General features: G+C 37.3%; 1 protein-coding gene and 1 long non-coding RNA gene across 3 annotated transcripts; both read left to right on the plus strand.

The window, feature by feature from the left end:
* The first annotated feature begins 8,418 nt into the window (after positions 1-8,418).
* On the plus strand, positions 8,419-65,682 carry LOC148122123 (complement factor H-related protein 3-like). 2 transcript variants are annotated; one of them, XR_015737923.1, is made up of 5 exons: positions 8,423-8,617; positions 32,304-32,498; positions 32,859-33,035; positions 61,935-62,120; positions 63,449-65,682. XR_015737923.1 is itself a non-coding variant. In XM_087906460.1 (4 exons), the coding sequence occupies exons 1-4, from the start codon at positions 8,560-8,562 to the stop codon at positions 39,302-39,304; spliced, it is 678 nt and encodes a 225-aa protein (XP_087762586.1). In that variant the 5' UTR covers positions 8,419-8,559; the 3' UTR covers positions 39,305-46,733. The 2 variants fall into 2 exon arrangements, 1 of the variants encoding a protein (XP_087762586.1); XM_087906460.1 differs by lacking the exons at positions 61,935-62,120; positions 63,449-65,682 and adding an exon at positions 39,057-46,733 and having other exon boundaries at positions 8,419-8,617.
* Positions 65,683-110,770: 45,088 nt separating this feature from the next.
* Positions 110,771-118,128, plus strand: LOC148122124 (uncharacterized). Its single transcript, XR_015737924.1, has 2 exons — positions 110,771-111,065; positions 117,743-118,128. It is a non-coding gene; the product is annotated as an uncharacterized LOC148122124 (long non-coding RNA).
* Positions 118,129-144,179: the final 26,051 nt, after the last annotated feature.

Genomic DNA, 144,179 nt, shown 5'->3' on the forward strand with positions numbered 1-144,179 from the left:
ATGCCATCATACTGATAGCACTACTACAAGACCTGTTTTGGGTACCAGCTGTACAAGACAGTTCCAACTTGGTTAGCTGAAATGGTGCACATCTCATAAAACATTTTTGCTAGACCTCCACAAAATACTAAGAGACAATTTATAATTTTAAAAGACATTGATCTTCAAATTTAACCATCATTTTACTTTCACAGGATACCCCAGAAAAACGTTGCCCCCATGACAGCTGGAAGTAATTCTAGAGGACTACATCCCCTCTCCCAGTAAAGTTTGTCCTTGGGTTTAGGGACATCATTTAGGGGTTGATTATAATTAGTGTACGGTTGAGGGTTGGGGGAAATTTTAAAAGCGCAGGAATCTTTTTGATAAAAGAAAGAGTGATAATTGGATGATGGGATAATAGATTTGTACTTGTGACAAATATATTGGTATTGATTATTGTATATTGATATAAAGTTAAATTTTGTTGACTATTGTATGCATGCATGCTGCTACCTCTGTTTAAAACAATTTTTATGTATTGATATATTTATTGTATTGATATATGTATATTTACCATATTGCATTGTACATTTATACCTCTGATTAAGATACTTATATATTGTTTATGTATTGATATATATATTTACCATATTGCAATGTATGCTTGTACATTGTTTATATTTGTAGGTCATATTGTCCTCATTTATTGCACAGTTGTTTATTGTCTTAGTCTTTAAGTTAGATAGGTATTGAGATTTATATAGATCAATTGTCATCTAACTTTGTCATTTATAATTAGACTAATCATGTTTTTTAGATATATAGAGATTTTATTCGGTATAGATAGATAATCTTCAACCTCTTCAAAGAGCTGTAGAAAATGGCCCTTAATCTAACTCCTTGCAACACGGATCTATTCCCGAGAAACGTTGAGCACCAAAGACACTCCACCTAGAGCCTTCCTTCTTGGCAGAACTGGCCTTTGGGTAACGAAATGCCCATACCTCAACTACTGACAGAGTTACAGAGTATCCGTAAATGGATAAAACAGAACTGTCATATCCTGCCAAGACAGGGTAAGATAGTTTTGAAAAGTTTCTTGCCTTTGAAAATGGTATGTCAGTTGCGTTAGGCCTTAGCCAAAGTTGGTTGCTTCAATGCTGCAAACGTGACTTTGGGTATTTGCCTAGGTAGCCAGTTGTCTCTGTGATTTGTTACATGTTCTGGAATTTATTTGATTGCACTTCCTAATTACTCAGGTAGCATTATTTCCCCTCTCAGATTTTCAACAGGGTTGAAGATTATATAAATGTGTTACTTTCCTCTCATGACTTGGTCAAGTTATTTGTTATACAAGACTTAAGCTAGTTAGAATAGGATATTTGTACTTATTGTATATAATTTCATAGGTTTGTACTTATTGTATATAATTTCGTAGTAGGCTTAGAACTCTATTACTTAAACAAAAGGGGGAGATGCTGTGGGAACTCCTTCCGCTCCTTCAGCCAATAGCCACTAAGATACCAGCCCATTGGGGCATAGTCTCTTTCTCTTTAAAAAAGCAGCAGCTGTCCTCCATTCTCACTCTGGCTTCCGGATCCGCTTCTGGCTCCTAGACTTCTTTCCTGATCGTGCAGAGGGGCTGTTGTCTTGGAGGACAATCTGTAAGTTATTTCCCCTTTGAATAAATAACCATTCTATTAATCATAATTCCAAACTGGTGTGGGATTGTTTGTGACTTATGCCTTCAATATGCCAAAGTGCTGGAGAGCCTTTTATTATATTTGCAACTCTTCTTTAATTGTTCACATATTAATTTGACATTTCATGAAGGCTAAAATGTTGGAATTTCATGTATTGGGAAATGACCAAACAAATGCATAAAATGGCCAATTGTACTTTTCTCCTTTTCGTCTCTAATCCTGTCATAGCAGTTGTCCAAATCAGAGTTATTGCAACGATTTATTTTGGAAAACATAAGAGTACAGAAAGCTACTTTATTTTATTCTGGTATCTGAAAATAGTTATATCATCTGATCTGAGAAAGCCATCAACTGTGGCAAAAGTCAGTTATATTAAGATATTCTTATATTGAGATTTGTAATAGGGAATAAGTTAACAATGAGCAATGGCATTCCTTTATGTGCCAATTTTATCTCAGTATAGAAATTTTGGAAAGACAACAACAATGCTCAAAGCCAGCCGCAAAATATCCTGGAAGAATAGTGGCTCCTAGTTATACCTATTCTACTGTCAGTGTAGTCACACAGCATTGACTCCAGGGTTAGATGTATTCACACACACACACACGCGTGCGCACACACACACACACACACACACACACACACATTGATATATGTATCACAGTTAAATACACCAGGAAAAGTGATAAATTAACAATAATAAATTCATGTGGCCACAGATGCTGACAAGAATTAGGAGATGCATGTGTGCATGACAATGTCTGGATAAATGCACATCTATAAAAATTCCACAATTTCGCTATATCTATCAAATTAAAGAGAAATTCAAACAAATGTTCCAATTCTAATTCATTGCTATATAGTTTATTCTGATTTTCCTCTTTGCTCTCTGAAATTATTTTCCAACAGTTAGATGTCAAATCCTTCATTAGTTTAGTCCTACTCTACAGCCATAGCATTTACATGACTATTGGTCTCACATAAGAAATAACTTCACCATGTAAAGTAAAGACTACCTCTTTTTGTCTTTAGTCATACATGTTGGAATAACTTTCTGCTATATAGATTAGTATCACAATACCCCTTGGAATTTCATTATGTTATTTGGATTGCAGATAATTCTCTTGCTAATGATCCTCATTCCATCCTGATATTCCTCACCTTCCAGCTGATTTTTAAAACATGTTGATACATTAGTGTTTATAATCTCTGTTACAATGTATGATAACATGTTTTGCAAATACTTACTATTACATATGTAGCACTACAAACCATTCATAATGCCAGCTTGTTGAGTTTAGTTGTCTAAAGATGTAAAAAAATAGAATTTCTTTTACTTTGATCTTTCTATGCATCCATTTTTATATATGTCTAGGCTTTTAATATTTTATATTCTTCCTTACTAAGAAAATATTGCAATTTCTTTCAGATATTTTGGTAATGGGTTCTCTTAGATTTTACGAAACTATATATTCAACTTTCAAGGATACTTTTATTAGTTACTTATCTATTGCTGTGCTAGTGTGTCATGTCTAAGATAACTTATGAGCTAAAACATTTAATTTAGGGCTTATGATTATACAGGGTGAGAGTTTATGACTATCATGACAGGGAGCCTGGCTCATGCAGGCAGGCAATCATGATATTGTGATAGAACTGAAAACATACATTTGATTCAAAAGTGGGAAGGAGATAGAGAAAGAGAGAGAGAGAGAGAGAGAGAGAGAGAGAGAGAGAGAAAATGGAGAGAGATGTTAAATACCCTCTGTATGGTGTGAATATTTTTTTCCCATTGGTTAATAAAGAAGCTCCTTGATACTATGGCAGAGCAGAATAGAACAAGGTGGGAATTCCAAGTAGAGATAGACGAGAAGAGTAGATGGAATCAGAGAGATGGTATCTAGCTGCCAAACAAAGAATATTTGAACCTCCAGGATGAAACTTACAGGTAGATGATGGCCTTGTGGTGATTCACAGATTAATAGCAATGGGTTAATTTAAGATGTAAGAGTTAGCTAGAAAAATGCATGAGCTTATTGTCCAAACAGTGTAGCAATTAATAAAGTTTCTGTGTGATTATTTTTGGTATAGGTGGTTGTGAAACAAATGAGCAGTCTATGCCTACAAAATGGTATCTCTGTCTATGAGGGAGAGAGAGAGAGAGAGAGAGAGAGAGAGAGAGAGAGAGAGAGAGAGAGAGAGAGAGAGAACAAGTATGATTTCCAAAATGAAAATGACTACAAGTTTTCACTCTGACCAGCAGTACAAGAGTGTGCCCCTTACCCCACATCCTTTCCGGAATAAGTTCTAATCAGTGTTTTTGAACTTGGATATTCTGATAGGTATAAGATGGAATCTCAGAATTGTTTTGATTTGCATTTATCTGATAGCTAATGATGTTCAACATTTCCTTAAGTGTCTTTCACTCATTTTAGATACCTCTGTTGAGAGTTCTCTGTTTAGTTCTGTACCCAATTTTAAAAAGTGGATTATTTGTTCTTTTGATGTCAAGTTTCTTGTGTTCTTTGTATACTTTGGAAATCAGTCCTCTGTCCAATGTAGGGTCAGTGAAGACCTCTGCCTGTTCAATAGATTGTCATTTTGTCTTGATGATCATGTCCTTTGCTTTCCAGAAGCTTCAAAGTTTCAGGAGGCCCCATTTATTAATTATTTTTAATTAATTAATTAATTTTTATTTATTTGTTTATAAAAATTTACACTTCCTCCCCTCCCCCCATGTCCTCCCATTCCCCCCAACTCCCTCTCCTCTGCCCCCCTACTCCCTCTCCTCCTTCCTCTCGAGCCCTAAGAGCAGTCAGGGTTTCCTGCCCTGGGGGAAGTTCAAGTTCCTCCCCTCTCCCTCCAGGTCTAGGAAGGTGAGCATCCAAAAGACTAGGATCCCAAAAAGCCAATACATGCAGACAAAACCAGAACCAGTGCCATTGTCAATGGCTTCTCAGTCAGCGTCCCCCCCATGTCAGCCACATTCAGAGAATCTGGTTTGATCACATGCTCGTTCAATCCCAGTCCAGCTGGCCTTGGTGAGCTCTCATCAGATCAGTCCCCTTGTATCAGAGGGTGAACACACCCCTGGCGGTCCTGATTTCCTTTTTCATGTTCTTCCTCCTTCTGCTCCTCATTTGGACCTTGGGGGCTCAGTGTGGGTCTCTGTCTCTATCTCCATCTATCGTCAGATGAAGGTTCTCTCTGGTCCTGTCTTTCTTGCTCACGTTCTCCCTCCTTCTGCTTCTCATTTGGACCTAGGGAGTTAAGTCCAGTGTTCCAATATGTGTCTCTGTCTCTATCTCCATTCATCGCCAGATGAAGGTTCTATGGTGATATGCAAAATAGTCATCAGTATGGTTATAGGCCAAGGCCAGTTCAGGCACCCTCTCCTCTGCTGCCTAGGGAAGAATCTGGGGACCTCTCCTTGGGCCTGGGAACCTCTTCAGAATCAAGTCTCTTGCAAACCCTAAAATGGCTCCCTTAGTTGATATATATACTTCCCTGTTCCCATATCAATACTTCCTCCCTCCCCCCATACTATTCCCCCAAGCCATCCCCAATCCTCCCCCTCTCCCTTCTCTCTAACCATCTCTGCTTACTCCCCCGCCCCCCCGCCATGTGCACCCAAGTTTGCCTGGCAATCTTGTCTACTTCCAATATCCAGGAGGATAACTATATGACTTTCTTCAGGCTCACCTTCTTATTTAGCTTCTCTAGGATCACGAATTATAGGCTCAAAGACCTTTAACTATGGCTAGAATCCACTTATGAGTGAGTACATACCATGTTCCACTTTTTGGGTCTGGGTTACCTCACTCAGTAAAGCATTTTCTATGTCCATCCATTTGCATGCAAAATTCAAGATGTCATTATTTTTTACCGCTGAGTAGAACTCTAATGTGTATATATGTTCCACACCTTTTTTAACCATTCTTCTACTGAGGGGCACCTAGGTTGTTTTCATGTTCTGGCTATTACAAATAGTGCAGCTATGAACATAGTTGAACAAATGCTTTTGTAGTATGATAGGGCATCTCTTGGGTATATTCCCAAGAGTGGAATTGCTGGGTCCTGAAGGAGGTTGACTCCCAGTTTCCTGAGAAACCGCCACACTGATTTCCACAGTGGCTGCACAATTTTGCATTCCCACCAACAATGGATGAGTGTTCCCCTCACTCCACATCCTCTCCATCATGGGCTATCATTGGTGTTTTTGAGTTTGGCTATTCTGACAGGTTTAAGATTGTATCTCAAAGTTGTTTTGATTTGCATTTCCCTGATCGCTAAGGAGGTTGAGCATAACCTTAAGTGCCTTTTGGCCATTCGAAATTCATCTGCTGTGAATTCTCTGTTCAGTTCAATACCCCATTTTTTAATTGGGTTAATTTGTGTTTTAGTGTCTAGTTTCTTGAGTTCTTTGTATATTTTGGAGATCAGACCTTTGTCTGATGAGGGGTTGGTGAAGATCTTCTCCCAGTCAGAAGGTAGCCTTTTTGTCTTACTGACAGTGTCCTTTGCTTTACAGAAGCTTCTCAGTTTCAGTAGGTCCCATTTATTCATTGATTCTCTTATTGTCTGGGCTATTGGGGTTCTACTTAGGAAGTGGTCTCCTGTGCCTATATCTTGTAGACTTCTTCCCACTTTCTCTTCTATCAGGTTGAAAGTGGTCAGATTAATGTTGATGTCTTTAATCCATTTGGACTTGAGTTTTGTGCATGGTGATAGATATGGATCTACTTTTATTCTTCTACAGGTTGACATCCAGTTATGCCAGCACCATTTGTTAAAGATGCTTTCCTTCTTCCATTGTATACCTTTAGCTCCCTTGTCGAAAATTAGGTGTTCATAGGTTTGTGGGTTAATATCTGGGTCTTCTATTCGATTCCATAGGTTGACTTCTATGTTGTTATGCCAATACCAAGCTGTTTTCAATACTGTCACTCTGTAATAGAGTTTGAAGTCAGGGCTTGGGCGGGAATCACAACCCAGCAGGAGGCAGTTCCTTATTTAGGTTGAAAAAGTTTTCTATTATGTTGCTGAATGATTTTCTGTGCTTTTGAAGGGAACTTTTCCTACTTTTATCCCTATTATTCTTAGGCTTGCTCTCTTCATGGTGTCTCCTCTATCCTGGATTATTTTTTATTAAACTTTTGTTAGACTTAACATTTTCTTTTGCTGATTAACCTATTTCCTCTATCATATCTTCAAAACCTGATATTCTCTCTTCCATCTCTTGTGTTCTGCTTTTTATACTTACTTTTGTGGTTCCTAAATATTTACTGATATTTTGGCTTCCATAATTCACTTAGGTTTAATTTTCTTTATTGTCTCTGTTTCAGTTTTCAAGTTTTGAATCATTTATTTCACCTGTTTGATTTCTTTTCCTGTTTTATTGATTGATTGATTATTTGATTGAGGAATTTATTTATTTCCTCTATTTCATTTCTTTGTCTTTTCCTCCCTCTTTCCCACTTCTTTGAGGGAATTTTTCAATACTCTCTAAGGGCCTCAGTAATTTTTCTGAAGTTATTGTTAAGGTCATTTCCTTCTGATTCATCTGTGTTGGTGCTTCAAATCTTGTTGCTCTACAGTCACTAGGTTTTGGTGGTGTTGTCTTGCTCTTTGCAAAATATTCTTACATTTTGTCTACCTATCTTTTCCTCCATTTGGTATAGTTGGGTTTATTTCTCCTGTGGTCCCTTCTCCAGGTGCCTGTGTGTCAAAGGTTCAGATGGTTGCTCCTCATGGTAGGGTCAATGCCAAGATTCCAATCATGCCAGAAGTAGAGTCATGCTCCCAGAGGTCCCTTTGCCTGCATCTTGCTTCCAGAGGTTGATTGGGTCTGGCTGGTTCTCCTGGAGGTCACTTGGGCCTGTCTGCTGCTCTTGAATACTGTTCGGGCCTTACTTTAAAATTTTTAATTTGAATTTTTGAAAATGTTATACATGAATATGCTGAAATTGAATGATTTCTACACATCTCTCTTCCCCGTCTTACTCATCCTGCTCTCTCTAAATCTTGATCTCTTCTTCTATAATCAACATCATATATGTATTTTATGTGTACACTAACAATATACTGGCTCTAATTAATGTTGCTACAAATATGAGTGTGTAGGGATGACCACTTTGGTTTGTGTGTGTGTATGTGTATACACATATATATGTGTATGTCTATATAAAATATTATAAAATTTGTTAAAATCAGTTTGTTCAATATTGAAATTGAATAATACATAGAACAAAAATTAATAATTAAGAGCCATATCATGCAAAATGATGTCTCAAATAAATTTCTGAGTAAAGGACTCTAACTAAACAAAGGAATAAATTGCTTCTTCCCCACTTACATACACTAAGTACCGACAAATACAGTACATGTTCTTGGAGACACCAACTTTGGTTGGAAACTGAAAGAGCACAGCAGTTAGAAATGAAGACAGAGGTTTCTTGACTGGTCCTGGGTGTTGGTCATGTAAACCCTGCTTGACTGAAACTTCCCAAATGATTTTTTAAAAGAGCCTTCATTGCTTTCTGTTGTCTGATTATGAAATCCAGAAGCGATCCCCAGCCCCTGCTCCTTGCATTCCGAGAAACCTGAACTTGTTTTCAAAGAAAACAAACTGGCATTTACAAGAACAATCAGCAGGTCACAGGCCGGGTGCAGTAAGGGCAGCGATCAAACACCCATGCTGCTCTGTGTTTAGTTTACTTTGCAGAAGTTGCTGGGGGGTGGATCATTTAGTGATCCTGATTTCCTAAACCGACTTTCCACTTCACTTTGGGGCAAGTCTTCCCTGCAGTAACCACAGTGCTTAGCAGAGACTGGGTGGTGCTGTATTTCTCTGCATCCTAGAAAGATCCAAACCATGAGACTATCAGCAAGAATTATCTGGCTTATATTATGGACTGTTTGTGTAGCAGAAGGTAAGTTTAATACAGATTGCCTTTCTTCCTTCTGGCTGAGCCACACTATAAAACGTTTGCACATAATATTTCTTACAGCAATCATTCAAATGAACTCTAGAAAATGCGAAAGAATTACTGGTCTGTAGCTTAATGGCCTTTGGTGCTAAGTTTAAAAGTTGCAAGCAGTTCATTTGATTGCCATAACTGATGGTTCCTCCCAATGTAAAACACAAACAGTGCTTGAAACATGTTTCTGCCGTCCATAGTTCGGTATAGTCATTTAACTTGTAGTCATCATGAAATACAAACTCCTTCTTTGCATGAGTCTCTCTGAAATACTTCAAGTAAAATTAGTGACAAATATGTAAATATCTGTACTTACTGAAAAATTTTACAAATTTTTTAGGGAGTGAATTTATTTCAGGCATAATTCTTTCTTATGGCATCTCTTGAACATGCTTTGTCTTCTGTTTTGTGTTATCTTTCTAAAATTATTTTTTATTGTTTTATTGAGCTGTATATTTTTTTCTCCTCCTCTCTCTTTCTAGCCTCTCCCCTTCATCCCTCTCCCAAGGTCCCCATGCTCCGAATTTACTCAGGAGATCTTGCCTTTTTCTACTTCCCATGTAGATTAGGTCCATGTATATCTTTCTTGGGGTCCTCTTTGTTACCTAACTTCTCTGGGGTTGTGAATTGTAGACTGGCTTTTCTTTGCTTTATGTCTCAAAGTCATTTATGATCGAGTACATAAGATATTTGTCTTTCTGGGTCTTGGTTTCCTTACTCAATATGATCTTTTCTAAATCCATCCATTTACCTGCAACTTTCAAGATGACCCATCACTTACAACTGACATTTCCATGACTTTAAAATTTGGTACATAAGAACAGCATGTATGAGATGAAAAAGGTATAAAATTTGACACATAATCTGTATATGACATTTGTAAGATATTATTTATTTGGTTTCTGTTTTCCCATGAGTGTGTATGGAACATACACACTTGTGAAATCCTTTTGTGGCCTGTGTAATATTAGTGTTGAAGCTCTTACCCCATGTCAGTAACAAAAGTTCCAATTCTATCATTGAGTTAAATTTCATCAAAACAATATGCTTTATCCAAAGAAGGGGTTCACTTTCCTAGTTCATAGGTAGCTAGTGATGTGATAAGTATTCAATGAACTTATTTTTGTTGTTTTGAATTTTTAAAAATAATGAGTTCTAACAGTCTGCTTTGTCCATAAACTCGCTGCAATCCTCCTGTGTCAGCTCCCTATGTGCTGAGGTTACAGGTCCTAAGAACTGCCATATTTGACTTAGCATTTGTTATATCAAGTGAATAACACAATGTTAATCATTTTTTCACGTTTCACTTAGCCAACACTTTGCAGTTTGAGCCTTTGTTGTGGTCTCTACTCACATATATTTGAATATTAACAAGCAAGCTCTAACTGGATACTTATCCTCCAGATAAGAAAAACAGATATGGTTTCTCAGTTATATCATTTAGTCAAATTCTAGAAATTTGTTTAAGAGTGTTTAATATTTTTGAGTGAACTTTTTAATCATATTTTCTAATATTATTTTTTGAATTTTAGCTTATAGCTCTTACATTCAGCTACCTTTTAGACTAAAGCATTCATTTTCTTATAAATGAAAATATAAGTATTATTAAAATGACATATGATTATATTGATTACATTGATATATATATCAAAGTAATGTTGATATTATTAACTATAATTCAACATTTTCTCTTGTCATAAGCCAATGCTTTGGCCTTTTACTTTGATGTTCTATGTTCATACTTCTTGCTGAGATGTTTTTGAAGGTATATATTATAAACAAAGATGTATTTTATTTTTAGCTAATTATTAAATCTTAAGAAATGATACAAATGAAATCAAGCTGTTTATATAAACAGTAAGTGAAATTTAAATATTAAAAGAAAGTGTCCTCCAGTTTACATGAAAAATTAATGTTAATGATTTAAAATCCTCATACTATGAATTCCTACTGATTTTCTTCTTATTGTTGGATATGATTTTTCATCATTATGTATTGTAATGTGGTGCTCGTTCTTACTGGTGTGTTGAGTTGCACTGTCCATATGACTGTTTCAAGGGCTTTACAGTAAGAGATAAAGAAAGAGTTCAATATTTAAAGCATTATGTAGATTAGCCTTATGATATTCACAAATTTACACAATGAGGAGACAGATATGAGAAGTTTCATGGACATTCAGTGGACACGGTGCTCCCTCTTCATTCTTAGCTTGGCTAGTAGCCTGGGTCTGTCTGAAAAGCAAACAATTTCAACAGTCTATCAACGTAACAGGAATTTCCCCTTGCAGCAGAAACTGAATCAATTAAAATTGTTACACATATGCTTCAATATTTACAATTGTTTCTTTTCCCTACATCAGACCCTGGTTACTGGGTTGATTAAAAAAAATGATTGTGAAATGCTATCCTAATGCATTCCAAAGCCTAGAAGAAGAGGCAAGCATTTCATAAATCACTTCTGCTTTGATAAAAATCAACATTCTTCCAAAACCAAGGTTAACAGACCAGCAGGAAGGCTGAACACGTTAATGAACTTGCTTGCCACAAAATCTGACTACTTGAGTTAAATCCATGGAACCTACCAGGTGAAAGAAAGGAAAACACCTCCTGTAGGCCATGTTCCAGTTTCCATTGGCAAGCATGGCCACTGGATATTGCACTTGCCCATATTAAAAAAACAAAAAACAAAAGTACAACTTTAACAAAAATTTTAAAAGGAACAACTTTGAATCTAGATTTCTTTTTGTCCTTGCTTTTCTATATGTCAAGGATGCCTAATATATTTTTAGTGTAGGACATGCCTGTATTTACACTCTTAGCTGCTAGGAACTTTAAATGCTTATTCTTGCAAAATCACATGCTATTAAGATTGGGTAAGATTTACAGGACAACCTCTAACATAATAGTTCCTTAATCAAGCTGTGTAATTTCAGTTCTGGGGAATGAATTATACCCAAGCTTTCCAATCATACATTTTACTCTCACAATTGGACATTATATGAAATTGTTCACAGCCCAGAATTACTGAAACAAACCAATTAAATCTGTGCAGAATGACTGCCAAATAACTCTGCAAACTTCCAGGGGAGATAAATGTTCTTTGATCCTGGAGGTTAAAGAACAAAAATGTTCTTTTAGGCTTCAAGTTTTTAATCATAGAAGGGAGAATTCATTTAATTCTATGTTATGTTATTTTAAGTGCAAGATGTTTTCAAACTTAATTTGACTTTGATTTGGAAAATTTGATCTTATAAATTTTAATTATGAATTAATGATAGTTACTCTTTAGTGATTAGAAAGAAAAATTATTTATGCTTTTTTAAAATTCTATGATATAATGGCAAAAAGTCAACTGTGATGTAAACTATTTCTTTTTTTTCTTAAGAGAAAGAATTTTTTTATATGGAAAGCACTCATACTTTTTTCTTCATTTTATGTCCACAGTTCACGGCAAGGCAACATGTAGTGTAAAAGTTGCCCCATGTGTTTTTTTTTTCCTTTTCTCTATTTTCGAGACAGAGTTTCTCTGTGTAAGTTTGGCACCTGTCCTGGATATAGCTTTATAGACCAGGTTGGCCTCAAACTTACAGAGACACACCTGTCTCTGCCTCCTGAGTGCTGGGGTTAAAGGTGAGGACTGGTTACCAAAATATACTCAAGAAATTGGTAGTCAAAATAACAGACAATCCAATTTAAAAATGGGGTAGACCTAAACAGAGAACTCTCAGCAAAGGAATCTAAAATGACTGAAAGACTATTAATAAAATGTTCAACATCCTTAGCCATCAGAGAAATGGAAATCAAAACAACTTTGAGATTCCATCTTACACATGTACAAATGCCAAGTTCAAAAACACTGATGGCAACTTATGCAGGAGTAGATGTGGGGGTAAAGGGAACACTCCCATATTTCTATTGGGAGTGAAAGCTGATACAGCCCCTTTGAACATCAGTATGGCTATTTTTCACAAAATTAGGAAACAATCTTCTCTAAGACCCAATAATACTATTTTTGGGTATTGTATACCCAAAGGATGTTCAACCATACCACAAGTAGATGTGCTCAACTATGTTCATAGCAGCATTTTTAGTCACAGTCAGAACCGGGAAACAATCTAAATGGTCTTTGACCAAAGAATGGATAAGGAAAATGTACATTTAAACAATGGAGTACTACACAGCAGAAAAAAATAGTGACATCTTGAAAATTGAAGGCAAATGGATAGAGCTAGAAAACATCATATTGAGTGAAGTAACCCAGACCCAGAAAGAAAAATATCACATGTACTCACTCATAAGTGGCTTTTTGACATAAAGCAAAGAAAACCAGCCTAGAATCCACAATTCCCGAGAACCTAGAAAACAACCTAGGCCCTAAGAGAGACATACATGGATCTAATCTACATGGAAAGTAGAAAAAGACAAGATCTCCTGAGTAAATTGGGAGTGTGGGTATCATGGGACAGGGTAGAAGGGGAGGGGAGAGAAAGAAAGGGGAGCAGAGAAAAAATGTATAGCTCAATAAAATCAGTTATAAAATGGCGTGTGCCACCCCATCAGGCCGCCACATCGTAACTGAGAACCACATCTGCCATTTTTCCTCCAGTCTTCACTTTAGTTGTTTGAGGTAGAGTTTTATCTTATGACCCAAACTGGCCTTGTACTCCTCGTCTTCCAGGCTTAGCTTCTGAATAACTAGAATTCAACATCCAGAAACACCTTCTCAGGTGTTTTATCTCCATTTTCCAACTAGATTCACAGGAATAGATGGTCCTTCCTTAGGAATGGGGAAAAATTCTTTTAAATTCCTGATTGTCAAAACCTTCTGAAGAAGCCATCAATAATTTTCTCTCCCAAGTGGAAAAGAAAAAAACTTTGGTTAAAAGAGAAATGACCAGTCCTCAAAACATGCATTAGAGTAACATTATACAGTTATAGTTAGGAAAATATATGTATGTACATATATGCAGGTAATAACAATGATGAAAATAAAAAGGCCATTAATTTGAAAGAGAGCAAGGAGCAATATATGGGAGCTTTGGGAGTGACAAAGGGAATGGAAAAATGTTGTAATTATATTATAATTAAAAGAAATACTAGTAAAAAAAGAAATAGGAATTTCCTTAGAAATTGGAAACTAATGTGGATTTACATAGTAGAAATATGTGTCTACAATGGTTTAGGTTAGTCAAGAAACCAGTCTTGGCATCTTGCCTTTATGCTTCTATCAAGGGTTTTTAATCTTGTCATAGGATAAGCCAGGACTTACATGTATGCTCCTTTTAAACATTTCCTTTATTTTAAATAATACTGAATAATTAGAATTACTGTTGCAGTCTAAACTATTGAGCATCATAATAGTTTCAAAGCCGGAAGAAATACTAAAAACTCTGAAGTCACCCTTCTTTGACATTTGTTTAACTTTCTTGTTTGGGACAAAAAGGAAAGAATTCATAACTACAAAGGAAGTACCTGTTGCAAATTAAATATTCCCCTTCCACTGGCAAAGCTATCGCTTTAGACAAACAGCTCTGAGCCTATTGGAGTTGTTTTGCTCTCCCCAGAGTCTCCCTCTGCTGAATCTGAGAACTGGAAGGAAAGGGAAGTAGTCTTTTCATCACATGGCTTGATGTGACTCTGACCTTTCCCTAGGGAAAGTGGGGAAATGCATAACTCGATTAAAAATAGTAAAGTATATAAAAATTAAAAAAAATCAGGAATCTAGAAGAGAAGACAGTATACACATTCTTTTTTGAGCCTTGAATTCAGATTTTCGTAAGAAAAGACTACAGAGACGAGGTCAGGAAAACATGCACCCTTTTTACACTTTGCCCTTAATACAAACACTGTAACATAGACTCACACTTAGGAGATGAATAGATGAGCAGTATGGTTGTGAAGAGGTGTCAGTGCAGACAACAGGCCTTCAAATTCACCAGACAATGTTTCCCTTGTCTTTTATCATCCCAAGTCTGTCTTCTATTTATTCTTCCAGATCTTGTCTTTTAAGTTTCCCCCTTGTCACTCTCAGCGGCATCTGTGCATATTGACTATAGGGACTTATGTCCTGGGAATGTTTCTACAGCTCTGTTTATCCTCACTCTTTCTTTTATTCAGGTTCACTTTTCAGTGACTTCTCATTACTGGATGATACAATCATACCTTCCAAGAGGTAGTCATTTAGTGTACAGGAGAAGAATTAGCAGTGTATTTAAATATTCAAATATTGAAGTTCAAGCTATAAAATTGCTAAAGCATGAAACTGAAATTTGGAAAAATGTGCTAAATTTGGAAATGGAATTTTGTTCATCTGCAAAAAATTAGAAATTATGAAATTAATAGGAAAATGGATAAATCCAGTCTCAGAGACCAACACTGCATGTTCCCTTTAATTTTTGAATCCTAGTTTATAAGACATATACTTAATATTTATTGTATATGTACACATGTATATACATGGGTGGGAATTCTGTAGAGGACATGACACTAGAAATGGAAAAGGTGCTGTGGAGAATGGGGTGATGAGAACACATGTGACATGAAAGCTTAAAGAACAATCTGGTAGGTGGGCCCAAGGCAGAGGAAGGAGTATAGAGAATAAAATAAAACTATTTTGAAAAACTGAAAGAAGAGTCAGGTGGGATGGAGCATGTCTTTAATGCAGTACTAGGGAGTCAGAAGCAGACAGACCTTTGTGAGTTGAAGGCCAGCTTGATCTTCAAAGTGACTTCCAGGGCAGCCAGGGCTACACAGAAAATCCCTGTCTCGTGGTATGGAATAGGGGTGGCGATAATAAAATATAACCCTCTGTATGCTAATTTAAAAATAAAATTAAAAATAAAAATTAGAATGGGTCTGGAGGGGGAGAGGGACAAATGTCAATTTGTCCAGATATAGTTTTTGCTGCTTTAGTTTTACGTTGTTTATCTGAAACGCAGTCAGACTAAACAGCCCAAGCTGGTCTCAAATCACAATCTCCCTTCTCCAACGTGCTATGAGGCATGGAGCCTCATGTAAGCAGGTTTGGAAAGCTGCATAGGAGTTAGTCAGACGATGACAAAAGGAGGTAATGGTTTGGGAAAATATAAGTTATACAAACAGAAATAAAGAGGTTCTGCAGAACTGGAACTCACCTCCACAGATCCAAGAAAAGTCTCCTTAACTTCTACAAGAATTAGGAGTAAGGGTTCAAAAGCACGATCATGAAAAACTCAGAGACAGACATTGGGCTCAACCTGAAGACCAGAAAAGCAAAGCAGCCACCACTGGCTGTTACCTAAACCTCAGTTCGAAATGTCGTGTTACAAATGGCGCCAACGTGTGGACAACTGTATCCACATAAAGCCTGAGAGAGCTTGGGAAGTAATTCTAGAACAAAATAACAGCATTATGCATGGTTTCTTGGTAGCAGCAATTTCTCGGGTCTGCTCTGCTTGCTAGAGGCAAGCAAGTGCTCTCATCTAAGAGAGGCTTCCTGACTCAGCTTTAGCTGCAAAACCTTGCAGCTCTTTTAAGAGGTCCTGCCACGAAGCACTTAAACGGTGTTGGTGAAAAGCTGACCGCATGTTTTTCAGCTTTCAGCTGTAGCAGGATAAAAGCTGTGCTGTTTTAAAATGCCAGCTTTCTGGGCTGTCCTGCCAGGGCAAACTCTGACTCTTTCAGGCAGGCAGTCCGACTGGACTGAGTGTGGTCTGTGAGCAGAATGCTGCAGCTTGCTGGCAAGGACCTTGAAACGCCATAGAGCTGTGGCAGTGAACACAGCTCTGACTGGTACCTCAGCCACGAGGATCTAGCCGTCAAAACCACAGCTTTCATCCTCTTCTTAAAAACTCAAGTGGTCAGAAAAAGAGAGATATACAGTAAAGAGAGATTCAAAGTGGAAGAAAACCTCTAAATGGTTTACAGTATGTTAAAAATATATGCAGGATAAAAGTTAAAGTTCTTAAAGTAAAAAGAAAGAGAGTAGTTGGGTGTGGTAGAACACACCTTTAATCCCAATACCTGGGAGGCAGAGGTACGGTACGTTGACCTCTGAGACTTTAAGGGACAGAGGTAGTTGACCTCTGTGACTTCAAGGTGTGGTAGCACACACCTTTAATCCCAGCACTGGGGAGGCAGAGACAGGAGGATCTCTGTGAGTTCAAGGACAGCCTGGTCTACAATGTTATTCCAGGACAACAATATACAGAGAACCTGTCTCAAAAAGTTAAAAGTAAAAATAAAAGAAATAGAGGTTGAAATAAAGCTGCATAAAGATGGAAAATAAACAGAGAATCTTGATACTGTATGCTATTATGCTCTCTTTGAATTGTTTGATTGCTGAGGAAGTAGCAACAACTGCTAAAAGACGTTTGTTTATAAATGCTGCTGAACTAACCCAAGATAGGTATTTTGAAAATACCTTGGCTTCAAAACTGAAGTCAACAGGTATGTTACTTTGGAGAAGAGATTTTGCTTTTGTTTCCACAGAAAATGAGAGGCTGTGGATTTATTCTGAGTTAAGAAAAATCAGGTTCGATAAAGGAAGGCCACCTGAGAAATCTCCGATAGGAACAGATGGCCCAGAAGACAGAATTCTACATCCAGAACAGATTCAAGACTGCTGCTTGAGATGATCGAGACTCACAGGATACTCCAGTCATGACTTGATTATAACTCTAAGTTTTCTTTAGGTCCCCATAAGACTATCAGCGCCCCCCAAGCAGCAGGAAGTAGCCTGAAGTACTACGCCCACATTCCCAACAAATGGACTATGGGTATTTTCCTTTGTTTAAAAAAAAAAAAAAAGAGGGAAATGTTGTGGGAGAACTGTCTGTATTCTGTCAATCATGTATTTTAATAAAACGCTGATTGGCAAGGCAGGAAGTATATGTGGGTCAACCAGACGGGAAGTGGAGGCAGGGCAATGAGAATAGGAGAAGGCTAGGGAGGAGGAAACTCCCTCAGCCACTCCTGTGGAGACCACTGAAGAGGCAGCATGTAACCTGCCCAGCTGAGAAAGGTACGGAGCCATGTGCTAACGTAGATAAGGATAATGGGGTAACATAAGTTATAAGAGTTAACAAGAAGCCTGACCTAATGGGCCAATCAGTTTATAACCTAATGTAGATTCCGTGTGATTTTCCTTGGGACTTGCTGGCTTGTTGGGGTACTGGGTGGGACAGAAACCCCAACAAGCCGGCCCTCATGTTACATGCTTCCAAGAATCTCAGAATGAGATTGAGACTGAGACCTGTTTCCTCCCATTTTATAATCTTCTCTACTTCTGGGATTAAGGGCATGCACCATTACAGCCTGGTTTCTCTGGCAAACTAGTATGGCTACTGAGATTAAAGTTGTGTGTCATTGATGCCTGCTCTGTAAGGCTGGCCAATGTGGCTGTTTTACTTTTGTGATCCTCAGGTAAACTTTATTATTAAAATGCAAATTAAACACCACTACAGTTTCGAAAGGAGTTGTTTCCCCCTTTGTTTGCATCCTTATCTTCTGGATCCCACTGATAACGCTCTTAATTTTTGCTATCTAACTGCCTATGTTTATTTGCTCCATCCTGCAACTAAGCTACGTTTTGAGGCAGTGCCCTCAGATGTGTTAATTGAATGCATTTCATGCTGCCTCCCCACTATAACACAATTGCCAACTTCTCCTACCAATTTCTTTGAGGTTTCGGCATGTACCCTTAATGATCTATGCTTTCCTCAAGGTTAACATTTTTACAAATAAGCTATGTAATTATCCTTTTATATTTTAGAAATACAAATTTATATTTTCAAATATTTCTTAAGTATCATTTGAACTTAATTTTTTATAATTTGTTTTTATTATAACAACTAAAAATATTTATTTTGTATAATTTGTTTTTATTGCAACTAATATTTATTTGTTCAAAATTTAACAAACTTTATATTCTTCCACTATTCATTAATTACTATTAATATTTTTAATTAAAAAGATCTCTTTGGTTTATCATATACTCATAAAATTAATAAAAATTTATATCAACAAGAAGGCAGAAGGGAAATGCAATGAAAATACTTATTTTGATATTTCTATTTTAGTCATTTGTCTTATTTTTTTCTAAGGAACTTGTAGCTTTCAATTATAGTATATTCTACCATCTATTAATAGATAATATTTTAAAAGTGATACCATCTATTTTTTTTACAATTTTTTAAGAAGCTATAGTAAATAAAAGAGAGGCTTCCTTTGACTTTAATCTACCAAAAGTGTGGGTACAAGAGATACGTCTCACAAAATATGAAAATTTATTAATATTTATTTCATTTCTGCAGGGATTTTTCAAACAATCCTTAAGAGATATATTGCCATTGGAAATAGGGAATTGTATCTTGTTAGTGTGTGCACACTACCTCTTTAAAATTTGAATATGAAAAACTGGTGAATCAGAATTACTTAATATCAGATATTTGCTTTTAACTTTTAGAAATTACACAATTATCTCCCTCAAGATAAAGTAAAAAAAGGGTCCTGTTTTCAGATAGTGAAACCTATACACAGGAATGTTTCAAATACAGACAAGTATGGAGTAAATCAGCACAGGCAGTTTTCGAAAACACCATAAACTGTCAATCACGTTACTGCAAACACATAGGATCAGACTTTATTTGTTCTGACCTGAATTAATATGTAGGCACAAAAAAGGTGAATCCACTCATTCGCTGGTGGTTGGATACAGAAGGCGTGCCCCTTTTCAGGAGTTTTAAGATGAATCATGCCCCTGAATGTGTTTTTATCCTTTTGAAAGCATTGCTGCGCTCCTTGTTTAATACACACCTGCTCTAATTTGCTAACAATTTCCCATCTATCTCAAGAAAAATTTTTGAATATTTATGTTGACAGATAGACTACGTGATAAAAAAGAACTTGTTACAATCTAGAACTCTGGGAATATTCTTCAGTGGCACTTGAGAAATCCAGTTGTCTGTCACCACATAAGACACGATTAAATCTCATTGTAGAAATATGGCGAATCGTTAACGATTTTATTTCTAACACGAGTTACTGGTATATGTTATGCTGAGAATCTAAACAAGGACAAACAGCATGTATTTGAAGGGAGAAGGTCTCAGCAGCAACTGGAAGCAGAGAGAATTCATTTTCAGAGAGCGCACATTTTTGAAGCGTCAGGTTTTTGCCGCAGTGTTGGTGGTGGGGTGTTAGCGCCATCTAGTGTACAAAAGCTTAGTTACTGAAATGACGAAAAATTGATGGAATGTAATTGATTACACAAGTTCACTAAGACAAGTGTTCTAAATATTAGGAATATACTCAAAGGAAATATGTGTTCCTAACAACCTAAGTAAGCATTTTATTCTTCTGTAAGCTATAGTGTTTTTTTTTATTTTTATCACATGTGGTAAAATGGCATCTTAAAGATACAAGTTGTAGGTGGGTTGTTGTCTTTAAAAGATAAAGTTTAGAATAGAGTGGTGACTTGTTACAAAATTAAGAAGTAAAATAAATCCAGCAATTAAAGTAATAATTTTACAGATATAATAAATAAAAAGTCCTGGAATCTGACATTTAGGAACCAAGATTATGGGTTTTACAAACACATTAATTTAAACATCAGGGTATTTATTGTAAAATTAAGTAGCAGACATTATTAAAAACAATCCTTTTCCACAGCACTACTATTACATAGCCACAATTCCAGTCCAATAGGAAGAAAATAATCTCAAGAGCATGAACAATAGGCAGAGACTCACTTGTGACAGTCAGGAGTCCCATAGAAATGCAAAGCTAATAGCTATAATACAGACCCAGAGGACCTGCTGTAGCTCTGCGCAGTCCCTGTGCCGCTAATTCAGTGTCTGTGAGCTCATATGAGCCTTGATTGATTAATAATATACAGGGCCTTGTTCTCCTGGTGTCCTGCATCCCCTCTGTGACTTATATTCTTTCGTCTTCCTCTTCTATGTGATTCCCTCGGCTCTGTGAGAGAGGATTTGATGGAGAGCTCAATTTAGACTCTTCACCTAATGTCTGAGTGTGAGTCTCTGCCTCTGTTCCCATCTGCTGACAGAGATGGGATGATGACTGGATAAGATACTGGTCTACCAGCATAGCAGAATACCTTCATCCATCCTTCCTTCCTTCCTTCCTTCCTTCCTTCCTTCCTTCCTTCCTTCCTTCCTTCCTTCCTCCCTCCCTCCCTCCCTCCCTCCCTCCCTCCCTCCCTCCCTCCCTCCCTCCCTCCCTCCTTTCTTTCCTTTCTGTCTGTCTTATTTATTTATCAGTAGTGTTTGGTTCTACCATAGATGGTCTGTGGGCTATCTAATCTCTAGTTCTTGGTTACTCAACAAGTGTTTGGTGAGGGTTCCTTCTCATGGAGAAAGTCTTAGATCAAATAAGACATTGACTGGCTATGACCACAAGTTCTGTGTTGGTACTTCCCCAGAGCATTAAGCAGGCAGGAAAGAGTGTAAATGAGAGGATTTGGGACTCAGGGTTTACATTTTTGTTAGCCCGCAGAGGACCTTCCAGCACCCAAAACACTAGAATCTAAGGGTGAAGACTCCATGTAGACACCAGCTCAACTTCTTCATGTTCAGTGAGTTTGTAGGTGTCGTCCTGACATGGAAACCCACTCTCAATTCACAAAGAAGAATCCATTATTTTTAGCAAAAGCCTAGGATTTGGGGATTTCCCTGGAACCCTCTTGATCAACAACTCTATTTAATGCAACCCAGTCCTGCTACTGGAAGCATGTTTAATAACAAGAGAAGGCCCAGTTGAGACTATGTATCACCCATTATCGGGAAACCTTATTAGGATACCTTTTACAAGTCTTATCCCTCAACTGTCTCTCCCCAAATTCTCTCCCTCTGTCTTACCACTCTTACCCATTCTCACTGTGTGTGTGTGTGTGTGTGTGTGTGTGTGTGTGTGTGTGTGTGTGCATGTTTTAATCTTCAAAATTCAGATGTCCATAGGTTTGTTGTTTTATGTCTGGATCCTTGTGTCTGTTTTGATGCCAGTCCCATGTGGTTTTTATTACTATGGCCTGCAGTACAACTTGAAATCAAATTATTTTTTACTTGCTGGGTTCATATTAAATTCAACATATTTTATTTTATTAGAGGTTATTGTAAAGGATGCTGTTTCCATTATTTCTTTCTCAATCTAATTTTCATTTTTATATAGGGGGACTACAAATTTTTTAGATGTTATCCTGCGTCCAGTCACCTTGCTGGAAATGTTTATTAGGTGTAGGAGTTCCCCTGTGGAATTCTGGGGACTTTTTATTTTTACTATCATATCATCCTCAAATAAAGATATTTTGGGTTTTCCTTTCGAATTTGTGTCCCCTTGATCTCCTTAATTTGTCTTATTGTTCTACCTACACTTTTACCTAATATATAGAATAGTTTTGGAGAGACTGTACAACCTTGTTTGTTCCTGATTTTAGTGAAATTACTTTGAATTTCTCTCCTTTTAACTGGATTTTTCTATACTTTTCAGCATATTTTCTTTATAGTGTTTATATATGTCCCTTTTATCATGAAGGGATGTGGTATTTTGTCAAGGTGTTTTTTGGCATCTAATGAGATGATCATGTAAGTTTTTCTTTCAGTTTATTTATATGGTAGTTTATATTGACTGATTTTCTTATGTTGAACTATCCCTGTATCACTTGGATGGAGTCTACTTGATTATGGAGGATTTTTTTTTATATGTTCTTGGATTCTGGTTTCAAGTGTTTTTATCATATAGTTTTGTATCTATGTTCATAAGGGAACTTGGTCTGTAATTCTCTTTGTTGAGTATTCATGTGGTTTGGGTATGATTATTACTTTGGCCTCTTGAAATAAATTGAACAATGTTATTTTTATTTCTCTTTTATGAAATAATTTAAGAAACACTGGTACTTTTCATTGAAAGCCTGGTAGAATTGTGCTCTAAAACCATCTTCGTTTTTTAAGTTTAATATATTTTTTTGGTTCTGTTTATTTGATTAGGTTTTGTCAGTCTATTTAAACTGTGTTTTGGTCTTGATTTAACTTTAGTAAGTGGTAGCTATTGAGAAAATTAGCTATTTCTTTTAAATTTTTCCATTTTCTTAGAATTTAGGTTTTTAAAAATGTCTATATGATTTTATGAATTTTCTTGGAGTCCTTTATTATGTTCCCCTTTTCATTTCTGATTTCCATTAATTTGGACATTATCTGTCTGCCTTTTACTTAGTTTGGATAAAGGTTCTTCTATCTTGTTAATTTTCTTGAAGAACCAACTGTTTTTTACTGATTTTTGTACTCTCCTTTTTGTTTCAATTTTATTTAATTCAGCCCTCATTTTGATTATTTCTTGCCGTTTAATCCTCTTGAATGTGCTTATTTTTTTCCTTTTTATAGTTTTCAGATGTGCTGTCAAGTTGTTAGTATAAAATTTCTCTATTTTTTTGTCACTGCACTTACTGTTATGTACTTTTCATTTGTAATGCTTTCATGTATTCCATAATTTTGGGTATGTTGTGTATTTACTTTCATGAAATTCTAGGAAATATTTAATTTCTTTTTTCATTTCTGCCTTGACCCAGTCACCATTTAATGCAGTGTTGTTCAGTTTCCACAAATCTATAGTTTTATGTTGTTTCTGTTTTTGCTATATTCACCTTTAATCCATGATAGGATGTATATAGTTATTTCACTTTGCTTCTATCTATTGAGACTTGCTTTGTTTCTGAGTAGGTGGTCAATTTTTGACAAAGTTCCATGAGAAACTAGGAAGAAGGTATCTTCTTTTGCATGCGGGTGAAATGTTCTTGAATTATGTTAGGTACATTTGATTTATAATGCCTGTTATGTCCAGTATTATCTCTTCAGGTTTTCTCTGGATGACCTGTCCATTGGTGAGAGTGGAATATGTAAGTCCTCTATTCTTAGTGTGTGAAGCTCATTACTTGATTTCAGCTGTAGTAGTAGTCCTTTTACAAAAGTGAGTGTCTTTGTGTTGCGGAATAGATATCAAGAATCGAAATATCATCTTGGGAGCTTATTTTTCCTATGATAAGTATGTAGTGTCCGCCATTTTTTTGATTAATGTTGGTTTGAAGTCTATGTTGTTAGATATTAAAATGGCCACAGCAGCTTGCTACTTAGGACCATTTGGTTAAAATATCTTTTTCTAACCCCTGATCTTTGATGTTGAGCTGTGCTTTTTGTGTGCAGCAAAAGAATGGATCCTGATTTTAAGTCCATTCTCATCATCTGTGTCTTTTTACTGGGGGATTGAGTCCATTGATATTGAGAGATATCAGTAGCTTTCCTCGATTGTTTCTGTTCAAATTCCTAAAATTTCATTTCCATAATTCCATCCATTTGTGTTTTCCTTTTATGTTATTTTCATTTTTATCTCTTGAGCAGTTTTGTTTCCTTCCACTGTTTGTTTGTGTGTTCTTGAATTCCTTAAGGTATTTATTCTTTCCCTCCAATCATTTGTGTTTTCTTGGATTTCTTTAAAGGATTTACCAATTTCTTCCTTAAAGACCTATATTATTTTTATACAGGTGATTATAAGATAGGTTTCTTGAGCTTCAGCTATGTTAAAATAATCAGGACCTCTAATGGTGAGATAGCCACTTTCTAGCGGAGCCCTGACTATTAATTATATTTTATGTTTGCATCTATGCCTCTAGTTTGGCGGTGATTATAAGTCTAGGTTCTGATTTCTATATTTATCTTTGTTGAAAGGGTGTTTTTTTTCTTGCTTTGTGTTTCCTCAGAGGAATTATGGAGAGTGTGATGGCTGTGTTTTGCTTATTATCCTGTCCTATTCATCTGGTATGTTCACAGAAACCTTGGATTAGAAGAGGGATTCCTTCTGAAATTAAAGACTAAAAAAAGAAAGCCAAGTGTGGGGAGCAGGACGAGAAGGGGAAGATCTGTGGGAAACACAAGAGCTAGGAGTTGAGGAGGGACACAAAAGGCTGCCACAGGTGTTGTGTTGCAGACCTGGGAATGTGGCTAGGGGATTTTTGTCAGGTAGAATGGAGAGAGAAATAAGATCTGTAGGCAGCCTACCTGGTTTTTCCTTTAAGTAACATTTAAGTTTTAAGTAACATTAAAATTTAAGATTTTAAATAGTATTAAAAACACATTTTTAGTAAACTTAAATTCATAATCTACTGCTACTCGAATTTCTGTATATGTACATATGTACATTTTTAAATTAAGAAACATTTACATTGAAACCATCTGGTCCTGGGCCTTTTCTGGTAGGGAGATTTTTGATAACAGCTTCTATTTCTTCATGACTAACAGGTCTATTTAGATTGTTCACCTGTTCTTGGTTCAACTTTGGTATATGGTACTTATCTAAAAAGATGTCCATTTCTTTTACATTTTCCAACTTTGTGGCATATAAACTTTCGTAGTAAGATCTAATGATTCTCTGAATTTCCTCTGTGTCTGTGGTTATGTCCCCCTTTTCATTTCTGATCCTATTAATTTGCAAGTTCTCTCTCTGCCGTTTGATTAGTTTGGATAGGGGTTTGTCGATCTTGTTGATTTTCTCCAAGAACCAGCTTTTTGCTTCATTGATTCTTTGGATTGTTTTCTGTGTTTCTATTTTGTTGATTTCAGCCCTCAGTTTGATTATTTCCAGTCTTCTACTTCTCCTGGGTAAATCAGCTTCTTTTTTTCCTAGAGCTTTCAAGTGTGTTGTTAAGTCTCCAATGTGTGCTTTCTCCGTTTTCTTTAATTGGGCACTTAGTGCTATGAACTTTCCTCTTAGCACTGCTTTCATTGTGTCCCATAGGTTTGAATACGTTGTGTCTTTGTTTTCATTAAATTCAAGGAAGAGTTTAATTTCTTTCTTTATTTCTTCCTTGACCCAGGGGTGATTTAGTAGTTGACTGTTCAACTTCCATGAGTTTGTTGGCTTCCTGGGGGTACCATTGTTGTTGAATTCTAATTTTAATCCATGGTGATCTGACAAGACACAGGTGGTTACTAATATTTTTTTGTATCTGTGGAAGTTTGCTTTGTTATCAAGTATGTGGCCAATTTTCGAGAAGGTTCCATGAGCTGCAGAGAAGAAGGTATATTCTTTCCTATATGGGTGGAGTGTTCTATAGATGTCTGTTAAGTCCATTTGATTCAGTACCTCCAATAAATCTCTTATTTCTCTGTTAGGTTTCTGTCTGATTGACCTGTCCATTGGTGAGAGAGGAGTGTTGAAGTCTCCTACTATTAGTGTGTGTGGTTTGATGACTGCCTTGAGTTCTAGAAGAGTTTCTTTTACATATGTGGGTGCCTTTAGATTAGGGGCATAGATATTCAAGCTTGAGACTTCTTCCTGATGAATTGTTCCTGTTATGAGTATGAAATGTCCATCTCCATCTCTTCTGATTGATTTTAGTTTGAAGTCGATTTTGTTAGATATTAGAATGGCCACACCCGCTTGTTTCTTAGGTCCATTTGGTTGGAAAACCTTTTCCCAACCCTTTACTCTGAGTAGGTATCTGTCTTTGTGGTTGAGGTGTGTTTCTTGTAAACAGCAGAATGTTGGATCCTGTTTTCGTTTCCAATCTCTAAGTAGCCTCTTTATAGGTTAGTTGAGTCCATTGATATTAAGTGATATTAATGACCAGTGATTGATGACTCCGGTAATTTTTTTGGGTAGTAGAGTGTATGTGTTTTCCTTCTTTGAGTTGTGCTTGTGAAGGGTCGCTAGATGTCTGAGTTAATGTAGGCAGTGTTGGGAATGTTGGAATCCTTGGATTGTGATTTTCCTTCTAATATTCTCTATAAGGCTGGATTTGTAGCTACGTATTGTTTAAATTTGTTTTTATCCTGGAATATTTTGTTTTCTCCGTTGGTAGTGAACAATAGCTTGGCTGGGTAAAGTAGTCTAGGCTTACATCCATGGTCTCTTAGTTTCTGCAGTACCTCTATCCAGGACCTTCTGGCTTTCATGGTTTCCATCGAGAAGTCTGGTGTAAGTCTGATAGGTTTACCTTTATAAATTACTTGACCTTTTTCCTTTGCAGCTCTCAATATCCTTTCTTTAGTCTGAATGCTTTGTGTTTTGATTATTATATGACGAGGGGATGTTTTTTTCTGATCCAGTCTATTCGGTGTTCTGTATGCTTCTTGAACCTTCATAGGAATATCGTTCTTTAGGATGGGAAAGTTTTCTTCTATAATTTTGTTGAGTATATTTTCTGGACCTTTGAAATGCAATTCTTCTCCTTCTTCTACTCCTATTATTCTTTGATTTGGTTTTTTTATTGTGTCCCACAGTTCCTGAATGTTTTGTGATGAGAATTTGTTGGATTTGCTGTTTTCTTTGGTTAGAGTGTTTAATTTCTCTATGGTGTCCTCAGAGTCTGAGATTCTTTCTTCTATCTCTTGTATTCTATTGGTTATGCTTGTTTCTGAAGTCTCTGTTCGTTTACCTAGATTTTCTATAGCCAGCCGGCCCTCGGTTTGTGATTTCTTCATTGACTGCATTTCAGTTTTCAAATCTTGAACTGTTTCTATTACCTGTTTGATTGTTTTTTCTTGGTTTCCCAGAATTTCATTTACGGATTTACTCATTTCTTCCAACTTTTTGGTATATTTCTCTTCCATTTCTTTACTCATTTCCTCAATTTTTTTGTTATACCTATCTTCCATTTCTTTATGGCAGATTTTCACCTCCTGTTTAAGTTCCTCTATTATTTTCATAAAGAAGCGCTTAGAGTCGATTTCTCCTATTTCTTCTGGAGTAGGGTGTTCAATTCTTCTAGTTTCGAGCTCCCTGGATTCTGGAGATGTCATGTTGCCCTTCAGGTTGTTGGAGGAATTCTTGCATTGGCGCCTGCCCATCTTCTTCACTCTGGATGAAACTCCTCAGCACTTTCTGGATAGAACTCCTCAGCACTCTCTGGGTAGGACTTCACAGCACTCTCTGGATAGAGCTCCTCAGCCCTCTCTGGGAAGAGCTCCTCAGCAGTACAACAGGGCTAGCAGGTCTTCCCAGGACCTGGGAGACAAAGGGCCCGCAGCAGTGGGGGGAGGGGAGGGGTCCCTTGGAACACCAAAGACCCTGCCGCAGAAGCTGAGGGGGGAGGGGCTGTGCTCTCTTCCCGGACCATCATACATCTGGTGCTGAAATTTTGGGGTATGAATTCATGAGAAAGCCATTTGCCTGTGTCTTTACCTCCTCTGGCATAACCTGGAGGTACACACAGCTAGAGTCACTGCCATACCAGGTATGTTTCCTTTCTTCTCTCCTGGTGAGTTTTCCATGAGCTCCCTTACTAAGGGAGCTTCCTTAAATTTCAGTCAGGCTTTTACTGTTCTGTGCAATAGCAATAAGCCTCACATCTTCATTATCATTGGCAGCAAATTTGGTGAAAAAAATCGTTGAGAATTCTTAAGGGAGAAATTTGTTAAAAGGGAGAGCTTTTTCAATGTTAAAAATGTGAAACACAATTACAGTAGAGACAGTTAGGTTTCTGTATGATTATGTAATGCATGATTTAAAAATGGAACAATTAAATGAAGAGGTAATCAACAAGGACTGGTGTGCCATTTTTCTTTGCTGTTTCTCTGATAATTCTTTGTTTATCTCTTTAAAAGTTGTTTGGTTTGACTTCAAAGATACATGCCTTAGAAAAACTTAATAAAATGGAGCGTAGAGATATTCATATCCAGACAGAGTAATTTAATGGAGAATCAATTTTAGCATTGCGTCATAAGGTTAGAGAGAAACAGTCTAAGATTCTTAAATAACCAACCTTACTATACCCAGTAACCATACAGAAATTGCCAAATGATAGGGACTATGTAAGAAATAATTGAACACCTATACGAATGTTAGATTTAAGGAGATTCAAGAAAACAATTGTCTTATAAGGTATGCACTCACCATTTGTAATGTTATACTTATGGGGTTTTTGATGGAGTTGAAGACAAATATAGTTTTCATTAGTTATATTAAAAGATAAATTTAGACTCACAAAGATAAGATAGATGATAGATTTTTTTAATTTTTGCTTGATACAAATAGGATAAATATTGTAACTTTAATTCTTGCTTGTTACATGTTTTGCTACATATAATTTTACTATGTTATTGTTAAATATTCCTTCTTATTTAGATAGAAAAGTTTAGATGATGTGGGATTTCCCTCTATATGTTATAAATATGTTATATTATCAATTGTTAATAAAGAAGCTGTTTGACCTAAAAATTAAGAAAAAAAAAGAAACATTTACATAGATTTTCAGTAAATTACTGGGAAAGAATGTCATACAATATTTAATTTTAGTTATTTATTTGCATTGTAGTAAATATCAATCAGAAATATTTGCTTCATAACAAACCTTTGTTGTCTCCCCATTTCTATGGGCCATATTTGCAGATGATTGCGTACTATATTTACATCAGTGTGGTGCTGGCAGAGACTGCCATGGTTGTCAGTCATCAGGAACATTGGCTGGGCAATAGGCTGTATATTCAACATGTCACCCTCACATGGCTTTGGCAGGAGGCCTCAGTTCCTTATGTATTAACCTCCACATAGATTGCTTGATATCACCTAATTTACTAGAGAGTCACTAAACCAAGAGACCCTGGAGGCCCAGAACCCATCTATGATCTACTCACAATTGTTTCGGACATGGTAGTTCTTTATGTTCTGAGTCTAACTCACACACGAAGAGGGAAATTATGCTACCTTCATTGGAGACATTTGCATTGAAGGATTTCAATGGCTTCTTAAAACACATGCATCGATGTCAATTGAGTCAAGACATTTTATTTTGGTATACTTCTTCCATTCTTTTCAGGTTTTTTGCCTATCTGAAACCATATTCCTTTCTTCCTGTCTAGAAGACACTGATAAATGTATATCATACCTAAGCTTGGTATCCTTTCAGCCAAACAAATAAACCCTACAGTGAAAAAAGAGTGATCAAGGATCTCTTCTTAGTCACTTTCTGTCTCTGTGTCAATATTACTGAAGAAATAACTTAGAACAAGGCATATTTTAAGTTTTGGTGCCTTTGGTGACTTGGGTTCATTGTCAGCTAGTCCCACCACTTTAAACCTGTGATAGGCATAGCATTATATCAAGGAATGAGTGCTAAAGCAAATATGCTTCCCTCCTGCCCACTAGGAAACAAAGCTATAAATGACCGGCCAAGATTCCAATACCCCTTCATTGCACAGTCCCAATGATCTAACTTATTTTAACCATGCTAGCAACTTCTGAACTTTACACCCTCTCCCAAAATCACCAGCAATGAGAAACCAAGCTTCCACTAAAGTGAGACTTTGGGAAACATGAGATCCAAACAATAATAGAAAAGAAAGATGCTATTAACAGTAAGAAATATCACTGATGTATGAGAATTGTAAGGGAAAAAAAAATAATGATCTTTTAATATTTTATTTTTAAATTTATTTCTTTTGACAATTTCTTACATGTATTTAAAATGTTCTGGATATCCTATCCCCTTATTTTTTCACATCCCAACTCTACCAACAATACCTCATATTTGCATGTCTTTTCTCTAGATTTCCAAGTTTGGGATCTGATAAATGGTATATACAGTTTAATTAAGGGCATATGTGTAACATTTGAATTGGTACTGTATTTTGGAAGCTACTTTAGTCACTAGTGGGAATATACATAAAATCAATGACACCCGTGTTTTTGTTTTTGTTTTTGTTTTCCGAACCAAAAAGATTTGGAATTGGTCAGAGGTGGGGCCAGAGTTCCCAAGGCTTACTCCATTCATGCCTGGGTGTTGATGGGTCATTCTTGATAGACTCAGTGCAGACATCTGTAGACGTTCATCTGTTGATGTAGTTTTTGATTATAATGGCTCTGAATAGTCCTGAAGATACTTCACAGCCAAGATGACTACATTCTTGTGCTTAGAATCTTTATGCCCTTCCATCCACATGTTCTGTGAACTTTTGAGGGATGATGTAAATGTCTTTTTAATGATGAGCTCACTCTCACTACTCCCAGTACCTTGTTCATTAACAAGGCTCTACATTCACCACAGCTTACTGGAAAAGAAAAGCATTTCTGACTAATGTTGACAGTGTTGGCTATCCAAGATATGAACATATATATCTAGAAGATTGGTCAGTGTCATGTCAATTTATTACAATAACAGAATTAATTTAAGATCTCATGAAACCAAAGGCTTTTGAGTAGGTTTACAATTACAGTTGTGGACTCTAAGTAGTTCAGTGAACCTCAAACCCAAGATCCACAATATAGATCTTCCCAAAGATATCAGAATTGTCTGTGACCTAAACATATCTGAATTTGAGTTTTCTCATAGCAGAATTTCTGGTGTTTCACTAAGTAAAATAAAAATGACAAATTTCATTGTAATTTTATTAAATACATATTTTATTTAAAACGTGTAGTGCTCTCTTCTCAGGCTTGCTCAGTTTCTCATCTCTTTCATTAAATTGTTTGTTGCTCTAGGGAAAATACAGAAAAATTCAAAACTGAAGAAATACAATAGATGCTAAGCTTAAATCTTCATTAAGAGAGAGTCTACAAATTGATCTTGTGTGTCATGTTGAATCTGAAGTAGGATGAAATTTGACAATTAAAAATTAGGATTCCTGGAACAGATCAAAAAATGAACTGTTTGGTACTTATTTAAAACAGGTGAAAATTAGTATATATATTAATCAATTTTGTGAGGAGCCTGAATTAAAACTGTGATGGACCATGCATCAATGCTGATGGGGCCACATCCTGCACCTGGAAAAGTGTAGTATTCAAACGAGACAGCTTTAACTACTGACTACCTCTGCTGATCATTCACTTTGAGGAAAATAAGATTTGTTTTGAGGAATTATTTATAAAAGGGACAAACACAGATTAACAACTGCCCAAATGAAAATGAAGATTAGCTAAAAGGCACAGGAATGTGTCTATAAGTTTAAAATATCCCTATTTAAAATCATGTCCCCTTTTAGAACATTTTATAAAGAAATCTCAATGAGCTAATGTAAGTTTTTAATGTCTGATGAAAAGCAAAATTCTAAAGTTTTAAAGAAGAACACTTAAGATAAAAAAAATTTAAACTTATAAACTATGCAAAAATGTGAGTATGTGTGAATGAACAAGGAAGCTATAAGAGATTTTTGTGTTTTGTCATGTATTGGATAAATTCTTTAACATACTGCATGAGGATCCCTGTAGTAAAATCATACTTCATAGAAAAGTTAATACTTTTCTGATATTAAAAGTACTTTTTATTTATAAATAATAGCATGAAGTGAAAAATTTAATGACACATTACTTATAAATTTATTAATACGAAGAGCAATATGGTACTTCAATATGAAGTTATAAAAATAGTTCACTTTGATTTAATCAAATTAGATTTCAGTTCTGATAAAAATTTTAAATAAACACCTATCACATTGGATATTAATAAATATTCCTGACCCACTTCTTTGGTGACATGTCAGGCATAACCTAAAATAATGAGGAAAGACCTTCTCACATACCTCAACAGTATGGATTTTATTTGTCTCCTTCTCTGAATACTCTCTAAACTTGCAGTTATTGTAATTGATAGAAACTAATTTACTGGTCAAGTGTTTTATCTCTGATATGAGTTTTTTTCTGTCTTTTTTTATTGCAAGATCAACCTTGTGATTTTCCACAAATCAAAAATGGAGGTCTATATGATGAAAAGGAACACAAACCCTACTTCCCAGTAGCTACAGGAAAGTCATTTGAATATTACTGCAACAGAGGATTTTTGCCTCCCTCAGGGACATACTGGGACACTATTCACTGCACTGCACAAGGGTGGGAGCCAGCAGTCCCATGTCGCAGTAAGTCATTGTCTGTATTAAATCATGTTCTATCAAAGAGTAGAAACAGAAGAGCACATATGCAATTACAGTTGAGTCTCTCATGAGAAAAAATAAGAAACAAAACAGTTTGTGAACAAAAACGACTAGTTTCTGTCTTGTGAGCAGTTTTTCATGAAATGAACCTGAAAAACGAGGACTATGAGATTATCTTTATTTCTTGCAAGTTTTATTCATAAAATCTAAAGATAAGTGCTATTCTTGAAACTTTTGATATTGGTTTTATTGTTGATGTCACACATTTTTATTTAACTATTATAAACATAAACCTTAGTTTTTTTTAAAAAAAATTAACATTTATGATTAACTTATGGTCCTTAGGGCTATGTGGCATATATCATATAGAGAATGGGGAAATTCTACAACAGAAAGGAAACTACATACAAGATCAGTCTGTAAGAGTCCAGTGTTACCGTGGCTACAGTCTTCCAAATGGTCAGGACACTATTACGTGTACAGAGAATGGCTGGTCTCCTCAACCTAAATGCATCCATATCAGTAAGTAACCAGCTCTGAGATCACAAGATACTCTTGACTCCCTGTCTCATCTATATTAACTGTGTCAAGTATTTCTTTCCAAGTGTGTATGAGTGAATGCTTAGGATTCTTGGTAAGTATATGGAAAAGTAAACACAAATATCAGACATTAAAACAAAATACTGAGTAAACTTTCATTTAATTTATAGTACTCTAAATTTTGCAATCATAACAACTATAAAAATATAGTTTAAAAATAACAAATATGGGTCTCCTGGGCCCTGGGAAGACCAGTTATCCCTGTTGCACTGCTGAGAAGTTCTACCCAGAGACGTGAGTGGGTGCTCCCTGGGCAGCAGGCCTGTCTGGGAAGAGAGCACAGCCCCTCCCCTCCTCAGCTTCTGCAGCAGGGTCTTCGGTGTTCCACGGGACCCCTCCCTGCCCCCACTGCTACCACCCTTTTGTCTCTTGGGTCCTGGGAAAACCAGCTAGCCCTGTTGCACTGCTGAGGAATTCTAACCAGAGAGTGTTGAGGAGTTCTATCCAGAAAGTGCTGAGGAGTTTCATTCAGAGAGGAGGAGATGGGCAGGCGCCAATGCAAGAATTCCTCCAACAACCTGAAAGGCAACATGACATCTCCAGAACCCAGGGAGCACTAAACTAGAAGAATTGAACACCCTACTCCAGAAGAAATAGAAGAAATCAACTCTAAGCACTTCTTTATGAAAATAATAGAGGAACTTAAACAGGAGGTAAAAATCTGCCATAAAGAAATGGAAGATAAGTATAACAAAAAGATTGAGGAAATGAGTAAATAAATGGAAGACAAATATACCAAAAAGTTTGAAGAAATGAGTAAATCCGTAAATGAAATTCTGGGAAACCAAGAAAAAACAATCAAACAGGTAAAGGAAACAGTTCAAGATTTGAAAACTGAAATGCAGTCAATGAAGAAATCACAAAACCGAGGGCCGGCTGGCTATGGAAAATCTAGGTAAACGAACAGAGACTTCAGAAACAAGCATAACCAATAGAATACAAGAGATAGAAGAAAGAATCTCAGACTCTGAGGACACCATAGAGAAATTAAACGCTCTGACCAAAGAAAACAGCAAATCCAACAAATTCTCATCACAAAACATTCAGGAAATCTGGGACAAAATAAAAAAAAAACCTAATCTAAGAATAATAGGGGTAGAAGAAGGAGAAGAATTGCAGATCAAGGGTCCAGAAAATATATTCAACAGAATTATAGAAGAAAACTAGCCCAACCTAAAGAACGATATCACTCTGAAGCATACAGAACACCAAATAGACTGGATCAAAAAAAAAAAAAGCCATCACCTCGCCAAATAATAATCAACACACAAAACATTCAGATTAAAGAAAGAATATTAAGAGCTGCAAAGGATAAAGATCAAGTAACTTATAAAGGTAAACCTATCAGACTTACACCAGACTTCTCGATGGAAACCATGAAAGCCAGAAGGTCCTGGATAGAGGTACTGCAGAAACTAAGAGACCATGGATGCAAGCCCAGACTACTATACCCAGCCAAGCTATCATTCACTATCAAAGGAGAAAATAAAATATTCCAGGATAAAAACAAATTTAAGCAATACGTAGCTACAAATCCAGCCTTACAGAAAGTATTAGAAGGCAAATCACAACCCAAGGAATCCAACATTCCCAACACTGCCTACAATAACTCAGACATCTAGCAATCCTTCACAAGCACAACTCAAAGAAGGAAAACACATACACTCTACTACCCCAAAAAATTACAGGAGTCAACATCCACTGGTCATTAATATCACTTAATATCAATGGACTCAATTCACCTATAAAAAGGCCCAGACTTAGAGATTGGATACGAAAACAGGATCCAACATTCTGCTGTTTACAAGAAACACACCTCAACCACAAAGACAGACATCTACTCAGAGTAAAGGGCTGGAAAAATGTTTTCCAAGCAAACGGACCTAAGAAACAAGCAGGTGTGGCCATTCTAATATCTAACAAAGTTGACGTCAAACTAAAATCTATCAGAAGAGATAGAGAGGGACATTTCATACTCATAACAGGAACAATTCATCAGGAGGAAGTCTCAATCCTGAATATTTATGCCCCTAATATAAAGTCACCCACTTATGTAAAAGAAACTCTTCTAGAACTAAAGGCAGTCATCAAACCACACACACTAATAATAGGAGACTTCAACACACCTCTCTCACCAATGGACAGATCAATCAGACAGAACCCCAACAGAGAGAAATAAGAGAATTATTGGAGGTATTGAATCAAATGGATTTAACAGATATCTACAGAACATTCCACCCAAATAGGAAAGAATATACCTTCTTCTCTGCAGCTCATGGAACCTTCTCAAAAATTGACCACATACTTGATAACAAAGCAAACTTCCACAGATACAAAAAAATATTAGTCACCACCTGTGTCTTGTCAGATAACCATGGATTAAAGTTAGTATTCAACTACAATGCTACCCCCAGGAAGCCATCAAACTCAAAGAAGTTGAACTGTCAACTACTAAATCACCCCTGGGTCAAGGAAGAAATAAAGAAAGAAATTACAGTCTTCCTTGAATTAAATGAAAATAAAGACACAACATACTCAAACCTATGGGACACTATGAAAGCGGTGATAAGAGGAAAGTTCATAGCACTAAGTGCCCAATTAAAGAAAACGGAGAAAGCACACATTGGAGACTTAACAACACACTTAAAAGCTCTAGAAAAAAAAGAAACTGATTCACCCAGGAGGAGTAGAAGACTGGAAATAATCAAACTGAGGGCTGAAATCAACAAAATAGAAACACAGAAAACAATCCAAAGAATCAATGAAACAAAAAGCTGGTTCTTGGAAAAAATCAACAAGATCGACAAACCCCTATCCAAACTAATCAAACGGCAGAGAGAGAACATGCAAATTAATAAGATCAGAAATGAAAAGGGGGACATAACCACAGACACAGAGGAAATTCAGAGAATCATTAGATCTTACTACGGAAGTTTATTTGCCACAAAGTTGGAAAATGTAAAAGAAATGGACATCTTTTTAGATAAGTACCATATACCAAAGTTGAACCAAGAACAGGTGAACAATCTAAATAGACCTGTTAGTCATGAAGAATTAGAAGCTGTTATCAAAAATCTCCCTACCAAAAAAAGCCCAGGTCCAGACGATTTCAATGCAGAATTCTACCAGAACTTCCAGGAAGAGCTAATACCTATACTCCTTAATGTATTCCACTATATAGAAACAGAAGAGTCATTGCCAAACTCCTTTTATGAAGCTACAGTTACTCTGATACCAAAACCACACAAAGACACATACAAGAAAGAGAATTACAGGCCGGTCTCACTTATGAACATCGAGGCAAAAATTCTCAATAAAATACTGGCACACCGAATCCAAGAACACATTAAAAAAATATCCATTATGTTCAAGTAGGCTTCATCCCAGAGATGCAGGGCTGGTTCAACATACACAAATCTATCAATGTAATCCATCATATAAATAAACTGAAAGAAAAAAACCATATGATCATTTCATTGGATGCTGAAAAAGTATTTAACAAAATTCAACACCCATTTATGAGAAAGATGTTGGAGAGACTGGGGATACAAGGATCATACCTAAATATAATAAAAGCAATATACAGCAAGCCGACAGCTAACATCAAACTGAATGGAGAGAAACTCAAAGCCTTTCCACTAAAATCAGGAACACGACAAGTCTGTCCACTCTCTCCATACCTCTTCAATATAGTGCTTGAAGTTCTAGCAATAGCAATAGGACAACATAAGGAGATCAAGGGTATTCTAATTGAAAATGATGAAGTTAAACTTTCATTATTTGCTGACGATATGATAGTGTACGTAAGCGACCTAAAAACTCTACCAAAGAACTCCTACAGCTGATAAATACCTTTAGTAATGTGGCTGGATACAAGATCAACTCCAAAAAATCAGTGGCATTCCTATACACAAAGGAAAAAGAAGCAGAGAGGGAAATCAGAGAAACATCACCTTTCATGATAGCCACAAATAGCATAAAATATCTTGGGCTTACTCTAACCAAGGAAGTGAAAGAGCTATTTGACAAGAACTTTAAGTCTTTTAAGAAAGAAATTGAGGAGGATACCAGAAAATGGAAAGACCTTCCCTGCTCTTGGATTGGGAGAATCAACATAGTAAAAATGGCAATTCTACCAAAAGCCATCTATAGATTCAATTCAATCCCCATCAAAATCCCATCAAACTTCTTCACAGACCTTGAGAGAATAATAATCAAGTTTATATGGAAAAACAAAAAACCCAGGATAGCCAAAACAATCTTATACGATAAAGGAACTTCTGGAGGCATTACCATCCCTGACTTCAAACTCTATTACAGAACTACAGTATTGAAAATACCTTGGTATTGGCATAAGAACAGAGAAGTCGACCTACGGAATCGAATAGAAGACCCAGATATTAACCCACAAACCTATGAACACCTAATTTTCGACAAGGGAGCTAAAGGTATACAATGGAAGAAGGAAAGCATCTTTAACAAATGGTGCTGGCATAACTGAATGTCAACCTGTAGAAGAATGAAAGTAGATCCATATCTATCACCATGCACAAAAATCAAGTCCAAATGGATTAAAGACATCACCATTAATCTGTCCACTTTGAACCTGATAGAAGAGAAAGTGGGAAGTAGTCTACAAGATATAGACACAGGAGGCCACTTCCTAAGTAGAACCCCAGTAGCACAGACAATAAGAGAAACAATGAATAAATGGGACCTGCTGAAACCGAGAAGCTTCTGTAAAGCAAAAGATACTGTCAGTAAGACAAAAAGGCTACCTTCGAACTGGGAGAAGATCTTCACCAACCCCTCAACAGACAAAGGTCTGATCTCCAAAATATACAAAGAAGTCAAGAAACTAGACACTAAATCTCTAATTAACCCAATTAAAAAATGGGGTACTGAACTGAATAGAGAATTCACAGCAGATGAACTTCGAATGACCAGAAGACACTTAAGGACATGCTCAACCTCCTTAGCGATCAGGGAAATGCAAATCAAAACCACTTTGAGATACCATCTTACACCTGTCAGAATAGCTAAAGTCAAAAACACCAATGATAGCCTATGCTGGAGAGGATGTGGGGTGAGGGGAACACTCATCCATTGTTGGTGGGAATGCAAACTTGTGCAGCCACTGTGGAAATCAGTGTGGCGGTTTCTCAGGAAACTGGGAGTCAACCTCACTCAGGACCCAGCAATTCCACTCTTGGGAATATACCCTAGAGATTCCCTAGCATACTACAAAAGCATTTGTTCAACTATGTTCATAGCAGCACTATTTGTAATAGCCAGAACCTGGAAACAGCCTAGGTGCCCCTCAATAGAAGAAGGGTTAAAAAAGCTGTGGAACATATACACATTAGAGTTTTACTCAGCGGTAAAAAACAATGACATCTTGAATTTTGCATGCAAATGGATGGACATAGAAAACGCTTTACTGAGTGAGGTAAGCCAGACCCAAAAAGAGGAACACGGTATGTATTCACTCATAAGTGGATTCTAACCATAATTAAAGGTCTTTGAGCCTATTATTCGTGATCCTAGAGAAGCTAAATAAGAAGACGAACCTGATGAAGACTATTTAGCTATCGGCCAGGAGGTAGGAAATAGTCAAGAGTCCCAGGTAACCTTGGGTGCATGGGGGGGGGGGGGGGTGGGAGGTTTGTTGGAAGGGGAGAGGGTAAGAGAGAAGGGAGTAGGGGAGGAATGGAGAAAGCTCGGTTGACCGGGATGGGGGGAAGGGAGGAAGGATGAATATGGGATCAGGGAAGAATATATTTCAACTAAGGGAGTCATTTTAGGGTTTACAGGAAACTTGATTATATATGGGATCCCAGGTCCAAGGAGAGATCCCCAGATTGTTCTCTGGACAGAGGAGAGGGTGCCTGAACCGGCCTTGGTTCATAACCATACTGATGAATATTTTGCTTATCACCATAGATCCTTCATCTGGCGATGGATGGCGATACAGACGGAGACCCACATTGGAGCACCGGACTGAGCCCCCCAAGGTCCAAATGAGGAGCAGAAGGAAGAAGAAAATGACGAAGGACTGCGAGGGATGCTATCACCCACTGATACAAGGGGTCGGATCTAATGAGAGTTTACCAAGGGCAGTCAGACTGCGACTGAAGGAGCATGTGATCCAACCAGATTCTCTGAATGTGGCTGGCCCGGAGTCTTTCTGAGAAGCCATTGACAATGACACTGGGACTAATTTCCTCTGCATATACTGGATTTTTGGTATCCAGTCTGTTTGGATACTCACCTTCCTGGACCTGGAGGGAGGGGGGAGGAACTTGAACTTCCCACAGGGCTGGAAACCCTGACTGCCCTTAGGGACTAAGAGGGAAGAGGAGAGGGAGAGGGGGGAGTGGGAGGGTGTTGGGAAGAGGGGTGTAAATGGAAACTTTTATAATTTAATAAAATTACTTTCAAAAAAAATATTCAAGCAATTAAACAACGGAGTTAAAATTTAAATGAGTGTCAGATTCTGTCAGTGATATAAACCTATAAGCACTCTCTATAACTAATAAATAGGCAATAAACATATACATACTTATGTACAAATTAATAAAGGTAATAGACATTAAGTACATTCAAATTTATAATTAGAGAAAACTGTATTTGTCTTTAGAGGGGATAGTGTTAGGAGTTTCTATTTAATATCTTTCAAGATGTTTAGAGTTTACAGTGGAAGGACATATTAAGTTTATGATAGTGAAAAGATGGTAATTATTCAGCAAAGACTGCTAAATTTTTGTCTTCATTCCTGGACTCTCTATATGTATGTAATATGACACTGTGAAAATTGGTGGCAGGAACTCACCATATCTCCTTTTTTTGCCAGGGTCACCAGGCAACATTTCATAAGCTCTTTATTAGTTTATTATGATTAAAAGAACATTGGGGAGTTAAAATAGATTTATACTGACAGTGTTTTCAGTTTACCTTGGCTAGTTAGGATATAATTTCAGTGTAAACTGAGTATTAATGTTTATCTTTATTTTTCAGTACCTCTATCACTAACATAATACTTTTTTTCAGGTGTAGATTTTTTAAAAGTTGGTATTAATTTTTATTGATTATTTTATTGAGCTCTATATTTTTCTCTGCTCCCCTGCCTGCCTTTACCCCCCTTCAATCCTCCCCCAGGGTCCCCAGGCATGCAATTTACTCAGGAAATCTTCTCCTTTTCTACTTCCTATGCAGAGGAGCTAGAAAACATTATTTTGAGTGAAGTAACCCAGACACAGGAAGACAATTATCACATGTACTCCCTCACAGGTGGTTTTCAAACATAAAGCAAAGAAAACCAGCCTACAAATCACAATCCCAGAGAACTTAGAAAACAATGAGGACACTAAGAGGGACTTACATATATCTAACATTATTAAGTTTTGAATCATAAAAATAAGTTATTTTAAGTCTGTAAACAGAGACTGTTCTTTTGGATTCTTCAGTGTTTCCATTGAGAAGTTAAGAGTAATTCTGACAGTTCTGCCTTTATATGTTTCTTGGTCTTTTTCTTTGTAGCTCTTAATAACCATTCTTAATTTTGTATGGTCACTGTTTTGATTATTATATGATGAGGGGACATTTTGTCCAATCTATTTGGTATTCTGTAAGCTTCTTGGAGCTCCATTGTAATATCTTTCTATAGGTTGGAAAAGTTTTTTTCTATTATTTTGTTGAATAAATTTTCTGGGCCATTCACCTGGAGTTCTGTTACTTCTATCCTTAGTATTCTTAGATTTGAACTGTTCATGGTGTACCATATTTCCTGGATTATTATGTTAATGCTTTGTTGCATTTAACATTTTTTTGACAGATGAATTTATTACCTCTACAGTATCTTCAACTCCTGAGACTCTCTTTCCCATTGCTTGTATCTGTTTGTTATGCTTTCATCTGTAATTACTATTTTTTTGCACAAATTTTCCATTTCCAGAATTTCCTCAGTTTGTGTTTTCTACATGAAATCTATTTTAATTTTCAAGTTTTGAGCTGTTTGAAATATGTGTATCCCTGCTTAGATTGCTTTTTCTTGGTTTTCTTGGCTTTCTTTAAGAGATTTATTGAACTCTTCCAAATTTTTCTTTGTTTCTTCCTTAATTTCTTTTAGAGAATTATTAATTTCCTCTTTAAGGGTCTCTATCAACTTCAGAAAGTTATATTTAAGGATGCTTTCTTCTGTTTCTTCTGGATTAGGATGTTCAGGTTTTCGTTTTGTAGGATCCCTACATCAGGTGTTATCATACTGCTCTTTAGGTTGTTGAATATTTTCTTGCATTGGTGCCTACCCATCTCCTCCTCTAAGGGGTACAGGTGAGGCCCGTGTATCAGGGGGTCTCTCTCCTTCCAATCGATGCAAGTGGGGACTATGGCTTAAGTGGTACCTTTTCATCCCTGTGCAGACGGTATCATGCCTCTAGTAGTCGCTAATGTGGCTCTGGGGGCTCCTCTACAGCACTCCTCCAGGTGTAATCAGGGCCAAACTCCAGCTGTCTCTCCAGAGGCATCCAAGGCTCCAGAGGTCAGAGATCCAGTGGGGGATGACTAGAGGTGGTCAAAGACTGCTCCCAGGTCTCTAGGGCCTCACTGGGTGGTGGTAGGGCATAGGATGTGCCTCCAGCACCTAATGTTCTGACAGCTGGGCCCTCAGGGTGTGACACAGACATTCACACATCCAGGAGTAGCATAGGCCTAGACTTTTGTAGTCAGAGATGCAGTGTGGGACAGCTGGGGTGTGAGAAGACTGCTCCACGGTCCCTAGGACCTAGCTGGATGTGTGTGGAGCATGGGATATTCCTCCCAGGGCTAGGGTCCAGAGACCTAGGCCCTCCAGCTCTTTTGTGTCAGCCAGGCCAAAACTTGGGAACAAAGATGAGGTGGGGGATGGCTGCAGGTGTGGGAAGACTGCTCCCAGGTCTCTGAATCCTAACTTTGTGGAGGCGGGGCATGGGATGTGCCTCAGTGGAATAGGGTACAGAGACCTATGTCCTGACCCAGACACTCAACTCTCCAGGGGCTGCAATCTTTCTTTTATTATTGATTAACTAAGTTTTAAGCAAGGCAAGAACATTTCAGCCAGTTTGTTTTACTGGCAGGCAACTGTAGGCAGAATTTTTCTTCAGGACTGTTGATTCCCCAATAGCCACACAGAGAATTATTATTAATTATAAATCTTTATCTAATAGCTTAGGCATATTACTAGACAACTCTTTTTATTGATTTTATTGAGCTATATTTTTCTCTGTCCCCATCTTTTCTTCCCCCTCCCCTTCTACCCTCTCCAGTGATCCCCATGCTCCTAATTTACTCAGAAGATCGTGTCTTTTTCTACTTCCTGTGTAGATTAGATCCATGTATGTCTCTCTTAGCATCCTCATTGTTGCCTAGCTTCTCTGGGATTGTGAATTGTAGGCTGGTTTGTCTTTGCTTTATGTCTAAAAGATGCTTATGAGAGAGTACATAAAATATTTTTCCTTCTGGGTCTGGGTTACCTCACTCAATATGATGTTTTCTAAATCCATCCATTTGTTCACAAATTTCAAGATGTCATTTCTTTCTGCTGTGTAGTACTCCATTGTGTAAATGTACCACATTTTTCTTATCCATTCTTTGGTTGAGAGGCATTTGAATTTTTTCCATGTCCTGGCTATGACAAAAAAAAATGCTGCAATGAACATAGTTGACAACATATACTTGTGGTACAATTGAGCATCCTTTGGGTATATACTCATACATGGCATTACTGGTCTTGAGGTAGGTTGTTTCTGAGAAAATGCCATACTGAAATCCAAAGCTACTGTACTAATTTGCACCCCCACCAGCAACGGAGGAGTGTTCCTTTTGCCCCACATCGTCTCCAGTATAAGTTGTCTTCAGTGTGTTTGATCTTGGCCATTTCTTCAGGTGTAAAATGGAATCTCTGAGTTGTTTTGATTTGCATTTCTCTGATGACTAAGGATGTTGAACATTTCCTTAAGTGTCGTTCTGTCAGTTTAGATTCCTCTTTTGAGAGTCTTTGTTTAGGTCTGTAACCTCCTTTTTTTTAACTAGATTATTTGTTCTTTTGGTGACCAATTTCTTGAGTTCTTTGTGTATTTTGGAGATTTGGAATTGGTTATTCACAGAGGCTTCTGTGCCTCCAGGTCCTACAACCTAAATAAACACACAGAGTACTACATTAATCGTAAACTGATCAGCCTAGTAGATCAGGCTTTTCTTATTAATTAATTCTTACATCTTGAACTAGCCCATTATTCTTGTCTATGTTAGCCAAGACTTGGTACCTCTTTTGGAGAGGCAGTCACATCTCCAGCTGGGTCACGACTGCAGACTGTGTCCTCTTAGAATTTTCCTGTTCTCATTGGCCCACCTCTACTTCCTGCCTGGTTGCCCCACCTATACTTCCTGCCTGGCAACTGGGCAATCAGCATTTTATTAAAAATAATACAAGTGACAGGATGAAAGACCATAGTCCCACAGCACTTCCCCCTAAAAAACAAAACAAAACAAGAACTCTGAATCTAATAATGGTTCTCCTGACCATTATTCATAACAATTTGTAACCAACATTCTAAGCAAAGGAAGTCCATTTTTTGAGGAATGTGGGTGTAGTGTGGGTGTAGCTTTTCAGGACACTTCCTGACTATTGGAGGCACTTATAATCTTATGGGGACCTAAAGAAAATTTAGCATTATAATCAAATGGTAACTTGGGTATCTTGTGAGACTTGACCATCTCAGGCACCAGTCTTGCATCTGTTCTAGATGTAGAACTCAGACATATGGGCCAACCACTCCTAACAGAGATTTCTCAGGTTATCTTCCTTGATCAAACATGATTTTCTTTAAAACTCAGAATTAATCTTCAGCTTCTCATTGCCTGTGGAAACAAAAGCAAAACCTCTTCTCCAAAGCAACATACTTTTAACTTCAATTTTTAAGTCAAGGTATTTTCTAAATACCTATCTTGGATTAATTCAACAGCATTTATAAACTAATATCTTTTTAGCAACTATTGGAGCTTTATCAGGATTCAAACAATTCAAAGAGAACATAATAAAATACAGTAACCAGATTCTCTGTGTGTTTTCCATCTACACTTGATTTTATTTTAACCTTTTTTTGTTTTTATTTTTAATTTTTAAAGACAGGGTTTCTTGTGTATTTTTGCCTGTCACTCTGTAAACCAGGCTGTCCTTGAGTTCACAGGGATCTGCCTGCCTCTGCCTCCCAAATTCTGGGAATAAAGGTGTATGCCACCATACCCAACTGCTCTCTTTCTTTATTTTAAGATCTTTATTCTTTTTTCTCTCAAGGCTATATATTTTAAAATACATTGTGAACCATTTAGATATTTTCTTCATCTGAATCTATCTTTACTGTATATCTCTCTTTTTCTGACCACATGAGTCTTTAATTTGCTAAGCAGTATGGCTAAGATTAAAGCCGTGGCTTTGATGGCTGGATCCAGCCCATTTCTCAGCTTTCTGAAATTCCAACCTCATGACAGAGGTACCAGATAAAGCCATGATTATTGCCAAAACTCCATGGCATTTCAAGGTTCCTGCTTTTACCAAAATCCATGAGGTCAGCTTTTCATCAACTTCATTTAAGTGTTTCATCGCAGGACCTCTTAAAAGAGCTGCAGGGTTTTGTAGTTAATGCTGAGTCAGGAAGCCTCTCTTAAATGAGCGTGTTTGCCTCTAACAAGCAATGTCCACCCAAGAAAGTGCTGCTATCAATAAGCTATGCTTTACTCTATTCTTTTCTATCTAAAATTACTTCCCAAGCTACCTCAGGCTTTATGTAGATGCAGTTGTCCACACGGTCCCATTGTGTTGACTGTTGACTCAGGTTTCTGTCCAGCCCAGTACTGCAGTCACTCAGTTCCAAAGGAGCACACAGAGGTCTACATCAATTATAAACTGATAAGCCCAGTTTCTCAGGCTCTTCTTATTAACTAATTATTATAACTTATATTGTATTATATAATTTTATGGGCTTATATTAGCCCATAATTCTTGTTTACTTTGGCCACATGGCTTGGTACGTTTTTCAACTAGGCAGTCACACCTTGCATTCTCTGTGGCTGGGTCACAACTGCAGACTGAGCTTCCCTCTTCCCATCATTCTCTCATTTCCCCACCTCTACTTCCTGCCTGGTGCCCCCCTATAATTCCTGTCTGGCTACTGGTCAATCAGCATTTTAATAAAAATAATACAAGTGACAGGATGAAAGACCATTGTCCCATGGCAGTTGGTGAAGATCTTTTCCTGTTCTGGAAGCTGCCGTTTTGTCGTAAAACTTAAATCAACCAATATTTCCTGTCTACACTTTATACCATGGCAGTACCTTTTTTATAGCATTGTATATTCATCTTGCTTCTCTCTGCATTTGGCTGGCCCCTGTTTCTGCCCTTCTGCCTCCCAGAGTCTCCTAAGTCTGGTTCTCCCACCAAACCTCTCCTTTTAGGCAAGTTAGCTCTTTATTAACAATGAGTGAAGCATGTCTTCAAAGTGTACCAAAGGATTATTCCACTGCAGGCAGCGGTTTATGGTATCAAATACTTTCCCCTATTTTGTTAGACATACCCTTACTCAAGTGTTCTAGCCATCCATCTACTTTTTTCTTTTTTCTTTATACACAGTAAAATTATTTAAATTCTCTTCACAACTTTGTTTTCTCAAGGTGCACACCAAAGTCGGTGATTAATTCTGTAAGATACATGATCAGGGAATTAAAACTTCACCTTAGTTACAGGGACTTAATTGCCTTTTTTACATCACCAGCTTGTTTCCTCCAGTCATATTCATGATCTAAAAGATGTGGAACTTCCTTGTTTTTATTTTCAGCCGTCTGCGAGTCTCACATGTGTGAGTGTCATTGTTCCCTAAAAATCATCTTTATTATTATCTACAAGAAAATTGCCAAGTGAGTAGTGGAATTTTCTCATGAAACCATCAAACTATTCTGCATACATTGGGATTCTCCCCTCAACAATCACATCATGCCAAATCCAGTAGCACAGTAGCAACAAGAGGAGAGGCACAGCAGGAGTAATGCACAATCTGAAAACAATTCCCTTGGCATGATGCTTTTTCTCTCCAGGGTACACTCAATGTAGCTGTGCCAACAAGTGAATCATACTTCATATGCTCAGTTTAACAAATGCAAGACAACAGAAGTTGGTATTAGGACACACTGTCCACCTATTCCGTGATGGCACATCTTTCTTGCTAACCTTTTCCTCTTGTACTACTTCACATAGGACTGACATATACACGTGAGATTCTGAATTAGTCGATATGGAATCATTTCACTCTGTTCCTCTCATTGTGTCATTTTTCAGTACTTCCTTGTGTACCTCAATCCATCATGGCATTGTGTTTCATGATTTAGACAGTTACCAACATACAGAAATAGTGAGAGGTGACATACTGTTGTTCTTAAGGATTTGGAATTGATGGTCGTCATTTATTAAATGAATAGAAGGAAAGTGGTCCTAGCCAACAGATTACATAAGTACAGTTTTATTTTTATTCCTTATTAATATGTTATCTACTTCAAGCTATATATATATATATATATATATATATATATATATATATATATATATATATGGCACAAATAAAAAAAAAGCTCTAATTTTAACATATTAGAAAGCTTTTCTTTTCTGGATGATGAAAGGCTATCACATCACTTTACAAATGTAGTTTTATATTTTGAGCCCCATTACTTCATTTCTACTTCATGTAGCCTGAACTATAAGCAATCTCATACTTCTAGGAAAAAACTGGCTCTGTTCAACAGGCTCATCACTACAGTGGCAATTTTAGCTGCAATGCCACTACAACTATACATGCTCTGAAATGTGAAATTAATCATTACAAAAATTATATTTGATGGATTAAGAGAAATAAAAATACATCATAATGGTGAAAAGTATAAGGGGGAAAAATTGAATGCACAATGAAAAAATCCAAGGAATTATAACTTCTAGTTTTCAGTATCCAGTGTCTTTCCTACATCATTTATTTTCATAAATTTATAACTATTCAGTGTAACTATGCCAAAATGGGGAGTTAGAATATTTTTGTTTTAAATGAACCTTAATTGTTTTATATATTACATATTCTACAATTTTCTGAAAATGAAAACGAACATATTTTATTTCTTTAAGGAACTGTCTATGACAATTTATCCAGTTCCACAAACGCCATACTCAGAAAAGAAAAAAAAATATATGTCAGGAGAAAATGTAACATTCACAATTGTATCTTCTTATTATATGAATGTATCTAACAGTGTGACATGTATTAATTACAAGTGAATTAGAGAGCTAGTATGTCAAGTTAGTTTGGTGCACTTTCAACATGTATTTACTGGAGTTTCAGAGGGTTGATAAAATGATCCAGGAAATACAGAAGTTGGCAAAGGTTAGTTTTAAAAAGCAAGATGAAGTTGGTTTACATTTAAAATAAAAATATAAAATTGAAATTCAATTTCTATGGTAATAGAGTGAAGGTCTTCACCTTATGATTCCAAGGTCAGCATCATCAGTATCATGGACAGGGTTTTATAAATGTAAATTAACATTGAAATGTTCATCCTAGAATTCTTACATAGAAAAACATCTAGAGGGAAAACCTTGCATCATCTCAATGTCATTCAGTGATTCTGTGCAAACTCAGTTTTGAAATAATTACTGAAGGTTGTAAGCAACTTCCAAAACTCTAGAAATGACAGAGACATCTTACTACCTGGACAGTCACCTGAAGTACTTTTATACTGTTGAGGCATCCATCTTCAGCCTACAGGCCCATATGATCCCTCAGGCTTTTCTACAGAGCAGAAATTTTTTTTTTTTTAGATTTCCATATTTTTTTCTTCATCATTTTAATTTATTAATTTATTTATTTGTTTATAAAAATTTCCACTTCCTCCCCTCCTCCCCATACCCTCCCATTCCCCCCACTCCCTCTCCTCCCCCCCCCACTCCCTCTCCAGTCCTAAGAGCAGTCAGGGTTTCCTGCCCTGTGGGAAGTTCAAGTTCCTCCCCTCTCCCTCCAGGTCTAGGAAGGTGAGCATCCAAACAGACTAGGATCCCAGAAAGCCAGTACATGCAGACAAAGCAAAACCCAGTGCCATTGTCAATGGCTTCTCAGTCAGCCCCCATGTCAGTCACATTTAGAGACTCCGGTTTGATCACATGCTCGTTCAGTCCCAGTCCAGCTGGCCTTGGTGAGCTCTCATTCGATCAGTCCCCTTGTATCAGAGGGTGAAGGCACCCCACATGTTCCTGATTTCCTTTTTCATGTTCTCTCTTCTTCTACTCCTCATTTGGATCTTGGGGGCTCAGTTCAGTTCTCCAATGTGGGTCTCCGTCTCTATCTCCATCTATCGTCAGATGAAGGTTTCCTCTAGTCCTGCCTTTCTTGCTCACATTCTCCCTCCTTCTACTTCTCATTTGGACCTAGGGAGCTAAGTCCAGTGTTCCAATGTGTGTCTCTGTCTCTATCTCCATCTGTGGGAATTGCTACCCCGAGTTATATTTCCCTGCCCCCATTTGAGGTGCTTATCTGCAAAGAATCTTAACTTCCCTCTGCTCCTGAAGTTGGATGAGGAAGTTTGAGTGCAAGTGATTATTTCTTGATCCCTGCTGGGGTCAGGTGACAGTCCCTACTGGGGATAGGTGAAGGTGGAGTGCATGTGATCAGTCCTTGACCCCTACTGGGGTCAGGTGAGAGTTCCTCCTTGGGTCAGGTGACAGTCCCTTCGCAGCCCCCTCCCCATTTGGTGCCATGGTATAAAAGCTAGCCCCAGCAGAACAATAAATGAGCTGCTGTTTCACCTCAACCTCGTGCTCTGTGGATTTCATTCAACCTGGACACCCTCCGCCGAGACTCGTGGTTCCAGACCATGCTGGTGCGGTAATTGGAGGTTTCCACCGAGATCGGAAAGGTGAGGAAAGTGGACCCGGTCATCCTGTAGCCGGCCTGGATGCATTGGGGATTAAGATATAATTAAGAAATAAGAGATACTTGATATAATTAGGAGATAAGAGATAATTAAGAAATGGGGAATACCCCGGGTAAATCAGAGTTAACGAGTTTGTTGAAAGGAACAGCTGTAAAAACTAAGACTTTGGATGATTTTCTTAAAACTACAGAAACGTGGAGTCCCTGGTTCATCACCAGTGGAGCCCTCAATATTTCTGAGTGGGAACAGGTTCGCAGGAACAGTCTTCAAAAAACTTTGAGAAAGGAGGGGCCTGAAGTCCTGCCAATTGCCACGTTCTCCCTTTGGAGACTGATCAGGGATGCTTTGCTTACAGAGAAAGTCCGGGTTAAGCAGGGCTTGGAAGCAACAAAAGAGGTGTTCTCTGAGATTCAAGGTAATGAGGCAAAGGCTTCTCTTTGTTCTGATATGGCCTCTGATAAGGAGGCCAAACTGTTCGTGGGTAAGGTAGAGGAGCAAAAGATTAAAAAGAAAAAGCCTCCAGACAGGGAGGGGCAAATGAGTCATGGGACAGAGTTTCCTCTAAGAATTTAGGGGCTCGTCCCAAGCTCACAATTTTCACCTACTGGCGTTTTTTGGCAAGGGGGACCCATTTATTGGTTACATTTACCCACTTCCCCTAAGAAAGTAGTGACCCCATATTATGAAATGGTGCTACAGCTTCTATGGAAGGCATATGATTTTAGTTTACAAGTTTTTGGCAGGATCCCAAATAAATTTCTATTCCCTTATCAAAAAGAGGAAATAACAAGGCTACAGAGGGTTCAAGATGGATGGACCTTGTTCATCACAACCACTGGAGCCAATTTTGATAACCATTATCCTGATTCTCATTTAATTTAATTTTTTAAGAATCATCCTGTTATCTTTCCAAGAATTATTAAAACTTCCCCCCTTAAGGGAGTGCGCTCAGTGTTTACTGATGGTTCTTCCAAGGGCTATGCAGTGGTGGTCTCTGGTTCAATTAAAGAAAAGCAGCCCCTAGGTCCAATTTCTGCCCAAGCTGCAGAACTCACAGCCTGCCTTATGGCATTTTCTCTTTGCAAGGATCAACCCTTCAATTTGTATACTGATAGTATATATGTGGCAGGTATTGTTGGGCCATTGGAAACCTTGTCATATATATTACCTACCTCTCAGGTTTTCCACCTTTTGGTTCAGCTGCAAAGTCTTATATGCCAAAGAGTGTTTCCTGCCTTTGTTGGCCATATTTGGGCCCATACCGATCTGCCAGGGCCCTTGGCAGAGGGAAATAAGCTTGCAGATTCCCTCACCCGCCCAATGGCATTGTTCCTTTCTGAGGAACAACGAGCCTGTCATCTTCATGAAAAGTATTATTTAAATGCCTCTTCTCTAAAGTTTCACTCTGGCTGTACTCTAGCCACAGCTACTCAAATCACATCCCAGTGTCCAGCTTGTGCTCCATTTCATAATGCCCCCAAAGAAGGTGTTAATCCTCGAGGCCTCTGTCCTAACCACCTTTGGCAGATGGATGTTACCCATTTGTCTTAAGCTGGCAGACTTAAATTTTTACATGTTTCTGTAGACACTTATTCCAAGGTAATTTATGCCTCCCTACATTCAGGAGAAAAGATTAAGGACGTTATTGCTCATTGTCTACAGGCTTTTGCTTATATGGGCATTCCAGATTTTCTCAAAACAGACAATGGACCAGCTTATACCAGCCAAAGGTTTGCAAAATTTTGCCAAGAACATCAAATTACACATACCTTTGGATTTCCACATAATCCCACAGGACAGGCCGTAGTGGAGCGCACGCATGCTACCCTTAAACAATTTTTTTATAAAATAAAAAAGGGGGAGTATATCACCTCCCCAAATACCCAGTTATCTACAATTTTATACATTTTAAATTTTTTAACAGTAGATAAACAAGGTCTATCAGCAATGAAGAGACATTGGCAGAAACCTTCCCAATCTCTGGGTTTGGTTAGATGGAAGGATAGTATCACGGGACAGTGGCAATCACCCACATCCATGTTGGCTAGGGTGAGGGGAGCCATTTGCGTCTTCCCTCCAGGAACCAAAAAACCCATCTGGGTGCCTGAGCGGAATGTTCGGCCAGTGGAGCCAGGCCTACTGGTCCTGACAATATGGATTCAAGTGAAGAACATCGAGGGAGCCCTGAGATGGGCACTGGTGAGGAATCCACCCATACTGATGCCAGTAAGTAAAGTAAGCTCTGTTTTTCCATCCTTTTATTCCACCAATTATACTTTGTGGGTTCCTGCAGCAAATACAGCATTAGAAAGATCTTCATTGCGTAATTTAACATTTGATATATCTCATGCCCTCTGCTTCCGGAAGATTAGCAATATTTCAGAGACGCCTAGTATCTCTCTTTCTGGACCATGTGTGGTCCTTAGTAATTATTCTCTGGGAGTCGATTCTTCTGGGCATCTTGTTTTGGATTGAGAGATATCTTTTACCCAATAAATTTTAAAAGAAATGTTTCTGGACTTCCAGCTCCTCCGAGACCAGCTCCCTTATGTTGGAAGATGCCACAATCCTTCAGATTGTACTTACCATTATCTTGGGGAAATTGTGCCCCCAAGGAACCATGGAAATTGGAGGGAGATAGATATTTATGGTGGTTTGGTCACCGTCCTACCTCTAAAAACTCCTTGAGAGGGGCCTTTGATTATTCCTATAGAAATCCAAATATGGCAGGAGTTTCACCTACGTTCACGGGCATGTTTCTCTGTGGCCCTCGTGCATGCACAAATATTAGGCCTTTAGCCCTTCAAAGGGGCTTGGCTTTCAATGCTACAGCCAGATGGAACACATCAGACATCTTTGAAACATCCCTCCAGATTAACTATGCAGCGGGAATGAATTTCTCTATTGTTAGTCTGGCTTGTGTTCTGCCTCCCTTTATGTTTGTCTCCTTTAATGGGTCGGTCGGGGAGGATGGTGTCCTTGATTGTTCTTCCAGCTCCTGCTGTTTGAGCAACTGCTGGTCCCCGACGGATGAGTCCGTGCTGATGGTGAGAATTCCTGCTCTGGTTCCCCTGGTGGTAGAAGACCCACATGATGGACGAGAGCTTATCCTGTATCGAGAGAGAAGAGACTTTGGAATCACCACCGCAGTCATCGCAGCCATCGTCATATCAGCCACAGCTGCCACCGTTGTGGGAATCACCGTGTCCCACAATGCAGCTACTGCAGAGACTGTTAACACTCTTGCTGCCCGTGTTACCCAGGTCTTAGAGACTCAAAATACCATGGACTCACATATTCAATTAGGGATGTTAAATTTAAATCAGCAAACAGCGTTATTGCAGGAACAGATTAATGTGTTGTGGATGATGTAACAAGCTTCTTGTTCTCATTTCTATCATTCTGCCTGTTGACACTTATGGAAGTGAAAAATATGTCCTTTGAGGTGCAACGCCTTAATGCTTACCTTAGAGGGCCTTGGAATGATTCCTTTGTAAACTTTACCCACTCTTTGGTACATCAGATTATTGCAATTAATGAAACCCGGGTTAAACCTATATCTGCTGAGGGATGGTGGAATGCCATGGCCCAGATTGGTGGTTGGGCACAGTGATGGGGAGGTGCCTTGTCCCTGGGGATCTTGGGATTAGTAGGGGTGGCATTAGGCCTGCTCTTTTAAAACGACTTCTAAACACCTTCACCAAGACTGAGCTTGTCCACCATCAGGTGTTACTCAGTCTGGCCCATGACTCTCCCGGAAGTCATGAGGTATGGTTGCAGATGCTGAAAAAATGAGGGTCTTCAAGGACGGGCAACCTGTGGGGAGACCCCCCGCCTAAGACAGGGTATGGGGGCCCAGTGACGGGTAAGGGGAGGTACTTCCCTCGCAGGACCTAAGACAGGACCCCTCATTATAAAATAAAATTGGGGGAATTGTGGGAATTGCTACCCCGAGTTATATTTTCCTGCCCCCATTTGAGGTGCTTATCTGCAAAGAATCTTAACTTCCCTCTGCTCCTGGAGTTGGATGAGGAAGTTTGAGTGCACGTGATTATTCCTTGATCCCTGCTGGGGTCAGGTGACAGTCCCTACTGGGGAAAGGTGAAGGTGGAGTGCATGTGATCAGTCCTTGACCCCTACTGGGGTCAGGTGAGAGTTCCTCCTTGGGTCAGGTGACAGTCCCTTCGCAGCCCCCTCCCCATTTGGTGCCATGGTATAAAAGCTAGCCCCAGCAGAACAATAAATGAGCTGCTGTTTCACCTAAACCTCATGCTCTGTGGATTTCATTCAACCTAGACACCCTCCGCCAAGACTCATGGTTCCAGACTGTGCTGGTGCGGTATCCATCCATCGCCAGATGAAGGTTCTATGGTGATAAACAAAATATTCATCAGTATGGTTATGGGCCAAGGCCAGTTCAGGAATGCTCTTCTCTGCTGCCCAAGGAACAATCTGGGGACCTCTCCTTGGGCCTGAGAATCCCTCCAGAATCAAGACTCTTGCAAAACCTAAATTGGCTCTCTTAGTTGAGATATATACCCTTCTCCCATATCCATCCTTCCTCCCTCCCATCACATTCCCCCAAGCAATCCCCAATCCTCCCACTCTCCCTTCTCTCTAACCATCTCCCCTTACTTCCACCGCCCACCCCACCCTCCCTGCACCCAAGTTTGCCTGGCAATCTTGTCTAATTCCAATATCCAAGAGGATAACTATATGATTTTCTTCATGTTTACCTTCTTATTTAGCTTCTCTAGGATCACGAATTATAGGCTCAAAGACATTTAATTATGGCTAGAATCCACTTATGAGGGAGTACATACCATATTCCTCTTTTTGGGTCTGGGTTACCTAACTCAGTAAAGCATTTTCTATTTCTATCCATTTGCATGCAAAATTCAAGATGTCATTGTTTTTTACCGCTGAGTAAAACTCTAATGTGTATATGTTCCACACCATTTTTATCCATTCTTCTGTTGAGGGGCACCTAGGCTGTTTCCAGGTTCTGGCTATTACAAATAGTGCTGCTATGAACATAGTTGAATAAATGCTTTTCTAGTATGATGGGGCATCTCTTGGGTATATTCCCAAGAGTGGAATTGCTGGGTCCTGAGGGAGGTTGACTCCCAGTTTCCTAAGAAACCGCCACACTGATTTCCACAGTGGCTGCATAAGTTTGCATTTCCACCAACAATGGATGAGTGTTCCCCTCACTCCACATCCTCTCCAGCATAGACTATTATTGGTGTTTTTGAGTTTGGCTATTCTGACAGGTGTAAGATGGTACCTCAAAGTTGTTTTGATTTGCATTTGCCTGATCACTAAGGAGGTTGAACATGACCTTAAGTGCCTTTTGGCCATTCGAAGTTCATCTGTTGTGAATTCTCTATTCAGTTCAGTACCCCATTTTTTAATTGAGTTAATTAGAGTTTTAGTGTCTAGTTTCTTCAGTTCTTTGTATATTTTGGAGATCAGAGCTTTGTCTGATGAGGGGTTGGTGAAGATCTTCTCCCAGTCCAAAGGTAGCCTTTTTGTCTTACTGATAGTGTCCTTTGCTTTACAGAAGCTTCTCAGTTTCAGGAGGTCCCATTTATTCATTGATTCTCTTATTGTCTGTGCTACTGGGGTTCTGCAAAGCAGAAAATTTTAAAGACAGATTATATTGAAAATTTTCAGTTTAAATCACGTATATTGATAATTTTCCAGTAACTTTCTTTTGTATCCTGTAGAATGTGTAGTAGAGTCTTTTATGAAGCAGAAATCCTGAAAGACCATTTCACCTTTAAACAATTTCAGCAGTAATTTCTCCATGGGTCCTGCATGTCTAGTTAAGCAATCCAAACAAGAGAATTTTTTTTCAAATTTGGCTAAAGAGCCTCTTCAACATCCATCTTCTTCCAAAATAATTGGTTCTGCCAGGTGCAGACATGTCTCATTGTCATGAAAATCCTAAGTTATTAAAATATTTTAAATGCCATAATCTGAAGATCTCTGAAAGATTTGGAGAATACCTATCTAACTGAAATATATCTCTATACATCTAGAAAAATCTAACTAACATGACTACAAGCTTGACCATTATAGATGAGTATCTATTAACCTATATTTCTTAATTATACATTAAATTGTTAAATGAGCTACACAATCACAATACCTTAATGAAGATCAGAAATACATAAAAATATAACAAAATTGACCTTAAATTTGTATCAATAAACAAAGATCCATACCTGTAACATGAGGGACCAGCTTGTTGGTGTATCTGTCCCGCCTGGCACCCCACAACTGGCAAGCCCCCAAGAAAAATCAAACAGAGATCTCCATAAGTTTGTATTAGCTCTTGTAATGCATATTACCCCATTATCCTTATCTATGTTAGCCATATGGCTTGGCACCTTTTTCAGCTGTCAGCTCACATGTTTCTTCTTCGGTGATTTGGGCAGGAATGGCGGAGGGAGCTTCCTGCTTCCCAGAATTTTCCTGTTTTCATTGCATCACCTCTACTTCCTGTCCGGTTTTCCCACCTATACTTCCTGCCTGCCCAATCAGCATTTATTTAAAACATGATTGACAGATTACAGACAATTATCCCACACCACATATCAATGCAAATTATTCATATCTATATCATATCACTTTTTAAATGTAAACAAACTATTATAAACAATATTTGTAAATATGGGCATAGTTCAGTCCATACTGCTACCTGCTGTTTGAGGGCACTGTTAATCAGGTCTTTCATGGTGTATCCTGTATGCCTGGTTCATCTCAGTCAGCAGCTGGGAAATGTAAAATTTTGGGGGAGTTCTCAGTTCACGGTGACCTTTCAGGGAATCATGCTCTATCAAACCATCTTAGCCTGGAATGAATCCACAGGTTTTCATTCTCTGTGGAGACAAAAGAAGAACCTTTCTTCCAAAGCAACATAACCTTAGACCCAAATTCTGAAGTCAAGATATCTTTGAAATATATATGTTGGCTTAATTTAGCAGTCCTTAAAATCCAATGGCTCTCTGCAGTTAAAAAATTCAAAGATAACTTAATAAAATACATAATCTAGACTCTGTAAATTTTCCATCTTTACATGGCTCGTTTTTACTCTATTGCTTTTTCTACAAGTTTAATGTTTTATTATCTTTACTCCTTTAATCTATGACTGTCTGTATTCTGTCTCTTTAAAACTTTTGTTTTCTTTTTTTAAAAAATTACTTATTTTTATCTCTCTGTTTTCTTTTTTCTTTTCTCTCCCAAGCCTATGTACATTTATACAACACTGTGGCCCATTTAGAGGTCTTTTATATCTGAATCTGTCTTATTGTGTATTTGTCATTCTTTACTGTCCAGGAATGCTTCATAAAATGCTAAGTGCTTCTTAAAAACTTATGCTGAGCCATTTCTAGGGTAATATGACACTGCCTGCTTGCCCCACCCAGCCCAGCATTGTGAACTTGTTTGCTGCCTCTGACAGCCATGCCCACAGTCCCATTCTCAGGCACACAGGCAGTCCATATTGCCATTAAGCAAGTTGTTGCAGTCTTCACACAAAGCCCACTCAAATGCTCTGTAGCCAGACCTCCTGCCTGAAAGAGTCAGAGTTCGCACTGGCAGCAGGGCCCATGATCAAGATGCTGCCATTTTGAAACTGTGTGACTGCTACCACTGAATCAGTAAGACCTCTCTTAAAGGAGCTGCAGCAAGCCACCAGCTGAAAAAGAAAATGTGGTTGAACATTGTTTTTTTGTTGTTGTTGTTGTTGTATGTGTGTGTGTGTGTGTGTGTGTGTGTGTGTGTGTATGTGTATGTATATTTTTTATCCAAGCCTTCTCAGGCTTTACATGGATTTAGTCCACCACCTTGGTGCATCAATTTGTTGTAAGAGGGAGCCAGCTAGTTTATTCCCCACTGCTCAACTAGCTTAGTAAATTTACATCAAATTATAGAGATCTTATCATTCTTAGTCAAGTAGAAAATATTAACTTAGGTAAAAAGGCATTATTATGCCCAGGATTCTGAGCCTTCCTAAGAAACTCATTGTGCTAGAAACATGGGGAAAATATAGTGATTCCCACAAGAAAAGTTAAAGGGTGAAGAAAGATGGTCATTCTCTAGATAAAATAAAAGATTCTTACCAATGAAGTGATTATATCACAGCAAGATTAGAAAATCTTGATGAAGGCATGCTTCATTCTCTTCATGTACTTAATACCCAGATAGAACAATTTATTTAAAAAATTGAAATATTTTTTTGCAGATATAACCCCTATAAATTTACCATCTAGGCCTGTAAAAATAATTGAATCAGGTTTAGTTTTTAATAAAACATAAAAGATGTGTTTATTAACTGTTGAAAAATTAATGAGCATTATTTCTGCTCTCCTGAGTGCTATTTCCCAAAGTACTGGAGGAGGACTACAGGCTGAAGGAACGATTGAGCATCTCTCTACCTACCATAATGCAGCATTTGTATCCAAGACTATGCCAGATTTTTCCCTAACAAGTAACCTATAACATCATAACTTCAGACAACATTTAATCCAAAAATTGTGGCAAGATATATATAGCTAGATATAGTTTTAACTCTAAGTACATGAATATATAATATAGTTAAATAATCAGAATAAATTTATATGAATGTTTATTTTTTTTAATAAGCTTTTCTGGTTTGGAGCATTTGCCTTCACCTGCTTCCCTGGGATAGAAAAAATAGTTTTAAAAAGTGATGAATAAAAATTCACTGGTGTGTCTAAACAAATTTTCTTGAGAAATAGCCATACACTTTATAACAAATTCAAGAGGTTCTTCCTGTCAAAGGCTGTACACATACCCTTAAATCTCTATTTGCACAAATCTAAGCAAAAGCCACAGAAGCACAGATGTTGATTTACTGTAATCATGCATATGTGAATGTTTGTGTGAGTTGTTTGTTTCTATTGTCCTTAAGTTTCATTTGATTACCAGGACCCCAAATATTTTCCTTTTATATTCCTTGTTTCTGAAGCCCCATTAACAATGCATATTGGCATCTGTAGGGTTAACTTACTTCACCAAACCTCCTGGTTTCTCACTATGCTGTCTTTTCATGGACTTCAACCATAGATCACATGTGGCATGCTACTTATCTTACCAGTCCTTTATTAGCTCCTCTTACAATTTTGAATTGTAGCCATGAATAAAAGAGAAAAATTTCATCAGTTTGAGGATGACAGTTGTGTTTTGAAATACACTATTAAAAGCCTCAATTGGTCAAAAGACACTTAAGGAAATGCTCAACTTCCTTAGTCATCAGAGAAATATAAATCAAAACAATTCTGAGATACCATCTTACACCTGTCAGAATCACCAAGATCAAAAACACTGATGACAGCTCACGCCAGAGAGGATGTGGAATAAGGGGAATACTCCCCCAATGATGGTGTTAGTGAAACATGTACAACCACTTTGAAAATCAGTATGGTGATTTCTTGGAAAATTAGAAATTGATTAACTACAAGATCCATCAATATTATTCTTAGGCATATACCTAAGGGATGATCAATCATACCACAAGGGTATTTGCCCAACAATGTTCATAACAGCAGTATTCATAATAGCCAGAACCTGAAAATGGATAAAGAAAAAGTGATACATGTACATAATAAAGTACTTCTCACTGGTAAAAAAGAAATTAAAAATTGAAATTTGAAGGTAACTGGGTAGAACTAGAAAAAAAATACTGAGTGAGGTAATCCAGACACATAAAGAAAAATATAATATATACTAACCTGTAAGTGGCTTTCAGTCATAAAACAAAGAATAACCAACCTATAATCTATGACCCCAGAGAACCTACACAACAAAAAGATGCTAAGAGGGAAAAACATGGATTTGCCTAGAAGGGAGAAAAATATGGGGATCTCTTGAATAAGCTGGGAACATGGGGAACTGGGGAGAGACAGTGGAAGTGGCAAGGGAAGGAAGAAAGGGGAATGGGGAAATGTGTATAGCTCAATTTAAAACAAAGTGTAAAAAGCACATGATCAAATAAATCTCTGTATGTTACTCCACTGCAAATTTATCTGCTGTCTTCTTGATCTCTCAAGGATTACATAAAGTTGGAATGAAAGGACCCCCTTTATCTCTTGGACATCAAGGGCTCATTTTAAGATCAATTTTGCCAAAGCAACTCAAGTTCCATATTCTAGTTAACTAAAAACACTAAAGGTATATGCATATGTACTTGAAATGAATACCAATTCTATAATGTCCTGAAAATAAAGGAGCAGCTTCCTCTTTTCATTTGTCTTAGTTAGGGTTTCTATTGCTGTGAAGAGACACCATGCCTATGGCAACTCTTATAAAGGAAAATATTTAATTAAGGTGGTAGCTTATAGTTCAGAGGTTTAGTCTGTTATCATCATGGTGAGACATGGAGACATGAAGACAAACATGGTGCTAGAGTGGTAGCTGAGAGGTCAAGATTGTGTCCTAGTAACAGGAAGTGGTCTGAGACACTGTGTGTGACTTGAGCAAATATAATACCTCAAAAGCCACCCCAAGAATGACACACTTCCTCCATCCAAAAAGGCCATTTCTACTCCAACAAAGCCACATGTCCTAATAGTGCCACTTTCTTTGGGGTTCATTTTCCTACAAGCTACCATAACATCTTATTATAAAACAAAATTTACTTTAAAACTGATAATTTTCTTATGGCTTCCTTATTTTTAAATTTGATGGTTTTAGTTTTTATTTCTTTATTTCTTTTTCCTTTTCAAAGGTTATCTACTGACTTTCCATGTCAGAAAAAGTATAATTTTCTGTTTGTTATTCTGTCCTCATGGTCACCTCCTTTTCTCCACATCTTTGGACCAGAGTTCAAAATTAGTTGAGATGTCATTACCATCTCAAGTTATATATAAGAGGACTTTCATTAATTTTTTTTAATGTTCAGAAGGACATAGTCCATAATAAGATGTCAAAGGCACAGATTTCCCAGTCAGATTACATACCTTTGCTGGCTCCATACAAGGCTGCCTTATAGTAATGGTTCTTAATATCAAAAGCAACCACTAGATTAGGAACCATCCTAATAGTTTCCTTTCAACATTATTTCCTTTTTTAAACTTCAGTACATAAATACAATTAAACTATGAACATTGTGGGATCCAGAACTTCCACTTGTAAATTTGAATAGGTCACATTCTGTATGCACCATTTGTCAAGGAGAAGAATTTAAAGCTGACAAATGTTAGGAAAAGAATACTAATGGGTGGAATTTTATTTGGTTTCATTAGAGGTTGACTTTATATGCTCATGTGAACATATGAATGCATGCCTATGTTTAGATAAGTGTGCATGTGTTCCCACACACAGGAACGCATGCACACATGTACACATGCACATGAACACACACACACACCTACACCTACACACACACACACACACACACACACACACACACCTACATATTCAGTATTTTTTTATGATAGACTACTTCCCCAAGACATGTTTATTTAAAGAAGCATATAAAATACAGCAAACAATTAGTTCTCAGTCCACAGAGACACAGCATGTACCTCGGCCACTTAAATTTACTTTCTGTCATAAAATGTAGAGGATGCACAGAACAAATTTCCCAAATAACATCCCTCTTCTCCCAGGGTTCAGATGGTAACCAGTAATGCAAATGTGGAGAGATTCAGGGAATCTGCTCCTTTTCCAACTTTGAATAAGTCCTACATACAGTCCTACTTTAAGCAGCACCTTATTCCTTATTTCCTAAGGCTTTAGAGTTCTCTTTGCCAACAGCAGCCGTGTGTGATGACATTTCCTCTCTAAACCTAAATTTTATCCTCCTCTGGATGAATCACTTGCCACTCATATACTTGCTTTATAACTTCCAGAATTCTACTACTGTTGCTTCATCTACTTAAATTTTAGGCCTTATTTTTTTTTTATTAACTTCTTGCCAGTTTACTTCAAACAGGAAGAAACTGATTACATTTAGTTCAATGACAGCTTCACAAATTCATTTTTAAAATTTAAGTGTAGAAGACACTATACATTATTTGTTTGTATAGATAGATAGATAGATAGATAGATATCCCTGCTTCTCAATGAAAGACTGTAAGATTTGTGAAATTAAAATGTCATATAAACAATATTTACATCTATGTGTAAAAGTACAATGCACATAGACAATTATGCTCAAATTCATTACTGTATCAGATCTGATTGGACCACTTTTATGCCAAACTATTTAAGAAATCTCAAGTTGTAATTATATAAAGTGAGGAAGATCTAGATTAAAATATAGTAATATACGTGAAAAAAGAGGAGAAATTTATTTTCAATTTTTACTTTAGTTTGTGTGTTTCTATGTGTGTTTCTAAGTGTGTTTCTATGTGTGTCTGTGTGTTCCACATGTGGGAAGGCACACATGTGTAAGGCCTGGGCCTTCCCTTGCTCACTGGAATGTAAATCAAGGACTGTTTTGGCAACCAGCTAAAGCTTCCTGCTAAATTCTTCTGCTTGTTCTGCTCTAGCCTGGTATAATAGCCTAGGGCTCTATATCACTTTAAAATGGTAATTTCTCAACCTGCCCAGGTGAGCCCAGGCGCCAAGGTACCTCTCACCTGTCTGACACTGCCTTACACCCCTCGCCCACCTGCCTGTGTAGAAGCTCACTCAGCACCAGCTTCCCCATCCCTCTCTGGCTGGGAGGGGTTTCCTTTACTGTGGCCAAAGGGTATTTTAACCCCAGATTAAGTTGAATTAACAGGCATTCTCCCCTGAGAATGACTCGAACTCTTTATCTGTGTTGTGCATCTTGTGTTTAACCCCTAGGACCTTACTCAGCTCGCGGAAGGTATGGAGTCACGGTCCATACTTGGTGGGTGGTGATGCAGACTCAGGTGTGGAATGTTTGCCGCTCACATGTGTGGAAGTATATCTAGAAGCCATAACAGGACAGTGCCAGGCCTCCTGCATCTGGACCTACATGCAGTTGCAAGCCATTTGATAAAGTTGCTGGTAGGTGAAGCTGGGTTCTTTGTAAGAACAGTATATACAGTTAATACTGGATCATAGCTTCAGTCCTGACTTTTTAAAAACATTAGTAAAAGAACTATTTGAGATCTTTTCTGACCATGTGTTTGGGTGATGTCCAATGATTCTTTCCAGGGCTGCTTGACAAAACTCCATAAACTCAGGTTAATCCACAGAAATCTAAAGTTCCACAGATCCAGATGCTAGAGTGAACCCTAGGTGGTGACAATATGCAATATGGTTTCCTCTAGAGTTGTGAGGACAGATCCTATGCTAAGTGCATGTCTTTGGCTCTTCTGTTCACTTTTGTGTTCCTTTAAAAAACCCTCATGTATGCACCTTCCTTAAATTTTCTTCTTGTATAGAACACCATTGTCTTTAAGTAGAGACTTCAATAGTTGCTTCGTTACTACACTGAAATTTGTCAACACCTTGTCTCTAGATAAATTCAAATCTTGAACTTAAGAGTAAGGTCTTCAAGACATGAATTTGTGGAAATAGAATCACTTCATAAGAGCCATTTTCTAATGACGAATGAAATTTTTTTTTTTTTAAATTTACAAGCGTATGAGCAAGAGTTCAAGTAAAGTGCAGGACCACATCATTTAGCCAATCATATTACCTTTTACTAATCCAAGTTCATACAAAACAAAGTGTAGTTAAACTATCTTTTAAAGATCTGAAATCATAATTCAGCAATTTGTTTCATTTATTTTGAATTAGAGAAGTCTGGACTTAATACATACATCAAAAAAATTCTGTTAAGTCAAAAGTTACCAAACTGTTTCCTACATATGCTCTTAAATAATGAATATTCCCAGTCCCCATTGTAGATAACTGGAAAAGAATTTTCAAAACAGCATGTATTTTTAAAGAAATTCTCCAATTGATTCCATTACAATCTATTTGACCCATCTGCTTTTATCTGGGTTTGGGGAGAGTTAGGCCATCTTAACAAAACTCTATCTTGGAAGACATATTTAACAAGAGGATTACTAAAATGTAAAGGATTAATAAAACAAGTGTGTTGACACAATGGACAATGCTTTTAATGTTAAAATAGTCATAGTTAATAAATAGTTCCTTAACTTCAGTGAAAATTTAAGGTTTCAAAGTTTCATTATAGCAATCTTTATTTTGTTTTTCCTTTGTTGTTTTTGTTTGCTTTGTTGGTCTGTGTAGTATTAGGGTTGACATTTTTGCTTTTTGTTTCTTTTTTTACTCAAAATAAGCAAAAACCTTGCATAGTAGAAACCAAAGTGTACTGAGGGGTTTTCAGAAAACTTACAGAAGATGTCCTATTCACTTCACAGTGGCTGCTCAGAAAGAAGCAGACCCCTGAATTGTCCATCCTAAACACAGACGGGAAACAGAGTAACCACACCGAAATGCTGCTGGAGTGGCTGTGTCATTGCCTCGTCCACATCTGCATGCCTGTCCTTACACTTAAAGGATGGTTGAATTTCATGCGTAAAATGACTACATTTGTGTGTGTGGCAGGATGGGGGTTGGAATAAAGAACCAGCTTCCATGGTCAGAGAACTTCAGAATTTAGTGCAGAAAAAAGAAGTTGAACTTTACTTCTATTTCTTCATTAAGATGCTTTGCACAAATTAGGAACACTGCTGATCTTTATTTTCTGGCTAAGCCAATTCAGCTAGAACTACTTAGAGAGAGGGACCGGATATGCTTATGGGTTTCAAGTCAAACTTCACTGTATGTTTATAATTTGGGGACACTGTTTAAACTTTTGTTCTGAACACTATTTCTCATGTTAATGTTCTTCAGTTTGCAAAATTAGTAACTAAAATACATGATTCAGTCCTTCATAGGTAGCGATTTTAAGACTTGAGAATTGTTATTTTTCAAATGCATAATGATTTATATTTCTGGCATTTTGTGATAAATTTAGATTCTTCAAAAAAGTTTTCACTGGAGAAAATAAAACGCCCAGGAAACTAATCCAAACAAAACAATTCTGAAGAAAACATTGAGATATGATTGCTAAATAACATTAGGCAACATTCTCTAAGCGTCATTTTCATGAAACAGTGAAATCATGCAACTGACCTTAGGAACTTGATTGGAGACTCCTCCTTCTTATTTCTTGTGTGAGGAATTATGCTGAAGAATGTATTAGTTATCATTAAATCCCAAGTATTTTGTATGGAACTAGGATTAGAAATGTGCATGCAATCTATGGTCTGTCACCCTAAGAGTTGTCTTGCTCAGCCCACCTCTTAGAACACTGCTAGGTGGCCAACAGTCCCGTGTCACCCCACCCCTGCAATTTATCCACTTCCAATTCACATGGAAGGTTTTCTGTAAGGGTGACCCTTTGTGTGGAAAATCATTTTAGTACTAGTACTGACACATAGAATCTACCAGAGATAACTAGAGCTAAAACAAAGAGCTTGGATTCAATTCCCAGAATAAAAAGCTTCCCCTTTACACATGCATATCAATGCACAGTGGACAAGGTATGTGAAGAACTTGATAATAATCTAAGGACGTTGATTTATATAGATAAGAGAATATAGAGCTTTAGAGGATGCAAATGTGGCAACAACTTCTAATAAGTATATAGATAGCAAATAAATTGTTAAAAAAGAAATTGTTAAAGCTCAAATTCACATGAGAATTTGCTAACATCTAACTGTTTATATAACTGTTACCTGGAGTATTTAATGGAGATAAACTCTAAAACAAAACATATACTCTTAAGTTTTTTTAGCTTCCCAATATTTAACATTCATTTTATTATGGAAGTGACTACTTACTGTTTTGTTTCATAAATTAAATCATTAATTAAAATAAACTTCAGCTAAATTTATTTTCCTCTTGATACATCAAGAGCAATGCCAGAATTTAATAGTTGTAATGAATATATGAATTTTTATAGATTGAGAACACCTTAATTAAGTGTAAGACAGTTTCCTATAATACTCTATAAATCCATCAATATTTGAAAATATTTAATTGTGTATGAAATATTCAAGAAATACAAACAAGGAAGTATTTCTTTACTCTCCTGACCAATGAGTATTTGTAATGTATGTATTTGTTTTATTTAAAAATACTTAAATAATTCTCAGAATGATAATACATGCTCGCAATTTCAACAGATGGGTGGTAGATCCAAGAGGACCAGGACTTCACGGTCATTCTCTACTATAATGAGTTTGAGGCCAGGCTAGGCCACATAATATATTGTTAAACAATGGTAAGCATAAATATGAATATATGTATGTATACAAACAATTGTAGTACTAGAAACAACTTTAAATATAATGTATACAAAATTTAATACTTGATTTATAAATTTACATATATATACATCATAGTAAATGAAATTTTGTAAACATGAAATTTATATGAATTAAACATATCTATACCATGTAGTAATTTATACCTAAGCTATATAAATAAAACTATAAAAATAAATAAATTGGGACGTGAATTAGTTCAAGTACCAGATGAATTTAGCCTGTCATGGACATAGTTTACAAATATTCGAATGATTTAATAAACTATTTGCTAAATCAAATGTTTGACTTTCATTCCCATATATGTCACTGGTAGTGAATACTACAATACCAAATTGAATCACCCAGGCCAGTAAACACCAAAGTCTTCAGGAAACTGTTTACTTAATATTTTACGAAATGAATAAATACCGATACCGTAAAAGGTGTTCCTGTAGAGACTCCATTCTCACTTTTTTTTTTCAACTCTAAATGTTTATGCTCTCACTGTTAGGGGTGTGTTTGTGTGTGTGTGTGTGTGTGTGCAATGTGCATCCTTGATATCCTGGTAGGATTAGAATAAGTTTGAAGAATTTTGCAGAAAATTGTGCAAGCCTATCAAATTCTAAAGTAACAGTACACATATTATAATTTTAAAAACCTTTTAAGACTCATACTATCTTAAGAATTATTTTGAAATTTACTTGTTCTAAGTTCTTTCTTTTATAAAAAAAGCAACATCAAGACATGAAGCTTAGAAAAATGTCAGACACTAAGCACCTCAGGTTGTGAATCAACCTCCTGCTCATTTTCTGATCCATGTCAGAAACAGTCTCCTTGAGTAACACAGCATGTGCATGTGTCGATGATGTGATGTGGGGGGGGGCAGTTTGCATAAAGACAACACAAGAGAAGATTTGGAGCAACCGTGGTCATTTTTTCAATTATGTGGTAATGATTCAAATTAAGTATGTATTTAAATTGGTTATATTTTAACAATTGTTCATATGGTTGTAGGAAAGGCTTGCATGATAGAAAAATTGGCCAGTTATTTTTATAGTAAACCATTTTTAGGGCCAACATAATTGTTGCACTGGAAACAGGAAGAAGTTCTTTACTACTGTAGGGACAAAATTTAATACTGAATTTAAGCAATACTTGTTTTTCCTAAAACTCTGAATCTTGCAACACGCTTTATAAGAACTTGAGAGCTATTAGATGATGAAAATATATTTTAATATAGATAATTATCAATTAATTCACAGATACAGTGCAGTCATTATTAACTGAAGAACTACAATACTCTCATCACATTTGATGAGTGTGGTTATTGTGTATCTGCAAGCAGAAATGGCTTTAGGAGAGACATACATAGATTTTCTGATAAAGAGACTGTGCTCAAATACCACACATTCATAATAAAAATATTCTATTCGCTTTTAATTAAAATGCTAGAAAGTTTCAATCAGTTAAATAGGTTAGAACCTTTAATTATGTCCATAGTTTAAGGTAGCTGAAGAATTTTACAAAGCAGAGGTTTTTTTTTTGGTTAGTAATATCTACAATTGCATATTTTTAATCATCTTAACTTTGTACTGTCTGCAAATCAAGCAATATTGTTGTGTGACTGGATATCTACTTCTCTTTACAACTTATTTAATTATAATAAAAATCTTACTATTGTCTATTACTTGCTTAAGCTTTTTTAAAAAAATACAATTTAAAATACAAAACTTATATCAACCTTTTCTAGTTAATGCTTTGCTTATTATACACAAAACTAGATCCATTTATAGCTATTTAGTAGAATAAAATTAATATGAATACTTAATAGGACTGTACTATGAAATTTTTAAATAAACATTTTATATGAAACTAGTAGGCACTGTAATTCTAATTTGTGTTTCATAAATAAAAACAGGTACCAGAATGATAATTAGGCTCTCCAGGTGTGAGCTGGGTGACCTAAACTGAGATCCTGGAACCACATGGGAAACAGACACAGTGGCACATGCATATTTCCAACTTTGCTTGGGAATTGCTTTCTGGAAAATGGGAGGTACAAGCTGTAGTTTTTTTAGAAGCTAAGGGGCTATTAGTCTGGTGTATGCAGCAGTGAACAAGAAGACACTATTTTCAAGGACTGTGAGAAACAAGGCTGACACTGAGAATGGACTCTGCTCTCACACTCATGAGCAGATTCACACATACACATCATAAAGACACTAAAACAATGATTATTTATATTGTAAAATTGTGTTATATTAATTAATGTAAATAAATTTTCTGAAGATTTCTTTAATAATTATTATTATTAAGAATTAATCAGTGATCCACAACCTCTGGGTAGTGATCCGTTTGAGGGTCAAATGACCCTTTCATAGGGGTTATATAAGTAATGAGTAAACACTGATATTTATATTCAAATTCATTACATTGCATTTATATAGTAGCAAGGATGGTTTGTGGTCACTACAACATGAGGAACTGAAATAAAGGGTCACAGCATTAGGAAGGTTGACAAACACTGAAATGATCAATCTTGTATTGAATGTTGCAGGTGAAGATATAAGTAGAGGACAAATTTCCCCTAACTTACAGGAGGGAGAGCCTCAAAATCTATAGAGAGGAGCAAAAACATAACAATGCTATTCAAACCTTTAGTATGAGCTCTGTGATAACATGGATAAATTCTTTAATTTATTTCAACTTTATACTCATCTGAAAAAGAAATGCAGTGCTATTAACTTAATTATTATCTACTATGAGAATTAAATATACAAATTATTCATGAAATACCTAGCACATAAAAATGTTTAATTAATCACTGTATAATTTTGTCAATGGTTTCCAATCCTTATATGAAATAGAAACATAGAAATGAGATTATGATAATCAGTAAATTTATGTACAGAATAATTAACTATAACAGAGTTCATAATATTATATCTCATTTATTGCAGTCTCTCTCTCTCTTTCTCTCTCTCTCTCTCTCTCTCTCTCTCTCTCTCTCTCTCTCTCTCTGTGTGTGTGTGTGTGTTTGTGTGTATACCAGTAGAGATCAGAAGACAACTTAGAAAAGTGAATTTCCTCCTTCTACCATATGGGTCCAAGGGAAAGAACTCAGGATCTTAACTTGGAAACAAGCATCATTAGTCACTAAGGCATTTTAAAGACCCAAAATTGTATATACATTCTTTTTTTTTCTATTTGATAAAAATATAATGACCAAAAGTAAACAAGTGCTAACAAATATTCCATTGTGCAAATGTACTGCATTTTCTTTATCCATTCTTTGGCTGAGTAAATTTGAAGGCAAATGGATGGAAACAGAAAAAATAATACTGAGTTAAAGACACACATGATATGTACTCACTCATAGATGGATATTAGATGTAAAGTATAGGATAAACATTCCACAGCCCCAAAGAGTCTAGGTAACAAAGAGGGCCCAAAGGGAAATTCATGGACTTCCCTAAGAAGAGTAAACAGAAGAGATCTACTAGTTTGACTGTGAGTGGCCCATGATGGGAATCTGAGGAATCAGGTAGGGGGTGAGTGGACAGGGAGAGTACTGGAAGGGGAATTTCTAGGTTCATGTAGAAACTTAATGCAAGGTTAACTCACACAAATATACAAAGATGATCCCAGCTAAGACTCCTAGCAATAGTGGATACATAGCCTGAACTGGCCATTTCTTGTGATCAGATTGGTGACTACCCCAGTGGTGAACAGGGAGCCTTCATTCAGTAACTGATGAAAACAGATACAGAGACCCACACCAAACATTAGGTATAGCTCAGAGAATCCTACTGAGAAGAGGGAAGATGCCTTTCAGTAGCCCCAAGGGACAAGGACATCACAAGGAAATCCATAAAACAACCCACATGACTCATAGGAACTCACAGAGTCTGAACTCACAACCAGGGAGCCTACAATGGTCAGACCTAAGTCCCTCACATATATGTGGTATCCATGTAGCTTAATCTATTTATGGGACTCCTAACAGTGGGAGTTAATTCAATGGCAGTCTATCCCTAATGCTTTGGCTGGCTCTTGGGAATGTAATCCTCATACTACACTTTCTTGTAAAGCCTTTATGCACAAAAGCAAATATTTTACAGTTAATTTACTGTTAGATTTCTTAAAGTAAATTTACACAAAACACACATAAATACATAGTTTCAGATTGTCAAATAGAATACAATACAGTGTTTATAATATATCCTTGTATAACACAACTAAAAGTATTTTTGTTATACCATTATAATAATTTATATATTTCTTTTTAAAAATCAGTAATTAAATTTTATGATACACATTCACATATACAGGATTTTGGGAAGTAGTGCATGTGAATCTTTTCTAACATTGGGAGTTCTGTACTTTTCTGAAATTAGTAGCAGAGTTTGAATCCAAGATGAGTTTCCTCCAAGTGCATTGTGAAAATTCGGCAAGCCTGGTGATACGGGTGTAGAGAATCAGTCACACACTTTAGTAATGACAGAGTAGATAACAATGCAATAAAGATTTAGACAAATAAATAAATAAATAGAACCATCCATGGGTTAATAACCTTGTCTAATCCTTCCTTAATGCTTCAAATCCTCTCAGCTGTGGAAACAGCAACAAGAATGAACGAAGTTTCTATGTGAAAATAGAGTTGTGTAATTTGCAAGGCAGGCCCAGAATCATTAACTTTTGACAAGTCTAAGTATAGTTGACCTTTGTATTGTTTCACTGCCATCATTTACAGAAGCTGATAAAGAATTCCTGGGAAATCAGCAATGGGGGAAAGACTCATCACTATTCTGGGGAAAAATTTCAACATCAGGGTAATGACTTGTTTGAAAGATTACTTTGGTTCCTTGTTCTATGTTATAGTTCTATGGAAAAGTCAATTTGACCTAAAGGTTCAGGGCTTCATATAGATTCAAATACATTTGACCATACTGAAATAAGTACAGTTTTTCATCGGAAGACTTTTCACATCATTTATATGAGTTAATATTTGGTGGAATTAATTGAATCTCTTTTTTCTTTTTATAATTACCCAAATCAAAAAAATTCACCAAACATGAACTCAAAGAATTTGGGTGTTGTTACCTAAACTGCACAACAAAAGTCTATGTTTTGTGCTGTATAAATATTTTAGAATTATTTACTCCAAAGTTACTTGCATACTTTATACCTTTGTTCACGGCTGGTAAAAATGATTCTGCATTAATCATTCTTTGAGCATAATTTAAGCCAGCAAAATGGCTCAGCAGGCAAAGATGTGTGCCATCAGCCCTAAGACCTCGGTTTGATCCCCGCGAATCACAGGGAGCCAGCTTCTGCAAGCTTATGTCCTCATGTGTTCCCACACATCCTCACGCATACACATAAATGCTAAATGTTAATCATACTATGAATAAAAAGGAATTTAATAGTGAAACTCTGAGGCTCTGGGTGCATAGATTGCATCTGTTTTATTGTTTGAAAGTATCAAAACAAGCACATCCAGGAAACACTGCTGCAGTCAGTGATAAACCTGTTATGTTAAAGTTTGTTTTGTGGGTTTTTTGGAGTTTGGAGCTACAAACTCATTATTATTTCTTACCTCCTGGGATTTTGACAGTTCTTGTACCTCTGGCTCTATGTTTAGTGATGGTCCCTGTAATAACGGCTGAGTAGTTCACTGGAAATTTAAGCATGACATTGGAGATACATGGAAATGTTGGTAAAGCATATAGGAGCAAGAGGAAAAGGGAGAGTATGCAGAGTTTTTGGCACAGAAAAGTTGAGTAAGGATGAGACTTTTATTTTAAGGGAACTTAAGGGAACAGGGCCCTATTTGAGTTACTGTATATGAGGGTGTATCTTGAGCTAAAAGAGTAAAAGGTTTAAGATGTGACAGGTGAATCCAAGGAGGAAGTCCCTCGAGCTTGGCTGCTGCGGTAAAAAATAATGACATCTTGAATTTTGCATGCAAATGGATGGACATAGAAAACGCTTTACTGAGTGAGGTAAGCCAGACCCCAAAAGAGGAATATGGTATGTATTCACTCATAAGTGGATTCTAACCATAGTTAAAGGTCTTTGAGCCTATTATTCGTGATCCTAGAGAAGCTAAATAAGAAGACGAACCTGATGAAGATTTTTTAGCTATCCGCCAGGAGGTAGGAAATAGTCAAGAGTCCCAGGTAACCTTGGGTGCATGGGGGGTGGGGTGGGAGGGTTGTTGGAAGGGGAGAGGGTTAGAGAGAAGGGAGTAGGGGAGGAATGGAGAAAGCTCTGTTGACCGGGATGGGGGGAAGGGAGGAAGGATGAATGTGGGATCAGGGAAGAATATATTTCAACTAAGGGAGTCATATTAGAGTTTACAGGAAACTTGATTATATATGGGATCCCAGGTCCAAGGAGAGATCCCCAGATTGTTCTCTGGACAGAGGAGGGGGTGCCTGAACCGGCCTTGGCCCGTGACCATACTGATGAATATTTTGCTTATCACCATAGATCCCTCATCTGGCGTTGGATGACGATACAGATGGAGGCCCGCGTTGGAGCACGGAACTGAGCCCCCCAAGATCCAAATGGAAGGAAGAAAATGACGAGTACAAGAATTACCTTAAAGGGGCCCTGCCATTTAGGGGAAAGGGTGAGGGGCATTGGTCTGGGGGATAAAATAATACCTGATCCCCTATTTTAATTGGCAGTGGGCATGAATTAACACATGGTTGAGGTAATGAGTGGTCGGTAAAACCCCATAAGAGGGAGCGTAGATGGGATAACAGAGGAGTGAGCAGGTGATCAGGAAGAGGAGAGGTTTTAGGAGAGAGGCTAGGGGTTAAAACTGGCTGCCCATACATGAGTTCAAATGCTGAGATGAAGAGGGGCCTTTGGGGAGAGCATAAGCTTTAGTAGGGCCAGAGGCAAAAGTTTTACCTAGTCAAGGTGACAAGTTCCTGTGATTTTTTAATGAGAACATTTTTAAAGGAAGGGTTAGTTTGTTCTACCTTCCCTGAAGACTGAGGGTGGTATGGGATATGAAAATGCCAAGGGATGTTAAGAGCCTTAGAAACATTTTGGGAAATCTGGGAAGTGAACTCTGGGTCATTATCCGACTGAAGAAAGGTTGGAATTCCAAACCGGGGAATGATTTCTCAGAGAACATCAGAAACTGTCTAGGTTCTCTTATTAGAGGTGGGAAACACTTCAGTCCACCCAGACATTGTATCCACCAACATCAGGAGATATTTAACTCTTCTGTCCATGGGCATATGAGTAAAATCCACCTGCCAGTCAGTTCCTGGCAGGGAGCCCCAGGCCTGGAGGGTAGAAAAGGGGGAAGTTATGGTATTTGGTCTTGGGATCTGACTTTTGAGATTTTACAAGAGGTAGTGATTGATAGCTTTTAAGAACTTTAAGTCCTCAGGGGTAGGTTGGAGGTGAACCTTGACAAAATGAAACAGAGCTTTGCTATTAGGATGAAAGAGCTGATATAGGTAGGGCAGAATTTGCTGGGTGTTAGGAGGTGTCTGTAAGAATGTAGACTGTACTATATGAACCCCCTGAGGTGATTGAGGTAGGTTTGGGCTCTGGAATGCTGCTGTTTTAGTTGCTTGGTCAGCCCAGTGATTTCCCTTGGAAATAATGAAACAGTGAATAATTCCTATAGCTTTGGGGAGATGGGAAGCTTTTAACAGGTCCATAATGTAATCTGAGTTAGTTATGGATCCTGCTTTTGTTAACAGAAGCCCACACTCCTTCTAGATAGCAATGTAGGACAGGAGAATATGGAAGGCATATTTGGAGTCTGTGTAAACATTTAAAGAGTGTTCTTTTGCCAACTGGAAGGCACAAGTAAGAGCTATCAACTCAGTCTTTTGGTTAGTAGTATGGGCAGAGAGTGCCTGTGTCTCTACTATCCCAGTATCTGATACTATGGCGTAGCCAACTCTACTCTACAGGTCCCATCACATAAAAAGGAGCTACCATCTGTGTACCAGGTAGAAGTGGCTAGTGACAATTTGCCCTCTTGTATATGTGAGGGGTGGGGTAGTAGATCCTCTAAGATCTCTATGCAGGAGTGAGATGGGAAGTCATTAACATTAGGTTGAGGTAGGAGCTTTGAGATATTAAGGGATGGGCAGCATTGGAAAGTGAATCTGGCTTCTTCTACCAGTGCCACCTGGAGAGAAAGTACTAAGGAAGGGGGTAAGGTTTGTAAACCTTTGTAAGTTAAGAGATGGAACAGATTGTGGTGGGAGAAGACAGTGGTGGGTGAACCAAAGGTTAGTTTTTTTGACTCACAAATAAGAAGTTCTGCAGCCACTAAAGCACATATGCAGGGTGCCCAGCCCTGAGTGGTGAGGTCCATCTTCTTGGATAGGTATATTACAGGTGCAAAAATGGTCCACTTAATGTCCTAGGACCCCAGGGCATACCTCTCTTTCTCCTATACATCGAGGGAAAAAGGATGAGTTAAATTTGGGAGATGAAGAGCTGGAGTCTGGATAAGGGCTTGCTGGAGTCTCTGGAAAGGTTTAGTAGTGGGATGGAGATGGGGCTCATGCAGAGAGCCAAGAGCTGCCTTATAAGGGGCAGGGGAGGAAAGAAAAAGTGGAGATCCAGGAATGCAGGAAGCCAGCTATTCCTAGGAACAATAAAACCTCTTCTTTTGTGGAAGGAACTGCAAGAGACAGAATTAATTTCTTTCTTTCTAGAGTAATAGCCTTTTGGGTTGGGATTATAGTTAATCCCAAATAAATGACCTAATGGGTAGACAGTTGAGCCTTAGACGGTGAGACTCTATAGTCCTTTTTGGACAGGAAATTTAAAAGAATGGAGGTATCAGTTTTGCTGATCTCCAATGATGGGCTGCAAAGTGAAATGTCATCTACATACTGTATGAGTTTAGACTTAGTGAAAGGGAGAGAAGGTCAGAAGTTAAAGCATGGCCAAACATGTGTGAGCTGTCCTGGAATCCCTGAGGAAGGACAGTCCAGGTGAGCTGTGCAGAGAGGTGGGTGTCACGATCAATTCAGGTGAAGACAAAGATGTTTTGAGATTGAGAGCTGAGAGGAATAGAGAATAAAAGCATCCTTGAGGTCAAGATGTTGAAGGTTCCTTGAGAAATAGTGGAAGAAAGTGTGTAGGCACTACAGGGTGGAGAGGGACCACTGCAGAGTTAATAAGCTGGAGGTCTTGAACTAGGCAATAGGTTCCATTAGGTTTTTTAATAGCAAGAATAGGAGTGTTAAAGGGAGAAGAGGTGGGGCAAAGTAGCTTTTTTCTTAAAAGGTCAAAGATAATAGACTTAAGTCCCCTAAGGCTCTGGAGAGAGAGGAGGTACTGAGCTTGGGTAATGTACTTGGTAGGATCTTGTAAATGGATAACAATGGGGGAATGGGGTTTAACAATGGAGGGGTTTTGGGTGTCCCAGACTTGGGTGTCTACCTGTAAGACTGTTAGAGGAAAAGTTACATAGGAGGCTAGGAGAAGGAGGAGTGGAGCTACTGGTAAGTCTGGAGTAAGGTAAATGGGAGGAGCAAATGAAATGGAAGCTTTCTACTTTTGCTAAAAAACTCTTCCCATGAGAGATACCGGGAAGGTTGGCATGACTAAAGTGAATGAGTGAGATAAGTACCCCTAAAAACACAGTTAAGTGGTGGGGTCTGCTGATGTAGATAAGGCTGTCTCCCTGCCCCAATAATAGGGAAACTAGAAGGAGAAGTAGGCCCCCAGAATTCCCTCAGTATCGAGTATGTGGCTCCGGTGTCCAAAAGAAAGGAGATGGGCCGTCCTGATACCGTGATGCCTACCCATATCTCCCTGTGGTTGGGTCAAAGGAGCCCAGGCAGCCTCTCACTCATCTATGACCAGACCTAGGAGGTCCACTTGGGGATTTTCTGGGTTCGATGTCTCCATGCCACTACGTGCATGAGGACAATCTACTGCCCAATGTCCTTCCTTATGGCATCTCGGACAAGGTCTCATGGGATCAAGATGAGGATTAGGGCATGTGTGGGCCCAGTTACTAGTTTTACCACGTTTGAAACACAGACCTGGCGGTTCTCAAGCCCTGGGGCACAACTGAGCAGCACAGACAGCATGGATCAGGTGGTTTGTTACCTCCGCCTGCCGGGAGGCCGTGGTTAACACATGGCAGTGATCGTGAGCTTTGTCATTTCTCACATGGTACACCTTAAAAATCAACTCTAAGACTTCTGCCTATGGGGTCAAGGGGCCTTTCTCCAAACGTCTAAGTTTAGCCCTAATGTCAGAGTAGCACTGATTTAAAAAAAAAAAAAATGGGTCATGAGTAACTGTTTGCCTTCTGCGGTTTCTGGATCGAAGTTAGTATACTGTAACAGAACTTTCGTGAGGTGTTCTGAAAATGCAGAAGGATTTTCCTCCATATCTTGAATGATCTCTGAGAGCTTAGTATAATTTACTGGCTTGAGGGCAGTCTTATGGAGACCTTCTAGGAGACAAGTCAAAACCCAGCCCCGAGCTAAAATCCCATCCAAAGTATTATAATTCCAGTGTGGCTCTTGCTCTGGGACCACCTCTGCTATGGGAGGGTGGGAGGCAAGAGTTTGGTGAATCTCATCTGCATGTAGTCTGGCCAGCTCCCAAACATGCCGGTGCTCTTCAGGAAGTAGGTTATTAGATAAGATCATATAGATGTCATGAAAGGTGAGATTATAAGACTGGGTAAGATATTGAAATTGTTTTATGAAAGTGGTAGAATTAGACATATAGGACCTCAGTATTTTTTCAATATGGGAGAGTTCTAAGAGTGAAAAAGGAACATGTACCCTAATCAATCTATCTATGCTGCCCATGTCTCACAAACTGTTGGCTTGGTTAGGATTAGGTTCCATAGCAGCATGTGTACGTGTGAGAGGAGGGGTAAAAGTGGGTGCCAGAGCAGGGTGGCTGCTGTGGCTGGGCACTGGAGAGGAAGAATAATTCAACGGGGCTTCTGGAGCATGTAGCGGGCGGGGGAGCTGAAGAGCAAGCAGAGGGAGGTGGCGAGGCAGTGAGAGGTAAAGGAATTGGCATAGAAGCTGTGGGTGTAGGAGCTAAAGAGACAGGGGTAGAAGCTGGGGCTGCAGGAACAGGAGTAGAAATTGGGGGAATGAGGGTAGCTTCCTCTGAGGTCAAAAAGGCTGAGGTTCGTTAGCTGGGTCCAGAGTGGAAGTGGAGGGTTCTTCAGGTACAGATGGTATAGCCAGGAACATGTGAGCAGGTGAACAGCTTGCAAAGATAAAGGGCTTAGACTTAGAGCTTAAATAGAAAAAGGCTTGGATGTAAGGAAACTCCTTCCATTTGCCTGTGAGCTGACATAGTTAGAAAGTTCCTCCCACAAAATATGGGGATTAAAGGTGCCCTTAGGTGGCCACTTTAGATTACCATCTAAATTGTATTGAGGCCATTTTTTTTTTTTGAACAAAGGTGGACAAATGTGGGAATATGTAGGCAGGGCAGTAAGGTCTGGGGTTTTAGGGACTCTAAAAGGCATCCAGGGGGGGAGGCTGGATTGATTGGTTTGAATGGCTTGCTTCCCATGGTAAAAGCTGTGAAAATCCACAAAACAGAGACAACACAAGGCTTACATTAAGACATCTTTGACTGTGGGCAGGGTGTGAATCAGGGCAACCTTCGCAGGTGTGCGAGTGTACCCTCAGGTTACGAGTGGGAAGGTAAGGCCTGGCTGGATATGGTCAGTGATCGAACCCACAGAGGCCGCTCAGGAAAAAAGTAAAAGAAAAGAAATGGAAAAAAAAAAAAGAGAGAGAAAGAAGGATCTGAGGGAACCTGGGCCCTCAATTGTGGGTGGATTGGCCCCGGGCCATTCCAAATACAACTTTAATTAAGGGAAGTGATCCTTAGATGAATGTCAGTGAAGGGCATAACCATGGCCTCAGAAGACATGGTTGGGGCAGTTCTCCCATCTCTAGGAACAACAAAAGGTTGCTGGAGCTCAACGGGTCAATTCCTCGGATTTGGAGAAATGATTAAGCTGACCAGAATGGAGAAATTCACCAATTAAAGCCAGTGTTGATCAGTGAAATGGCGCTCAGGACTATGGAACATGTGGTTGTTTTCAAGAAAATCCCCAGTTCCCAATTCCAACCCCAGGAGAGGAGCCTGGGGCAGGAGAGCCTCTCCAGTCTAGGCACCAGTAAAATTATCTGATGCTAGTGAGAAGAAAGCTTGAGACACAAACAAACCCTCCTAGGAGTTTATTAGAGGGTGTGCATAGAGGCCTGGGGAACAGTGTGCAGAAAAAGAGGGAGAAATGGCACGTTCAGCTTTTAAAAGCTGCCTAGCACATACACAAAGAGGGTTGGCATGACTATGTAATACGCTGATGGTGCAGATGGGTGACTCACACATTTGCTCTAGGGTTTTAGTTGAGTCACAAGTGGAGGTAACCACACAGGCATGCCCATTGGCTATTGGGGGGCGAGGAGCTTTGTTCCCCAGGACCCTTCCGCACATGCTTGCCTTTAGAACCGGGAAGTGCAGCCTTATTTGTGGCTGAATAATTACGGAGAGAAAATATCTTTTTTTCTTAAATATACCTTTTTAAAGTGTTGTAAATGGGCATATCCCATTAAATCTACCTTATTTCTAAATTAAAGCTCCTTTACACAAATTTACATATTTCCAGGCTCTGAGAAGCAAACCTCTCAAAGAAGAAAATCTTTTCTATGAAACTCTTAACATTTTCCCTGAATTATGGCAGTAAAATGCTGCAGTACATTTGAACGGTACATTACAGTTTAGAAATGCTTTTCGAAATGTAGATTCTCTGGATCTTTGTGGTTACTCAGCAATGGTGGTTGTGTGTGAATTTATACTGGTTTTTCATGCATAGTTGATGATTTATTATTATAAAATAAGGATTTTGTCTAGAATGTGTAGGTATATTAATTATTTAAGACAGGGTATCTTTTTGTAATGTTGATTGTCTGGTATTTGCTCTGTAGTACAGGCTAACTTCAAACTCACATCCACTCTCCTTTGCCTCCTAAGTGTTGAAATTGAAGGCATGAACCACTACAGCTTGGCTGGAAAATAGTTTAAATAATAAATGCTAAATCATTTTTGTGGTATTACATATATATATATATATAATTAAGTGCACTATATAACTGAAATAATAAAATCGTCATTATATGCACTTAATGGAACTTAAAATTTTCTTAACTTATATTAAATAATCTGAATTAAAAAGTTTAAAATAAATATCTTATAATCAATAACTACTGTCTAAAGTAATGTTATTTCTTAGTGGAGATAAATTGGTAATTTATACAAATGTTCCATATGGCATTATAAAATCCATTTCTAATATCTAATTCTACCACATATAGTAATATACTTTGTGATATAATGCCTCCTAAAAATTTTCAACTACTCCAACATCTATTCAAATTCTTTGCCTATTTTATAGACATCTCTTAAACTGTTCATTGATTGACTTGTACTCTTTGTTCAAATTCTTCTTTGGTTCTAATCACCAGGAATTTTTTTGCATAAATTTTAAATATCACCAATAAATTAGAAAGGATATACTTGAAATTACTGTAGGTGAAATAACTGCCCTAACAATTGAAAACAAGAGTGGTTAGCTAAATAAGTGGCCTACTTCTTATGACTACAGTTGAGATCTGTCCATTAGCAGTAATTGGAATTGTGACAATATTGACATCAAGTTCATTGTGTTCTAAATTTTAAAATTTAGTAGTTCAAAATGAAAGAGGATAAAGGCCAGTATTAACTTGCTGAAAATCTTTAAAACTTGAGAGTTTCCAGTGTTTAACTGAGCAAGAATACCTTGAATCCTTATTAATTTACAATGACAGAAACATTAAATATAAAACACAGGTTCTCAACACTTCTGTGAGTCTATTTATTACAGAGAGCCTTCTGTGTGAAGCCAATAGGATGTAGTCTCTATGTATGAGTTTCACTCATAGAACAAAAATGAAATCACAAAATATTCTAAAGATGCATTGAGGACCTGAGTCCATTTCTAAGATGATAACTGTTTTCTCTCTATTTCCAAGCCAAGGTGGAATATGCTACCCACAAAGGATACTGAATTTTAAGATGTAAAATTTTAGGACACAGTCATAAAATAAACAATCTTGTCAGTATTATTCTTGAGAAAATACATCTGCTATTCAATAATTACTTCCATACCAAGAAGGAATGTTTTGTACTTCTCTGTATGTTTTTCTCAGTCCTAACATAATGAGAGCAGGGGTACATCAAGCACTCAAATAGTAGCTGAATGGAGAGATGGGCAGAAATCATTTATGAAAATCATTTGAAATATATTTTTGTGTTATACTCAAAATTTCAAAGAAATAAATGTGTATTATATGTACAACAGGCATCCTCAAGGCAAAAGTTGTGTTCTCATCCAGCAAGTCTCAAATTTAGTTCAAAGTCTTGGAGAACTAATATCATGGGCCATTCTAAGCACTGCTAGACTAACTCATATTCATATTCTATATTAAAAGGATGCTACGTGTACATGAGAATTGATTATATAAGAAGACAATTTTCACATAGTTCTCTCTCTCTCTCTCTCTCTCTCTCTCTATATATATATATATATATATATATATATATATATTGCCTGCATACTAGTCAGGATAGGCTCAAGCTTATCTACAGAGAGGTATTCATAAAAGGGAGTCTAAAAGCTATAAACAGGGTCCTCAGTGCCTCTGTTGGTGAAAAGAGACTACAAATTACTTCATGGAAGTGTTTCTTCCTCAACTCCTTAGGAGTTGAATCAATATCTATAGCTGAGAAGATTAAGCTTTCTACTAATATTTAATTGCAAAGAGGAACTTGTGCTCTTCTCAGACAAAATACGACATGGCTTACTTTACTGCATATGAGGATAAGATCCCAAAACAAGAAAGAAAGAGGAGGAGGAAGAAAAAAGTACAACTGTGAACTGTAAGTAAGAAAACCAGAAAGACTTCGGGCCAGCCACATTCAGAGAATTTGGCCAAATTCCGAGAATGTGGTAGAAGTCTTTCTGAAAAGCCATTGACTATGATACTGGGACTTGTTTCCTCTGCGTATACTGGATTTTGGGGATCCAGTCTGTTTGGATACTCACCTGCCTGGACCTGGAGGGAGGGGGGAAAGAACTTGAACTTCCCACAGGGCAGGAAACCCTGACTGCCCTAAGGGATGAAGAGGGAGGAGGAGAGGGAGTGGGGGGAGTGGGAGGGTGTTGGGAAGAGGGGCAAAATGGAAACTTTTATAATTTAATAAAATTTACTCAAAAAAAAGAAAAAAAAAGAAAACCAACATTTAGAAAGAAACCAAACCAAGGTAGGAGTCATGAATTTATAATTTATAATTCCAATGGAAGAAACTCAAGTTTCTTTCTAGTTTTTACAGTTTTGGGGAATTAGTCAAAAGAAACTTAAATTGAGTAATCTTGAATTACATTTATCTTTCCTTCTATTTATCTATTATATATTTGTTTACTTGTTTGTTTTTGAAAACAAGATTTCTTTGTAGCTTTGGAACCTGTGTTGGAACTAGCTCTTGTAGACCAGGCTGGCCTTGAACTCACAGAGACTGCTTGCCTCTGCATCCTAAATACTGGGATTAAAGGCATGCACCACCACCAATCTGCTCAATTATCTTTATTCTTATAAGAGATGGTATCCATGACATTCCTTCAGTCTTCCAGAATCCTGGCATCCTTGTTGCTAAAATAATTAACTAGTTTTTAGGACAAGTATGAGTAATAATTCAGTGTGAAACATTAGTCATGTGCCACTTGAGCTTTCTTGTTATCACTATTTTATGAGGGAGACATTTTTGATGTACATTTTCACACTATAATCATAATATTACTAAAATCATGATCTCCAAATGACTTTTATGCAAGGCCATTCACCTAGGGCATTCACCTATGTGGGTATAAACAAAACACTGAAATCTGTTCTCTGATTAAAATGATCTGGTCTTCAAAGATTAATAACAAATATAGACCCAATTTAATATTAAAATTTTTAAAAGGTCTCAAAATCAGTTAAATCTCCTAAACTCTTGAACATCTAAAATGGTTCATTAATAGTACTTTATGTCAATGATAAATGTAAGCTGATTTTTAGAGTAAAGTTAGGCTAGAAAAAAAAAACTTTTCCAGATACAGATTTTAAATGACTATGTCCAAGGTTTTTAAAGTGACAAATTGACTGAAAAGAAGTGAAGCTAGGCTAGACTCTGTATCAGTAAATTCTAAGTAAGGGCTACCACATGACCAGTTCGCATTTGGATAGAGTTGAAACAAATAAGACTATGCCACTGTAACCAGGGTGTGCTCTAAGAATCCAATTTATCCCATATTTTCTGCACAGGTTTTTGTTCTAGCCTGAAGTCCCAAAAGAAATGTAAATCCCATCACCAGAATCCCTATGCTGAATTTTCTAATTCATTTCTGTAGGACAAAAATAGTTTATCTAAATGTCAGTTAGCACTGTAAATTCATCTAAATATCCATTTAATTATCCAATTAACTCCAGTTAATTCCAATTAACACCTTCTTTCAGATATACAGCAAATAACCCAAGAACTTGGTCTTTAAATTTCTAAGCAAAATGCAAGGTTTTTCTGTCTTAAAAGAAGACATTCACTGGAAACAGTATCCTCCACAAAGCATCCATTCATATGTCATTAAGTTACTAATGTGAGACCAAGGAAGATGCCCATAAAGTCTAAGACAGAATCCCTAAAGTACTGGAATGTGAATTGGTACTGGGAACTGAGAATGTGATGAAAAGGCAGAGGGCTTGTTGCCCAGTGGTAGATTCAGAAGATACTTCAGACTGGACAAATAATGGATCGTTTATCTAATTCAAATCTAACTTAATGCAAAACTGAACTTCGGGGAATAATTTAAGCTTCATTGAGAGCTTAGCTGGATGTATATTACTAAAAACAAGAAAATGTGGTGTGTGGTATGTGAAATTACAATTCTAGAAAACAACTCAATTAAACATAAGTGTGTGTTAAGAAAAAAATTTTAAAAAGACCTAGACAGAGGGTTTTGTAAGTTAAATTGCACAAAGCTTTAATGTCATTGCTAAAACACATAAGCAATGCTTTGGTAGTAATAAATATTTCTGCTTTGAAATTTATGTTATTATTTTGAGATATGCATTATTTAGGTGAAAATATGTTAATCATGCTACAAAAACCACTGCTTGGTTTATTTTCTATTCCAAGTGTTCTTGCTTCACTAACTACCTGTTACCTATTTAAGACAATTGCCCACCTGAACTCCAAATATTTTAACAGCAGAAAATCCCCAGTGACAAGCCAGCATCTAGCCGAGACAACACTGAAAAGGAATAAGAAAGTGGGTGCAGAAGATTGTAGATTTCTACTGTGGTTTTTCAGTCCCTTGGATGCATTTATGAGGTGGATTAGCTACACCAAGGGAAAATAACAAGAAACATTTGACACTGAAACTGCATGCCATTTCGATGCGATTGTACCTCTGTGTGCAGCCTCATACACAAACAAGGAAGCAAGATAAACAAGAAAATATTTAATAAATGCAACAAATGTATCGCAAAAATGAGAAAGTGGGAAGGAAAACAGTTCCTTGTCCACAGAGACTGCTCTACAGAGTCAAAATGGAGCGGTGCAGAGTCCCCTTTACTCCTTCAGTGTTCCTCTCCCTTTCTCTCCCTCCCTCCTCCCTACATCTCTCCAGTCTTGTCCCCTTCCAAGCAAAATTCTTGAAACACTGCACTAAGCCACTCACCTGTCATCACTTTGCCAGCCTTGGTCTCCTAGCAGCAAATCCCAAAATCTGTACCTGGGAGGCAGAGTGAGCAGTTGGCTCTCCAAATCAACCATTCTTCCTTAAGGGGTGGGCAACATCCAACAAGGGATGGAGGAAGGCAGCGAGGAGTAGAGAGTGCTGAAGAGGGGTACCGTGCTGAGGAAGGTGGCAGAAGAGTTTGGGGGAACCCGGAGGAGGAGGGGTAGCTTGGCCGGAAGATGCGGCGGCAAAGGGGGCTGGCTCCTCTTCCCCAGGGTTGTTTTGGGGATGATGCAAACCGAGCACAGGAGCAAAAGTCTGGCTGCGATTCGAACCTGTGCTGCCAAGGAACCGCCCCAGGTTCGGTGCTGCCTCTGGTCCCTGGAACCGTGGGGTGGGGGTAGGGGCGGTGGTAGGGAGGCAGGAATGCAAAAGTTTCTTCACAGACAAAAAAAAAAAAAAAAAAAAAAAAAAAAAAAAAAAAAAAAAAAAAAAAAGAAAGAAAGAAAGAAAAGAAAAGAAAAGAAAAGAAAAGAAAAGAAAAGAAATAAAAGGAAGAATCGCGCGATGCCTAGAAAGATGGCAGGTGGTGGGCTTGAGCGCGGAGTGATGGCCAGGCACTTTCCTGAAAGGCAGGGACCAGAACCTCCCACCAGGGCATCCCGGGCGAGAGAACTGGCTCTGGGTGCAGTCTGTGGTGGGGAAGGCGGGAGCAAAGGCTTTGGGCTCGGCTCTCCCTGCTCAGGTCTTTCCAAGCAGTTGCTGGAGACCCAGCCAATGAGCCTCCCCTTCATTAGCATAACACAGTGATGGCATGAGGGTGCCTTGGGGACGACCAATGGGGGCGAGCTCATTAGCCTATTCCTGAGCTCCAGATCCCTCCTAGGAAGAGGGTGAGGGGTCCCAGGAATGATCCCAAGTGTCACCAGCATCCCTACTGTGGTCGCCTTCAGTTTCTGTGGACTTAGTGGAAATGGATGGTTCCTGGACAAGGAATCAGTATGAGGAAAGCCCTTTCTTTCCCCGACACCCCCGTCCTTACATTCTAAGAAAAAGGAGGTGTTTCCCTGGTCTGAGGAAAATTGATGGGCCATCCTTAGGAAACAGCTATGAGGAATATTTCAATGTAAGCTATAAGAGCATCCCGGAAGCCGGGCAGGACAAGGCTCTACTTTGTAGAGAAGCTTGTGGTCTCCTAGGTGCCATTGTACTCCTATAGGGGTGGGCTTTTCACAAGGTCACAGGAGGAAAAGAACTCAGAACTCTCATTCACCAGTTCCCTGGACTTTTCTGAACCCTACTATCCTACTATGTTTGGTTCCACTTGCACACATTCGTTTTTCTTCAGGGACAGATCCCTGAGGCGCACATGCACAGAAACAACACACTGCTCCTCAGGAAAGCAAGGGCGGGCACTGCTTTGGCCAGTACAACAAGATCATGAAAATGGGGCCACAATGGAGCCAAACAACAACTTAATAAATGCCTGTTTTCTAGGGTCAAGAAACACATTAAATTGAACCAGGCTTCTGCAGTCTTAAAGTAAGAGTTTAAATAAGAAACCTAAAATGAAGATCAGGTAAAGCTTTTGTTTTCTTTTTACTGTTGTTTTTGTTTTTTGCTTGGGGGGGGGAGGAGGAGAAGCTAAATTTGCTTATCAAAGATATAGTAATTGATTCATTTTGATTAATTTTAAGTGGAGATCATTTAGCAGAGAAGTCATAAAGAAAACTAATGCAGAAACAAATTAGCAAAATGTCGTGAAAGCAAATGAATTAATAGCAGCAAACAGTTGAAGAGGTAAGGCCATGTGCTGTCCCCTTCGTGTTCCTTCCTCTACACGTGGCCTTAGATTCCCCAGCTCTCCCACGTGAGTCTAATGTGTTGCTTTCTTCCTTTCAACCCTTCATACTTCATTTTGCTAGTGGTGTTAATCATAATCTGTGTATTTTATGGTCTTTTCTCCTCTTTTTTCTGTTCAGTGCCATCAAAATAGTCAAACTTGCCCCAGAAATGTATTGAGATGCTAACACAAGGAACAAATGAAATAACTATCACCTGCTAGATTCAGAGTAAATGATAGTTTAAGATAGAGCCAAGCTTTTTATTTTCTCCTTTTTGGCAACCTTAGTTGAGAGCTGAGTGATCAGATAACTGTACAGCATAGAACAAACATTTCATAAAAAGAATAAGTAAAAATCTGATTGGCTTCTAATGTCACACACAGCTAGCCTTTAAGGACACCAATCATTATTTCCTACTGTACTCAGTCAAAACAGACACAACTATGATAAGGGAACACTGGCTTTCTCTGTACAACAAAGTGTTAATAAAAGAAGTAAAAAGTCCCTAATTCTCCAACTTTAAGAAATAACTTAAAGAATTGCTACAAAACAATATAAAACAAAACAAAAAAATAACTATTCTGGCATTCTTAAAATTCAATAATCATCGGTTTCAAATAAGTTCTGATATTTATAATTGAGAGATCTTTTTGCTCTACTTTTTTTCACTTTTAGTTGCAGACTTTTTCTTTGTCATTAATTTTGGCTTCTAATTCTCACACCTGATTTACACTTTTATTCCTTTGTTTCTTCTCCTGTCAAGGCATTCCCTGCTGCTACAACATGTTTTTCTTGTCCAGGCTAGACCACAGTTTCACTTCACTGTGCACTTCCGGGATTTTATCTCATCTGGTCATTTTCTCTGTGTATATGGGAAAGCTTTTAATCTACTATGGCATGAGATTCAATTTGGAGAATAAATTTAAATGTGGTGCTTCACATTAAATTCCTAAACTTTGTGATTCTAGCTAGTGTTGTTACATTTTCTATACATTTCCTAGTATGGATGAATAGCAGAAGATATCTCTCTCTCTCTGTGTCTCTCTCTGTCTCTGTCTCTCTCTGTTTCTGGCTCTCTCTGTGTATCTCTGTATGCACACATACACACATCTCACATTCAAGTCTCAAGTATGAAAGGGATCGAAGGAGTTATGAGACGTAAAGTTTATTTTTGTTTGGTTTGGTTTTGATGGGTTCCCCAGATGATATTCTTCAGTTTACACAAGAACTAACATTGGCTAATTCATATCATTTGCATACAAATGTCATTTCGCCCTTACATTAGTTGAACCCCATCTGCACTTAACTTTTGTATATTGGGTCTTCCAGTGTCCTTCATGATTACTACACACACATACACATGCACCCACACACATGCATACACAATAGACAAGTTGGAATACTATATATATAAATATACAATATATAAATACATATATATTGTATATTATATATATATATATATATATATATATATATACAAGAAAAGAGATCAATCACATAAAAGTAATAGAAAAAATTTGGTCACACACAACGTTTAAGCAATAGAGGAACCTGGTGACAAGCAAACCTCAAAAATTTTTCTAAACAATTATACTAATAAAGACTATCAAATGAATGTTAATAATTGCTTGGCTTTTAAAATTTTTAATTGTAATTTCCAGAAAACACATTTGAAGATATGTTTATTGCTTTATATTTGACTAACAAATGTTATTTCAAAAGTTTTTCCTTTCCAATATGTTGATTATACAAATGTTTATGACAAGAAAATATTAATTCCTGTAAAGAAAGAATGGTTTTAGTAACAATTAATAATTTATTCATATCTTGTACATAATTAACACAACTGAAGTCAGAGAATAAAATGGATAATTTTATCTAAAATTAAAAAAGTATTTTGTGTATGTAATTTGTATATGTAAGTCTCTCTGTGTGTACGTGTGTGTGTTTATAGATAGATACATAATTTATGATCAAAATCCATACACTGTTCTTGATCATGTCTACTTAGTCCTAAAAGGACTACTGAAAAATAAAATTTAAGAAGAAAACAAAGCACTGCATATGTAAGGCTGTGTTCTTCATGGACCTTAAGATGCAGGCAAAGAACAGAACCCTGCTCTAACCCTTAAGAGCATTACTTACCGCCTGTATGATTGTCACCATTGTAGATGTGGTATCATTTCTTTTTTTCAAGAAGTTTCTCCTTTTCAAAGTGAATCTTTATTAATTTTGATGGTATCCATAATTATTTTTCTCCTGTGGAAACAAGAGCAAAATCCCTTCTCCAACATAGTACATCTCCTGAATTCCCTTGTGAGGTCAACACATCCTTGAAATATACTGGTTGATTCAATTTAGAAGTTTTTTCCGTTATCCAATGCCTCTCTGCTGCTGTTGTTTCTTTCTCATTAGCATTAAGAAAATTCAAGGTTAATAAAGCATTATGCAATCTATTTCTGGGGGTATTTTCCATCCCCTTTTCATTGTTCAGCATATCCTTTATAGTACAACTTGACCTTTCTATAACTGCCTGACCTGTAGGATTATTTGGTATACCTGTAATGTGCTTTATATTATAATAATCAGAAAACCATTTCATTTTCTCAGATACATATGCTGAACCATTGTTTGTCTTTATTTGTGCAGGTATACCTATGATGGCTAAAACATCTAATAAGTCCATGATTACTGAATCAGTCTTTTATTCATTGAAAACCTGAATAACTGTCAATGGTGTGGTGTACATATTTTAATTTACAAATTCCATAAAGTGGAACACATCCGTCTGCTACATTTCATTCCTTAGAGTACTCTTTGGAATACTTCCTGCAGGCAACAGTGTTTGATTATAGAACGAACAAGTAGCACACCTCTTTATAATCTCCTTAGCTTTTTGCCATGTATTAGAAAACTCTTTCTTTAAACCTTTGCTAATGACATGTTTTTTTAAATAAAATTCATAGGTCTGCAACACACTTCAAATCAATAAGTAATCAATTTCTGCATTACCTTGTGCTAGAGGACCTGGCAGACCTGTATGGGATTGGATGTGTGTTATGTATATAGGACAAAGCCTATTCCTGATTATGTCTTGCACCTGGATGAATAATGAAGTCAATTCTGTATCATATGGTACAAATTCATCTGTTTCAATATGCAAGATAACTCTTTTTGATTAATCCTCCCCTCCTCCAGTCTTAAGAGAGGGCAAGGGTACCCTGCCCTGTAGGAAGTCCAAGGCCCTCCCCCCTCCATCCAGGCTTAGGATGATGTGTATCCAAACAGACTAGGATGCAAAAACCCAGTACATGAAGTAGAATCAAATCCCATTGCCATTATTATTGGCTTCTCAGTCAGCCACCATTGTCAGACACATTCATAGAGTCTGATTTGATCACTTGCTCATGCAATCCCAGTACAGCTGGGCTTGGTGAGCTCCCATTAGACCAGTCACACCGTCTCAGTGGGTAGACCAAACCCTTGTGGTCCTGATTTTCTTGCTCATCTTCTCTCTCCTTCTGCTCTTCAACTGGACCTTGGGAGCTCAGTCCAGTGCTCTGAAGTGGGTCTCTGTCTCTATCTCCATTCTTTGCCAGACAAAGGTTCTATAGTGATATTCAGGATATTCATCAGTGTGGCTATGAGATAATGCCAGTTCTGGCACCCTCTCCTCTATTGCCCAAGGACCTAGCTGGGGACATCTCCATGGACACCTGAGAACCCCTTTAAAGCCAAGTCTCTTGCCAACCCTTAATTCAGATATCTTCCTCCTTGCTCCTATAACCACACTTCCTCCATCTCAACCATACTACTCTCCCGAGCTCTCCCCAATCCTCCTCTTCTCCCTTCTCTCTCCCCCTCTTCCCTTCTTTCTACCCCACCCCCATACTACCAACGTTTGCCCAGTGATCTATTAAAATTCTAAATAAATCAATTGAAAAATTGGGTACTAAACTGAACAGAGAATTCTCAACAGAAGAAGTTCAAATGGCAAAAAGAAACTTAAAGTCATGTTCAACTTCCTAAGCGATCAAGGAAATGCAAATCAAAACAACTTTGAGATACCATCTTATACCTATCAGAATGGCTAAAATCAAAAACACCAATCATAACCTATGCTGGAGAGGATGTGGAGTAAGGGGAACACTCATCCATTGCTGGTGAGAATGCAAACTTGTATAACCACTCTGGAATAAGTGTGGCAGTTTTTCAGGAAACTGGGAAGTCAGCATACCTAAGAATCCAGCAATACCCGTCTTGGTAATATACCCAAGAGATGCCCAATCATACCACAAAAGCATTTGTTCAACTATGTTCATAGCAGTACGATTTGTAACAGTCAGAACCTGGAAACAACCTAGATACTCCTCAATGAAAGAATGGATAAGAAAGTTTGGCACACATACACATTAGAGTACTACTCAGTGGTAAAAAAAAATGATATATTGAATTTTGCATGCAAATGGATGGAAATAGGAAACATTATCCTGAGTGAGATAATGCAGACCCCAAAAGATAAATATGGTTTGTACTCACTCATTAGTGGATTCTAGTCATAAACAAAGAACATTGAGCCTATAGTTCGTGATTCTAGAGAAGCTAAATAATCAAGTGAACCCAAAGAAAAGCATATATAGATCCTCCTGGAAAATGGAAGCAGACAAGATAATTCTTTATATATATTACAAATCAGTAACTAAGTTGAGAGGTTCTTTAAAATTCCTTAGTACCATAATAATAGCATATAATTCTGCCTTCTAGATAGAATTATAAGGACTTAGTTCTACCTTACTTAATTTTTTAGATTTGTAACCTGTCTTCCCTGATTTATTTGCATCAGTATAAAATGTATGGACTCCAGTTATTAGTGCATCACTTACAATTCAAGGAATCCAAGAAGTTCTCTTTATAAGGTTAAGTCTTTTGCTTTTGGGACAATTGTTGTTAATTTCTCCCCCCAAAAAATAGCACACGTGCATTGCCAGAGTTCATTGTCTTCCCATAACCCTTTTATTTCATTAACAGTAAAAGGCACTACAATCTCTGCTTGGTCTATACCTGCTAATTGATGAAGTCTCAATTTACCTTTTATAATTAATTCAGAGACTTTTTCCACATAAGTTTTTAATTTTTTTACTTGGTTTATGTCATAAAAAAGATCCACTCTAAGATAATATCATCCCTCTGATTTAAAATTCCTGTAGGAGAAATTCTGGAAGGCAATATGGCTAGAATTAAGATCTGGATTCACCCTATCCACATGAGCCTCCTGTAATTTCTCATTAAAAATTGTCAATTCATTTTCTGCTTTAGCTGTTAATTCTCTGGGACTATTCAAGTCTTTATTAACATCTAAGGTTTTGTTAAAATGAATTATTAGATGTGGTGTTATCCCAACAGCCATTCATAGACAGGAAATGTATCCTAATAATCTTTGAAAGTCATTAAGAGTCCTCAACTGGTCTTTCCAAATTTGTGCCTTTTGTGTTCTAATTTTCTGTAAATATATTCTGTAACCTAGATAATTAACAATTTTTAATCCCTTTTTAGGCAAGACTTTCTTTACTTCTTCAAACATCCTTTCTAAAGTACCTATATTTGACTCAGATAACAAAAATGTCATCCATGTAATGGATGATTATAGACTTAGGAGATCGCTTACGAATTATTTACAATGGCTGGCTAGCAAAGTATTGGCACAGGTTGGGGCTATTGAGCATTTGCTGTGGGAGGATAGTCCACTGATATCTTCTAGTACGCTGAGAATTATTACAAGTAGGCACTGAGAAGGCAAACTCTTCTCTATTCTTTTCTTATAAAGGTATAGTGAAGAAACAATCCTTTAAATCAATAACTATGAGAGGCAATCTCTTTGGTAACAGAGAGTGCAAAGGAATTCCAGATTGTAGCGGGGCCATAGGTTGAATAACCTTGTTGATAGCCTTTAGATCTGTCATCATTCTCCATTTTCCAGATTTTTTTTGACAAAAAATACAGGAGAATTCCAAAGGCTGGTAGATTCTTCTGCATGTCAAACACCTAGTTGCACTTGTACCAACTGCGACTTTTCCTCAACTAGAGGCCACTGCTTTACCCATAATGTTTTCTCAGTTAATCATTTTAAAGGTAGGGCTGTTGGTACCTCTAAAGGTTTATCAATTGCCTTGTGTTCTTGTACAGCTGGAATGGCTGGTGTCTGTCATCTATAATATCTTCTAATATTTTCCTCAGAAACATGGGTTTTTGGGCCTGCAGGAATGTTTGGGTATCCCATTGCTGCAATACGTCATGACTGATGTAGGAGGGTCATATGTCTATGTGTTACTTACATTGGTTAATAAAGAGACTGCCTTGGCCTTTTTGATAGGCCAGCTCTTAGGTGGGTGGAGTAGACAGGACAGAATTCTGGGAGGAAGAGAGCAGAATCAGAAAGCTTCCTGCCATGAATCTGCCAGGTCAGACATGCTGAATATTTCCCGGCAAGTCACAACCTCGTGGTGAGATACAGATTATTAGAAATGGGTTAAATCTATATGTGAGAGATAGCCATTAAGAGGCTGGAGGTGATGGCCCAGGCAGTGTTTAAAAGAATACAGTTTCTGTGTAATTATTTCCTGTAAAGCTAGCTGGGCAGGTGGCAGGAAGCGGCCCATCGCTCCTTCTACACACGACCCCACAAATTCACTGCAATATTGGCCATATATGGCCTTAGTCTTCTTATTTGCCCTTTTGGGCCTATGTATTCAACCAATTTCATGCTTTGCTTTACCCAAGATAGGATTCCAATTCCCAGTAACTGAACATTTAACTCTTGAAGAGGCAATTTGAATGAAAGATTCTGGAGTAATGATACTTACATTCGTACCCATGTCTAATAAGCCTTCAATAAAAATTCCATTTATACAAACTCTTAGCTTTGGTCTTTGATCATTTATGGAAGTCTGCCAAAATATATGTTTCCTTTTTCCTACTGGAGTTTTTGACTCATTCTCCCCATTTAATCCATCATTCATACCCGTATTGCTTTTTACAGCAGGCATTGGATTTTTAAATTTTCTTGGTGAGACACATTCTCCATAGTAACTGGGAATGACTGGACCACATCCATCATGGGGGTCAATGAGAGGCCCCCCATGGCATTTCCCAATGGTATCAGGTGCCTTGTCTATCTTTCCTTGACCTACATTCATTTGTCCAGTGTCGGCCACACCTCCTACATACACCTGAAGGCTGAGTTCTCCTATTTCTTCCATTCCCAGAGGAGGTGTTATTCCTAGGAATCTGTTGTCTACAATCTCTTTTTGTATGTCCCAGTCTACCACAATTACAACATTTGGTATTTTGATGTCTTCTCTTACCATTGGAAATTGCTTCTCCTACCCATGTTTCAGTACCATAATCAAGTGTCCTCAACATTCATTGTATGCAATACCCATTCATCCATGGGTGCTGATCTGATCTTTAAAGGCCCAAGGATCTGTTTGCACTCAATGTTGGCACTCTCATAAGCCAATGATTTAATTATTATATGTCTAGCTGCTGGGTCAGCCCTATTTGTACAGCCCTAGTAAATCTTTGCAAAAAGTCACTAAAAGTTTCTCTCTGACTCTGTTTCACCATAAAATATGATTTAACTCTCTTTTCTAGCTTCTGAATCCTGTTCCAAGACTTTACTACATAGGGACAAGGTATGGTCATCATAAAGAGCTTGATCCTGAGGATCAGAGTAAGGTTCTTCACCTCGAATTTGATCTAGGGAAATCTCAAGTCCATTGCTTTTCCTTGTTGCTCTAAAATTCCCACCTCCTATTTAAAAATTCACCTCCAAAGTAATCGTTGTCCACTTTTTAGGACTGCTGAGATTAACTGAGCCCAATCTTGAGGCGTTGCTTTGTTACTGAAAGCACAGTTTTGACCATCTTCCTGAGAGGATGAATATAGTCCATAAGCTACAGTTCATTGTGTAATTTCCTTTAGATCAGTCATACATTTGGGCTCCCATGTATATTCTTTGACAACCTTAGGGTACTTGGGGTCAGATACTTTTTCTGTTGCTTTTACTAGAAAGGCAGGCAGAACTCTGGAGAAACTATACTAGAGAGTTTTATGTACCAATGAGTTTAAATTTTACCTTTTAACCTTTTGTTCCTGGTCATCAAATTCAATAATTTCCTGAATTTTTTCAAATATTTTTATCATTGCCTTTTGTAATGTCTCGATTTCCTGTCCAGTCTTCTGCTCTAATGCCCTCATTGAGGATTCCAAGGTTTTAAGTCTGTCCATTAGATATAATGTCTCATGCTTTAACATAATCTTTATAGCATACACATTTCTTTCCTGTAGAGACATTCTATCAGTCAATCTGTTATACCCCTTTGACAGAGTCTGATTAAGACATTCAATAGTGTGAATTCTCTCAAATAATATTTCAGTACCCTCTGTCATTGATTGGGTTTTATGTGCAAAATAATCTGTTTCCTTCTTCAGAGTGCTTAATCTTCCATTAAATGAAGTCATATACATCTTCAGATTTCTAAACTCTTTCTTGAGAAACATGCTTTCAGTCTGTAAAGACTGCACCATTTCTAAAAATGTCTCATTCTAAGCACTATTGTCAAACCATTTTTTTAAGAAAAAGTATTGAGGACAAAACTAATCCCCAGAATTAAGTTTAATGATGTAGAAGGGAAATCATATAGGTCTTGTAAAGCCTCACACATGCTGTAGGTAAAACGGCTATTTAAACTTTGGATGATTAAGTTGTCTATCATATTGCCCTTTTAAATTAGTGTATAATTAGTATAAGCGTATCTGTTTATTTGGGACTGAATGGCTATGGATTGGATGAGACAGAAATTTCCATCTACACACATTAACGAAAAAAAATTTACGATGTTGGCATCATTCCAGAAATGCTGAAATGGTTCAAAATAAAATAATTTGGGGGTAGAGGCAAGAGTATATGGGAGGAAATGAAAGGAAGGGAACATGAGGAATCAGAATGATAGAGTTGGGGATAGGGCAGAGGGGAAGAGTAATGAAAGAGATAACTTAAAAGAGGGGGCAGTATAGGGTTAAGGGGCAACCTGGTGCTAGGGAAACTCCCAGGACTCCACAAAGATGACCCCATCTAAGATTTTTGACAATAGTCAAGAGGGTGCCTGAACTGGTTTTCTTTTGTAATCAGGTTGGAGACTACCCAATTTGTCATCAAAGAGACTTCATCTAGTAACTGATTGAACCTGATGCAGAAATTCAATCACTGGACTGAGCTCTTTGAATCCAGTTGAAAGAGGATGGAGGGATTATATGAACAAGGAGGATTCAAGATAATGATGGGGAAACCCACAGAGACAGCTGATGTGAGTTTGAGGTCATAGGCTCTGGACCAACAGCTAGTGAGCTGGTGTGGGACCGACCTAGACCTCTGCATTGGAGTGACAGTTTTGGAGCCTGGCCTTTTGTGGGGCCCCTAGTAGTGGGATGAGAACCTGTCCTTGATGCATGACCTGACTCTTTGGAACCTATTCCCCATGGTTGGCTTCCTTAACTAGCCTTGATGCAAGGGGAGTGGTGGCAAGCTTGAACCAACCTCAAATTGATATGCCACGCTCTCCATCATTTTGAATGGAGACAGAGGAAGAGTAGATTGAGACATAGAAGGGAGATGGGGGAGGGATCAGGAGGAGAGGAAGGAGGAGAAATTATGATTGAGATACAAAATTATTAAATAAATAAATTTAAAAAAAGAAACAAGAAAGAAAATCAGTCAGTGCAATCCACAACTTCAATAAACTGAAAAAAAAAAACACATGATTATTTCACTAGATTCTGAAAAGACCTTTGGCAAACTCCAACACAGATTCATGATGAAAAATAATCTTACAGACCAAACAAAGGACATGTCTAAAAATAATAAAGGCAATATATAGCACTCTAATAGTCAACATCAAATTAATTGGGAGAAACTCAAATAAATTGCACTAAAATCAGGAACAAGGTAAGGCTTTCCACGCTCTCAATAACTATTCAATATGGTGACAACTAAAGCAGACCAATGGCATACATATTGGAAAGGAAGAAAACAAAGTATTACTATTTGTAGATGATATGATAGTATGCATAAGAAAACCTAAACACTCTACCAGGGAACTCCTATAACTGATAAACATCTTCAGTGAAGTGGCTGGTACTATATTAACTAAAAAAAATCAGTAGCCCTCCTATATACAAACAACTAATAGGCTGAGAACAAAGTCAGGGAAATAACACTCTTCACGCCACCTATAATATAAAATATCTTGGGGGTACTTCTATCGATTCAAGTGAAAAACCTCTATGATAAGTATTTCATGCCCTTGAATAAAGAAACTGAAGAAGACTTCAGAAGATGAAATGATCTCCCAAGTTCATAGATTGATAGGATTACCATAGTAAAAATAGACATCTTACTAATGCAATCTATAGATTCAACAAAACCCCCATCTGAATGCCAATACAATTCCCTAGATCTTGAAAAGAAAATACTCAACTTTACATAGGAAAAACTCTAGAATAGCTAAAAGAATACTGAACAATAAAAGAATTTTCTGAGGCATCTCCATCCCTGATTTCAAGATCTACTAAAATCTACAGTAATGAAAAACATATGGTACGAAACTGAAGACTTAGATATAAATATACCTACACCAGGGGTTGGAGAGATGGCTTAGCAGTTAAGAGCACTGGCTGCTCTTCCAGAGGATCTGAGTTTTATTCCCAGCACTCACATGGTGGCTCACAACCATCTGAAATGATATCTGGCGCCCTCTTCTGGCCTGCAGGTGTACATGCAGAGCACTCGTACATAAAATATAAATAAATAACTTTAAAAAATCCACACACCATTGGACAACTGATTTTTGATAAAGAAACCATAATTGCACAATGGAAAAAAAAGAAAGCATCTTCAATAAATGATGCTTATCTAATGGGATATCAACATGTGGATGAATGCCCTATCTTACAACTTCAAGACAACCATAAGAAGTTATGCAGGTGAGTGCATTCCTTTTCAACAGAAACAAAAAAAATGTTTTAAAGTCGGGAGATACCAAAGTAAATAATACAAGGTTTTAGTTTTTCGGCCTGAAGCTAAAGAATAAAAACCAGAGGGGCTACCCAGTTTGTGTAATTTATTCATCCTTTGATTCACTTAAAAATGAAATAAAACAGAACTGATTTTCGATACTGTGTTTACTTCTGAAGTAAAATATAAAGCTTTATCCAAGATCACATGATATTAATGATATTTAAATATGTATCTACTAATAACAGCTATAATTTTGTCTCTTACATTCATCCTGTTAACATAAGCAAACAATCTATGTTTCTCATTAATTGTGTGAGAATATACTGCCCATACATACAAAATTGCATTGGTACTTATTCTAAAGTATATGAGGAATATAAATAGGAAATTTGAATTTTGGGTTAACAGGGAAACAAAATTATCTACAAAGAGAATTATAGTGAATGAGTTGGAAAGACAACACTTTGCTGCAAGACATTTATATTTGCATTTAGTTAAAAATAAATTTGCTTATAATATACTCTGATCAAAGTTTTGTTTTCCCCAACTCCTCCTAGATCCTTCCCTCCACCCTGTGCAATCAACTTCATACTTTCTTTCTCTCTCATTTTAGAAAAGGAACTGGCAAACAAAAAAGCAAACAAAGCAGAATAAAAAGGTAATAAAAAAGAGAAAGTAGATGAAACAAACAAACACACCTACTAAAAACACAAAATCAAAAGCAATAACATAAAAACAAAAGACCAGTAGGACAAAACATGCCTTATCAATATGAGACAATAAGTCTAAATAATACTGTTGAGTTCATTTGTTGACAATCTACAACTGAACATGGGATGTACCTTTAAGTGTGGTTAATATACCCAGTGAAATTATATTAGAGGAAATTAATGTTTCATTTGCAAATGGATATCAAGGAGAAATACCTTTTTGGTAGTGATTTTAGACATTTTCTGAATCCTTGGATCTGACTTGATTCCAGCAAACATCAGGTCAAGGATTCCAGGTCATGGGAATCATGTTTTCCCTTTTTATTAGTAGTTGAATTCAGTTTCTATCACTTACCTGACCCAAAAGACCAACAAATAAAATATGGTAATTTTAACAGTGTGATTAAAATTACCAGGCCTTTTGGTGAAATTCCTTAGTCTTTTTATAACAATAAAGCCAAATAGTATAGCAATTCTATCATTTTTCCTCACCAAATCCTACTGCTACTTGAATTCTAATTTTCAAACCATTGGTATAAGCTAACGTTCTATGTTTAGGTCCTGACTTTGACAATCTGCCCTCCCACTATAATAATGGGACCACCTGGTCCCTTAGATAATTTAAAATTTCACAATAATAGCAGACTTCCAAAAAACAAGTAGTTAAATCATGTTCTGTTTACCAAATTTTTACCCAAGTTCAAAATATTATTTTTATGCCACTTTTTACTACATGGTTTGAACATTACCCCCTTTCAAAAATTATTCTGTAATGACAGCTACAATAAAAATAAAGAATAAAACCACATATATTGTGCAGCTTCAATGAGACTAGGATGCATCTGTAATTTAAGTAACAAATCCCACATATAATCGTGAAATCATTAGGGTAAAATGAAAGAAGGTGCCTGAACAAGTGAGAAGTCCTTAATGGATATTGTATGGGTGTCTAAGAGTAGATGGGATAGCTGTCTAAAAATAAAAGACGCCTTCACTGGGAGTTGTGAATGGATACAGGTGTTCTAAAGCAAGGTTGATAAGTGAGAAAATATAGAAGGAAAACTGCAACGTTAGCAATGTTTTCAGAAAGCAGAGCTCAGGGAAGTGTTTTTTATTACAAACATGATGACAGCTGATCAAAGCCTGCTGAAAATAACCTAATATGGAACCACTATATTATATACAGCAGATACAGTTCTGTACTTTGAAGAATCTGAAGATATGTGTTCAACACATGAGGTAAAGGACAGGTAAGAATATCCTCTTTGCTGATATAGCCAAGTGGTGATTTGAGAACATGTACTAAGTGTTAATTACTTCAGTTGGCATCTGTGCTCTTTAATTTTATTTCAGAAAATATTTAAGAATTGTTTACGTATTATGTGAGTAGTTTTAAGAATCAGAAAATTGAAATGAATAATATAATAATAGATTTTTAATATATATGTAAAGAGGGAATGACTTACATAATAAAAAAGAAAAATGCTAGTTATAGTCATAAATAAAAATAAACAGTTTATAATCAACTCATATTTTGTTATTCATTCATCAATGCATGCTGTATATGTATGTGTGTGCACTGCTTATATGTAATGTACACAGAGGCAAGAAGGAAGCATTGGATGTCCTAAAAATGGATTTAGAATTAGTTGTAGTCATGATTTGGTTATTGGGAACTGGATCTCAGTTTTCTGAACTGAACTGCAAATTTTTTAACTGCTTAGACACATCTCCAGACCCTCAAACAAGACCTTAAGATTAAAAAATTACCTGATACCAGAAATGAATGAGAACTATATAAAATTTAGAAAATAATGATAGATGCAAAATAGATAACAAATTGGTATCACCAAAAATAACCTTCTACACACAGAAGGAAAGACAGAGACAAAGATAGAATTTTTTAACTACTCTATATATTAAGACTAGAAGAGACTTGAAAAATATCAGGTAAAGTTTCTCAAAACACTTTATGAGAGATCAAACATAAATACAGAAGACAAAGTAAAAGCAGTACATGTATAATTGTGTCAATGAAGATGAAGCAAATTTCACCATATTAAAAAAAGGACACAGGCAAAAACTACATGACAATAACACAGTTACATGACAACAGTTTTAAAAATAAAATGTTTATTATAACCATACTTTTCTTCTAAAATATGACCTCTTATTTATAGTTAAAATGACATAATTCGGCTTATGCTCTCGCTCTCAAGATGCATTAAAAAAGCTGTTCTGCAGAAGGATAAAAAAAATGATATAATATGTTCTATGAAAAGCTTATCCAGAACGATAAATCTAAGAAATATAAAGAAGGGTCTGAAGGATATATAAATATACACCATTGATAAGAGTGTTTGTTAAGATTACTGGGCACCAGGCAAATTCAAAAGAATATATTTTATGCTGGGGAGTGGTGGCGCATGTCTTTAATACCCCCAACACTTGGAAGGAAGAGGCAAGCGAATCTCTGTGAGTTCGAGGCCAGTCTGGTCTACAAGAGCTAGTTCCAGGACAGGCTCCAAAACCACAGAGAAACCCTGTCTCAAAAAAAGGAATGTATTTTATTTCTAAAGAAAAAATAACTGATTAAACTGAAAAATCATTCCAATGATGCTATCATATATATTAAAAAAATATACATATAGACCATGTGTGAAGAAAAGCAATGCATTAGTACAGTAAGAAGTTGAAACAATGTAGATGAATGTCAGTTAAGGCATTGATATTGATGACAGAAAGCTATAAAACATTACATTTGCAAATAAGGACATAAGTTTCAAATATAATCCTGAATAAAACAATGAGAAATTGTATAAGATGCATGGGAAAAGTTATTCATATCTAAAGTATCATACATTTTAGAAGAAAGTGAACAGGATATATAGTCACTTACAAGCTCAAAATAGGTTTGACAATTGAAAGAAAGCAGAGAAGAACAGAAAATGAAATGGCAGTAAGAAAAAATACATTAAGAAAATTGCATTAGTCCTTTTTGCACAGTTAAGACCAAAGAGCTGACAAAAGGTTCATGGAGGAATTATTTATTTTAGTTCACAGTTTCAGAAGTATGAATCCAGAGTTTATTGGCACTGTGGATCTAAGGAGAATATCCTGTTGTAGGAATGAGAGTCAAAGGACAGATCTCTGTCGAGACACAGAAAGAGCAAGGCAGAACATGCCCAGGGATTTACCTCAAATAAATCTCCCAGAGAAATCTAGTTCATCTGGTTTGACCCATATCCGAAAGTTTCTAGAACCTCCAAAACTACTGCCATAAGCAAGCTGGGTCCAAAGCATTCAAACATGAGCCTATATGAACAGTTTCCATTCAAACCAAAACATTATATCTTTATGGTCACCTCAAAATGCAAAATGTTTCTAGGCCCTTGTCAACTATCCTTATAGTCTTAACACTTCCAACACTGTTTAAAAATCTAAGTCTAGAATATCTACTGAAACTCAAGGAATTAGTTTAATAGTGAGATACTCAAAAACAACAAAAACAAAAAAAGATAAATTCTCACATGCATTGACACAGAACAAGTGTCCATATGAAAAGAGGGAAAGGGACACAGAAAGGCGGTATTGGACAGAAGCACGACCTAAACCAACGATGGAAAATATGGATCCTCACAGTTCAATGTCCAGGACTGCTGCATGTAGAGCAGGTGTGAGTACTAAAAGATTTGTATAGCTACAATCCTTGACCAACATGGCAATTGTCTTGACCTGGTTCCACTCATTGGCTACAGTTTTCAAGAACAGAGCTTCACCATTTGGATGCTTTCAATATCTTGGGGTTATATTACTCTGGCTTAGGAGGCACCTGCACAGCATCATCCAAATGGAAATCATGCATGCTATACATTGCCTGGCTTCACAGACTTTCACTGGGGATATTGGCAGAAAACTCAATAACCCCAAAACTCTTATATTCCTCAAGCTTGCAAAAATCAATTATCACATTTTTGTCACCAAATTCTGCCAGCTTGGGGATTTCCCAGGCACCATAACAACCATAGATGCAGAAGCCTAAGTTTTTAAAGACTGAAATAAAAATCATTAACTTTGTTATAACACACTGTATTTAATGTACCTTTTCATCAAGATAAAGCCTTCTACAATTCTATTATTGACCTTAATTTCTAATCTATTCCCAAAGATCCTCCAGAAGCCTATATTATTGCTCTGTTTTTTTTCAAATATGGATTTTCTTTAATAGTGTTGATTGGTTTAAAAAGTTAGGACTTTTTTCTTGACCCTTATACACACTCCTGTTCTGTTTGAAGTGAGTGTTTTTCACATTTTTGTTCTCTGCTTTTTTCTTCCAGTCATTGTTGTAAACTTTGCTAGAACCAGCCAGCAATAATTGTGTCTCTCCATGTTTTACTATCTTGCAGTTGTCTCTGACAAATTATCCCATTACTTCTAAATCAATTTTTTTTACTCAAATTCACTTGGTTTGGACAAAATAGAGACAGCATCTTTAACAGAATATAAAATGTATGACCTCTGATCAAATTACCAATAGAACTTTTCTTGTATCTGAAATATATTGAATATAGACCACACTAGCTGCACTTCTACTGGCATTCTGCTTTTCTATAACCCCAGTAAAAACATTCATTACACCCTAGTTATAGCATTCTAGGGATTTTGGAACCTACATCTCCAAATTTTCAAGTTCTTCCAAACCACTGTTACAAACTTAGAAAGTAAATGATCAAATTTATTCTCAATGACAATCCTACTTCTCTGCCAATTCCCCATATTAGTTACTTTCACATAACTGTGAACAAACACCTAGCAAAAGCAATTTGAAAGGAGTTATTTACTTTGGCTCATAGATTGTTAGACACAAACTTTAAGTTATTGTACCATTTGATAAACCTCATCCCCCCTGTCTTGTTAACTGGTCACATTCCAGATGGCTTAGTTCTCCAGGCAAAGGCAAAATGTATTCTCATTCCCAAAGCATACTCTTATAAAGAAGTACAATGACTGAGAGACAGCATAAACAAATACAAAATGTCACAATATAAATACATTATGGATATTTACACTATTTTATTTTATATTGTAAATGCACATATGATTTCTTCTTAAAAGAATTTTGTATACATGATAGCTATCACAGAGCCCAGTTGTTTGACTTACTAATTTTTGTACTTCTGCTTTCTCTTGCTGAGGCATGGCTCAATATAACATGGCCCAGGGATCAGTCCTGACTTTCTGAAACTTGTAAACCCAGATAAAAATTGCTCACAAAGGGAGATGGACCTGTGAAGAATTTAGGCAAGGAAGTGAATATTATCAATATATATTGCATAAAGTTTTCAAATAAGTAATCAAAAATGAGGAAAAACCTGGGCAGCTGTGGTGCATGCCTTTAATCCCAACACTCAGGAGGCAGAGGCAGGCAGATCTCTGTGAGTTCAAGGCCAACCTGGTCTGCAAGAACTAGTTCTAGAACAGGCTAGAAAGCTACAGAGAAACCCTGTCTCTAAAAAGAAAGAAAGAAAGAAAGAAAGAAAGAAAGAAAGACAGACAGACAGACAGACAGACAGACAGACAGACAGACAGACAGAAAGAAAGAAAGAAAGAAAGAAAGAAAGAAAGAAAGAAAGAAGAAGTAGAAACCACAATAGGCTGGCTATATTCCAGCATGTCATGAATATGGGACTTGACAAAGATGGTCAAACATACAAGCAGTATTTACACAAAAACTGAGTTGAATGAGCAGCATTGCGATGATGCCTTGCATCATTGCTCATCTCAGACAACTGCATGTTTTATTTCCTTTCTAACAGGTTTGCTGTTTGTTAGTTTTGTTGATGACTGAACTAGAATGAAAATAAAAGATTGCTAAATCAGATGGCTTCCACATTTGTTTTATTTGTCACAAAGAAATTTTGGTCATAAATTGAGTATTGATAGTACAGTTTTCACTCTCAAAATTAAAAACTGGATAAGGACGAAAATCCACTGAGAGTTGAAAAAAGCATCTAAAGGTTTGTGATTGCACAGGCATCAGATTTTGAAAATCAGACCAGAAAATTAAGAAAAAATATGTGTGTTAGTACATTACCCAGAATGCAACACAGACAAGATCACATAAAAGAGAAATAGATACAATAAGGATGAGATATGGGACAAGGTCTGTAACATAGGGAATGGAAATATACACATATGAAATGATGCAGAACATTTAAAGAGACTGTAGGTGAGAATTTTTAAGAATAAATAAAAAAGATATAGGAGGCAAAGTGTGATAGGATGTAAACAAAAGTACAGAGCCATACCTACCACACAATAATATCACTGAATGACCCAACAGAGAGAAGCTTCCAATAAAATCAGAGCCAGAAAATGCTCAGTGAACCTCAATACTATAAAAGAATAATTTTAAAATAAGTTTCATAGTAACATATAGTTTAAAATATAAAAATAAAATCTGAAAAACAAGAGAAAAAAGGATAGCAGAAAATAAGCTAAGCAAGACATTTAATAAAACTCAGGAATAATTAATCTGAAATGACCATCAAATAGATATCTATTTGGTAAGACTAATAAGAAACAGAGAATAGACATACTAAGATTAAGCAATGAATCTGGTATGAACAGAGTCAAGGTGATATATTTGAAAATATATGCTACAGTTTATTTCTAGGTAAAATATGGAAGTTGGTACAATTAAAATTGATCAAAAATAACAAATACAAAATAGAAAGTCATAAATACAAAACATGTGGATTCCATCTTCAGATAGAAATCACAAACTGATCACCAGAAGCCTATGACCTCTTCTTCTTTCACAGCATGGGTGGTGATGCTCTGTGTGGACTTAGGCCAGGGCACAGGGAGAGGAGACCGAAACTGGACTGATGGATGTGGGACTGCATCCAGAAGAGAATAAATAAGCCTTCTCCCTTTCCTATTGAGCTAAAAAATTTACACAACTACATAAACACATACACATGCACACACACATATCATTTCAAGAACTTCCAGAAGTAGGACTTAATAAAAAGCATATTGTGATTCAAGGCCTGCAAGCCATGTACTTGGGTACGATCCTTAATACTCAGAAATGTTGGCATAGGCAAAGCCTCCTTCTTCCAAAGACTGTTTGTCCCAGTCTTTGCTTTGCTTACATAAGGGAGAAGGAAATAGTCTTTTTTCTCTTTTTTTGCTTTTTTTTGTTTCCTTCCTTCTTTATTTAATTTTTTCATACAATCTATTCTGGTACCTCCTTTATTTCCCCATATTCCTCCCAATATACTCCCCAACTTCCAGCAACCCTGATAATTTTACCAGTCCCAATACATAAACGTTCCAAATCCAGAGTCTTTTCTGGAACTTTTGGCAATTTCTTAGCTGAAAACCTCTACAAAAAATATAAAATTACATCAGCAAAAGTAGTTTACATACAAAGACTCAGTATCTTTTACATAGAAGAGTGAACAACTTTACAATGCGGTATAGGGAAAAGGCGGACTGGGAGTTACTGGATGCTGAGAGTGTTAGTCCTCATCCACAGTTATAGCAGTCACAAGGCTCAGAGATGTCAGGGAAAATACTCCAATATACAACCGATGTGATCTTCCTTCTAGTCCCCAAATTGAAAGAGACTTGTGATCATCTAATGGAGGGTTAATTGAGTCACAGGTTACCCTTAAATTTCGCTTTGTCCATTATGAACTCATTATAGGTCTCCTGTAAAGCAACATTGGGGTTCTCTACAATCCATGTGCTCAGGGGCTTGTCTAAATTTCCGGCACCATACTGGGAAGAAAGCAGTGACATTAAAAACTATGAGAATTTGTATGTAGGCATTCTGAAGCCAGGTGCAGATACTGTCTCCATGCAAGAGAATATCTACAGTTCGTTGTGATGCTTTCTAAATGTGAGTTCTGTATAAACTGACAAAGTGACCACTCCACGGTATGTTTAAATGTAAAGTTTTTATAGTCCATACGAGAAATAGAACCACAAGAGGCATCTGCAAAAGTTCAGAGCAGAGACAGAATGTAATAGACTGAACATGACCAGAGGGTTGGAATTGCCCATGAAAATAGAGAGAGATGGGGAGAGCAAGAGAAGAAGAGAAAAAGAAATGAGGATAAGAAAAAGGAACAAAAAAGAGAGGACTAAGAGAGAAAGACAAAAGGGAGTTTTGATTCTTTGCCTGTCTAAATCACCTGATAGTCCTAATAAAGAACTGAATGTCGAATAGCAAGGCAGGAGCAAGGAGAGGTGTGTTGTAGGAGTCCACTTATTTATTTCTTCCCAACTGCTCGGCCTCAAACTAACCACATAGAAACTGTATTAATTAAATCTCTGCTTGGCCTATTAGCTCTAACTTCTTATTTGCTAGCTCTTACATCTTAATTTAACCCATTTCTTTATATATATATATATATATATATATATATATATATATATATATATATATATATTTTACCACAAGGCTCGTAGCCTATCAACAAGATTCTAGCTGGCAGCTTGCATCTTTCACCTCCAGTGGCTCCATAGTATCTTACAACACAGCCTCCTTTCTACCAGCATTCAGTTTAGTTTTCATTGCCAAGCTCTATCACAGGCCAACCCAGATTTATTTATTAACCAATAAAAGCAACACATAGACAGAAGGACCTCCTAAACCATAGATGTGTCTGGCAGGCAGAGAATATAAATGGAAGGATAAATCTAAAAGTAAATGGAGAGCAAGAGAACAAGAAGAGGGAGACGTCAGGGGCCAGTCATAAAGGTACACAGCAAGCCACAGAGAAAGAATGACAAAATAGAGAAAGATAAAAACCCAGGGACAGAAGGTCATCAGGATAATTTAAGTCAACAAGCCTGGCAATAAACAAGTCAAGCTAAGGCCAGGCATTCAGAAAAAAGAATAAGCCTCTGTGTGTGATTTGTTTGGGAGTTGGGTGATGTGCCCCCCAAAAAGCCAAAATAGTAAATGTCACACAAAATTTTGGTTTACCAACTTGGGACTCAAATATCCATTTAGAGTCTGAAAAAGCTGAAAAAATGTATAGCACTGTTTTAAGAGGCACTACTGTTTAAGTTGCGCCAGGGCTAAATAGAAACTAGAAATGGCAAGTTAAGTAAAAACTGTTTTTGGTAATGCAAGTACCAACTTCCACAGCTGGGAAGGCTTAATGCACTTCATGGTCATGAACCTCCAAGTAGGACACAAGCTTTAGGATTGACATTCACGACTCAATCTGAGAATGGGCAGAGTCAGATGCTAGAGCACTTAGAGAATCCTGGTGTAGTTTATCAGTCTAAAGTTTGCTTAAGCAGTCAAAAAAGGCTAAGCAGTACAGATGTTCAGGAGGAAAAAAAAAACATCTAAAAAGGTACTGGTACACTTAATAATGTGTGTAGTTTTAAAAAAAAATGGGGATAGAAAATCATAGACATAAATACATAGATTAAAAATAATAAAGTAAAATCTTTAAAGAGACAGTAAAATAATGTAGAATAAAAAGGCACGTAAAGATAGAAAACACACAGGAAGTTTGGATCCTGTACAGTATTGTATTGACTTTAAAATTTTTGATTGCTGAAAATCAAAGTACAGCTACTAAAAGACATGGAGTGGAAAGAAGGATTGTTGAAATAAATCAGTCTAGATATTTAAAGAATGCTTAATTTTTAAAAAAAAATGTCAAAAAATGTACTTGTAAAATGGAAATCAAAACTGCTGTGAAGAAGAGGTTTTGCTTTTGTTTCCACAGTAAACAAAATGTTGTGGATTTGTTCCAAGTTGATTTGGTTTTGGTTTGATCAGGGGAGACCTCCTGAAACCTGATAGGTGATATTTGTCAGCAAAGGTTATAACTGGCATTTCCAGGACTTGGCAATTATGTCAAAATTTTTTCTGGAACCATAAAGATGCCTTCACCCACATTCAGCAGGTAGTAGTCTAGAGAAAACAATGTCCACATTCCCAAGAGTGGGTTGTGAGTGCTCTTTGATTATTTTTTGTGAATCATGAATGTTTGTTATAATTTAGGACAATATAGGATAAAAAGATAAATATTAATCTTAAATATTTTACTTTAGCATGGCTTCTGGTATATGGATGCAAACTTAAAATCAATTTCATTACACTGTATTTATGTTTTAAATATTGTTTAAAAGATTTTGTTTATATATTCAAATTTAAATTAATTTTGTTTCAACACATTATGTATATGCTTCTACTCTTCTTTAAATGATTTTGAATATAGATGCCAATTTAAGGTTATTTTTGTTACAACAATGATATATATGTTTTGTTTAAAGTATTAATGCTGTACAGTTCATTTAAAATGTAAGATAAATTTCTAGTTTTTAAAAATTATTGTTGTAAATTATTTAGGATAATCAAGATACACGTGTCAGTAGTTAATCACCTATAACAACCAAAGAGGTACATACATAGATCTACATAGGAAGGTGAAAAAGACGAGATCTCCTGAGTAAATTGGAAGCTTGGGGGGGTCACAAGAGTGGGTAGAGGGAGAAGGGGAGGAAGGGATGGGAGTGGACAAAAATGTATAGTTCAGTAAAAGCAATAAAAATTTTAAACTAGATATGTATATAAAAGTAAAAATGAGTTATCATAAATTATAAATTTAAAAATTGCTAAGTAAAGACTGGCAGTGCCTTTAATCCCAGCACTTGGAAGGCAGATCTGTGTGAGTTTCAGTCCAGCCTGGTTAACAATGTGAGTTCTAGGACAGTGGAGGCAGAGAAACCCTGTATCAAAAGACAGACAAAAAAATTGATAAGAAAAAATAATATTTGTACATATAAGTTGTTCATGTTAATGAATCCCTTTAGCACAGCTCTTTCTTGCCTACCACTGGTCAATCTGGCAGTTTAAAACCTAAAGACCCTTTATCTGTCTCCAGGCACAAGCTAGACTCAATCAAGGGTTTCTTAATACATTTTTAATTGTTACATATTTTTCCACTCACTTTCTTTCCTCCCTACTCCCCTCCACTCTCCACCTACCCTCCAATTCTCTGGAGTTGTGGATTGTATTCTGATTTTCCTTTGCTTTTTTTTAGATCTTCTATGCACTTATTCATACCATGTTTGTCTTTCTAAGTCGGGGTTACCTCACTCAGGATGTTTTTCTCTAGTTCCATCTGTTTGCCTGCAAATTTCATGATGTCATTTTCTTGTACAGCTTGGTAGTACTCTATTGTATAATTGTACCACGTTTTCTTTATCCATTCTTTACTTGAGAGGCATCTATGTTATTTCTAGGTTTTAGCTACTAAGAATAATGCTGCTATTAATATATTTAAGCAAAAGTCCTTGTGATATGCTTGCGTATCCTTTGTATATATGATCAAGAGTGATATTGCTGGGTATTGAGATAGTTTGATTCCGAGTTCTCGGAGAAACCACCACACTAATTTCTAGAATGGCTAGAAATTAGCCATTTCTAGCCATGTAAAAGATTGTGCTTTGATTTGCTCCACGTCCTCTCTAGCATAAGTTGTTTTCAATATTTTTGATCTTAGCCATTCTGACAAGTGTAAGATTCTATCTGAGTCTTCTTGGTTTGCATTTTCCTGATGACTAAGGGTGTTGAGCAGTTCTCTAAAACTTTCCTTAATTGCTTAATTGTTAAGCAGTTCCTTAGATCTTTTGGCCACTTGAATTTCTTCTATTGAGAATTCTCTGCTTAGCTCTCCACCATATTTTTAAATTGGATTATTTGATATTCTATTGTCTAGTTTCTTGAGTTCCTTATATATTTTGGATCAGCTCTCTGTCAGCTGTAGGTTTGGTGATCTTTCCCATTCTGTAGGCTGTCGTTTGTCTTGTTTCTCAGTTTCAGGAGGTACCATTTATTGATTGTTGTTCTCAGTGTCTGTGCTACTGTTGCTATATTTAGGGAGTGATTTTCTCTTCTCATGAATACCAGGCTACTTCTCACTTTCTCTTCTATCGGGTTCAATGTAACTGGCTTTCTCTTGAGGCCCTTGATCCACTTGGGCTTGAGTTTTATTCAAGGTTATACATATGGATCTATTTGCAATATTCTAATGTTGAGAACCAATTATGCCAACACCATGTGTTAAAGATGTTTTCCTCTTTCCATTGTAACTTTTTAGCTTCTAGTGTTCAAGTAAGTATGTAATTTCTCTAGCCAGAGACAACAGGAGTCACCCTCAGGCCATTTTTTCAAGAGATGACATATGCAATTATCTTTTCAAAGGTATTTGGAAAATAAAGAAAGAAAGCAAATTTGAACCTGCAAAAAATGATAAGAATTAAAAAGCAGTACAATATGCATATTATTTACACAGTAAGATATATGTTACTTTTAATTTTCATATTTTGGTTGTCTATGCTTTTGATTATTTTGTTTTAAATATCAATTTCATAATAGCCACACTAAAGATAAATAGAAAACCATATATTCTGCAAAACTGATGAAAATTTGTTATTTTTATCAAAATATTAGAAAAGTCAGATGTTCACCACCCATGATTTGTGATGTTGCACATTTTAGTATTGTCAGAGTTTAAAAACATTCTGTCCAATATTTTTTTTGATAAAATGAATAACACTTCAGGAAATTAAGCTAGCTCCTGTGACATGATTAGTGTTAGACTCCTGAGATGAGGGTTTATAATCTGCTGTTTATCAGGATCTCTTGGGGGTGGAATCGCAGACTGAAGAAATAGAGAGTTGAGCAAGCATTCGTCACTTCTGCAACTGCACTGTGGTTGCCAGGTGACCAGATGCTCCTGCTCCTCTGGCTGTCCTTGCTGTGTCTATGGGAAATGGGAGTCAAAACAAACCTTCCCTTCCTTAAGTTGCTGTTGTCAGGTAAGTTATGACACTCACAAGGCAAGCCACTCTTCCAATAGCTATTGGCAGTTGAATCTCTACACATCAGATTAGGAGGTAAACCATCTGAAAATGCCTATCTGTATAGATTCAATGCTTGGTTTGGAGTACAAGAGCACTGAGTTTAGTATCTCATTGCGGAAAGTTCTTATGACCTTAAGAGAACACTTAAGTGTCCTGTGCTCAGTTCATTTATCTATATGATTGAGACAGCAAGAGCTTGCCACATCATGGGAATATTTGTATTTTTTCCTAGCTGTATTTTATCATTTAAATGCACAGGAATAACTAAAAGTTGTGTGATATTCAAACTGAATATTACATAGGACAAAAATTGACAATCAGGATCCATGTTTTATAAAGTAATGCCCCAAATAAAATTCTGAGTAAAGGACTAACTAAACAAAGCAGCAAATTTCGTTTTCCCCTCTTACATACACTAAGCACAGACACTAAACCAAGGAGTAAATTGCTTCTCCCCCACTTACATACCCTAAGTACAGACAAATACAGTACATGTTCTTGGAGACACTGACAGTGGGTGGAAACTGGGAGATCCCAGCAGATAGAAATGAAAACTGAGGTTGTAAGTTTAGCAGTTAGACTTTGATTGGCTGGATTCTACAACAATTCAGTATGATACAGACACTTTCTGTACCTTCATATTCTTTACCATATGATATCTCATGTTAGAAAAATCAGCATTTCAAATACTTGATATTTGAGTTATTCAACATGTCTGAGGAAACATGGGCCACTCGCCTCACACATACAAAAAGAATTCTTTGGAAAACTAATTTTATGAATTTAGAAAAACAGTCCCCTTCTTGCCATCCCTTAGTGTGCTAATCTCAGCAAAGTTTCTTGTCTGGTCCTGGATGTTGGCCCTGAAAACACTGCCTAACTTAAGTTTCCTAAATATATTTTAAAAGAAACTTTATTGCTTTCTCATATGTTGTTATGAAACCGAGAGGCGATCACCAACCCCTGTGTCTCACATGCTGAAAAACCTGAACTTGTTTCCAAAGAAAACAAGCTGGTATTTACAAGAACAATCCAGCAGGTCACAGGCAGGGCAAAGCAAGGACAGGAATCAAACACCCATGCCACTAGATATGTAGTCTATGTTTTTAGTTTACTTTGCAGAAGTTGCTGGGGGGTGGACCATTTAGTGATCCTGATTTCCTAAGACCTTTCAACTTCCCTTTGGGGCAAGTCTTTCCCTGTAGTAACCACAGTTTTGAACAGAGGAGAATTGGATGATGCTGTACATCTCTGTGTCCTAGGAAGATCCAAACCATGAGACTATCAGCAAGAATTATTTGGCTTATATTATGGACTGTTTGTGAAGCGGAAGGTAAGTTTAATACAGATTGCCTTTTTCCCATCTGGCTGAGCCGCAATATAAAACATTTGCAGACAATATTTCTCATAGCAATAATTCAAATGAAGTCTAGAAAATGTGAAGGAATTATTGGTCTGTAGCTTAATGGCCTTTGGTGGTAAGTTTAAAAGCTACAAGCAGTTCATTTGATTGCCATAACTGATGGTTCCTCCCAATGTAAAACACAAACAGTGCTTGAAACATGTTTCTGCCGTCCATATTTTGGTATAATCATTTAACTTATAGTCATTATGAAATACAAACCCCTTTGCATGAGTGTCCCTGAAATACTTCATGTAAAACTAGTGAGAAATACGTAAATATCTGTACTTAGTGAAAGCTTTTACAGGTTTTTACGAGTTTTTTTTTATTTCAGGTATAATTCTTTTTATGGGATTTCTTTATCATGCTTTGTCTTTTTAATCATCCTTGTGCTATCTTTTTTATTGTTTTTACTAGTTACATATTTTTCTCTGCTCCTCCTCACTCTCCCCTTTCTAGCTTCTCCCATAATCTTTATTTTCCCAATTTACTCAAGATCTCTTCTTTTTCTACTTCCCTTGTAGTTTTCTAAAGCAGCTTTGATATTATTAAATATAACTCAACCTTTTCTTTTGTTGACAATCAATGTTTTGTCTTTAATTTTAATGTACCATTTAAATCTTAAGAAATGATACAAGTGAAATCAAGCCTTTTAAATAAGCCCACATTAACTCTCTTGGCACAAATCTTACCCTAACTTGCTTGTTTGCAATGATGTCCACAGCATGCTGGGTAATATTATAGACTTCTGGTTTTGCCATGGTAGCATTTATGGGGCATTCAGTTTTGAAAAGTGCCCATTCCCTTGATGTTTGCAATATCACTCTTCTTGTAGATTTCTATGTACATGGTGAAAGGAACATCTCCATGTTTCCTAAAGGGTCTAGAGAACATGAAGCAAGTGCTCCTAATTTTTTCCCTTTGTGTTTGTCATTTTGACAAGTTACTGAAAGATGGCTACCGTGGCCAGTAATTTAAAATCTTGACACCATGGCTTTCAGCTCATTTTCTTGTTATTGTTGGGTTTGATTTTGTGTAATTATGTATTGAAATGTGGTGCCAGTTCTTACTGGTGAGTTGGGCAGTTGGACTGCCCACATTACTGTTCCAAGGGCATTACAGTAAGAGATGAAGAAGGAGTTTAGTATTTAAAGCATTATGTAGGGAGCCTCATAATATTCACAAAGTTCACACAATGAAAAGACAGATGTGAGAAGTTTCATGGACTTTTAGTGGACACAGAGCTCCCTCTTCATTCTTAGTTTGGCTAGTAGCCTGGGTCTGCCTGAAAAGCAAACAATTTCAACAGCCTATCAACAGAAATTTTACCATGTAGATGAGCTTGGATCATTTAAAATTGTTACATATACACTTCAATATTTGCTATTGTTTCTTTTCCCTACATCAGACACTAGCTGCTGGGCTGATTAAAAATGCTTGTGAAATGCTATCCTAATGCTTTCCTAAGCCTGGAAGAAGAGGCAAGCATTTCATAAATCACTTCAGCTTTGATAAATATCAACATTCTTCCAAAACCAAGGTTAACTGAACCAGCAGGAAGGCTGAACACATTAATGAACTTGCTTGCCACAGAATCTGACTACTTTAATTAAATCCGTGGAACCTACCAGGTGAAAGAAAGGAAAACACCTCCTGTAGGCCATGTTCCAGTTTCCATAGGTAACCATGGCCACTGGATATTACACCTACCCATTAAAAAAAAAAGAACAACTTTAACAAAAATTTTAAAAGGGAAGACCTATGAATCTAGCTTTCTTTTTGTCCATGCTTTTCTATATGACAAGAGCTTCCTAATACCTTTTTAGCACAGTGTCTGCCTGCGTTTGCACTCCTGGCTGCTAGAAACAGTAAATGCTGTTTCTTGCAAAATCACATGCTGTTCACAATTTGGTAAGATTTACAGGACAACTAGTAACACAGGAGTTCCTCAATCAAGCTGTGTAATTTCATTTCTGGGGAATGGATTATACCCAAGCTTTCCAAGCACACATTTTACTCTCACAATTGGATATTGTGTGAAATTAGGTCACAGTGCAGAATTGCTGAAACAAACCAATCAAACCTGCACTGAAACACAACCAAATAATCACCTCAAGCTTTCTGGGGAGATAAGTAATTTTTTAATCCTGGAGATTTAAAAGACAAAAATGTCCTTTGAGGCTTAGAGATTTTAATCACAGAATGGAGAATTCATTTAATTTTATATTATTCTGTTTTAAGTATAAGATATTTTCAATCTTAATTTCATTCTAATGTGAAAAATTGATTATATATATTATAAATTAATAATAGTTACTCTTTGGGAAGTGGAAGGAAAAGTTATTTATGTTTTTATTTAAAATGCAATGATAAAATGTCAAAAAATCAAATAATGTAATGTAAACTATTTTTACTTTTTTCTTAAGAGAAAGAATGTATATAGAAAGTGCATTTACTATGTCCAAAGTGCAAGGCAACTTATAGTGGAGGGTTCTCCACACCTTAAATGAAAACCACATCTGTGACTTTTCCTCTAGCCTTAGTCATACTCAATACCAAAGTTTCACATATTCCCAGACTCAATGAAAAAGGATGAAACAAGCTACATCACAGAAGTGTTGCATGTTTCACTGAGTATGCATCATTGCATTCTGTGTTGTATGAACAGATTTCAGCCACTGGATCACAGCTGTGTTTTTTGTCTTCTCTTAGAGTTTCATCTTATGACCCAAGCTAGCCTTGAACTCCTGGTCTTCCATCCTTAGCTGGAATTGAAATTCAACATCAAGAAACACATGCTCAGGTTTTTTATCACCATTTTTTTAACTGAATTCACAGGGATGGCTGTTCCTTCCTTAGAAAAATGGGGGGAAATTCTTTCAATTTTCAGATTGTCACAAACCTTCTGAAGAAGCAATTATTGATTTTTTTCGAAGAGAAAGAAAAACTTTCATTAAAAAAGAAATGACTAGCCCTCAAAATATACATTAGACTACACTACACAGACTGAACAAGTTATTTAGGAATATATATGTGTATACATATATGCAGGTAATGATAATTATGAAAATAAGAGACTATGAATTTGAAAGAGAGCAAGCATGGGAGGTTTGAGTGGAAAAGGAAATGAGAAATGATGTAATATACTATATTTAAACAAAAATAAATTAAAATAAAAGTAAAAAAGAAATAGAAATTTCTGTAGTAAATTAGAAAAAAATGTTCATTTACATAGTAAAAATATGTGTCTGCACACAATTTGCAATGATTCTGCTTACACATGAAACCAGTCTTGGCATCTTGCCTTTGTGCACCTTTATCACATCAAAGGTTTGTAAACCTGTCATAGGATAAGTCAGGACTTACATGTATGTACATTTTAAACATTTCTTTTATTTCAAATTATACTGGATAGACTTAATGCTGTCGTCTAAACTATGAGTATCATAATAGTTTCAAAGTCAGAAGACATCTTAATATCTCTTAAGTCACCTATCCTTAGTATTTGTTTGGACTTCTTGTTTGGGGCAAGAGGGAAAGAATTCACAACTACAACGAAAGCACCTGTTGCAAATTAAATATTCCCCTTCCACTGGCAAAGCTATTGCTTTACAATCACACAAACATCTCTGGGCCTATTGCAGTTGTTTTGCTTCTCCCTAGAGCCTCTCTCTGCTGAATATAAGACTTGGAAGGCAAGGGAAGTAGTCTTTTCATCACAAGTCATGGAAGCAATGCATAGAGAAAACCCCACATTTCCCTAGGAAAGTGCCTGGAATTGGAGTGGGGAAAAAAGAATAATTCAACTAAAAACAGGAAAGTATAAAAAATGTGACAGAAAGGAGAGCATAGACATTCTTTCTTGAGCCTTCAGTTCTTAATTTTCAGAAGAAGAGACAGAGAGACAAGGTCAGGAAAACATGTGCTCTGTTCAATAAGGTCCACACATAGTCTAGCTATTTGTTCACCTTCTCCATGGTAGTTCCTCAGGCCCCAAGGATCAGAGGTCCAGTTATGCCAACATTTGTTCCTTCACAATCTATCCTGAGAGAGTATGTGAGTGTTGTTCTTTATGTAAACTAGAAAAATAGTTAATACAAGTTAATTGTTCAAACTAGGTTTTGATTTCAGAGAGACAAGTAACCCCTACCCTCAAAACCCATGTTTTTAGGGATAGTGTTGTATTTCCCTAAGGGGAGTTATTAGGCATTGTGCTGTGTCCCAGTTCTCTTCTGTGTTTTGCCCTGTCTTCTGCAACATAAAATTCTTGATATGTTTAGAGCACCACAAATCCAACCAACCTGTAATTTATGTGAAAGGGACAATATTTAAGTTTAGTGACAGTCTGTTTAACTTACTGTAAAGTTTTACTGATAAACGATGGGACTGGACAGTGGTAAGGGACAAAGTCATTCTGCGGCAGAAAGCATTTAAGTGTGAAATGCTGTGGTAGTTGTCATAGGCTGGAGAAATTGCTCACAGGCAGGGGTAGGGTGGATTATGAAGGCAAACCTTGCTTATTTTCAGCTTAGCCATATTCTAGAAATGTGCACGCCCTTTACTGAATATAATTTTAAACTGCAACTCTTAAGTAACTGCGAGCTAGAATTATTCTGAGGTAGAAATTGCCACATAGCAAATAGTCTTCATCTTTGGACTTAGATTGCTCAATTTTGAACTCTTCCCTGTTCCAGTTTAATAAAGTTTTGTTTGCTGTCTTTACTTCTCAATCAGTCTTTACCACTTTCCTTTCCACACAATCACACACACACATGCCATGCCTATCTTTCATCATGTGAGGAGACACTGGCAACCAAGTCTTGTGTGCTCAGTTGATTGAGGGGTGGTCTACCCAGTTCCTAACTTCAGTGTTTCTCAGAGGAAAACACATGAACAATATGCAATGTATTTGGGAGAAACATGATACATATTGGTTAAAATGAAAGGAAAAAATGGTTCAGAGAAAGTCAGGTCACTAAACAGAAAAGAAGAAGAAAACTCCTAACCTTAAATAATAAAAAGAGAACAAGAATTTGTCAGAGCACTTTGGTTTTGACATTTTAACTTAGGAAGCTTGGTTTCTCACAAACGGAGCTAACTGGAAATGCAATAGACAGAGGATGATTATAAAAGCACCCCTTCAAAGGTTCCTGAGAACATTTTACACATTGGACAAAATGCAAGAGATTCTTAACTACAAAATCTGCAACATAGATTCACACTTGGGAGGTGAACAGATGAAGAGTGCGGTTGTGGTGAGCTGTCAGTGCAGGCAGCAGGCCTTCACTTGTCTTTTTATTCTTCCAAGATGTGTCCTCTATTTCTTCTTCCAAATCTTGTCTATTAAATTTCCTGTTTGTCACTCACAGTGGCATCTGTACATATTGACACTGTCAAAGGACACTGTCAGTGTCAAAGGACACTGTCAGTAGGACAAAAAGGCTGCCTTCTGACTGGGAGAAGATCTTCACCAACCCCTCATCAGACAAAGGTCTGATCTCCAAAATATACAAAGAACTCAAGAAACTAGGCACTAAAACTCTAATTAACCCAATTCAAAAATGGGGTACTGAACTTAACAGAGAATTCACAACAGATGAACTTCGAATGGCCAGAAGACACTTAAGGTTATGCTCAACCTCCTTAGCGATCAGGGAAATGCAAATCAAAACCACTTTGAGATACCATCTTACACCTGTCAGAATAGCTAAAGTCAAAAACACCAACGATAGCCTATGCTGGAGAGGATGTGGGGTGAGGGGAACACTCATCCATTGTTGGTGGGAATGCAAACTTGTGCAGCCACTGTGGAAATCAGTGTGGCGGTTTCTCAGGAATCTGGGAGTCAACCTCCCTCAGGACCCAGCAATACCACTCTTGGGAATATACCCTAAAGATTCCCTAACATACTACAAAAGCATTTGTTCAACTATGTTCATAGCTGCACTATTTGTAATAGCCAGAACATGGAAACAACCTAGGTGCCCCTCAATAGAAGAATGGTTAAAAAAAGTGTGGAACATATATACATTAGAGTTTTACTCGGCGGTTAAAAACAATGACATCTTGAATTTTGCATGCAAATGGATGGAAATAGAAAACGCTTTACTGAGTGAGGTAAGCCAGACCCAAAAAGAGGAACACGGTATGTATTCACTCATAAGTGGATTCTAACCACAATTAAAGGTCTTTGAGCCTATTATTCGTGATCCTAGAGAAACTAAATAAGAAGATGAACCTGATGAAGATTATTTAGCTATCCACCAGGAGGTAGGAAATAGACAAGAGTCCCAGGTAACCTCGGGTGCATGGAGGGGTGGGAGGGTCGATGGAGGGGGAAGAGGGCTAGAGAGAAGGGAGTAGGGGAGGAACGGGGAAAGCTTGGTGGCTGGGGATGGGGGGGGGGAGGGAGGTAGGATGAATATGGGATCAGGGAACAATATATTTCAACTAAGGGAGCCATTTTAGGGTTTACAGGAGACTTGATTATATATGGGATCCCAGGTCCAAGGAGAAATCCCCCAGATTGCTCTCTGGACAGAGGAGAGGGTGCCTGAATCGGCCGTGGCCCATGACCATACTGATGGATATTTTGCTTATCACCATAGATCCTTCGTCTGGCGAAGGACGGCTATGCAGTCGGAGGCCCACATTGGAGCAACGGATTGAGTCCCCCCGAGGTCCGGAGGGGGAGCGGAAGGAGGAGGAACATGAAAGACGAAATCAGTACTGCGAGGGATGCTATCACCCACTGATACAAGGGAACGGATCTGATGAGAATTTACCAGGGCCAGTCGGACTGGGACTGAACGAGGACGTGATCTAGCCAGATTCTCGGAATTTGGCCGGATTCTCTGACTGTGGCTGGCCCGGGGTCTTTCTGAAAAGCCATTGACTATGACACTGGGAACTGTTTCCTCTGCATATGCTGGATTTTGGGGATCCAGTCTGTTTGGACGCTCACCTTCCTGGACCTGGAGGGAGGGGGAGGGAGCTGGAGCTTCCCACAGGGCAGGAAACCCTGACTGCCCTGGGGGACGGAGGGGAAGGAGGGGGGGAGTAGGGGGAGTGGGAGGGTGTTGGGAGGGGGGGCAGAAATGGAAACTTTTATAATTTAATAAAATTTACTAAAAAAAAAAAAATTCCTGTTTGTCACTCACAGTGGCATCTGTACATATTGACTAAATGGACCTATGCCCTGGAAATGCTTCTAGAGTTCTGTTTGCATTCATTTTTTTCTTTTATTCAGGTTCACTTTTCAATGACTTCTAAATACTAGGTGGTACAATCATATCTCCCAAGAGGTAGTTATTTCATGGAAAGGGAAAGAATTAACAGTGTATTTAAACAATCAAATATTGAAATTCATCTTATAAACTATGAAATTCTTAAAGCAGGAAACTGAAAAATGGAAAGATGTGCTATATATACAAAATGGAATTTTGCTCATCTGAAAAAAATTATAAATTCTGAAATTAATAAGAAAATGGATAAATAAGACTCAGAGACAAACAGTGCATCTTCCTTTTCATATTTACATCCTAGTTTTTGATAGATACAATTAATATTTATTCATTTGATGTACTGTATATGTACACATGTATATACATGGGTGGGAATTCTGTAGAGGACATGGAACTAGAAATGGAAAAGGTGCTGTGGAGAATGGGGAGATGAGAACACACGTGACATGAAAGCTAAAAGATCACTGGGGTAGGTGGGCCCAAGGCAGAGGAAGGAGTATAGAGAATAAAATAAAACTATTTTGAACAACTATAAGAAGAGCAAGGTGGGATGGAGCATGTCTTTAATCCTAGTACTAGGGAGACAGAAGCAGGCAGATAATTGTGAGTTCTGGTCCAGCTTGATTTTCAAAGTGAGTTCCACGAGAATCATGTCTACACAGGTCTTGCGGGGTAGGGTGGAAGATGATAATAAAAATATAACCATCTGTATAGTAATTTAAAAGTAAAATTAAAAATAAATAATTGGAATGGATCAGGAGAATTAGAGAATGACGTTTCACTAGATTTATTTTTTGCTGCTTTAGTCTTACATTGTTTATCTGAAACAGTCAGACTAAACAGCACAAGCTCGTCTCAAATCACAATCTCCCTTCTCTGCCATGCTAAAAGGCATAGCATAGAACCTCATGTAGACAGGTTTTGGAACCTCCACAGATCTAAGTAAAGTCACTTTAACTTCTAAAAGAATAAGGAGTAAGATTTCATAAACCACAACTATGAAAAATCCAAAGACAGGTACTTGGCTTCAACCTGAAGATCAGAAAAGCAAAGCGGCAAGCCACAAGCTCTTACCTCCACCTCAGTCCAGGAATCTCAGAATGAGACTGAGACTGAGACCTTTTTCCTTCCATTTTATAATCTTCCCTAGTTCTGGGATTAAAGGCATCCACCATTACTGCCTGGTTTCTATGGTAAACAAGTATGGCTACTGGAATTAAAGGTGTATACCATTGTGGCTACTGAGATTAAAGGTGCATGTCATTGCTGCCTGGTCTATAAAGCTGGTCAGTGTGGCTGTTTTACTTTTGTGATCCTCAGGTAAGCTTTATTTATTAAAATACGAATGAAATACCACTACAGTTTCGAAAGGAGTTGTTTTCTCCCTTGTTTTGATCCTTATCCTCAGGATCCCACTGATAACACCCAGCATTGGTGTTGTCTAACTTTCTATGTTTATTTGCTCCATCCTGCAACTAAGCTACTTTTTGAGGCAGACATTCAAGACTAAGGAAAAAGCATTCAACATAAACTAACGGTTTATTTTAAAAAGAGAACAATATGCTTGAAACTATACTTAGTGTCAGGAGACTGCAGTCCAAACAGTGCCCATTCAGAAGTGTTGACTGAATAGATTTCAAGCCCCCTCCTCACAGGGACATAATTGCCAGCTGCTTCTGCCGCTTTCTTCAAGGTTTCATCATGTAGACTTAATGTTCTATTTTGCCCTCAAGGCTAACATTTTTACAAATAAACTACACAATTATCCCTGTATACTTTAGAAACTGAGATTTATTTTTTCATGTGGTTCTCAAGTGTCATTAGATGCTCAATTTTTGGAGTTTGTTTCTTAAAGTATTTCATTGCAGCTGATATTTTTTGTTCAAAATATTACAAACTCTATATTCTTGCACTATTCCTAAATTACTCTAAATATTTTTAATTAACAAAAACTCTTTGGCTCACATATAGTCATAAAATTAATATGCATTTATATAAATAAGAAGGCAAAAGGGAAATTTAATGACAATGCTCCCCCCAGGAAGCCAACAAACTCATGGAAACTGAACAGTCAACTACTAAATCACCCCTGGGTCAAGGAAGAAATAAAGAAAGAAATTAAACTCTTCCTTGAATTTAATGAAAACAAAGACACAACATACTCAAACCTATGGGACACTATGAAAGCAGTGCTAAGAGGAAAGTTCATAGCACTAAGTGCCCAATTAAAGAAAGCGGAGAAAGCACACATTGGAGAATTAACAGCACACTTGAAAGATCTAGAAAAAAAAGAAGCTGATTCACCCAGGAGGTCTAGAAGACTGGAAATAATCAAACTGAGGGCTGAAATCAACAAAATAGAAACAGAGAAAACAATCCAAAGAATCAATGAATCAAAAAGCTGGTTCTTGGAGAAAATCAACAAGATTGACAAACCCCTATCCAAGTTAATCAAACGGCAGAGAGAGAACATGCAAATTAATAAGATCAGAAATGAAAAGGGGGACATAACCACAGACACAGAGGAAATTCAGAGAATCATTAGATCTTACTATGAAAGTTTATATGCCACAAAGTTGGAAAATGTAAAAGAAATGGACATTTTTTTAGATAAGTACCATATACCAAAGTTGAACCAAGAACAGGTGAACAATCTAAATAGACCTGTTAGTCGCGAAGAATTAGAAGCTGTTATCAAAAATCTCCCTACCAAAAAAAGCCCAGGACCAGATGGTTTCAATGCAGAATTCTACCAGAACTTCCAGGAAGAGCTAATACCTATACGCCTTAACGTATTCCACAATATAGAAACAGAAGAGTCATTGCCTAACTCCTTTTATGAAGCTACAGTTACCCTAATACCAAAACCACACAAAGACACAACCAAGAAAGAGAATTACAGGCCAATCTCACTCATGAACATCGACGCGAAAATTCTCAATAAAATACTGGCAAACCGAATCCAAGAGCACATTAGAAAAATTATCCATTATGATCAAGTCGGCTTCATTCCAGAGATGCAGGGCTGGTTCAACATGCGCAAATCTATCAATGTAATCCATCCTATAAATAAACTGAAAGAAAAAAACCATATGATCATCTCACTAGATGCTGAAAAAGCATTTGACAAAATTCAACACCCATTTATGATAAAGGTGTTGGAGAGACTGGGGATACAAGGATCATACCTAAATATAATAAAAGCAATATACAGCAAGCCGACAGCTAACATCAAACTGAATGGAGAGAAACTCAAAGCCTTTCCACTAAAATCAGGAACACGACAAGTCTGTCCACTCTCTCCATACCTCTTCAATATAGTGCTTGAAGTTCTAGCAATAGCAATAAGACAACATAAGGAGATCAAGGGGATTCGTATTGGAAAGGATGAAGTTAAACTGGGACTGAACGAGGAGGTGATCTAACCAGATTCTCGGAATTTGGCCGGATTCTCTGACTGTGGCTGGCCCGAAGTCTTTCTGAAAAGCCATTGACTATGATACTGGGACCTGTTTCCTCTGCATATACTGGATTTTGGGGATCCAGTCTGTTTGGACACTCACCTTCCTTGACCTGGAGGGAGGGGGAAGGAACTGGAACTTCCCACAGGGCAGGAAACCCTGACTGCCCTAAGGGACGAAGAGGGAGGAGGAGAGGGAGTGGGGGGAGTGGGAGGGTGTTGGGAAGAGTGGCGTAAATGGAAACTTTTATAATTTAATAAAATTTACTTTAAAAAAAATCAAGATAAGTGATTAGTAAATTGAAATCTGCTAAAGATATAAAACTTTTTTATAATGCTTTTGATATACCAAACAAAAGCGTCCAAGGAAAGTAACAGCCTATGGAATGGGAGAAAATTTATTTCTTTTATATACTTGGTTACGTGCTGCATTTTATTTTTTATTTATTTTATTTTTTAATATTTATTTATTTATCTATTTATTTATTTGTTAAAAATTTCCACCTCCTCCCTGTCTCCCTTTTCCTTCCTCCTCCCTACCTTCTCCTCCCTCTCTAGTCCTAAGAGCAGTCAGGGTTCCCTGCCCTGTGGGAAGTCCAAGGTCCTCCACCCTCCATCCAGGTCTATAAAGATGACCATCCAAACAAACCAGGCTACTACAAAGTCAGGCCATGCAGTAGAATCAAAACCCAGTGCCATTGTCCTTGGCTTCTCAGTCAGCCTTCCTCACCAGCCACATTCAGAGTGTCCAGTTTGATCACATGCTCTATCACTCCCAGGCCAGCTGGTCTTGGTGAGCTCCCATTAGATCAGTACCACTGTCTCAGTGGATAGACACACCCCTTGTGATCCTGACTTCCTTGCTCATGTTCTCCCTCCTTCTACTCATCATTTGACCTTGGGAGCTCAGTCCAGTACTCCAATGTGGGTCTCTGTCTCTATCTCCATCCATCACCAGATGAAGGTTCTACGGTGATATGTAAGATATTCATCAGTGTGGCTATGGGACAAGGCCATTTCAGGCAGCCTCTCTTTTGCTGCCCAAGGAACAATCTGTGGACCTCTCCTTGGACCTGGAAACCCCACTAGAGTCAAGTCTCTTGCAAACCCTAAAATGGCTCCCTTAATTAAGATATTTACTTCCCTGCTCCCATATCTACCCTTCACCCATCCCACCCATCCCATTCCCCCAAGTTCTCCCAAATCCTCCCCTTCTCCCTTCTCTCTACCCATATCCCCTTACCTCCACCCCCACCCCCGTGCACCCAAGTTTTGCCTGGCAATCTTGTCTACTTCCAATATCCAGGAGGATAACTGTATGATTTTCTTTAAGTTCATCTTCTTATTTAGCTTCGCTAGGATCACGAATAATAGGCTCAAAGACCTTTAACTATGGCTAGAATCCACTTATGAGTGAGTACATACCATATTCCTCTTTTTTGGTCTGGGTTACCACACTCAGGATAGTGTTTTCTATTTCCATCCATTTGCATGCAAAATTCAAGATTCAAAAAAAGATGTCATTGCTTTTTTCCGCTAAGAAAAACACTAATGTATATATGTTCCACACCTTCTTTAACCATTCTTCTATTGAGGGGCACTTAGGTTGTTTCCAGGGTCTGGCTATTACAAATAGTGCAGCTATGAACATAGTTGAAAAATGCATTTGTAGTATGATAGGGCATCATTGGGTATATTCCCAAGTGTGGAATTGCTGGGTCCTGAGGTAGGTTGACTCCCGTTTCCTAAGAAACTACCACACTGATTTCCACAGTGGCTGCACAAGTTTGCATTCCCACCAATCTTGAATGAGTGTTCCCCTCACTCCACATCCTCTCCGGGATAGGCTATCATTGGTGTTTTTGATTTTAGCTATTCTGACAGGTATAAGATGGTATCTCAAAGTTGTTTTCATTTGCATTTCCCTGATTGCTAAGGAGATTGAGCATGACCTTAAGTGTCTTTTGGCCATTCGAACTTCTTCTGTTGTGAATTCTCTGTTCACTTCAGTACCCCATTTTTTAATTGAGTTAATTAGAGTTTAAGTGTCTAGTTTCTTGAGTTCTTTGTATATTTTGGAGATCAGACCTTTGTCTGATGAGGGGTTTGTGAAGATCTTCTCCCAGTCAGAAGGTAGCCTTTTTGTCTTACTGACAGTGTCCTTTGTTTTACAGAAGCTTCTCAGTTTCAGGAGGTCCCACTTATTCATTGTTGCTTTTATTGTCTGTGCTACTGGGGTTCTCCCTAGGAAGTGGTCTCCTGTGCCCATGTCTTGTAGACTACTTCCTACTTTCTCTTCTGTCAGGTTCAATGTGGTCAGATCAATATTGAGGTCTTTAATCCATTTGGACTTGAGTTTTGTGTATGGTGATAGATATGGATCAATTTTCATTGGTATAAATAACAAATATACAAAAGTAGAAGTTTATATACATATTCCAAACCATAGTAGCCTCAAGGAGAACTAAATATCTAGGAATAAACCTATGAAAATAATTATGTTTTGAAAATTTAAACCTCTGAATAAAAAGACAGAGGAAAACACCAGAAAAGGGAAAGGTATTCCCTGATATTGGACTAGGATTGTTAAGACATAAATTACCCTTTTACCAAAAGCTATTTATACTTTCAATGAAATTTCAATTAAATCCCAATCTCATTATTTACAAAAATAAAAAAAATTCTAAATTCCTCAAAAGACCCTAGATACCCAAATGATCCTGAGGTAAAAGGAAAATGCTGCTTGGCTTACCAGGCTAGAATTTAAGATATATTGTAGAATTATAGTAATACAAACACTATGCAATAAGCCATAAAACAAGATATAGACCAGTGTAACAAAATTAAAGACCCAAACATAGTTGATCTTATTGTCAATTACATTATATTTGAAAAATACATGAGAAACATTGTCGCGACCACCTCGACCAGCAAGGAAGATGCAACACAGGCTCTTCTTTCTGCAGTTCATTCAGGAGCCTTGAACAATCTTCTGACCCCAGGGAAAGCCAGCCCACAGCTTGAATAGCCTCTGGGTAGCCAACCCCAGCAAGCCATGTGGGAAATGAGGATAGGCCCAGGTACGCGAAAGCAAGCCTGATCACAAGTCTTGGCCATAAATGGAGTTGTTTAAGATTAGAGAGCACACTCACCAATGTGGGGGTGGAAGGCGGAAGCCGGTGCCATCTTTAAGGTGCGGCACTATGCAGCTCTCTACAAAATATCACATACAGGTGAAAAGAAAGCATCTTTGACAAATTGTGCTTTGAAAAATAGATCATGCATAAAATAAAATTAAACCTCAAAACAAACTCCAAGTGCATCAACAAACTAACTCTGAAAACATACATTTACATGGCTTGAAGACTTGAGCAATATTGTACATGATATAGGTATAGGAATGGTCTTTCCGAGAGGACTCCATTTACACAGTAATTAATGCCAACAATTGACAAGTGGGATTTCTGTGGGTTTATGTATGCTGTGAATATCTGTTATTCTCATTTTTTAATAAATAAAGCCACTTTGGCTCATGGCAAGGCAGGATAGACCCAGACAGAAACTCCAAGCAGAGATACAGATGAAGAAGGACAGGGTCTTGGAGACGTAGCAGTTGCCCAAGGAGCAAGATGCTAGAGCACCTCTGGTAAGTCACAAGTCATGTGATGATACATAGATTTATAGAAATAAGTTAATTTAAATATAAGAGCTAGCTAGTAATAAGACTGAACCATTGGGCAAATAATAATAATTAATATTAAATCTCATTGTGTGTATTTGGGAACTGGTGGGTGGAAGAGAAAACTCTGGCTACAAATGACACCCAACATGGGGCTCTTGAATTTTCATAGAGCCTGAGAAATTTTAAAAAGGTGTTCTGGAACACATAAATGGAGCAAAAAAAGCCTGCTTCCTTGTTATGTCTTTCATGCACAGCAATGTACACAGAAGTGTGTCCAAGCTATATAACATGCTCCATGGTAAATTTAGCTTTTGCTGATACAGACAAAAATGGCTAAAAGATATGCAGTAAAACAGGTCCAGAAGGGAAAACCTCTAAACAGTTTCCAGTGCAATTTACAATTTGTGTGGGCTTATGAGTAATGGCAATTAGAGAAAATGGGTATAGGCAATTAGGAAAATAAATGAATAAATTTTTAAAATAAAACAAAATCTTTCAAGAGACAGTGAAAATGAAATTTAGAAAAACCATGTAAGGATAAGAAATATATAGGGAGTCTGGATCCTGTATGTTATTGTATTGATTCTGAATTCTTTAAATGACTGATGGACAAAAGATAGTTGGCAGGAGACATGGGATTAGAAGAGAGACTGATAAAATATGCCAACCTAAATATTTCTAAAAGTTAAGAATTTAAAGCAGAAGTCAAAATATACCTATAAAATAGAACTTAAAAGATACATTCCTTTGCAAAAATAGTTTTGTTTTTGTTTCCATGGGAAACAAGAGGATTGAATATACTTCCAAGTTATGATTGGCCAGTTGTGATCAAGGGAAACCTCCTGAAACTTGGTAGATGATATCTATTAACAAGGGTTAACACTGGTCCTCCCAGGACTTGGTCATTATCTCAAATTTTGTCACTGACCCTAAAGATAGTTCATTCACAGATGGCAGAAAGCAGTTTTGAGAAAATGACAACCATATTCCCAAGAGTTGGGGTATATGGATGGTCTTTGGTTATTTTGTGGGTTATAAATATTTGTTATATTTAGTGGAATAAAGCAATATAGGATAAAAAGACAACTATTATTAAAATCTCAGACATTTTTGCATTGGCATTGGTATAATGATACAAACTCAAAACTATTTTTGTACTATACATACATGTTTCTATTCTTGTTTAAAGAATTTTGTACATTGATGCAAATTTAAGGTTATTGTCCTTATACTGAAAATCTGTTTCTGTTTTTGCTTTCTGTTTTTGTATAGGTATGAACCTACACAGTTCATACCTATATAGCTTTGTAATTGTGCAATATGAAATTTTAGTCCTTAAAAGACATGAAGGATAATAGAGAAATACAAGCTAATAGTCACCCATATCTATCAAACTTACACTCATGCTAGTTAGGTTTTCAAGGTAATGGAGAGGTATATTTAAGATAGATATACTTCAAAGACAAACAACACATGGCATTTAAAATATTTTAATAATTTAGACTTTTCTCAACGTAAGATGAGTCTGCTCCTGGTAGCAACAATTTCTTCAAAGAGGATGATATGCATAAAAGAAACTCATTGTGGTGCTTCTTTTTTTCGGTGTGACAGGGGTAGCCATTTCAGCAGGAAGCTGTTCTTACCTGGACGGCTTGACAGTATACTATGTAAATTGGATATGCAGGACTCACATGAAAATGACCACTCATCTTTGCCAAAGCAAACTGGTATTGTCCTTCAAGTTCCTCCTTCATAGAAGAAACTGCCAGACATTCTGCAGGACACAGAGGAAAGTGTCTGATAAAATGCCAATATAGTTGGGACAATCTTTCAAATTTTCTGCTTCATTGAAAGGTATGCCAGATATTATAGCCCTGCAGGTTTAAGATGGATGCCCTACTGTTATCAGACAAACTTTGGGTGACTATCCAGGCAGCCATATGACTGTCCTTTCTAGAGTTTTGGAAGTTGCTTACAATGCACTTCCTGTTTACTCATGTAATATTGCATCCTTCTGGGGTCTTTGATGGAGTCACAAACTAGATAACAATAGTTTCCTTAGTTAAAATAAAAGATAAATTAGATATGGAACTTTAGACTTGCAAATATTGGATAGATAATAAAGTATTTCATTTAATTTTGCCAAATACAAATAGACTAAATATTGTAACTGTAATTCTTGCTTGAAAACAGTTTTGTTATATGCATTTTTACTACAATAAAGATAAAACCCTCCTTTTTGATTAGACAGAAAAAGGGAAATACTGTGTCACCATGTACATTGCAAATATGTGCTGTTTTTCTTTGGTTGATTAATAAGGCTGCATTGACCTATTGGAAGAAAGGAGAGAAACAGGAAGAAAATCTAAGTGTAGATACAGGTAAAGAATGGTAGAGTCTGGGAGAGTCCACAGCACCTCAAGGGTCAAGGTGCCAGAGCATCACTAGTTAGCCTAGGGCAACATGGCAGTACAAAGATGAATAGAAATGGGTTAATTTAAATGTAAGAGCTAGCTAGTAACAAGCCTGAGCCATTAGCTAAATGTGGTTTTAGATCTATTTAAATTGTATATCTGATATTGATTTATTTTGGTAAGTGGTACCTAGCAAGAAAATTATTCATTTATTTATGTTTTTCCAATTCAGTAGAGTATAGGTTTTTAAAATATGTCCTTATGATTATTTAGATTTTCTGGGTATCTATTGTTCTGCCCCCTTTACACTTCTGGTTTTGTTAATTAGATGTTCTCTCGCTGCTTTTTAATTAATTTGGCATAGGTTTCAGCCTATCTTGCTGATTTTCCCAAAAAAATAACTCTTTATTTCCTTGATGCTCTGCATTATTTTTTTTCTATTTTATAAATTTCAGCCCTGAATAAGAAGAAGGAAATAATCAAAATTTTATTTCTTTTCATTTTCTGTGTGACTTTTTTTCTTTGTGATCTAGAGCTTTCAATTGTGTTGTTAAATTGCTAATATGCTATCTCTCCAAGGTTTTTGTTTGTTTGTTTGTTAAGGTAGTTACTTAGTGCTACAACTATCCTTTTTTCACTGCTTTCATTGTGTACCATAAGTTTGGGCATCCTGTGTATCTACTTTCTTTGTATTCTGGAAAGTCTTTATTTAATTTTTGTCTTGAATCAGTAGTCATTAAATAAAAAGTTGCTCAGTTATCATAAGTTTGTTGGCTTTCTGTTGTTGTTGAAATTGAGTTTTAATCCACAGTGGTTTCTTAGGATACAAGGGGTAATTTCAATTTTCTTGTATCTACTGATACTTTCTTTGTGTCCAAGTATGTGGTTGATTTTGGAGAAAGTTCCACGAATTGCAATGAAAAAGTCTATTTTTAGGTATGGATGAAATATTCTTTAATAATCTGTCAGTTACATTTGGTTTGTAACATCTGTTAGCTTCAGCATTTTTCTGTTTAGGTTTTGTCTGCATAACCAATCTGTTGCTTGACTGGGATACTGAAGTTTCTCACTAACAGTGTGTAAGGTCAGTACAGAAGCTTGCTTCAGATTTCTATTTGTTTGAAATATCTTTTTTCAAGCCTTGACCCTGAGGTAATAGCTATCCCTGACAAGGAAGCATGTTTCTTGTTTGCAGAAGAAGTATGGATCCTTTTTTCACATCAGTTCAGATATTCTATGTCTTTTTTAAATTTATTTATTATGTATACAATATTCTGTCTGTGTGTATGTCTGCAGGCCAGAAGAGGGCACCAGACTTCATTACAGATGATCGTGAGCCATCGTGTGGTTGCCGGAAATTGAACTCAGGACCTTTGGAAGAACAGGCAATGCTCTTAACCACTGAGCCATCTCTCCAGCCCTCTTCTATGTCTTTTTATGAGGAAGTGAGACCATTGATGTTGAGAGATATCAATGATCAATAGTTTTTAATTTTGTATTATTTTTTGTTGGTGGTGGTAGTAGTGGCTGTATGTGAGAGAGTATATGTGTGTATATGTGCATTTGTTTGTTTTGCTCCTTTTGATTTTGCTGGACTGAGCTTACTTATTCCCTGTAATCTTGCTAGATGCAGTGAAAACTGAGAGAACTTAACTGATAAATTAAATTGAATAAAGAATCATGCAATAGCCACTGTAGTCAGAACCCAGATAATACATCCTCTGAGGTATAAGAAAGGTCACATGAGTAACATCCTTTTGAGTATAAAATGTGTTCAATCTCAATTACAAGCCCTACATTTAAAAATACATACTCTGAGGTATAAAAAAGGTCACATGAGTAGCATCCTTCTGAATATAAAATGTGTAAAATCTCAATTATAAGTCCTACATTTAAAAAAAAAAGTTTTTCTATAGAGGTATATAAAGGATAATTTAAACATTTAATTGAATAATGTCAACAGACTGGAAGATGCAACCTGAAGTAAACTCAGATCTATCTGCTACAGTTTTAGGAGTACAGAAACACATTCCAAGAGTAATTCTGTGTTTTGATGAAATTGAGGTAACAAGACTTGTTGACTTGGGGTGTTCTCACAAGCACTGAAAATTCTCTTCAAAGAAATCTATTCCTGGACTGTGTCCATCCTTGTTTTATGGTTGTAAGTAACTTCTTTAGGTTGTGGTTTTCACTATCTAGACTTCTGTTGGACTGTATTTGAAAATGGATAGGATATTATTTAAATTTGGTTTTATCATGGGATGTCTTATTTTCTCCCTCTATGGTGATTGGAAGTGTTGTTTGGGTTTAGTAGTCTGGCCTGGAATCTCTGATCTCTTTGAGTCTCCAGCAATCTGTCTTTTAGAGCCTCCATTGAGAAGCTGAGTGTAATTCTAATATATCTACATTTATATGTTTCTTAGTCTTTTTCTCTTGCAGGTTTTAATGTTCTTCCTTGTTCCAAATGTTCAGCATTTAGATTATTATGTACCATGGAGATTTTTTTGGTCCAATCTTCTTTGTTTTCTGTATACTTCTTGTAATTTTATAGTTATCTCCTTTTTTTTAGGTTAGGAAAATTTTTTTGTATGATTTTGCCAAAAAATATTTCCTGTTTCTTTCACCTGTGCTTTTCCTTCCTTTATTCCAATTACTTGTAAATTGATTCTTTTCATAGCATCCTGGCTTCCTTTGATGTTTTGTGTCAGGAGTTTTTTAAATTTCACATTTTCTTTGCTGATATTCACATATTTTAATGTATCTTAAATGCCTGAGATTCTCCCTTCCAAATTTTGAATGCTGTTAGTGAAACTTGTGTCTGTAGTCCCTGTTCAAATTCGCAACATTTTCTTTTACATGTTTCCCTGTTTGATTTTTTCTTTATTGACTGCATTTCCATTTTCAAGTTTTAAACAGTTATTTTCATTTTTTCCCTTTCACTTTTATTTTTGTTTTCCTGGATTTCTTTAAGATATTTTCTCTTCTTCTTAAGGAGCTATTTTCTATTAATACAATTATAAAGACCTTTTTCTTGTGCTTCAGTTATGTTTAATATCCAGGGTCTTTTGTGGTAGGGTTGTGGAGCTCCAGTGGAGATATACTGTCCTGGCTATTATTGCTAGTCTTTTTATTCTGTCATCTAGGTTGTGAAAATTTGAAGATTTTAGGAATAGGTGCTAATTTCTGGTTTTGCCTCTGTCAGTGCATTTTTTTTGTTGCTCTTTGGTTTCTGTTTCTGCTCTACATTTTCAGAGAGTTTAATTGTTCTTTGTTGTTGGTAGAAAATTTTCTGTGTACCTAAGAGCTATGGTCACTGGGGTGCCTGGTATAATGTGTTTCTAACTATGTGGAAATGACACTTAGAAATTTGGATAGACTAGGGATCTGAGGAGTCCGCAAGAGGGAGGAAAGCAGTGTCTTCCACCAGGATCTACTTATTTAGTCTTCTTGGAATGTGGGCAGAGAGTGAGGAAAAGTCACTCTTTTAGGTAAGCTAAAGAGTGAGGAATGAGACTAAGGGATCTGGAGACACAGAAGAAAAGGTGAAGATCTGAAGTTATCCTTCCTGATTCCCTGACAAGAGTGACCTGTGTTTGAGCATGGAGTATCTACTGTAGGTGGGGGCTGAGATAAAGCAAAGAGTAGAGGGAGGTTAGGTGGGGAAGGTCTATGGGATCTACTAGAGATGTGGTGGGTGAAAACTCCCATAAATATTCTGCTTCAGAGATGTAGATGAGACTAGTGTATAATATCTGGAGAAACAGAGGAAGATGTGCAGATCTGTACTCAGCCTATATGCTTCCCTGGCGGGAGTGGCCTGTGGTTTAGCAGAAAGGGCCTGTAGATGTTGTGGGTTTCCAGAAGACCAGAGGTGGGGGCAGGATGACTAAGAGGGAAAGATCTACTGGAGTCACAGGTGGTGTGGACAGGGTGATGGGGAGGAAAGCTGAAGCAGGTGTTCTGTGGGTGCTCTTTTGTAGAGCAAGGAGTGAGACTTAAAGTTTACAATTGGAGAAAGGGAGGGAGTGATGAGGCTCTTCAGATGTCTTTCCTGTTTGCCTGACCTGGTCAGATGGTGTGACCCCAGATAATGCCTGATAGTCTTGGAGGCTGAGATAACAAGATGTGTTGAGAGAAAGGAGGTTGTTGGAGAAGGTTTTGTCATCCACTGGGGCTGGGTCAGAGAGGAAAGAAAGACCATGCCGGTGAAATGCTACAGAGCAGGGAATGCCAGAATTTGGAGAAGTGAAGTTCTACAGTCATCCACCTGCTTTTCTGGCAGGTGTCAATCAAATTCTATTGGAGACTGATCAGCAACTACAGCCACTGAATATTTTATAGAGGACTTTGGCTTGATTCTTTGCATCACATGCTCACTCATAATCATCTGTATCTCCAGTTACAAATATTTCAATGCTATCTTCTGATATGTCAGAACACCATGCACAGAGGTGATATACAAGCATACAATCACAAAACATTACTACACATAATAGTAATAATAATACACATAATAGTAATAATAAATTTAAAATTCAATATAATTGATTTTTACCATGGCTTTCATTGTTGCTGATAAAGAAAATGCATGAAATGTGTCTATAGACATCCATTGATAACAAAAGAACATTTTTTCTCTCTTATTAGAACCCTTACAAAATGTTGTTTTACTTCCCCTCCTCCAAAATAAACACCCTTTCTCTCTCTCCCTTTAGAAAATAGGCAAGCCAGACCTCCACAGGAGCAGGCAGGCCTGACTCGACCTCTCAGAGCTATTTCTGCCTCTGGGAGCACTGAGCGACCTCCATAGTGACCAGAACCATGGCCCTGATTCCATAATGAGGAGTGACCATCTGAGCATTAGGTCCACTGGCACCAGGAGGAGCAATCACCAGACACAGTCCCAACTACATCAATTGGAGGATATGATAAACAGACAGTGAGGTAAAAACATACTGAACAACACAAAAAAACAACACAGCAACACTGAAAACTAGTGGTTCTACAACAGCAAGACTTGAATACCCTGATATAGGTGAAGCTGAAGAAATCAACCTAAAAAATAACTTTGGAAATTATTTGAGGCCCTTAAAGAGGAAATGAAAAATTCCCGAAAGAAGTAGAGCAAAAGACAAACAAAAAATTGGAAAAAAATCAACAAATCCCTTAAAGAAAACCATGAAAAAAAAACAAGCAAACAGGTGAAAGAAATGATCAATACGTGAAAATAGAAATTGAGACAGCAAGGAAAACACAAACTGAGGGAATTCTGGAAACATTATGGATAAACAAACAGGATTCACAAATGCAAACATAAACAACAGAATACAAGAAATTGAAGAGAGAATCACAGACTTTGAACACATGATAAAAGAAATATAAATGCTCTTTGGTCAAAGAAAATGCTAAATCCAATAAAATCTTAACACAAGATATCTAGGAAATATTTAACACCATGAAGACTCTTTTTATCAGGCTAAAGTTATCCTGATACCCATACCACACAAAGACATTACTAAGAAAGAGAATTACGTATCACTCCCACTCATGAACATTGATGTAAATATATTCAATAAAATATTGGGAAATCAAATCCAAGAACACGTTAAAAAAACAACAACAACAACCATCTACCATGACCAAATAGGCTTCATTCCACAGATGCAGAAATGGTTTAATGTATGAAAATCTGTCAACATAATGCACCAAATAAACAAACTGAAAAAATACGATTGTCTCATTAGACGCTGAAAAAGCACTTTACAAAAATCCAACATCCCTTCATGATAAAGGTCTTGGAGAGAACAGGGATACAAGGAACATACCTAAAAATATAGTAAGGTCAGTTAACAACCTACATCAAACTAGATAGAGAGAAACAGAAATACATTACACTGAAATTAGAAACAAGACAAGGTTGTCCACTCTCTCCATATCTAGTCAATAAAATATTTGAAGTTCTAGCTAGAGCAATAAGACAACAAAAAAAAGATCAAATGGATACAAATTGGAAAAGAAGTCAAACTCTCAATATTTGCTGATGATATGAATATTTACATAAGTGACCACAAAAATTCTACCAGGGAACTCCTACAACTCATGAACACCTTCAGAAATGTAGCAGAATACAAAATTAATATCCCTTATTTATACAGATGATAAAAGGGCTGAGAAATAAATCAGAAAAATATCACCCTTCACAATAGTCACAAATAACATTTTGGGGTAGCTCTAACTAAACATGGGACAAGAAATTTCTTGTCCTGCATGACAAGAAATTTAAATCTTTGGAGGAATAAATTGAAGAAGACACCAAAAAATGGAAAGATCCCTCATGCTCTTGGGTAGTTAGAAATAACATAATAAAAATGATAATCTTCCAAAAAACAATCTACAGATTCAATGCAAGGCCCAGCAAAATTCTTCACAGACCTCAAAACAACAATACTCAATTTCATATAGAAAAACAAAAATTTCAGACAGCCAAAACAATTCTGTAAAATAAAGGAACTTCTAGAGGCATCACAACCCCTGATTTCAAACTCTACTAAAGACCTACAGTAAGGAAAACAGCCTGATATTGGCTTAAAAAACAGACAGAAAGACCAGTGGAACTGAAGAGAAGACCCACATATCAATCCACATACCTATGAACAACTGGTACTTGAATAAAAACTAAAAATGGAAAATAGAAACCATGTTATGCACACAAAGGACTTCTAAATTTAAAAACAAAAATCTACATTGTCCCTGAATTTATTTCGTGTTTGTTGTTCACTTCTCTGGGCATGGGGACTGCCCTTAAAGTGTGGTGTGTATGCCCAGTGAGACTTCACTAAAGAAAACCAATCTCTCCATTGTAAAAGGTTATCAATCAAGAGAGCTTCTGGCTTAGGGATGGGTGTTTCTATCCATTTCTCTCTGCACTGAGATCCCATAATTCTTAGATCAGTGCATGCCATGTGCTACTACCCTCTTTGTGGATTCATTTGTGCCTCAATATTTCAGTATTTATAGAGTCTTGTGTGTGTATCTGTGTGTGTGTGTATCTGTGTGTGTTTTTGTGTCTCTACCCTTGCCCTCTACCTACTTTGACTCTTACATTAGGAACGATGATTTGTCTACTCATCCAGTTTGTTTAGTAAGTGAATTGATACCTTGTATATATCCTACAATAGGAACACACATTTTAACTATTATTTTTCTCTGTATAGTTTACATCTTGCTATATAAAGTAAATAAAATAAATGAAACCCATTTAGCAATAGTTATGCATTAGTGAAAATACCTTCACACATATAGCTGTGAGAAGTTGTTCTAACCTGTTCTGTTGTATTGTTCCACTACTGCAAATAGATCATTACTCTTCTAAGTCCTGTTCTCTTTCTTAGAAAAAGCAATTAGATAAAAGAAGGAAGAATAAAAAAGAAAGGGAAGAAGACAAAAAAGGAACTAGAAAGGTTTCTTCTTCAGCTCAACTTTATAATAAGACATTTACAGATTTTCCTTTGCCATTTAAAATTATCTGATATCAACAGTTCTTTTCTATTATCAGAAAAAAAATGCTGTGGATGTGGATTGGTTCTGTAGATCCACAGTGAAGTTTAATATAATACCTATACTTAAATTTTTAGCCCACAATTTGATGATCTATAGAACCAACAAGTCTAGATCATGATTATTTATAAATATATTAGAGAAATTGCAGAGGTGGTGGGCTTCAATTTTAGGAAATGAAAGAATAGCAATTGTATAATCTCAGAAAAAAACCATATTTTATTCAATGCAAAGTAATTGATTTAAATGGAATGGGAGGAATAGAAGTAGCTTTGAGTGTTAGTTAAATAGGGAGATTTCTTATCCTATGGTAATGGCTTCCTCCATTCTACACCATACACTTATCATCTTAGAATGATGGTGGGTATTGGTCGTCATCAGGAATCACACAAAGACAAGCTTCCGGGTATGTCTCCAAGTGTCTACTACACAGGTTTATCTGCAGTGGAAAATTACAACCTTCATTGGAAAACGTCATTCCATGGGCTGAAACTTCTGACTCATAAAAAGGAGAGAGTGCACTGAGTACCAACAGTAATCTCTCTGCTTCCTGATGGCAAACACAGTCTGATCAGCCACTTCATGCTTTCACCACCATGACTTGTAAAGCACAATGACTATGCCCTCAATTGTGAGTGAAAACCAAAGAAGAAATTTTCCTTTCCTTACTATGTTTCAAGCATGTGTTCTATCATGGCAAAAATATCAGTAATTAAAACACTGAATCCTGCTTAGCAAAAATAAGATCCCACTAAATTACTTTTATTTTTTTCAACATTTTTTCTCACAAGTTATTTTTTAATTTATTTATATTGATTTTATTGAGCTATATGTTTTTTCTGCTTCCATCACTTCCCCTTCCTTTTCCTTTAGCCCTCTCCCATGGTTCCCATGCTCCCAATTTACTCAGGAAATCTTGTCTTTTTCTACTTCCCATGTAGATTAGATCTATGTATGTCCCTCTTAGGGTCGTCATGGTTCTCTGGGATTGTGATTTGTAGGCTGGTTTTCTTTGCTTTATGTCTAAAAGCCACTTATGAATGAATACATATGACATTTGTCCTTCTGGGTCTGGGTTACCCAACTCAATATGATGTTTTCTAGATCCATCCATTTGCCTGCAAATTTCAAGATGCCATTAATTTTATTTTTATTTTGTTGCTGTGTAGTACTCCATTGTGTAAATGCACCACATTTTTCTTATCCATTCTTCAGTCTAGGGGAGTTTAGGTTGTTTCTAGGTTCCGGCTATGACAAACAATGCTGCTATGAACATAGTTGAGCACATGTCCTAGTGGGATAATTGAGCATCCTTTGGGTATATACCCCAAAGTGGTATTGCCACTTCCTAAATATAATCTCAGTAGCACAGACACTGAGGGAAACAATTAATAAATGAGACTTTCTGAAACTGAAACGCTTATGTACAGCAAAGTGCATGGTCAACAAGACAAGATAGTAGCCTACAGAATGGGAAATGAACTTCACCAACTTCACGTCAAACAGGGGACTAATCTTCAAAATATACAAAGAACTAAAGAAATTCATCATAAAAGCAACAAATAATCCAATAAAAAAAATAGAGTACATAACTAAACAGAGAACTCTCAACAGATGATTCTAAAATGGCTGAAAGACAGTTAAGGAAATGCTCAACACCTTTAGTCATCAGAGAAATGCAAATCAAAACAATTCTGAGATTACATCTGTAAGAATGGCAAAGATCAAAAACACTGATGACAACTTATGCTGGAGAGGTTGTGGGGCAAAGGAAACACTCCTACATTGCTGGTGGGAGTACAAGCTGGTACAACCCCTTTAGATACCAGCATGGCAATTTCTCAGAAAATTAGAAAACAATCTTTCTAATTTTCTCATGACCACTTTTGGGTATATATCCAAAGGATGCTCAATCATTCCACAAGGTCATGTGCTCCATTATTTTCATAGCAGCATTATTTATCATAGCCAGAGCCTGGAAATCACCTAAATGCCCCTCAACCGAAGAAGGGATAAGGAAAATGTGGTACATTTACACAATGGAGCAATACACAACAGAAAAAAATGATGACATCTTGAAATTTGCAGACAAATGGATGGAGTTAGAAAACATCAAATTGAGTGAGGTAACCCAGACCCAGAAAGACAATTATCATATGTATTGACTCATTAGAGGCTTTTCAACACACAGCAAAGAAAACCAGCCTAGAAAAGGGAGGACATGAAAGAGATTCAAGCAAGAAAAAAAAGCAGTCAAAGAATCTTTATTTGCAGATGAATAGATTCCAGTGCTTAACAAAGAAGCTCTTTTAGCTGTTAAACCCTTTGGGTAAAGTAACTAGATACAAAATAAGTATATGAAACCAGTAGCTTTCCTATATACAAATGACAAACATATTTAAGAGAAAAATATTAGGAAAATTCACCTCTCATAGAAACCTTACAGAATAAAAGTATACTCAATTAACTATCCAAGATAATAAAATCTGTATAATGCAAACATTAAATAAGGATGAAATGGAAGAAGAGATCAGAAGATGGCACAACCTTCATGCTCAATGATTGGTAGGGTTCATAGTTAACATTTAGGATAAAAAGAATTTAAATTTATCAACAATATACAATATAATTTAATATCAATAATATAATTTAAATTTATCAAAACATATTTAGAAATTTTTTTTAAAATTTTATTAAATTATAAAAGTTTCCATTTCCGCCCCTCCTCCCAACACCCTCCCACTCCCCCCACTTCCTCTCTTCCTCCCTCTCCATCCCTAAGAGCAGTCAGGGTTTCCTGCCCTGTGGGATGTTCAAGTTCCTCCCCCCTCCCTCCAGGTCCAGGGAAGGTGAGAATCCAAACAGACTGGATCGCCAAAATCCAGTATATGCAGAGGAAGCAAGTCCCAGTGTCATTGTCAATGGCTTTTCAGAAAGGCTCCGGGCCAGCCACATTCAGAGAATCCGGCCACATTCAGAGAATCTGGTTGGATCAAGTCCTCGTTCAGTCACAGCCCAACTGGCCTTGGTGAACTCTCATTATATCAGTCCCCTTGTATCAGTGGGTGCTCGCATCCCTCGCGGTCCCGATTTCTTTTTTCATTTTCTTCATCCTTCTGCTCCTCATTTGGACCGTGGAGGGCTCAGTCCGTTGCTTCAATATGGGTCTCCGTCTGTATCGCCATCCATCGTCGGATGAAGGTTTCCTCTGGTCTTGCCTTCTTTGCTCACGTTCTCTTTCCCTCTGCCTCTCGTTTGGACCTAGGGAGTTAAGTCCAGTGTTCCGATGTGGGTCTCTGTCTCTATCTCCATCCATCGCCAGATGAGGGTTCTATGGTGATATGCAAAATATTCATCAGTATGGTTATGGGCCAAGGCCGGTTTAGGCACCCTCTCCTCAGTCCAGAGAACAATCTGGGGATCTCTCCTTGAACCTGGGATCCCCTTTATAATCAAGTCTCTTGTAAACCCTAAAATGACTCCCTTAGTTAAGGTATATACTTCCCTGATCCCATATCCATCCTTCCTCCCTCCCCCCATCCCAGTCCCCCGATCTTTCCCCATTCCTCCCCTACTCCCTTCTCTCTAACCCTCTCCCCTTCCAAAAGCCCCCCACCCATGCACCCGAGGTTACCTGGCACTCTTGTCTATTTCCAATCTCCAGAAGGATAGCTACATGAATTTCATCAGGTTCACCTTCTTATTTAGCTTCTCTAGGATCACGAATAATAGGCTCAAAGACCGTTAGCTATGGTTAGAATCTACTTATGAGTGAATACATACCATATTCCTCTTTTTGAAATTTATAAAATAAAAATTTATGTCACCTCTCCCTTTACGACTTTTCTCTGCTTGTGACATGGATAAATAACAGCAGAATTTGAAAATGTGGACAATGATAACCGAAAAGGTGAATTTTTAGAAAAACTTATAATTTGAATGAGTATGTGAGGACAAAGTAAATGTATAAAAATAATAGTGTATCATAATTTATAAAAAATAAAATCTACATCACTTAAGGTTTAAAAAATAAAATGTAAAAAAAGAGAATTTTACTTAATGGTTCAATGTCTCCCATAGGATATTTTAAATAAGGTCTCAGGCATTGGATGATTCCCAAAAACTTCTGAAAGTCATTCAGTCTTTAAGTGATCCTTCCTAATTTCTAATTTCTGAGGTTTAATTTCTTTGGAATGTAACACATGACTTAAATACTGAAAATATGGGTGCCTTTGCACTTTCTGTGGAGCAATAATTAACCCTGCATGATATGAATGTGTTGCAGTTGTACATATCTCAAGTAAAACTTCATCTTTATGGGCAAGTAAGATATTATCCATATAATGGATAATATAAGCCTTTGAAAACTGTTCTCTAATATTTTGAATAGCTTGGGCCATGAATTTCTGGCAAAACACAGCACTGTTTTTCATAAATTAACTAATGGAATGCTAAATGCAAATTTCTGATAATCTTATGGAGCCAAAGGGATTGTATAAAAAATCCTTTCCATCTAAAATAATTTTATAGGTAATTTGGGGTATAGTTGTAGTAGAAGACAACCCTGACTTTGAAGTTCCCATTGCTTGCACAGTCTTTTATTTTTTTTTTACATAAACCATCTATAAAAGCACTAAAACAATCTCTATAGGATTTTATGAGGTAACTTTAAGCAATATTCATGGAACATTTTAATAAAAATTTTAAATGAGGATCTTTTTATAGAACCCAAGTAACAACATGTTAATGCAACTTGCCAGTTATTAACACTGTGGATTAAACCATTTATCAATATTTTAAAAAATTCTATAAGCTCTTAATCAGTAAGAGATTTATGTTTTTTTAACCTTAGTAATATTATCTCATGACCTAACAGCTATTTTAATTGTTTTTTTAAATGATGAATTTTGTTCCTTTAGCACTTTACCATAAAAAAACATTCATTCAAACATTAATTGGATAATCAAAGAGAGAACTTCTTCTATACAATGAATGATTAATAAATCTGGAAATTTAAAGTGCATTTGACTGAATACTTTAAGCCCTGTCTGTAATTATTCTTACTAGCAGTTGAGCTTGTTTTGGGGTGAGGGGGTGGGGGAAGGGGAGATGGGGAGAGAGAAATGAGAAGGGGAGGATGGGAGAAGCTTGGGGGAATGGGATGGTTGGGATGAAGGAAGGGTGGATATGGGAGCAGGGAAGTAAATATCTTAAGGGAGCTATTTTAGGGTTGGCAAGAGACTTGATTCTAGAGGGGTTCCCAGGTGTCCAAGGAGATGTCCCCAGCTTGTTCCTTGGGCAGCTGAGTGGAGAGAGCCTGAACTGGCCCTACCCTATAGCCACACTGATGAATATCTTGCTTATCACCATAGAACCTTCATCTGGCGATGGATGTAGATAGAGACAGAGACCCACATTGGAGCACTGGACTGAACTCCAAAGGTCCTAATGAGGAGCAGAAGGAGGGAGAACATGAGCAAGGAAGTCAGGACCATGAGGGGTGCGTCCACCCACTGAGACAGTGGGACTGATCTAATGGGAGTTTACCAAGGCCAGCTGGACTAAGACTGATGAAGCATGCGATCAGACTGGACACTCTGAACGTGACTGACAAGGAGGGCTGACTGAGAAGCCAAGGATAATGGCACTGGGCTTTGATTCTACTGCATGGACTGGCTTTTTGGGAGCCTAGTCTGTTTGGATGCTCACCTTCCTAGATCTGGATGGAGGGGGGAGGACCTTGGACTTCCCACAGGGCAGGGAACCCTGACTGCTATTTGCACTGGAGAGGGAAAGAGAGGGGGAGTGTGGAGAGGGGGAGGGAAATGGGAGGAGGTGGAAATTTTTAATAAATAAAAGAAAATAAAAATAAAATAAAATAAATAAAATAAAATTCTTCTTTCTCCCATAAAAAGACCATTGACAACGAGCCATTCCCACTATTAAGAAAGTATTAAAAAACATTTCCCATGGAGGGACTTTTAATACTGAGTTATTCCCACTATGAGGGAAGAAAAAACAATAAAATTCTTAAACAGAGTTAAGCAAAATACAAAATTTTAAGCTCTGGGCTTACTGCATTCATTTATCTGTTGCTTCTTTGTAATTTAGAGGCATCAACTCTGTGCTGACAGGTTTTCACAATCTCTGACATTTGCTTCTTAGCAGATATTCGACTGGACCTGAAGTGGCAGGTCCCTTCATTATTCTCCCATTCAGCAAAGGCAGAGGCTGCAGCTGTGGCCACAGAACTAAGAACTCGCTGGGAGCAAAGTGTGTCAGTACTTTCGCCTCTCCATACCCTGAAGCAGTCCAAATATGGCAGTTAGGCTGCTTCCAGTGTGGCATGGGTTTTGGACTCTTTATCTACAAACTCTAAAACTCTCTGCATCTGTTTGTGCTCCACTTTAGCTCCTCCAGCTAACAAAATACATCCAAGCAACTGTACAGATAATTGAATAGTATTTCCTTGCCCGGCATTTGCAAATCTTTATAGCTTTACCCCCGATATTTTTTGCCTTGCCTTTTTCTTTTTTTTAATTTTTTCTTATTACTTTATAAATAATACCATTAAAATTTCCACTTCCTCCCCTCCTCCCACTTCCCTCCTGCTACCCACACACTCTCTCCCTCTCCCCATTCCTGAGAGAGGGCAAGGTACCCTGCCCTGTGGGAAGTCCAAGCTCTCCCCCCCATCCAGGCTTAGGAAGGTATACATTTATAAAATAGGATTCCAAAAAGCCATCCCAGAAAGCCAGTGAATACAAATAGACAAAAATACAGTAGAGACAAATCCAAGTGCCATTATCATTGGCTTCTCAGTCTGCACCAATTGTCAGCCACATTCAGAGGGTTCAGTTTGATCCCATGCTCTTCAATCCCAGTCCTACTGGATTTGGTGAGTTCCCATTAGCTCAGGCACAGTGTCTCAGGGGAGTGGAAAAACCCCTTGTGGACTTGACTTCCTTGCTCATATTCTCTCTCCTTCTGCTCTTCAACTGGACCTTGAGAGCTCAGTCCAGTGTTCACATGTGCATCTCTGTCTCTATCTCTATCCATCTCCAGAGGAAGGTTCTAGGGTGATATTCAAAATAGGCATCAGTCTGACTTCGGGACAAAGCCAATTCAGGCACCCTCTCCTTCTCTGCCCAGGGTCCTAGCTGGGATCACACCCCCCCCCCCCCCGGACTCCTGGGAACCCCTCCAGAGCCAAGCCTCTTGCCAACCCCAAAATGGCTCCCTCAATTAAGATATCTCCTTTCCTGCTCCCATATCCATCCTTCCTCCATCTCAATCATCCCATTCCCCCAAGCTCTCCCCAATCTTCCCCTTCTCCCCTTTCTCTCCCCCTCTCCCTTTCCCCCCCACCCCACCCCCATCTCCATGCTCCCCACGTTTGCCTGGCTATCTTGTCTGCTTCCAGTTTCCAGGAGAATCTATGGATGTTTTTCTTTGGGTTTACCTTATTACTTAGCTTCTAAAGGATCACGAACTATAAACTCAATGTCTTTTGTTTATGACTAGAATCCACTAATGAGTGAGTACATACTATATTCATATTTTTGGGTCTGGGCTATCTCACTCAGGATAGTGTTTTCTATTTCCATTTTAAATTATCTTTTGTTATCTATTTCTGAGTGCTCATTTCTCATCTCTGCACCTGCAGTATGATTTTCTTTATGAGATCCTGCACTTTTCTCCCCTGTATTGCTGGCCACATGTCTGTTCGTTTTGGGGTTCACCTGTCACCCCACATCATGGGTGCCATTTGTTGGAGGCCAGCTTCAGCAGGATACCACCTACCAGAGTCGGCATGGGATTAGAAAAATAAGTAAAGAAAACGAAGACATGAAGGAAAATAATGAAACAGAAACATAGAATAGTACCAGGAGGGAGTTCCAGTGAATACTGAAATCACCTGCATTTTATTTCCATTTGTTTAAAATACCCCAACCCCAAAAGGGAAGAGTAAGATAAAACAAACAAACAAACAAAACTACATTACATGACAAAAGGAAATGAACCCACCAGTTGAAGATTGTGGGCTACATTTTTAGTTAAACATTCTATCTCCAGAATAAGACAAGTAACCTTCACATACTAGACCAAAACATTTTGTAAGCAAACCACTCCCTGGGTGGAATCCATTGTTATTGTCCTAAGGGACAATATTGTCCTAAGGAGCTTAGTAGGATTTTTAGAGTTTTGCTTGAGGTAAAAATGCCCGGTGTGGACTTGTTGACAGTAACCTTGAGAGAGAAGAACTATGTTCTAAATCAAGGTTGGACTTTTGTTTGAGGTAGAAACAAACAATAACCTTGAAAAAACAAAGTAAGTTGAACCTCTCTGGCCATTAGTCAAGATAAAATAGGCTCACATTTTTGGGCCTCCACCCTTATCCCTTTTAGAGACATGGTCAAAGTCAGATACAGAAATTGAGAATGGGCATTTTTTTTCTGAAACTGCTTTTACATATGTGCTATGGAACACAGTATGAGTGCAAACAAGGAGATGTAACATCAAATGGAGAAACATCAGGACCAATTAATTGCTTATAAAATGGATGGTCAGCTCAACCTCCAAGCATTAGTGAGATCTTTATTATATTGCTGCCATTATGCTGGTGTATAAGAGTTCGGTTTTATTCCTCTTTTATGTGGCTCTTGTTATTTCATTTGAAAGATGAGT

The sequence above is a fragment of the Myodes glareolus genome, chromosome 5, assembly GCF_982192425.1.
Source record: "Myodes glareolus chromosome 5, mMyoGla1.1, whole genome shotgun sequence".
Taxonomy (NCBI): domain Eukaryota; kingdom Metazoa; phylum Chordata; class Mammalia; order Rodentia; family Cricetidae; genus Myodes; species Myodes glareolus.

Excerpts from the sequence above, each read along its gene's own strand:
- LOC148122123 (XM_087906460.1), top strand. The coding sequence starts at position 8,560 with ATGAGACTATCAGCAAGAATTATCTGGCTTATATTATGGACTGTTTGT. Across the intron at positions 32,499-32,858 it reads GCCAGCAGTCCCATGTCGCA|GGCTATGTGGCATATATCAT; the intron begins GTAAGTCATTGT and ends TATGGTCCTTAG. Across the intron at positions 33,036-39,056 it reads ACCTAAATGCATCCATATCA|ATCCTTCATCTGGCGATGGA; the intron begins GTAAGTAACCAG and ends TTATCACCATAG.